At 39.8% G+C, this 117,075-nt stretch overlaps 1 protein-coding gene across 1 annotated transcript; it reads left to right on the forward strand.

The window, feature by feature from the left end:
• The first annotated feature begins 40,865 nt into the window (after window positions 1-40,865).
• On the forward strand, window positions 40,866-101,166 carry KBTBD12 (kelch repeat and BTB domain containing 12). Its single transcript, XM_027863731.1, has 5 exons — window positions 40,866-41,947; window positions 45,026-45,296; window positions 52,452-52,602; window positions 90,886-91,083; window positions 100,991-101,166. Exons 1-5 carry the CDS (start codon window positions 40,866-40,868, stop codon window positions 101,164-101,166), a joined length of 1,878 nt encoding a protein of 625 aa, XP_027719532.1.
• Window positions 101,167-117,075: the final 15,909 nt, after the last annotated feature.

Below are 117,075 nucleotides of genomic sequence, written 5' to 3' on the forward strand. Positions count from 1 at the left end.
TCTCTCTCTCTCTCTTTCTCTCTCCTTCTCTCTCTCTCTCTCTCTCTTTCTCTCTCTCAATTTCATTGGTGTGTTGGCCCACACTTGTAGTGTGGAATGCTGAGGAAGACCCTCTACCAACTGCAGATCAACAGCTGCTCCATAGCTCACGGTCTTAGAGAATTGCCTGGGACATTGAGAGATTACACGCCTTATTCAAGGATGCACAGCTGGCATTTGTCAGACCTGGCCTTGAACCCAGGGCTTCCTGATGCCAGTATGCCGTGCTATCTCTCCTAAGCCAGCAATATTGCTGACCTGATTTCCAATGATTCATTCACTCCTTCATGCCTTCCAGCTCTATGTCGAGCCCTGTGCTGAGGCACTGAATGATGTCAATGGTGATGGCTGTTGCCTATAAATGAACATGTGGGTGTGTGTACAGATTAGTGTGTGACCAATAGTTCTTTCTATAAAAACAGTCCATGCATTAATTGAACCATGACTATCATTTATTTTTAATTAAATTTTGTTTTCAATTAATGAGAATCCTCCTTCTCTTCTTCCCACCTTCCACCTCTCTGAGAAAAAGGAAGGAAGGAAAGAAGGAAGAAAAAGAAAGGAAGAAAGAAAGAAGGAAAAGAAGACAGAAACAAAGAGAAACAAAGAAAGAAGAAAGAAAGGAGACATGTTCGGATATTGTAGCCATTCTTCCATACCCCTTGGGAGGTCTCTATCTCACAAGCCTAAAATCTGCTTAAAGTCTCTACTCCAGAAGACCACACGCCCTATTCTTGGCACCTCACATTGAATACTCAGACTGGGTCATTGACATCCTTTATCAGATACAGACATGATCTGGCATGACATTCATGGGCTCCAAGCATGTTTTAGCCGTGCCTTACTTTGCCTTTAATGCTTTCTTCATTCATGAATTCAAAAGCAAGGATTTTGAGATTTAGCTGTTGTATATCTAATACTGTTCTGTGTTACAGGAATTCAATAGCCATAATGACAGGACACAAGATTCCAGCTTGATTTCAGCTTAATATAAAGAAAAGCTTCCTGACAAAGAGTTCAGGTCCTTAAAATTGCAATAAGTTGCCGCAAGACAACATACTCCCCATCATTGAAGGTATCTAGGCAGAGACTTGAACAAGGAACAGTGGATGGGAGACGGTAAAAACCTGCCCGTTGGATGTGCCGGCATACCTTGTGTACCATCCTAGGCACCCAGGGCTCATAAGGTAATAAGTTCATCTTCTTTGGAACTATTCAAGTTAAGGCAAGTCAATAAGCATTTATTAAGTCCCCACAATGTGCCAGGCACAGAGAGAGAGAGAGAGAGAGAAGGAGAGAGAAAGAAAGAGAGAGAGACAGAAAGGGGATACAAAGAAAGGCAAAACAAAAAAACAAACCAAAAACAAACAAACAAATAAAATCCCTGTTCTCCAGGAACTCACAAGTCTAATACAGGAGACAACATGCAAACAACTACATACAAACAAGATATGTACAGGATAATTGGAAGATAATCACAGAAGGAAGACACTAGCAGTAAGGGGGATTGTGAAGGGTTTCATGCAGAAGGTGAGATTTTAAACTTGGCCATGAAGGGAGACAGGAAGTGGAGATGAGGAGGGAGAGCATTCCAGGCATGGCAGACAGCAAGGGAAAATGATGGAAGTCGAGAGATGGATTTTGGTGTGGGAGGAACATCAAGGAAGCCAGTGTCACTGGATCACAGAGTATTACTTGTTGGAGATCAAAGATCTCGGGCTGGAAGGCAAAAAGAATCCATCCGACCCTACCTCCCCTCATTTTACATGAGAAAACTGAAGCTGGGGAAAGTTAAGGGGCTTGGCCAAGGTCACAGTCAGGGATTCTTGGTCAGGTAGAGGTTGGGCTAAGTGAGCTCCCTTCCCACTGAGGTTATGCAAGGCTGTGACCACGTGGAGAAGGTCTGCAGCATAGTGGAAAAAACACTGGATTTAAAACCCAAAGACCTGAGTTTAAATCCCGGGTCTGTTCCCTGTGTGCCCTTGAGCAAGTCATTTGCCTCTTGATGGACTTCAGTTTTCTTAGCTGTAAAATAAGAGGATTGGAGTAGATTTTCCCTAGGGCCCCTTTCAGTTCTGGTCCTCTATAATCTCACTGCCCCTGATGTACCCTGGATAACCCTTTGGTTGGGACCTTTAACACATTGGACTCGGGGTCAGAAAGACCTCAAATCATTTAGAGCCTCAGTTTTACAAATATCCTTCCCTCTCTAGCTTCTTTAGTCTCTATATCTAAGGAATTCCTTCTCTTCCATTTCCAAATATGTTTAAATGTCTTTTTCTAATCCTCTACTTAACACTGTTCTCTCCCCATCTTTTCACTGGATCTTTTTTTCCATCTCTTCCTCTAACCTTTTTCTCGTCCTTTTAACTTATCAAATCTGCAATCTCACCTGAATGAGTCCATTGCCTACCCATCCATTCCCTTCTACAATATCTTGCAAAAAGATGGTTAGGTCAGTAAGGCTTTCTCCCCCCCCTCCCCCCCACTGAATTAACCTGATACAATCTTGTTTCTGATCTTACTATGCTATAAAAAAAGCTCTCCTATTAAATTATGAGCAGCCTCTTTCTTGCTATATCTAACCATGTCCCTCAAAAATTTTCTCCTCATCTCCTCTGGAGTACTGTGTTCATATCTGAGTTCCATATTTTCAGAGGGATGTTGAAAAATTGGGATATAGCCCGTGATTAGAATAGTGGAGGGACTAAAAAAAATAAGCTACAGAGAAGTTGGTTTAAGTTATTGGCTACTGTTTAGCCAAGAGACTCAGAAGGATAACATTCTACTTGGGGATGGGAGAATTAGAAGTAAAGGACAGATGTTATCAGGAAACAGGTTTTCCCTCCTTTTGAGGCACTCCAACATAATTATTATCCAAGAATGCTCTGGTCTGCTCACAAAGTGGTGGGTTCCCCTCATTAGATGGGTTTAAGTAAAGGCTAGATGGTCACCTTTCCAAGATACTATGGAAGGGCTTTATCCATCCAGCAGGAGTTGGCCTGCATAACTCTACAATAATTTGACTCCAGGATTTTGTGGCATCTCTTCCTCTGAGCATGAAGGAAAAGATGAAAGGATAGAACAAATAACAAAGTTATGCTGATGTAGCAAAGGAAAGCACATGGGGAAAACTCTTCTTAATCACTGGCCTCAATCTTTCTAATCAAATAAGATACTGAATCCTTTGCTGTAAATGAAGGGTTGGGAGGATGGGAAGGGAGGATACCAGTACAGAGAATACAAGAAAGAGAATTTTGGGGGGAATGAGCCAAGGAGTCCATAAGGGATTAATGATGAGATTGTCTTGCAACAAGAGGGCTAAATCAACACACGAAAGCATACATGTATATTTCTTCAATAAACAAACCATTAGTTTGCAGATACAAGGTCAATGTAGCCAAAAGTTATGAATGTGCTACTTTTCAGCTGGCTTTAAGCTAGCTGCCAAATTTTAAACTTAACAATGCTTCTATATATGGTATATGCATGTGTATACGATCTATATGTGCACATATATGAATTGCTATTGTATCTGATTGCAAGATGCAGAAAAAAAAAACCCCACCTGTGCTTTCACTACTTTGACAGCAGCACTGAGCACAGAGAGTATAAAGAATGGTGTTTCTGAGGCTGTTTTTCTGAATGTTCTAGAGATAAATGGAAAAAGTCCTCCTCCGGAAACTGTCAAACCTATCACAAGCCAAAAGCTCCCCTAGATTTAAGTCAGTGACTGTTGCGAAAGCTTTCTGCTGCTATCTCTGCTTCAGGTCTCTCCCTACTTCAATCCATCCTCCCCCACTCAGCCCAAGTGATTTTCTTAACTCACAGATCTAACCATAAAACCTCCCTGTTCATTAAATTCCAGTGGCTCCCTATTATCTCCAGGATCAAATAGGAAGCCCTCTGTTTGGATTTTAAAACCCTCCACAGACTGGCTCTGCTTTTCCAGTCGTATACTTTATTCTCCTTCATGCATTCTGTAATTCAGCTCCACTGGACTTCTTGCTGTCCCTCACACATAATACTCTAAATTTCCCAACTCCATTTCTTCCCCTGGCGGCCTGTCATCCATGCTCTCAACACTCTCCCTCCTCACCTCTGACTCCTGGCTTCCTTCAGGATTTAGCTCAGATCCCATTTTCTGTAGGAAGTCTTTCCTAGTCTCCACCTCCCCACCCCCACAGTGCCTTTCTTCAGCGATTACCTCCCTTCTACCCTGTATAGATCCTGCATGGGCATATTGCCTCCTCCCCCTAGACTGGAGCTTCTTGAGGGCAGGGACCATGCTTTTGTCTTTCTTTGTATTCTCAGAACTCAGCACAGAGCCTTGAACATAGTAAATACTTAAAAAATCTTGTTGACTGATTCAAGTCTATGTGAACTCTAGAATCACACATTTCATGTCATATTTATATTTCATATATTATCATTCCATATAATTTCATGATATATTAACAAGGCTTATCTTCACAAAAGTGAAAAAGGATGTGTGAATTGGTGGATAGACAACTAAAATTTCAGAGATAGTGAGTCTGAATCCCAATTTTAAACCTACTACTGTATTTTCCATCAAAGGATCTAAGTCTGACCTGAACTTTCAAAAGATATCTAATTAATTCTCATGCGTCAACTAAGTCGAGGGCATCACCGGCAGCAACAGATGCCTCCCTATCCTATTACAGAAATCTTTAGGAATGTCTGTGTGGGTTAAGGGGGAGCAGAGTGGAGAGAAGTCCCTTTGGTAATTATAATAAATGCCTGGCCTATGCTAAATATAGTAAGGAGATTAACCTTAGTTTCCTACTTGATACACTCATTTTCATGAGTATAATAATGGAGAGACTGCATGGCAAAGTAGATGGAGGGCCCAGCTTTGGAGTCAGAAAAAACTGGGTCCAAGTACTGCCTTTGAAAGATACAGGCTATGTGATCCTGGTCAAGCAACTCTCTAAGACAGTGGATCTCAGCATCACTTTTTTTTGGGGGGGGGGGGGAATTGGGGTTAAATGACTTGTTCAGGGTCACACAGCTAGTAACTTACTAGTAACTTAGCTGCCCCTCTCAGGGCCACTCTTAAAAAGTGAAGACCCTGAAGAGCTTTTGTTTATGTGGGTTGTATTTATTAATATTTACTGTGAAAGAAATTGGGGCAGCTAAGTGGCCCAACAGTGGATAGAGTGGCAGATCTGGAGTCTGAAACAACTAAGTTCAAATTCAGCTTCAGGAACTTATTAGATGTATGACCCTGGGCAAGTCACTTAACCCTGTTTGCCTCAGTTTCCTCATCTGTAAAGTGAGCTGAAGAAGGAAATGGCAAACCACTCCAGTATCTTTGCCAAGAAAAACCCAAATGGGGTCATGAAGAGTTGGACATGACTGAAATGACTAAACAATGAATTAAAACAGAAATATTTTATGTTAATTCATTCATTCATTCATTTAAAATAACAATTTTAAGCCCATTGTATGTTAACTTAAATAACATAATTTTATGAAAAAAACTTCTTTTCAAAACAAAAAATAGTGAGAAGAGTGGTGTTGTTTTACATATTTTTGCAAATCTCTTTAATGTCTGGCTTGTCATCCAGTGAGTTGGATTCAGGAAAACAGGCTTAATAGAAGACAGCTGAATTTTCAAGTCTGCTTCGGCATTTCAGCCTGTTATGATGCTATTTGAGTTTGAAGTACAGGAAGAAAATCTAGTCTCACACAGACATGTAGCTATAAAAGGGAGGCATATTTTAATAAGTAAATAATATCTCGGTATTATTATGAAAATACTTTTAACCTTGAGGATCCCATGAAAGGGACCCTCGGGTTTCACATTTTGAGAACTGCTGCTCTCAGACTAGACTATGAAGAGCAGGGGCAGGTCTGCAGTTTCCTCCCTGAGAGTCCCCTATGCTGATGAAATCCCAGGTATAGTCCAAAAATAATAATAACAATAACACTTCTTTGTTATAGTGTTTTGAAGTTTTAAAAGGACTTTCATACCAACTATCTCATGGAATCCCTAGCTTCCTCCAAAACTTTTCAAGCACTGCAAATACAAATAGAACGAACAAAATGATTGTGAAGTCACTGCTAAACATCTACTACATATAAGACACAGCTTCCCTGCTTCTAACCAGTATCCCTCTTTCATTACTAAAATTCCTCAAACCTATGGTCTCTACTCTTCCATCTCTTATCCACCCAGTGCTTTCTTAGCCTCCTGCAATCTGACTTATACTCACATCATGCTACCCTAAAGAGATCAAAGAAAGAGGGAAGGAATCCACATGAATCAAAGTATCCATAGCTGCTTTTTTGTGATGGCAAGGAACTGGAAACAAAAGGGTGTTCATCAGCTGGGGAATGGCTCAGTAATTTATGGTATATGAATATAATGAAATACTAATGTGATGTAAGAAATGACAGAATAGATGATTTCAGAAATACTCAAGAAGACTTATATAAACTGATAAAGAATGAAGTAGCAGAATCAGGAGAACAATTTATACAATAAAAGCATTGTAAAGACAAAAAAATTATTTTTATCTTTCTCTGATGCTGAATTTTCTCAAATAGTATTTTATTTTTCCCAATTACATGTAAAGACAATTTTTAACATTCATTTAAAAAAAATTCGAGTTCCAAATTTTTCTACCTCCCTTCCTGCCTCCTTAAAACAGTAAGCAATTTGATATAGGTTATATATGTGCAATCATGTAAAATATATTGCCATATTAGTCATGTTGTGAAAGAAGAAACTGACGAAAATGAAAAAAAAAACCCATGAAATAAAGAAAGTGAGAATAGTATGCTTAGATCCACATTCAGACTCCACTAGTTCTTTCTCTGGAGGTGGATAGCATTTTCTATCATGAGTTTTTTGGAATTGTCTTGGATCATTGTATTGCTTAAAAGAGTTAAGTCTGGAGTGGGGAACCTGTGACCTTTAGGCCACATGTGGCCTTCTAGGTCCTTAAGTGTGGCCTTTTGACTGAATCCAAATTTCACAGAACAAATCCTTTTATTTTTATTAATACATTTTTGTCTTTTATATTTTTATTTTATTTTTCAAATGGATGTATTTAAAATACCAAAGAATAAAATAAGTTTCAATGAAATAATTCTCCCAGATTGACCAGCACAATTAGAACACTAGTAAATCATAAGGGCTAAACTGACAGCTGCTCTGCTCATTATTCAGTTCTAACTTCCCCCGCCTGATTGGCACCACTACTGCATAAGTGTGGTTGGTGAGAGTTTATGAGGGGTTGAGTACACCAGTCTATTATCAGCTTTTGGCAACAATGCACTGTGTTTCTGTTTGAAGTGGAATTTGTGAGTAGTTATACATCTTGACAGTATTTTTTAATTCTGTCTGCTTAACAGCCCATCACGTCAAAGAAGACCAAGAGAACACTGAAAGAAGAAAACAGATTTTTTTTTTAATGAGGATTGGGAATTGTAATATTATCTTGTTTCTGCTAAAGATAAGATGATTTGCTTGCTTTGTCATACTGCAATATCAACATTCAAGAAATTACATGCTCATCAGCATTATAACACCCATAAGGACCACAAATATTTTAAATTAGAGGGAGAGACCGAAAGGTTGTATTGCAGAAATTAAAAGATAAAAAGCAAAAGCAAAGACAATCCTTTCAAGCAGCAATCAGACCTGTAAATAATGCCGCTGAAGCAACTTATAAAGTAGGTTGTATACTCAGGAAAAAAGGGAAACCATTCAGTAACATGGAAATTGTGAAAGTATGCATTGTTGAAGTTATAGGATGTTTACACCCCAATAACATTTCGAAGTACAAAAACTACCTCTTCCAAGGAGAACCATAACTGATTGGCAGCATGACTTAGCCTTCAACTTAACAGAACAACTTCATGTAATATTTCAAACGGAAAATATATATTATTCAAATGCTTTGAATGAGTCAACTGATACTACTGACTTAGTGCAGATTTTATACTTCATTTGGGTCATAACAGAAGATTTTCTTTGCTATGAAGAGTTACTCACTTTGGGCACTCTTGCAAACAGAACACAGGGAATAGATATCTTCAACAACTTTCAAGATAAATGTCATGAAGTTGGACTGAATTTGGTAAGTGTAGTGAGTGTATATACAGAGGGTGTATCTTCCATGACAGGAAAACATGAAGGATTTATTGCACAGAAAAAAAGTATTAACAGATTCAGATGCTCTCATTTTTTTATTGTATCTTGCATCAGCAAAATCTCTGTGATAAAGCTACTATTTTAAGTGACACTTTACAACAAGTTATAAGTATTATTAACTATATTTGTGCAAATACAACACAGTACTGTCAATTTTGTAACATGCTAAAGTTGAAGGATAAGGCATTCAGTATGGATTTGCCATATCATTCTAAAGTGCATTGGCCATCACAGGGACAGGTGTAAGCCAATCTGTGAGAACAAAAAATTAAATTTTATGAAGAACAGAATCAGCAATGTGAATTATTGAAAGAAGATTTTTACAGGAATGTGGCATTTCTGTGTGATATGTCAAATCAAAATGGCTTGAATATTTTGCAAGGTAAAACTAAGTCTATATATGATACGTGGCAAAAAATCCAAGCATTTTGAAAAAAAAAAAACTCTTTTTTTAAAACATTTCTTCTTCAAATGGAAATTTCAGATGAACATTATCCCCAGTTAGCAAAGGTCATTGATGAGCAAGATGATATATGGGAACCATTTGAAGAATATGCACCTGTTATAAACCTATTAATCAGAGAATACAATGAAAGGTTCACTGACTTTGAGAATCATAACATCACACTCAAATTGGCATTTCAGCCTCACCTGGCTGATATCACCAAGGCACCTAAAGAACTACAGATGGAATTGATTGAGCTCTCAGTAGATGCCATTTTAAAGTCATTGTTTGATGCTAAGAAAGATCCAACCGAAATATGGAAACATGCAGTAGAATACCCATGCCTTCAGCAACATGCCCAAAAAATGCTTTCTTGCTTTTCAACCACTTATTGCTGCAAATCCACATTCTCCTACCTAACCCAAATCAAGACACCCTTCAGGTCACAAATGACTGATACCCATCTAGAGGATCAACTGAAACTGCAGACCTCCATGTTGCAACCAAATATTCCAATGCTTTCCAACAAAAAGCAGACACAACAAAGTCATTTAAAGTCATTAACAAATAGTTTTCATCTTTTGAAATTATTAAGTACATAATAGCTAGATTTTTACAAAATAATGTATATTTTAAGTATATCTAATTGAAGTTTCTTGAATGCAGCCTTATTTGAATGCAGCTAAATATTATTGCAGCCTTCCAACATGAAAAGGACCCCCCCCGCCCCCCGCCCCGAGCTAAGTCATTCATAGCACGTCATCCCACGGTGTTGTTGTTTCTATGTACAATGTTCTCTTGGTCCTGCTCATTTCACTTTGCATCAGTTCATGTAAAAGACAAAAATTTTAAAAGACTGCATTAAATGCAGTGACCAACTACTTCCAGAGGACTGATGATGAACATATTTCCCACCTCATGAAAAAAAAAAAGAGATGATGGCCTCAAGATGCAAAATGAGACATACATTTTAGGTATGGCCAATACAGGAATTTGTTTTGCTTGACTATACATACTTATTATAAGGGTTTTCTTTTTTTTTCCAATGGAGGAGAAAAATAATTTTTTATTAATTAAAAATAAAATTTAACATAAAATTAGCCACATCATGCTACTGAAGCTACTGTCACTCTGTATAGCTATCAGTAACTCCTTGGCCAAATCTAACAACCGTTTCCAATAAAACTCACAACATGGATCTGTCACAAGCATGCCACATTACTGCTTCATAGCAAAGACTCTCAAGTATTCTGGATATACTGTAATTGTGAAGCTCACCTATGCCCCAGAACCACAAGCAAACCCACAGGGCATCTTCCTCCCCTCCCCCACCCCAACCAGAAGCAGCCTGGCAATGGAAGTTATAAAATGCTTCTTTGTCTTTCTGGGGTGTTACTTGAAGAGTCTTGTCTCAGAGTTAGATAGCTCAAGTGAATTTGTATCAGATGAATTCTACTGAACAACCCTAACACTCTAATGAACAGGGATGAGCCCCATCATTTCACTCTGCTGTGAGAATTTGACTCCTTCTGTTTCTGGGTGGGACAAGAGCACATATCTTGTCCTTTGTGTTCCTGAGAGAATGAGGACCCCTGATGGCAGCCAGCTAGTTGGGATGTGCCTGTGCTGGGTAGGGGTAAAAGGGACCTAGGAGTGAGTTCAGTGCTAGTCAATATAGCAGGAACTGTGACCACTTGCAAAAACTGGCCTTAGACCAGTTGGAGACTTGTGCCTGAGAATGGTGTTCTGAGATTACATTAGCATCTTGCAGTAGAGGAACCTCCCAGAGAAGAGACAATAATTTTACATTCCTTTGAAAATGTGAGTCACAAAGAGAAGGAAAAATTTACGATGAGACCTAGAAGAGCATTAATATTGAAAAGAACAATGTATGTTAGAAGGCAGAAGGGAAGGATGAAGTGGAATGGGAAGGATTAAAGATAGGAGGGGGGGAGGGAGGGAGGGAGAAATAAGAGAACACAATTCCTCAGATGATGTAATAGAATCCAAAGTATAAGTGAAAAAGTTAGATTTGCAGAGGAATGAGATATCTCTCCTTCAACTATGAGGAAAAAAGTATAGACACAGAAAAAAGGTTATATTAAGGTAACAAGGGACAAGCTGGGGAAACTCACAATGAATTGTCTCAATTGCAGACATGCTGAGTTGGAAGGGATCCCAGATGTCATGCAGTCCAAACAAATGCCTAAGCAAGAAATCTCTAAATGGTTACCTGGCCTCTTCTTAAATACCTCTAGTGACAAGAAACTCACTCCCTTATGATACATTTCATTTTTAGACAGTTCTAATTATTAGAAAGTTCTGTCAAACTTTCACATCTTGGTCCTAAATCTCTCCCTTGGAGCCATGCACAAGCTAATACTTCTTCCATACAAATACTTGAAGACTTAAATAATAATATACCTCCTGGATTTTTTTCCTTTTCTAGACTAAACATTCCTAGTTCCCTCTACTAATCCTCACATGACACGTCTTCAAGTTCCTTCACTTTTTAGATGAAATGTAGTTAAAAAACAAAAAAGATCTTTGGTGTGATTGAAGGCTTTAGGGTAGAGACAGAGGTCCTAGGAGCTTAGAGAAAAAGATGAATGTTTGAGAATGAGCCACAAAGTCTAAAAGAGATGAGTAGTAAAGCTGATTTACAGTATACCGGGCCAAACCATAGTTAGAGAACACAAAATTACATGTGTTCAATAAACAGACCATTAATTTCCCAAAAGCAAGGTTAATAGCAGTACAAGCTATGAACGTGCTACTCTGAAACTCAACATGAGCTGGCTACAAAATTTTGGCCGTAACACATTTCTGTACGATGTGCATATATAGGCTACGAGCATTAATTAATTGTTACTGTTCTCCAGGGTCAAAAGAAGCAGGAATAAACATTCCTAAAGCCCATGGTCTTATCCACCTCTCTGTCATCCAGATCAGCCTTGGTGCGTGGGGCAAAAGTTTATGTCTGGGACTGTGAGCTATCGGCCTCGGTTCTTTTCCGCAAAGCCACCTGGGAAAAGTTTAATTCTTCTTCCATACCACGGCTTTTCAAAGGCATTGAAAGACAGGCTGGCATTGCTGAAGCTACTTTTCTAAAAGTTCTAGAGAACATTTAGAAATTTTATCTTCAAAAACTGTCAAATTCAGGGCTTTTTATGAATCAAAAACTCAGTAGTAGGGTATATGTGGCCTCTGGCATCATGATGATGATAATTATATAACACTGTAAGGTTTACCAAGGAATATATATTATATGTAATATATTATACATGCATGTATATGTCATATCTCATATGAATAATATGTATTTTACATAATATATGTAACTCTTATTTGATCCTATAAGATAAGTACTATAAGTATTATTAACCCATTTTACAGATGAGGAAACTGAGGATCAGAGAGGCTAAATTACTCATGCACATGATCACTAGTAAGTGTCAGAGATGGAACTAGATACCAGGGCCTTCCTGTCTCCAACACCAACATACTTTCCATTATACCACTCTGCCTCTCAGTGACACAATTATGATTTAGATGAAAAATGACCAATATTTCAGAGATAGTGACCTTTGATCCTGATTCCATCACCTGATCCCATCACAACATTTTAATGTGGAAGTGAACTCCAAAAGGGGTAATTCCTCTGCCTCGAGAGAATAAAGGACAGTAGCAGATGGCTTTCTATCTTATCTCAGAGATCAATGAGGATGGGAGTGTCTCTTCTAAATCCATTCAGCTGCCTGATGAATGCCTTCCTAAGGCATTTATATATAATAGGAAGAATAACTTTAAGGTTATCTATATGATACGCTCTGGTTCGTTAGTGCAATAGCAACAACAGTAAAATGACCCCTTATCAGAACCATAGCTCAAAAATCCAATACTTGGGACAAATTCAGTTGAGCAGTGGGCCAGAGTGTTAAGATATGACTATTCCTGTCTGTGGCTGAGAAAGGCTGGAGACTGACATCATGAGGAGGTTGAGAAACTAGGAGGCCATTCACTGAGGTGGGTAGGAGGTGAGGTGGAATAAAAGACTGAACCAGATAATAAGCTTAGCGGAGAGGAGGGCCGTCCACAATCCCACATCGAGGTGGGAAAAAACTCTAAAGACAGGTGGGTTTCTAAGTGAAGGACTGAAAGTGCTGACTCCTGGCCCTATGTGTCATCACGAGTGAGGGAAGGAGTAAGATATCAGCTTTGGCATCTTCAAGAGAAAGTTACATCTCTGGGAGCACCAGAAGATGAAAGGAATGTGTGAGGGAAAGAAGCGTTCCTGGGTCTCAGTGGAAAGGAGGGGACAAGGGAGGCAAACATTTATTAAGCACTTACTATGTACAAAACAGTGTGCTAAACCCTGAGGATTCACAGTCCCTGACCTCAAAGCACACATTCTGGATGGGGAGTCGACTTGCAAATAATTATGTACATGCAACTCGAGTTTCAACCTTAGCATCTGACTGAGATTCTCCTTATTGCTGGAGAGAGTGGTGATTCAACACATGTGCCTGTGTAAGAAGTAGTGGGCAGCGAGGTGGTGCCATAATGCACAGAGCAGAAGGCAGGGAGTCCGGAGGACTCATCTTCCTGAGTTCCAATCTGGCCTCAGACACTTAAACTAGCTATGTGACCCTGGGCAAGTCATTTAACCCTGTTTGCCTCAGTTTCCTCATCTGTAAAATGAGCTGGAGAAGGAAGTGACAAACCACTCTAGTATCTTTGACAAGAAAGCCCCTGATGCAGTCAGACATGACTGAAAGACAACTGAACAACTGTAAGAAATAGTATTGGCCTGAGGACTTGAGAGAGAGAAAGAGAAAGAGAGAGAAGGAAAGAGAGAGTGAGAGAGAGAGTGAGAGAGGGAAAGAGAGACAGAGACAGAGGGAGGGAGAGGGAAAGAGAGAGAGACAGAGAGAGAGAGAAAAAACTTCTTCAGGGAGGTATTCATTAAGAGAGAGAACAGATTTTGGAAGGCAGACACATAGGGGAAAGCCAGCCCCTCAATATGTCCCTGATTTTCAGCCTGCCTCCCTAGAGATTTTGGGGGATTTCCCCTTGAATGAGATCAAAGCCTATTTCTCTCCCAATGGAAGAAATTATTTATTCCATATATTTTCACATATTCTAATCTGTATAACTTTTCTGATTTTTGTTTGCTATCTACTTGGATAAATGTGTTTATTCGCTATTCACTATTTTAACGGGTTTTTGAGGTACACCTTCTCTTTTGTAGCATGGCCAGGAAAGTAACTTGAATTGAAAGAAAGAAAGAAAGAAAGAAAGAAAGAAGGAAAGAAAGAAAGAAAAAGAAAAAACCCTTTCCTTCAATGAGCAATAATTAGTTGGGGAGACAGCTATAATTCTAGACCAGCACCCCTTTCTCTCTCAGAGGAGGCCAAATTGGTCAGACTCATGGCCTCTTCCCCTGCTCCAGTTCAGTCAGGAAACAAGGTCCCCTTCAAGAGGAATGGGCAAGGTTCCAAAGATTCATGCTTCCCTAAGAGCTGCATTTCGACCACCTTTGGAGACATACAAGGGCAGTACATACACCCTACATGCATATAAGACAAATAAAGTGTAAATGGAAGAGAATCTCAGAAGAAAGACATCAGCAGCTGGAGGGGGTGGAGACTGAGAAACACCTCCTGCAGAAGATTGGATTGGAATTCACCCTTGGAAAGGATCCAAGAAAGCCAGAAGGCAGAGCTCAGGAAGAAGAGCATTCCAGGCTTGGAGGAGAACCAGTGAAAAGACATGGAGGACGAAGATGGAGCAACAGTGCAGGCCAGCGTAACTGAACTATAGAGTACATGAGGGAGATGACTAGAAAGGTAGGAAGGGGCCAGGTTGTGAGGGCTTTTAAATGTCAAACAGAATTCTATCTTTGATCCTGGAGATAAGCAGAGATTCACTGAAGTTTATACTGAGTCGGGGGTGACATGGTCAGAACTGTGGTTTTGGAATAATTTCGCTTTGGCAACTGCTGGATGGATGGGTTGGAGTGGGGAGAAATTTGGGGTAGGGAGACTAATTAGGAGGTAGAAATATCCAGGTATGAGCTGATGAATACCTATACAAGGGTGGTGGCTATGTGAGTGAAGGGAAGGGGTGATATATTGGAGGCTGTAGAGATAGAAAGAACAAAACTTGAAAACAGAATGCATATGTGGGGTGAATGTAAATGAGGAATCAAGGTTACAAAACTCAGGTTGAGAGCCTGGGTTGCCAGAAAGACTGGGGAGGTGAGGGAAGATAATGAGCTCTGTTTTGGACAGGCTGAATTTGAGATACCTTTGGGACAGTCAATTTGAAAGAGACAGCGCCAAGATTACGATGGGGTGGGGTGAAAGGGAAAGTGGCCAACCTATACTACCTTCACTACGTGTCTAGCTGCTGATCCCAGGTATCCCCCATAAAGGTCCCTAAGCCAAGTAGATCGTCAGAGGCAGTCAACCCTAGTGAAAGCTGGTCCTGGGAAGGAGAAAACCACAGGAACCTGGAGGTTTTCAGTGATTTACCAGGAAGGGGAAGCTTCACCCTCAGGGATTGCCACGGGGACAAAGTTCCAGGCACCCCATGCTATTCTGGCTCTACCTTCTGTTACATTTTATAGTTTACCAAATACCTGCACACCATTACCTCATTTGATCTTAACAACAACTTTGTGAGGTCAAGTATCATTATCTCCATTTTACAGATGAGGAAATTCAGGCAGCAAATAATATCTCAAGTCATATCAGTAGGTGGCAGAACCAGAACAAAATATGAAAGGTCAAGGATTATTTCATAGGATCAAAGATTTGGAGCTATAAAGGACCTTAGAGATACAACTTCCACATTTTACAGATGAGGAAACTGAGGCCCAGAGCACTAATGTGCCTTACCCAACGTCGCATAGTTACTAATATAGCTGGAACCTAGGTCAACTTATCCTATCTACACTAGGGCTGCCATGGCCAAAAAATTCTGCAGCTAACTTAGCGATGGATATGTCTCTCAGAACTTGGCTGGGCTCAGACAAAAGACAAACAGTCCATTACCATATGAGACCCCAAAGCTTTTCCAACTTGGTAGCGCACATCAGAGCTCGTGTTCCACTGGCACAGCCTTCAGGGGCCATGGGGCAGCTCAGCACTAGGATGAAATTTTTAGGAAGTTTTTAATGCAGTTACTTTACAGGTGTGTTTAGAAGCTATAACTAAATTTGAGATATATCTTTTATTTTGTATCCCTGGCCCCCAACAGGCAGTGTGGCATGGTGGATAGAACATTGGACTTGTCAGGAAGACCATGATTTAAATGCTCTTGCTAAAGGTTACTAGCTCTATGACTATGGGCAAATTACTTAACTTCTTTGAACCTTGATCTATCTACTAAATTGCAGATAGGTGGTAATCTTTATTGGTGAAAGGCATTCCTTCACTGATGAAATCACAGGTGCTCCAGCACCCAATATAGTACCTTTCATATTTAAGAGCTACTTAACAGGCAAACACTGTCTCACTGAATATAAATGGCAATTGTTCCTATTTTGGCCAGAAACCCTGAAGGTCTTCCCCTCCCAGATTGATTTTTTTCTGGGAAAGACCTTAGGTTAAAAAGGCCAAGGTCTCCCACTGCATCCTGGGCCATCTCCAGTTGTTCTGATCTATATCTGGCCACTAGACCCAGATGGCTCCAGAGGAGAGAGTAAGGCTGGTGATTTCGCACAGCCCTTCCTCACTTAAATCCAATTCACTTGCAAGTCATGAAATCACTTCCCTGATGTCATGGTCCTCTTAAAGAAAGGACAAACAACAACAACTTTACAGGAAGTTAGGTGGCACCATAGTGCACAGAGTACTGGACTGGGCATCAGAAAGATCTGAGCTCAAATCCAGCTTCAGACACTTACTAGCTGTGTGACCCTGGGCAAGTCACTTACCCTGTACCTGTCTCAATTTCCTCATGTAAAAAATAATCCCACCTACAACCTAGGATTCTGAGGATCACAATTTGTGTTTTGTAAACCTGAAAGTGATCCATAAATACTAATTATTAATAATAATAAATATTTGTTGTTGGATTCTGTCTCCTAGTTCAGTGGTCTTTCCACTATACTACCTTTCAACCTATACTACCTTGCAAATCAAAATTAAAGCAACAAATATGCATTAGGTGCCCACTGTTTGCAAGATACTTTGCTAAGGATTGAGGGGGATATAAAGAAGGGGCCTGGCTGCTGCCCCCAAGGAATTTACAATGTAGTTAGGGAGATTAGACATGTAAAGAGATAACTAAAATTACAAAGCAGTATATGTCATCAAGTGAGTGAAGAGTGCCTTTTGTCCAGACTACACAATGCAGCTAGCAGCCCCATAATCTGGTCCATCAGTACATTGTCTTGGATAGACACTGCAGGTAGACTGAACTGGGCCTAGAATTATATAGGGGGATGACTGCATTTGGGGACATATACAGTACTTTGAACAATCCCAAACTGCTCTCTGTAACAAGGATTGATTTTTTCAATACCAATATTCGTATGCACATGAATGATAATAATAATAATAACTAGCAATTATATAGTCTTAAAAGTTTGCAGAGCACTTTACATATGTAATATCATTTGGTCCTCACAACAATTTGGTGAAACAGGCACTGTTATTGTTCCCATTCTACAGATGAGGAAACTGAGGCTCACAGACATTAAGTGGCTTGCCTGGGGTTACACAGCTAGGAAGCATCTCAGGCAAGATTTGAACCCAGGTCTTCATAATGCCAAGTATAGCACTCCATCCACTGTACCACCTAGCTGCACATGGGACACCATACCTTCTGAAGGATCAAAATTACGAGCGACCCAAAGGACAATGGAGAGACTTCTGTTGGGCAAATTAGGTTGCAGCATATTTCCAAGGATAATTTACACATAAGAAGTGATATAAATAATATCATCTGAGAGATTTAGAACTAGAAAAGGAGGCAGGCTGGTCATGGAGTAAGAGCAAAGGAAAACAGACAGACAGCCAAAGTGCTTTATTGGCATTTCATCATGTAAAAGACCCAGAGCAGTGCCTCTAGTATAATGAGTGGAGAACTTACAGTCATGATTCAGGCAAAAAAGAGAAGATGTGGATAGATTTTGATCTGCAGTGGAAGAAGCACCTCCACATATGATATCATCAGTCCATTAAAGTGCACAATGCCATGTAAATGATTTAGACAAAAAGTGCTATAAGAATTTGAAATAAAGAAATCATCTGCTTGAGGTCATAGGAATTAGAGACAGAAGGGATCTTAGAACTCTTCTAATCCACTGTCTTTTTCACAAGTGGAGAAACTAAGTCCCAATGAAATGAAGTGACTTACCCAGGGTTCCTAGGTAGCAGAACAAGGATTTAAGGAAACCTGTCTTATGACTCCAGAACCGTCTTATTTTCACTGAGAATGCCATTAAGAGCCTGCTAATCCCAACCTTCCTAGCTCCTAGTCTCCTATAATGGTCCCTATACCATTCCTTCCTCAATTCAGTGTGGCAAGACTACCATGGAAATGGAAGGTAACCTTGGAGCCCAGAGTTAGACTGAGAACAAAAAAAAAAAAATGGGGATAATTAGCAATTAGAGAATGAAATGGAATTCAGGAATGGGGTCAGGGTTAGATCAGCCATGAGGGTAGACAGAAGGGGGCCTTGAAGTATAAAACAGTGGCAAGATTACTTTTGAAGTGGATTATAAGCAGATTATTTTGCTGAAGATGGGAAAGTAGGAATGGAGGTAAGAAGTCAAGCTGCTTCAGGTGAAAGGAAAGGCTAGAGAGAATGAGGCCTGATTAAAGGAATACTTCAAGTTTCTTTCTGCTGCTTGAGGCAGGCTGCGAGCAATTAAGGATAGGCAGGGAGATATCATCAAAAGACATTGATTAGCCATTCAATTGCATACTACTCTGTACTATACTCTGTATGAACAGAATTATCCAGAACTACTTTAATCCCCAAAGGATCTCATAATCTAAAATAATTTAAATCAGGGATGCTTAACCTTTTTGTAAGAAGAGCAAATTTTGCACTTCCCTGAAGCTTTGAGATCACAGGAAAAGTGACCAGAGTTAGAAGAAAGATGAAATAGTGACAGACAAATCCCTAAATGGAATGTAAGAAAGGTTATATTTGGTGGCTACAATTCTTTCCCTGATGTGTGTCCTGGAACGCCTACAAGAGCACCATGAGATGGAAAGGGGTGATTGACAATAGTACCTGGCTGCTACTGACCTGCAGAGATCCTGATCTAAAGGTTGGGGAAGGTATTTTCCAAAGTACCTTCACTGAAATTCAGAGCATCATGGAGGTACATCAGAAAGCTTTGTATAGTGGGTGTACTTAAGTATTATCCTGGGTCCTCATTGTCCCACTGGCACTTCTCTTTGTTCTGGCATTAATGGTATCCCCTTAGCAAGGTGTGAAACTCCCCTGACAATGCTGAGTCCTTAAATTTTTCTTGTCCAGGGTACTAGTTGCCCTACTGACAGTACATTAATGATGACCAATGGATGATTCACAGCCGGTTTGAATTTTTGAGCTATGCCCTTGAGTTTAAAAAGGGATAGAGAACCGCTAGGCATACACTCCAAGATCAAAAACAGAAAGAAATGTCCGGGTATAAATCAAAATATTCAGAATCATACTTTTGTGATAGCAAAAAAGTAGAAACAAAATGGATACCTATCGACTGGAGAATGGCTAAATAAACTGTGGTATATTAATATAATGGAATATTATTGTGCCATAGGAAGTGCTGACTTTCAGGAATTCAGAGAAACACAGGGAAACACATTTGATCAAATGCAGAGTGAAATAAAACCAGGAAAATATTTATTACAACTTAAACAAAAAATATAATAAACTGAATAGTTATATAATTAAAATGACCAATCTTAGTCACAGCAAAGTTAAAAGGGGATGTCCTTGGAGAGGTAAGGTGTCAAGCATTGTGTCAAATTAAAAAATAAGTGTCAAATGTTGCCTATGCCAATGTGTTGATTGGTTTCTTTGCTGTAATGTAAGGTTCACAGGGTAAGTATTGGAAGAAAGGAAGGAAGAAAAGGGTATATTCAGAAATTATTCATATAAAAATAAAAGACCTAAAAATTTTTTAAAAAATAAAACAATAATAATAATATTACAGGTGAATAAGAGAGAAAAAGAAAAGATGATGAAGAGAATTATGCACATATTGATGAGCAACATATACAAAGCATAGATTCAGTCCCCTGGAAGGAGTCTTGTACATTAATGTGACTTCACCAGGGGACTAGGAGGAATTCCAATAGATGTTTATTTCAATGTCAGAGCACTGAGTAAGCTACTGGACAAAACCCCCTGGGTTCAGAAGAGGAATTACTGGAACAAGAGCAGTTTGAGTACATTGACTTCCTAGACCAAGTGGAAAAGTTCTTATGTCATATAGGAGTCAGAGGTAAGGAAGAGCAAGGGGTAGATCTAAAATATGGCTGCTTTTTACTGGTACTGTGAGTTATAAGGACTGTGAAGGTCCAGGAATAGTAAGTGGTTCTCTAGTTCTTTACTCTTGCGGGAGGCCCACCCCCCAGTATAATACTGTAAGACAGTATAGAGGTTCCTTTTGGGAGAGGGGGATTACTAGAGAGAGAAAGAGAAGAGTCTGGACTGCATGAAAGCTTGGGTGCAAGTCTCTTATGTTTTCTTGTCAGGTTAGATAAAGCCTGTCCAATAGTGGATGATTTGTTAGCCTTAGTGCTGATGTGGGAACTGAAGATCCTTTTCCTTTTGTGGAATTCCAGACAACAAAGCCAAATTCTGATAAATCCCAGGGAAACACTGGGTAGGGTCATGGACCAAAGAGGGAAGTTCTCAAGACCATGCCCAATCCATGTCAACCCAGGCCTTCAGTTCAGGATATAGGTTATATTTGTAAAAGTACTAGAAAAATGGGCTTTTGGAAACTTTTTCTCCATCTTTATGTAAAGAGTGAAGCAACAGAAATCAAAGAAAGAACAAAGAGGAGGAAAGTAGAGAATGGTTTAAAATGCTTTCATTTCTTTTTCTGTTATTTTCAACAGGAAATTCCTTTGGTGTAGGAAATGAGGTGTTTGGGTTTTCTTTATATGTGCAAAACAAAGCACTTTGCACATGAAGAAACCCAATAAATGTTTTTCATGCTTCTGGTATAACTCCAGCAGTACTAAACTCTGGAGAAAAGGGCTTTACAACCTATGTTAAAGAAAAAAAATTAATACTAATACCGTACTTTGCAATTTAGGCTCAAGTCTGCCAGAAGCAATTTTATTAATTTAATATTAATCTATATCCAAGCAATTTCTAGCTTGGACAGAGAGATATCTAAAATGGCATAGTCTCCCAATTCCCTTTAACATGGTTCCCTTGCCCCAAGGTAACATTTAGAGGAATCTTTAACAAGAAAAAGATCATAAAATGTTAAAATATAGTAACATTCCTAAATAGTCACCACTCAGTTTCTTCCTGGACTACTTCCCTTAAGGAGTTCCTTCTTGTAATCAAAATTTTAACTTTGAATATGAAAGAGAAGGTCCTTATAGGATTCTTGGTGGCCCTTACTTCAGAGTGTAGAGAAGCAACAGTTTTATCAAGACAGGAGTTAAATTTGATTATCACCCTTATACCATTTCTAAGGAAGGCCTTAGATTTTGTTCTTCCTGCTTTCCTAAAAGGAAAAGTCTGGAAAGGAGTTTAGACTGGAGAAATATGATTTTTAATATTTAATAATTTTAATTAATAACTTAATAACTTTAATTATTTCTTAATATTTCTAGAGGAACTAAAATGCAGGTTTTTAATATGCTTCCACATCTAATAGAAAGAGCACTTGAAATGAGAATCAGTAAATCTGGCTTCTGTTACCAGGCCTGCTAATTTCCTGTGTGATCATGAATTATTTCACTTCTCTTTACCTCAGTTTCCTCATCTGTAAAATAGGGGTAAATATTACCTTTACAACATGTTGCACAAGGTCATTGTGAGGATCAAATAAGATAATGTGTGTAAAATTTTATATAAACCTTAAAGCATGTAAGCAATGAGTAAAGAGGAAAATTATTTAACCTCTATTTGCCTCAGTTTCCTCATCTGTAAAACCAGAAAATGTCTTACCTACTATACTGAGTTGTTTTGAGACTCAAACAAGTTTCACCTGTGCTAATGAGTGATGCACGCTCGGAAGCAGAAAGATGAGAAAGAAGAAATCAGAGGATCCAAACCACCTTGTAACTTCTATAACATTCCTGACAGCCTCCGGTTATCCACAATGATGGGAAACCCACTGCCTCCTAAGAGAGGTGGCTCATTCCTCTCTGGGATGACTCTGATTACTAGGATGTCATTTCTGATGGTATTACTAAACAGAAAGTTGCCTTTGCAGTTTTCTCCTAATTCTGTATTCAGGGGCCGAGCAAGGCAAGTCTAACCCTTCCTAAACATTATAATCCTTCCTATCCTTTAAGACAACTACCATGCCTCTCCAGGTCTTCACCATCCTCAATGCTCTCCGGTTCCCTCAGCTGATCCCCTTATGACATCATCTCCTGTCCCCTCAGCATCCTAGTCACCATTCTCTAAATGCTCTACATTGTCTTTTCTAAAAGAAAAGCTTCAATGACAATCACAGTGAGAAAGGCCTACTTAGCTAAGCAGAGCTCAGATCTCTCCATCTCCCCACCTCCCAACCCAACTTTAACCAGGGGGAGATGATTTCAGCTGTCAGCTGCAAATGGGAATTTTGTAGGAGAGAAGCAATAGAAACAAGATCCAGGGCAATACAGCAAAAAGGAGGGGGGAGGGGAAGGAAGGAAGGAAGGAAGGAAGGAAGGAAGGAAGGGGGAAAGAGAAAGAGAGAGGGAGGGAGGGAGGGAGGGAGGGAGAAAAGAACTATTGTCATGCTCAATTTATATTCTTTGTAAATCAGTCTGGGTTTTGAGAGGTAAATAAATGTATAAAAGAATTGTAGCAAAGAGAGGCTTTGACCACCTGCCAGGTGCTTTTCATCTAGGGACAGAGGAGGATTTTAAGCAGTATAGGGGCAAGACATATCATACCATATGGCTCAAAAAAATGACTGAACGTAATGTGAAATCAGGAGCATGGTTTTAGACTGAGAACATTGTTGCAGACTGACAACATGATAGAGCTTTTGGTAAAAGAATGATGGGAAGCTCTTTGTGACCTCCTTGGCAAGGAAGGACTCATTTATGGCAACCAGTAAAAATTGTTGCCATACAGGGGAGTCAGCTACAGATGGGCCAGGTTTGAGGAAATGAAAGGGAAAATTAAACAATTGAGCTGATGACCTTTACCCAAAAGAATTCAGGGAACCTATTATGGGTGGTAACAGATGGGGACAGAAGTAAAGGGGATGCTTTGAACAGAGAACCTAAAAAAGATGGATTTCAAGAGGTGTTAGATAATACAGTATGTCTATCTGAAACAGTACAGATGAACAACGAGTTGAGCCCAGAGTTGAATGTGAGCAGAGCAGACTGGATTGCTTTCACAAAATTTCAAAGCTCTTTGACTGAACTCAAGCTTCCCATGAAAATAAGGGTTCATCTTTTCAATATTAACATTTCACTGATGTTGCTGTATGGCAGTGAGACATGAAATACCATTGCCTAAGAAAAATTCAGTTGTGTATCAGAGAAGACAATGGGGAGGCAGATGATGGGTGTGAGCAGGTGTGTATGTGTATATATATATATATATACACACACACACACACACACACACACACACACACACACACACATATGCGTATATGTATATGTATATATCCAATAAGGAACTCTGAAGAAGAACAGGAGACTAGAATATCATCAAAGAATTTTACAATAGGAAGAAAAGGTCATGTGACAAGAGCAAGGAATGACAGATGGACAGCCCCAAGGCTCCACTGGTAACCTCACAATGTCAGGAGAAACTAAGCATGTTGGGTGGACCCTCCACCTCCTGTGGAAAATTTTGGGAGGGAATAGATGAGTGTTACATAGAATGGACAGGCATGGGTAGAGTTGGGATTTGCATTGCTGGAAGAAACTGCCAAATCAATGAGATCACACATCTATTTGAGATTGGTAAAATAGTAAAGGAAAATAGAAAATTAGCTAGAGATGAACAACAGGTACAGCAAGAAGACCAAAAAAAAGAATCAGAGAATGTTACAGATAGAAGGGACCTCAAAGATCATCTTGTCTAGCCATTTCATTTCATGGATGAATACGTAGACGTCACAAGAGTTTGACTTGTCCAAGTTCTGACAGAAAGTGGAAGAAGTGGGATTAGCACCTATGTCTCCATCTCTCATTCCAGGACTCTTTCCATCCCACAGTTCTTGCCAAGTGTAATGCAAGACCAACCGATGGGAAACCCAACTAGTCCCATTACAAATCTATGATGTTACAGCAGGATCAAACTGTTGAGGGCATCCCTATCCTCTCAGTCACCCAGGCTTGCCCATCTACTAAAAAAAAATTATGGGTGCCAGTGAAGGATTCAGACTTTCCATCTGTTATCCCTCACTATATGAGACAGATATATCTTTTTAAATCATATATCTTGAAATAAGTTGTGGTATAGAAATGCGATGAAATACTATTATGCTGTAAGAAATGAGAAAATAAATTATTTCAAAGACATAGACATGTGAAGTGATGCAGAGTAAGTAAGCAGAATTAGGAGAACAATTTACACTATAACATTAATATTATAAAAAAGAACAATTTTGGAGACTTATAAACTGATGAAGAATGAAATGAGCAGAACCAAGAGAACAATTTAGGTAATGACAACACTTAAAAGACAAATAACTTTGAAAGCTGTGAGAAATATGATCAAGACAATGACCATCCATGATTTCAGAGGATCAGTGCTGAAATATACAAACCACAGTTTAGTATAGAGAGGCGCAGAATACACACACACACACACACAAAACCATCTCCAGATACAGACATATAGATGTCTCATTCTGCACCCTAAGTCTATCATTATGTCTCTATATATAATCTATAATTATATATCTATATATGTTTCATTCTGTACTCCAATATATTCTCATTCTGTACTATATATGTGTTATATATATATATTCTACACTATATATATGCATGTATGCATGTACGTATGTATGTTTATATGCAGCCAAAGAAGGAATTTGTTTTGTTTAACTATATATATTTGTAACAGGAATTTGATCTTTCTTTTCTTTTTTTCAATGGGATGGGAGGTGGTAGGGAGAAAAAAGATGTTTCTCAATTAAGAAAACAAATTTAAAAATAGAGTGGCGCTATAGGTGTGGAACATTGCATGTGTTTTCAGATAAAGTCACTATATTTTTAGTTTTTACTGAATTGTTCTGCTTTGTTATAAGAGAGGGGTGAATGTAATGTAAAAACAAAACACACCAATAAAACCTTTTTAAAGAATATTGCCTGGATATCTTTTTTTCTATTTCTTGTATATATCATTGTTAGTAATATATTGTAGCCCACTTATGCCAACCATATATGTCTCTATTGTCATTTGGGTTTTCTGCAATCTTTATTCTTTGGAGATTGTGAAGTTCCATAATTCTCAACTCTGTAACATCAGAAGAATATAGGTTTTTTTTAATTTAAAAAAAAAGATTATCTTTTGTTTCAGGAGTAGTTGAAACTGCTGAGCAATTTCCAAAACACAGTCCTGGCTGGAACAGAGTAGGAAATGGAGGGCTGAATGATGGGTATAAATAGGCAGCAGCATATCACCAACAATGATATACTTACAGCCCAACTCATTGTCTACAATGTCTGTCCAAGGTACTGATAAACTAACTCTGTAGAAACACCATAATAGTAATAGCACCAGATGTGCAGTTTATTGAATTCTAAAGACAAGGGAAGTGATGAAAAAGAAGGGAAGAGAAAACAAATGAATGAAGATCTGAGTGCTGGACCCAGAATCAGAAGACATGGGCTTGACTCCAACCCCCACTTTAGCTACTTATTATTAACTATGTAACCTTGGGAAAGTCTCTTCAGCTTTCTGGGACTCAGTTTCCTATTCTTTAAGGGGGTTAAGTTAAATGGTCTCTGACATTTACTCCAACCAGGGAATATGTAGGGAATAGGAGAAATTGTTAGAGTTGGGGAAAAGTTGTAAATAAAAATATTATGTATATATCTCTTAAAAAATGTTAAAAATGAATAGATGAAAGCTCATTTTTAAAGTTAAAAAAGCACTTTACCAATGTAAGATTTGGACGGTTTTTTTGTTTTGTTTTTGATAACACATAGGAGAATGCTGTGCATACAGTGGGCATTTAATATGACTCAATGAGGACCTTTAATACAGAGGCTCTCTGTAAACCGAAGAGAGGGTCTACAGTTGGCAAAAAGCCCCTTCTGTTCCCCATTCTCTAGCCATGCCAAAATTTGAGGTCATTCTAACCTGCCCTTCCTATTCTTTCAGCTGTACAATGCAAGCTTCACTTTTAACGAACACCAACTTAATTTGGCACTCAGTAACAATTTTTACACTTTTAAGAGAAGCATGGGGGCAGCTCGGTGGCACGGGTGGATAGAGCAGGGGCCCTGGAGTCAGGAGGACCTGCATTCAAATCCAGTCTCAGACACTAGCTATCTGACCCTGGCCAAGTCACTTAACCCTGATTGCCTCTGAGAGAGAGCACCAGGAGGCAAAACTGTAAGAATCACCTTTGAAGAGCTAGGAGATCTGGCTGTTTGAACCAGTCCCTGAACAAGGAGGGGGAACATTTGTCATTGAATTTGCAGACAAAAAGATCCGTGTCTCTGGTTTTGAATTTTTGCATAGCAATATAATTAAAATGTAAAAAGTCTTTAAATATTGACAGCTTCTTCAAGAGAGATTAAATAAGGACATGATAACTTGGTTTTCCCTCTGCCGTTTTTTCTTTTTTTTCTTTCTTTTTTTTTTTCTCTTTGGTTGAGACTTATAATTTCATATGTGTGGATGACTTCCCCTAGGGAAATTCCCTCCATCGATGCACACTGGCAGCTTTTCTATAACTTAACAGTATTAGAGAGAAGACTCAAGAGAGAATCAGTTACAGTTGTAATATGGTTAGGGATAGACAATCTAGTGTTAGGTAGAGTGTTAGTCAACCATTACAGGGATGGATAAAATTGATTAGATAAAGGCAATCCCACTGTTAAAACAACTAATTTTTTCCTATTCTGAAAAATTACTTCTGTAGGATTTGTACCTCATCACATGTTGGCCCCACCCCCTCCCCACCCTCCAGGACCCTCTAGCTCTTTCAGGGCAGGGGTTGTTTCATGAAGATGGGATAAATCTAAGTATGAGTGCTTAATAAATGGGTGAATAAGAAGAAACTGTATCCCTAGCCCAACTAGGTGCTTAAATAAATGCATGAATGAATGAGGGGAGACTGTATCTCTAGTCTTACTGGGTGCTTAATAAATGGGTGAATGAGAAGAAACTGTATCTCTAGCCCTACCAGGTGTTTAATACATGAATCAGGTAAGACTGTCCCCAGTCCTACTGTTTAATAAGTGGGTGAACGAAGAGAAACTGTCTCCCCAGACCTACTAAGTGTTTAATAAAAGGGTGAATAAGAAGAAACTGCATCCCCAGCCCTACTAAGCGCTTCACAAATGCACGAACGAGGGAGGTGCAGAAATATACTTGCCCCTGGTCACACACAGCCAGGATGAAGCGGAGGGAGGATTCGAACCCGGGACATGGTAGCTCTGGAGGCCGCTACCCTCCTCTCAAGCCAAGCAGCCTCTCCCGCAGCCGGTCACTCAGGAGCCACCCTTTCCACGAGTCACAGCCCCGGGAGCCGCTGCAGCCACCACCTCTTCTTCCTCCGCTCCCCCTCCCCCCTCTCCGGCCTCCCCCCGCCCCCCTCAGCCTCCCCCCCCACCAGCCAGCTCCTCATTCCCTCCCCGCCCCTCTTTCTATTTATATCGCCGGAGGCCGCGGGGAGGCCCATATTGGGCAGTGTGAGTGTCTGGGCGTGAGTGTGTCAGGCGGGGCTCCTGCAGCTGCCCCTGCGCCCCCGACCCGGTGAGCGCCCACCCCGGGCCGCGCCCCGCCCCCGGGAAGGTAGAGAGGTGAGGGAGGGAGGGAGGGGGAGGGGCAAGGTCCTGGAGGGGGGTGGGGGTGGAGAGTGGGGTGCATCGGGGAAGAGGCGGGGGACCCGGGGCCACTGGTCCTTAGAGCTGAAGGGGCCTTACTCAACATCTGGTCCAACCTGCTCACTTTGCCCAGAAGCAAATTGAGGTCCAGAGAGGGGAAGGGGCTGGCCCAATATCATACAGCCAGGTCCTTGGCTGATGCGGGGCGGAACCTACTTCTAGCTCCAGGGCCCCTTTCTTTTGCCTCACCAAGTTGCCAACGGGTTGTTGGGCACCAGTGACTGAAATAAGTCACAGTCTCATTCAGGAAAGGTATTTAATCATGTCATAAAATAATAGTAATAATAATAAGAACTCACATTTCTATAGGACCCTAGCTTTGCGAAGCCCTCCAGTGAATGAAAAAGCATTTGTTAGCCACTTAGAATGTGCTAAGGAGCTCACACTCTAATTGGGAGGAGCGTCCCAAATATCTTAGTGCTAGTGTGGTTTTAAAAGCTTAAAATTGCCTAATAAGACTTTGGAATACATTGGAATATTAAAGAAAACTTGGCTGTAAGCAGATGGAAGGGCCTGGAAGTCCTAAGGGAGCAGGTAGGGGCTGGTGGGTGACAGTACTGGGACGTACTTAAAATACAGGGCGTGTGTGTTGTGTGTGTGTGTGTGTGTGTGTGTGTGTGTGTGTTTTCCCAGGGGTAATGATGAGAAGGAAAAACACTTTAGGTATGATGGGTGGTGGTTCCAGTGCAAAGGCAGGAAATGGATGTCTGATACTGGAAATAAGAAGGCTAGTTTGTCTGGAGCGTATAACGTAGGAGTGAATAATATGTAATCACAATGAGAAGAGAAGCTAAACCAAAGTTGTGAAGATTACAAAATGCCAAACCAAGCAATTTCCATTTTATCCTAAAGGCCATGGAAAAATCACTGAAGCTACTTCAGCAGGGAGAGAACATGGTCAGACTTGTGCTTTAAGAACATGAATTTGGCACTGTTGGGTCAATGTATTGAAGAAGAAAATAACTGGATTCAGGAAGGTCGGTTAAGAGGATATTGCAAAACCCAGGCAAGAGGTGATGAGGACCAGAACTAGGCTGTTTATGTTGTGAGTAGACAGAGTGAGACAAAGGTAAGACGAGGTAAAATCTACTGGAGTTGGCAGCTCATCAAAGTTGGAGAATGAGTGAGAGGTGAGGCCAAGGTCTCTAACAGGAGGGACTGGAAGATGAGTGCTACCCTCCACAGAATTAGGGAAGTTAGCAAGAAGGAAGGGTTTAAGAGGAAAGATGAGTAGTTCTGTTTTAGAAATGTCAAGTTTGAAATACCTGGGGAACAGCTAGGTAGAGATGTCCAGCAGGCGGTCTGAGATTCAATGTTACTGCTTAGGAGGGAGATGAGGATCGTACAAGTAGATTTGTGTCATCTGCATAGAGATGACCGTTGAACCCATGGGAGCTGAGGAGATCACCAAAAAAGAGGGTGCAGAGAGAGAAAAGAAGATAGCCAGGTCAGAACCCTGAGGGATACCAACACACAGGAGACTGGACATGCATAATGATCCTCCAAAGGTTACTAAGGAGCATTGGTCCACAAAATAAGAAGAGAACCATGACGGAAGAATGTCCTTAGGAGGAGAGAATTCAGAAAAAAGAGAGGGTCAACAGTGCCACGTCCTGCAGAGATGTACTGAAAGATGAGAACTGAGAAAAAGTCACTGGACTTCGTGGTAAGTTGACCTTTGGTGACCTCAGAAAGAGCAGTTTCCATGGTATGGTAGTGACAAGCATCCTTGTAAGGAGTTAAGACAGAAGTCAAAGGTGGGAAAGTGAAGGCAAGGAATGTTGACAACTTCTTCTAGGAGCCTAACGGAAGGAAAGGAACTCCTGAGCTCTGGTCCCAAGTCCCTAGCCACCTGTTAGATATTTCTAACTGGATGCCCCATATACATTTCAAACCCAGTACGTCCAAAACAAAGCTCACTATCTTTCCCCTCACACCCACTCTTCTTCTGGACTGCCCTTTAACAGGGAGGGCACAACAATTAAGAAATCATGGGTAACTGGAAATGGAAGTTTCAATTGACTGATGTGGTGAGGAACCAGACTGCAGAGGGTTTGATGATAATAATAATAATAGCTAATATTCGCATAGCACTTAAACTATGTGCCAGGCACTGTGCTGAATGCTTTACAACTATTACCTCATATGATCCTTACAACAACCCTGGGAGGTAGATGCTCTTATTATCCCTTATTTTACAGATAAGAAAACTGAGGCAAGCGGAGGTGAAGATCATATAGATAGTAAGTGTCGGAGGCTGGATTTGAACCTTTTGACTCCAGCCCTGGTACTATCTATCCACTATGCCGAAGAGGAATTGGAGGTACCAAGTGAAGAAGGCCTTCTGGAGGAGTCTGGCCATAGAATGAAGGAGCACATAGTATAGCGTGTGCAAATGTGTGGAGACAGGTGATAGAATATTACATGGGAAGGGCAGCAAATGGGTCAGTTGAGCTCATCAGAACTCTTAGAGTTTGAAGATGCCATCATTCTTCTAGGCACCCAGGTGCACTCTCAATTCCTCCTGTTGGTTCCTCTGGCTTTCTTCAAGATTCAGCTCATATCCCACCTCCTGCCAGAGGCCTTTTCCAGGCCCCCTCATCCCCTCCCAATCAATCTCTGTCCATTCTGCATATTTCTTCTATCTACTAAGTTATTTACATGCTGTTTCTTCCATTAGAATGCATTCTCACCTGCAAGGACTGTTTTTGCCTTACTTTATATCTCTAGTGCTTAGCACAGAGCCTGACACATAGTAAGCATTTAATAAATGTCTGTTGGCCAACTGCCTCCCGCACCTGTAAGTCATTTCCTCCTCATCCTCTTCCCTCTTGGAATCCTTAGACTCCCTTGAAGCTCAGTTTAACCACTGACCACTCCAAGGGGCCTTACCTAATCCCCATAGCTGCTAGAAGGGGCAGTTAGGTGGTACCACAGTACACAGAGCGCCAGGCCTGGAGTCAGAAAGAGTCATCTTCCTAAATTCAAATCTGGCCTCAGACACTTACTTACTGTGTGACCCTGGGCAAGTCACTTAACCCTCTTTGCCTCAGTTTCCTCATCTGTAAAATGAGCCGGAGAAGGAAATGGCAAACCACTCCAGTATCTTTGCCAAGAAAACTCCAAATGGGGTCACAAAGAGTCAGACACAACTGAACAACAACAGTTACAGAACCTCCCCGGCCTCCCCCAAATTATCTTATATTATTTTCCTTGTATGTGCAAGGTGTTCTAGTGGAGTTTTAAGCTGTAATAGCTTAAAACTGGTGCTTAGGACATCCTGTATTATGCATCCACTTATGTTTGTACATGTTGTCTTTCCCATATAAGATCCTTGAGGACAGAGACTGAATCATTTTTATCTTTGTATCCTCAGCATCAACAGAATAAAGTGTCAACACAGACTATGTACATAATTGGGGGAGGGAAAGGAAAGGAAAGGAGACAGGTATTTATTAAGCACTTATTATGTTCCAGGCACTATGCTCAGCACTTTACAAATATCTCATTTGAGAATCACAACAACCCTAAGAGATATAATTATTCCCAACTTACAGATGAGGAAACTGAGGCCAACAGAGGTTAAGTGACTTGCCCAGGGTCACACAACTATTAAGCATCTGAGGTTGGATTTGAATTCAGACCTCCCTTACTCCAGTGCTCTGTACACTGCACCACCTACAGCACTGAGACAGGAAAGCAGCTACATGAAGCATTGACCATGACTTTCATATATGGTAAAGATCACCAGTGATAGAAATCTAATCCTACATAATGCAAACTTAAAAAATAAACAAAAGTTGTCCAACAGCTATATACTCCTTGCCTTGTATTTGAGAAGGCAATAGGATAATAACATTGATTTAAAAAAAAGTAACTAGGCTGTTGAAAACTTTGAATTCCAAGGTAAATTCAACATGAATGCACTGTGCTCTAAACCATTACAGATGTTCGGCTATGGCCACCTTGTCCTATAGGACCTATGCTGAATTAGTGATTATGTGCTCTAAACACTGCTCTAACCAATGATGCTCTAACTTCCTCCACTAAAGCCCCACTCAGAAACTCAGTTACTCTGACTCCTCCAAGGCTGTGCCAGTAGAATGCAACCTTGGTAGGGCATACCTGTTGGCTATAAGCCCAGTGAGGACTTTTGGTCTCTGAATCCAACTAAGTCTGAAGATGTTCACCACCATTGGCTTCAGGGTAATAAATGTTTCAGCCTCATCTACTCTTTAAGACCATCTGCAATCATAGAAGGGTTGTGATCCTGCATCGGTGAAGGAAATGGCCATGCTAATGATATTTCATGCTAATATCGTGCAAATGTCATGCTAATGACATTTCAAAGTATTGAAATAACTGAACTATGGTATGAAAAAATGGAACCTAATGGCTACTTTCAAAGGAAAAATTAAATTCACTGTCAATGGAAAAATAGATGTACTTTCCTGCAAAACAGCAATGGAGACTGTTGGAGGCTCAACAAGGGTGAGGGCTGAGGCAAAGCTGAAGTTAATTGAAGCAAGGTGAAGATAGAAGCTCTGAGGGCAATTTACCCACACCCACCTTGACCTCTTCTCTCCCCATTAATGCGATGTATTGGCATTTCTAAATCCAGATGGGTGGGAATAATGAATCCCCTGGAGTGGTCAATTGTATTTGAATTCATACTATTTTAAGTTATAATTATGTAAAACATGGTAATTAGTTCCAGCCCAATGATTATGCAGCGCAAATTCAAATAACTTCAGGAAAGCCTAGCTATAGTCAGTCAACTAGCATTTATGAAAAGTAACTACTCTGTACAAGGCACTGAGTGTTGGAGGTACAAAAAAAGGCAAAAGAAAAAAAAACAAAAGGTCCTGCTTTCCAAGAGTACACAGTCTAATAGGGAAAACAGTAGATAAACAACTATGTATAAACAACATATACAAGACAAATTGGAGAGGGGGTGTGATTCAGAGGAGAGGAAGACTGGAAAAGGTTCCTTGCAGAAGGAAGGATTTTAGCTGAGACCTGAAGGAAGCCAGGAAAGCTAGGAGGTCGAGATGGGGAGGGAAAGGGTTCCAAGCATGGGGAAGCAGCCAGTGAAGGGACTTAAGAATCAGGAGATGGATTGTCCTGTGGAACAGCTAGGAGGCCAATGTCACTGGATCACAGAGTATGTGTTGGGGAAAAAGGTGGAAGAAGACTGAGAATATAGGAAGGGGCCAGGTCATGAAGGGCTTTGAAAACCAGAGGGTTTTATATTTGATCTTGGAGGTAAGTGGGAGATTCTGAACTTTATTGATTGGGGGGATATTGGGTGATATAGACAGAACTTTAGGAAGATCAATTTAACAGGTGAGTGGAGGTGAGTGGGGAGACACGTGGGCCGAGGAGAACAGCCAGCAGGCCGTTGCAGTGGTTCAGACATGCGGTGATGAGGGCCTGCACCAGGATGGTAGCAGTGTCAGGGGAGAAATGTGGAGGGTAGAAATGAAAGCATCTGACAACTGTTTTGGATATATATCCGTCAGGTGAGGCAGAGTAAGGAGTTGAGAATGACACCTCCATTTTGAGCCTGGTTGACTAGGAGGGTGGTTGTACAATGGGTAGTAATAGGGAAATTAGGAAGAGGGAGGGCTTGAGTGGAAAGATGGTGAGTTCAGTTTTCGACATGAGTCTAAGATGCCTCTGGGACATCCAGTTTGAAATGTCTAATAGGCAGATGGAGTTGCCTATTAGATAGGTTACATAGGAGATTAGATAGGAGATAGAGTTCAGAAGAGAGGGAAGGGCTACACAAGTAGATCTGAGAGTCATCAGCATAAATTTGAAAATTTTGCTATGAAGCTGTGCCTGGCCATAGACTAACAATTGGGAGGACATGACTTTAGACCAAGCTTCTCATTTTACAGATGAGAAAAGGCCTCTAGGAATGAAATGATATGTACAAAATCACATAATTAAAGCAGAGTCAGGACTAGAACCCATGTATCTTAAATCACTAGATAAAATTATTCATAAATTGGAGAGCTATTTGTCCATTAAGCTTGAAAATTCCTTTTTTAAATGTATAGTATAATGTGGAAATATGTGTTATATGATTGCACATGTATAACCTATATCAGAGTGCTTACTATCTCAAGGAAGGAAGAGGGGAAGGAAGGAGGCAGAGAATTTGAAGCTCAAAATTTGAAAAAAAAATTGTTTTTACATATAATTTGGGGAGAAATAAAATATTATTTTAAAAATGTATAGTATGTAGGTCAGACGTGAGAGGCATTATACCATTGTGGGTAGGAAGATAAACTGGGAGTTAAGAAGACCTGGGTTTGAGTTCTGCCTTTGACATATATTGGCCATATGAAGCTAGGCAGGTCACTTAAACCCTCAGTGATCCAGGTAACTCAGGGACCCAAAGTTGCAAAACAGTTGCTGATCTCATTGATGGAATTTCTTCAATAAAAGGTCCCTGTAACAATGTAACACAGGTCCACACCAAAAATTAATAGAATGCAAAAAAAAAGGCTTTAAATTCTATCTTGAGTATTAATCTGGCTCTTAATTTAGGAAGTGTGGGCATGTTATACATGGAATCATTATTATGCAGAAGGCTTTATACCATTAAAATTAAGTTTTGAGATTGAGTAAAAATTATAAAAATTAGCTATTTAAAAAGCAAAACATCAGCACTGGAAATAAATCAACAATTTTACTCCCAATTGTAGTGCTATTCATTGGAAATTTGTAATTGAATCCATTTATCAAAACTAAAAATGAAAATAGGGAATGTAGATGTAACAACATTTTGGATTTCTGGTGACACTGCAAGCAATTAGATTTCATTCTTCTGATTTATGTTTAACTTTGCAATTTACATTTTTACTTATTTTATGTTATTAACTGTATTATTAATGTGAATGCCCAAGTTTAGTCTTCTATAAATTAGAACAGAAAATGACTGTCATTGAAGTTATCTAGCTGTATGTTGCCGATGAAAAGAGTAAACTCCCTCACTGTCCTCATCAAAAGAAAAATTCCCCCCGCTATCATTCTCCTGGGCTTTGTCTATACGTTAAAATAGTGTGTAATTATGCACGTTTTCTAGACTCAGCAGGTACACACAGAGTATAGCCAGGGACACAGAGAGGGCACCTGTGTACTAGTATGTATACCCAGTGATTTATAAAGCTGGAAGTATCATTACTGATCATCTAGGTCTGTCTGTCCTAACCCAAACTGTATTTTTGACCAGTTAAATATCTAAGTTCTCTGTAGCGGAGAGCTGAGCAGCACTTCGTGGTCCAGGCACTAAGAATCTCAGAGAAGGAAGAAGCTGGAGGACAGAGATGCTGGGAGAAGCTAGATTTAAAGTTTACAGTTTTAAGAAGTAAGGACTTTTTGACAGTGTAAAATTTGTAGTGAGTCAAGATCTGCTGTGGAGCAATTCCTAACCATCAGCTGACATGGAAAATTCAATTCTAAATCAATCTCCCCATTTTACAGATGAGAAAAATGAGGTCTCTAGGAATGAAGTGACTTGTGCAAGGTCACATGGCCAGTGGCAGAGCCTGGGCTAGAACCTGGGTCTCAATCAGTGTCCTTCCACTACACCTTGATTGGCACTCAGCTTTTGTCAGTCAGACATTTTAAATTCTCTGATTGAACAGTATTTATTCAGTGCCTACTATGAGCAAGGCACTGCCAGGTACATTTTAAAACCTGTGGGTGCCTTGACTACAGACCTAGCTGATAAGAATTTCCAACAGGAAATCACTGAGTTCTGTAAATTTGCAGTAAAGTGGGAAAGCTTTTAGGAATGGAAGCCTTTGGGAATATGTATATAAATGTTTGACCATTAAAAAAAATGCAACCACATTCCACACAGTGGAAGAAGCAATTACTTCTGTTTTGAAAGTTAGTTCTATCAGAACAAATGTTTTGACTTTTGGGGTGCATCCAAGTACACAATTTACTTTAAGATGTTTTGTATAGAACATAGTTGCCAAAGACGAGTAGTGTGTGTGTGTGTGTGTGTGTGTGTGTGTGTGAGATATCTATATATATATATCTATATATATATATATGTATATGACTGAGTAAGTGAGTGAGTGAGTCAATGAGTGAATGAGTGGATTGGACTTAATTTCCTCATCTATCTAGGGTTCCTGAGGACCAGCAGATCTACCTCAGAACGAACTGGGCTCTCTCTTGTCTAGACCCTGTACATGAAAGGGAACTATTTCTGGATATCAGTACACCAATGGAAACACATTCCAGGCCATGATGTGTTTCATATGTGTATTAAAAATTATGTATGTAAAAATAATGTGTTTGTGTGCATTATGCATACATATATGTACATGCACACATACACGTATATCTTGCTCGTGCAGTACATGTGTGTATACATGCATGTATGCATACACATGCGTGTATGTATTATGTATAGGGCAACTAGGTGACAGTGGATAGAGTGCTGGGCCCAGAGTCAGGAAGATTCATCTTCCTGAGTTCAAATCCAGCCTCAGACACTTACCAGCTGTGTGACCCTGGGCAAGTTACTTAACCCTGTTTGCCTCAGTTTCCTCATCTATAAAATGGGCTGGAGAAGGAAATGGCAAACTATTTCAATATCTTTGCCAAGAAAACCCCAAATGGGGTCACAAAGAGTCGGACACAGCTGAAACGATTTGTTGTTGTTCAGTCATTTCAGTTTGGTCTGACTCTGTGTGTATACACACAATATACGTACGTACATATGTATATATGTACACATGTATTATGTATATGTATGTACATGCATATATATAATGCCTATTGTCTGCAAGGCACTGCTAGGTTCAGGGGATGCAAAATAGACCGACAACACCCTGCCTTCAGGAACTTTCATGGGGTGGGGGGTGTATTTCAAGTATGAGGGGATGGCCTTTGCAAAGGGATGAAGATGGAAGATGGGGCTGAATTCAGGGAACAGAAAAAGGCTAACTTGGCCTGAATGCTGCGTACATGAAAGTGAACAATGTGGACTTGGAAAGGTAGCATCATGGTCGTGTATTCAAAGCTGAAATGAAGCTCAGAAGCTATCCAGCCCAACCCCATTTTAGAGAAAATGGAGCTCTGGGGAAGTTAAGTCAGAGAAAGGATCTGAACCAAGACCTTCTAACTTGAGTCGGTGATCTTTTCAGCGTGCCAGGCTAGAGGCTGAAGCCAGAACATGATGGCTTTCAGTGCCAAGCTGAAGAGGTTACATTCTGTGCCAGAGGTAATAGGGAGCCGCTGAGTAATTATGAGCTAGGGGAACGACATTGTGAGATCGGCGCTTTAGGGAAGGTGATTTTGACATTTGTGAGGAAGATGAGTTAGAACTGGAAGAAGCAGAATGTCCAGTGAGGCTGCTGCCTCACTCTACAGGTGAGAGGTGATGGGTAGAATGAAGGGGGGTGGATTTGAGAGCTGTTGTGGCAAGTTCAGGAAAATAGGGCAGGGGAGGGAGGTAAGGCAGAATGAAAAGCTGAGGATCACTCTGCTAGAATGAACAGCCTGAAAGACTGGAAAAGTGGTGATATGCTCAACAGAAAAAGGAAAGTTAGGAAGGGGGTGGGGTTAGGGGAAACAAAAGTGAGTTCTGGTTTTTGGACATGATGAGATGGAGAAGCCTTCAAGGAGGTGGACTTGAAGATGTCTAGTAGAACTCTCAGTAATTCTCCCGGACTTAGGAGAGGAGAGGGCTGGACGTAAAGATTTGGGAGTCATCTGCATAAAGATAATAACGGAATCATAGCATGGATGATATCACCAAAAGAGGGGAGGAAGAAAAGAGAAGAGGCTACAAGAGAGATCACGCAGGAATCCCCTTCAGGAAGAGCAGCACAGGATCAGCCGGACAGGTCAGAGGAAAAGAGAGAGACAGTCAGAGTTAGAGACAGAAAGAAAAACAGAGGGGGAAAGAACAGAAGAGAAGGAGAGGAGGAAGAGGGAGAAGAGAGAGACAAAAAGACAGAGAGAGATATGGAAGAGGGAGAGAGAAAAGGGGGGGTGGTGGAGGGGGAGAGAGGAGAAGGAAAGAGGGAGAGTAAGATGTGGAGGGGCAGACAGAGACAGAGAGAGACAGAGACAGAGGGCAGTGTCATGAAAATCCAAGGAAGAGGGAGCTTTCTGGAGGATGGCATTTGATCAACGGTTCCAAATGCTGCCAAGGGTTAAGGAGGATGACCACTGAGAACAGACCTTTAGATTTAGCAATTAGAACACTGGCAACCATGGAAAGAGCAGTTTCAGTTGAGTGGTTATAGTGGGACACATTGAAGGGGTTGAGAAGGCATTCATAATGATTGATGATAGCCAGCACTTATAAAACACTTTCAGGTTTACAAAGCACTTTAAAATGTTTTCATTTTATCTTCAAAACAACCTTGAAAGATAGGGTGTAATTATTATCTCCCCCATTTTACAGATGAGCAAAGTGAGACTTGAGAGAGTTTCAAGGGTTTGCCTAGGGTCATCCAGCTAGTGTCTGTGACAAGATTGGCAGTCACACTCTTTCTATCACCTTATCCTTTTTTCACTATAGCTCTCCAACTAGGATGTGAAATACACGTATCTAATGCTATTCCTCTGCGACTTTAAAGTTAGAGACCTACTACAGATCTGGGGGAACTAGGTGGTGCAGTAGATAAAGCACCCAACCTGGAGTTAGGAAGACCTCCATTCAAATCTGGCCTGAGACACTTACTACCTGTGTGATCCTGGGAAAGTCACTTAACCCCGTTTGTCTTAGGAAGACTTGTCAGAGGAAAAGAGATAGACAGAGTTAGAGATAGACAGAAAGAAAAACAGAGGGGGAAAAAAACAGAAGAGAAAGAGAGAGGGAGGAGGGGGAAGAGAGAGATAAGGTCTTCCTGACCTGCAAGTCCAGTACTCTATCCATCAGGCTACCTCGATGGCTAGTTAAGTTGAGTAGGAAGAGAGAAAATGTAATCAATGAGGGTAGATGGTGTTTTAGAAGAGTAACTAAGGGGCAGCTAGGTGGCACAATGGATAGAGCTACTGGCCCTGAAGTCAGGAGGACCTGAGTTCTAATCTGGCCTCAGACCAAACATTTGACACTTACTAGCTGTGTGACTCTGGGCAAGTCACTTAACCCCAATTGCCTAAAAAAATACATATATAAAAAAAGAAGAGCAACTAGTAGAGGAGATATCTAGATGATAGATTAGCTAGGTAGATATAGATACATAGCTTTATGCCTGCCTTACATTTGAAATGCAATAACCTAGCCCAATTCAAGGCGTGGATTATTTTTTCAGTGGTGAATTAGCCTAAAATCAGAAGCAATACTTATGATCCAGATTTCTGAGCTGCCTAAGAAAGAATTCTAAGTTTGTAATACTCTACCTGCTTCTCTCCTTCTCCCTTAGTCCAGATCTGGAAACACAAGGTTGCCTTGGCTGCCTTTTCCAGGTTTCAGGAATATGGGTTTCAAGAAAGTACCACTTTATATGGAGCAGCTAGGTAGCATAGTGGACAGAGTTGGAATTAGAAGACTCATCTTCCTGAATTCAAATCTGACCTCAGACACTTACTAGCTGTGTGACTCTGGGCAAGTCACTTCACCCTATTTGCCTCAGTTCCTCATCTGTAAAATGAACTGGAGAAGGAAATGGCAACCCATTCCAGTATCTTTGCCAAGAAAACCCCAAAGGGGGTCATGAAAAGTCAGATATCACTGAAATGATACAACATCATACATAAGAAGTAGTGAATTTTTTTTTAGTCATTAGGGCAGAAATATGCAAATGAAGTGATATTTATTTTAGCCAAGTCAATGATTGTATAAGTATTATGTTATCACTTCTTCATAATTCCAGTTGTAAACATTTGCAAACTGTAAATATTCATTTTGAGATCTAGCAGAAAACATGTATAAATATCATCTGAAGCTGATCTGGAATTGTGTGCAAAATATGATCGTAGCCTAAGAGAGTTACCAAATTATCCAAGCATCTAGCCCAACAGAATTGTTCAATGAAAAGGGGACGTTCAGAATGTGTGCAGATTCGGGGCCGAAAATTGCATCTCCGAGGACTGGGAAGTATAGTGAGTCTCAGAGGAATAGGATTAGTAATTATTTTTTTTTTATCAGAGAGAAAAACGGGGTTTTAGAAGATACATGTATTTCACATCCTACTTTAAGAGCTATAGTGAAAAAGGATAGGGTGATGGAAAAAGCGTGACTGCAAATCAGGAGACCTGAGTTCTAGTTCTTACCTTGCCATTAGTCAATTTGATGCCACAAGCATTTATTGTTGGGGTTCAGTTGTTTCAGTTGTATCTGACCCTTCGTCACCCCATTTGGGGTTTTCTTGGTAAAGATGCTGTAGTGGTTTGGCATGTCCTTCTCCAGCTCGTTTTACAGATGAGGAAACTAAGACAAACAGAGTTAAGTGACTTGCCCAGGGTCACACAGCTAGCAAGTGTCTCAGGCCAGATTTGAACTAAGGTCTTCCTGACTCCAGGTTGGGTGCTTTATCTACTACACTACCTCGTTCCCCGAGATCTGTAGTAGGTCTCTAAAATCTCTAAAGACTCTGGCATTCTGTGCGTCTATATCAAAGAAATAGAAAATTACAATTCATTTGCTGAAGCATTAGAACCCAGAATGAAACAAAACATGACAAACCAAATCAGTTCATTTAAGAATAAAACTATTCCTCAGATAAATAAATAAAAATATTCCTCAGAACAAATGCCCTTTCGGTGTAGCCTGCCTTTGGAATCCTTCACAATAACTAAATTTGGCATTAACATTCAATTATATAAGATTTTTTCCTCCTAAGAAAATTATGCTTTTTCCTCTCCCCAGGAATGCTTTGTGGCATCTCTGCTGCCTCGTGAGCAATTAAACATGCAAATAGCCCCTCAGAAATCAAACTAAATTTGAAGAAGACTCTCTCTGGAAGAATGGCATGTATCATGGAGAGCAAGATTGTGGGAAAAGAAAAACAGCAACATAGCTTGACTTTACTTAGCAAAATTAAGAACATGAAAGAATTAGCGGAAATGATAGATGTAGTGCTCGTCGCAGAAGGGGAGAAATTTCCCTGCCACCGGCTGATTTTGGCTGCCTTTAGCCCTTATTTCAAAGCCATGTTCACCTGTGGTTTGCTTGAGTGTGCTCAGAGGGAAGTCATACTCTATGATATCACAGCAGAGAGTGTCTCTATAATATTAAACTATATGTACAATGTGGATTTGGACATCAATAATGCCAATGTACAGACTGTAGCTGTTGCTGCCTACTTTATGCAAATGGATGAAGTCTTCAGCGTGTGCCAGAAATATATGATGGACCACATGGATGCCTCCAATTGCGTGGGAATCTATTATTTTGCCAAACATATTGGGGCAGAAGATTTGTCTGATCAAGCCAAGAAATATTTATATCGGCACTTTGCTGAGGCAAGCTTACATGAAGAAATTCTAGAAATTGATGTGAACCAACTGATGGCGCTTATTAAATCAGATGATCTTAATATTTCCCGAGAGGAGAGTATTCTGGACTTGGTTTTGAGATGGGTAAACCATAACCGAGAATCGCGCCTGGAGTCCCTTCCTGAACTTTTGAAACAAGTGAGACTGGGACTTGTGAATCCTTCTTTTTTAAGAGAAGCGTTGAAAAGGAACACAGTGCTTCTATGTAACTCAGATTGCCTCGATCTCATCCAGGGTGCCTTAGATGCCATCAAGAAATCCAAACAGCATTCTCTAAATCTCCGTTATGGAATGGAGACCACTAGTCTTCTGCTTTGTATTGGCAACAGTTCCACAGGGATCAGATCGAGACATGGCAACTATGGAGAAGCCAGTTTTTGTTATGCTCCCATGACACGGAAGACTTACTTCCTCTCCTCTCCGAAGTATGGAGAAGGCTTAGGAACTGTGTGTACCGGGGTCGTCATGGAAAACAATGATATCATTGTGGCAGGGGAAGCCAGTGCCTCTAAATTATCTAGACAAAAGAACAAGAATGTAGAGATCTATCGGTGTGTACCTGAAGGTGAAATCATTACAATTTGCAAATTTGTTTAAATCATCATTTCTTGGAATAGATAACACTGGACATACCCAAAATGTGCTTTATATATTTCTTAGCTTCCAGTCGTGTGCTTAGATCATAGCATTAGTCTTTTATGAACTTGATTTTCCTTTTTATCTAAAACTGATTGTTTCTAAGGGCAGCTGGGTGGCGCAGTGGATAGAGCACCAGGCTTAGAGTCAGAAAGACCCAAGTTCAAATATAGCCTCTGATACTTCCTGGCTGTAAGATCCTGGGCAAGTTACTTAGTAGCTGCATGTCTCAGTTCCCCCATCTGTAAAATGGAGGTAATTACAGCACTTGCCTCCCAGAGTTGTTTATGGATCAAAGGAGATAATAATTGTAAAGTGCTTAGAAGAATGCCAGCACTATATAAATGTTGGCTATTATTATTATGAAAGTGCTTAGCATAGTGCCTGAACATAGTAAGTGCGATATAAATGTTAGCTATTATTATTTTTTAGGATAGTCTTTTATACTAGTGAAAAGAAATACTACTTCCAACAATGCAGAGAGCAATACTTCCATTTAGAAGCAGCTGTAGCTAATGATTTCATCATATATGATAATGATCCTCTCTGAACTAAGCTAGACTGGCCTTTAGCTCATAGTTCATCCACGTGATAGTCACTGAAGCCTCTTCAGAACCTTCCAAATTTTATGCTGTGACTCTGGCAGAGGGTTTGAGAACCCAGAGTCCCTTCTACACACAAGCAAGCTTTGGAGTAGTTCTTTGTGGAGATACCAGCATGGTCCAATGTAAACTTCATAGGCCAGAAAACACTGCTTCTCTTTTATCCTACCTTACCATTTTAGCCAATTTTCATTCTGCATTTTTGGTTGGCAGATCTTTGTTTCTCTGATATTATCTTTTTTTTACTTGATCTTAAAAAAGCAGTGAGACCAGAATAAAGTTTTCCAGTCAAGAGGTTGACATCAGTCAGAAGAGGAATGACACGCATTACATGTGCATTAATTATTCAGCAAATATTTATTGAGATCTGCCTGGCACAGAATTTAAAATCATTTAGGGTGATAAGACACAAACACCAAACAGGTTATTTACAATCTTGGCATAATAAAGGTTTCCCACGAGTGAGAAAATTTTCAAGTCTCTATTAAAAAAAAAAGAGAGAGAAGAGATGGGAGGAACTAAGAGAAGAATTAGAATATGACCTACTTTGAACTACAGAGACCTGCAACTGGCACATATCTCTCTGTCTGTCTCTCTCTCTCTGTCTCTGTCTCTCAGTCTCGCTGTGTTTCTGTCTCTGTTTCTTTCTCTGTCTCTCTCTGTCTTTCTGTCTCTGTCTTTCTCTGTCTCTGCCTCTCTCTGTTTCTCTCTCTGTCTCTGTCTCTCTGTCTCTGTATGTGTCTCTGTCTCTCTCTGTGTCCCTGTCTCTGTCTCTGTCTGTCTCTTTCTCTGTGTCTCTGTCTCTCTCTCTCTCTGTCTCTGTCTCCCTTTCCCTCCTACTCCTCTTTCTCTCCCACATTGTCCTGCCCTTCAGTGGTACTCCTAATGCAGCCAAGCCCAGCATCCCACGTTCCACCTTTCAACATTACTCACAGAAGTCCTCAACTGGAGGTCTATAAGTATCCCTTATGTCTGCATAGTGCTTTAAAGCTTTCACAAGCATTACCTCGTTTGATTGAACCTGTGAGGTAGGGCCGAGCAGATATAATTGCTGCTTCACATGTAAAGAAACAACATAGAAAATCTAACATCCTCATCATCATTAATAATGATAACAATAATAACATTTACATAGGCTTTAAGGTTTGTGGAGTGATTTACCTACATTAGCTCATTTGGGCCTCATAATATCCCTGTAAGGGGCTACAGATGTTATTACCCCCATTTTACAGATGAGAAAGCTGAGGCTCAGAGAAGTTAACTGATTTGCCTGTGGTCACACAGCTAGTGAGTGACCCAGATTGGATTTGAAACAGCTGTTCCTGTAAATCTGTCACTCTACAGAGTGATATTACTAAATCAATCAAACACACTCTTTTTTGCTGATAAACACTGGTTGACACTAAGACATGAAGTATTTAACTTTTTTTTTTTTTGCCAAGGGTAAAATATAATAGAATTAGTATTTATTTGTCTTGTAGCCAAGCATCACCTACCCTCACCTTTGCAAGTTACTTGTTGGGAGGAACTGGAGGAAAGAGGGCCAAATCACCCTCCAAGTTGACATGGAATTCAGGGAAACTCCTCCATGGCATCCCTTTAGGCATAGGGTAGCCATGCATGTCCAACCATCTGTTTTGGAAAGTCTACATTCTTCTCTTCATTCTTGCATTCCACTCTGGATCATACAAGCATAAGTACCAGATAAGTGAAAGTTATGGGGGGTGGGGTGGGCTGGTATATAGAAAAGCTCTATTTCCTTTGTCTTCTTTAAGAAACTTTTAAATTGTGGTTTTTTTATGCATATAACAGCTTGGGAATGGTGCTTATTTTCTTGCTAACTCTCTAGCTTTTTTGAAAGGCTTTGATTTTAGGAAACAGACTAAAGTTATTTCATGTTTTGGTTACCCCAGAGTGTCTTCTGTTAAGTTCTGCAAATAAATTGTTGAGGTCTCTGCCCATTTCCTAACCTTGGTAGAGTTTCTTGTCATTGTTTTCCCCCCAGAATTGGGAAATCAAGACTACTCTTTAATAATTGATGTTTCCCAACTTTCTGCTTTTCTATCTCAGCTTTCTTCTCTTAGGAGTTCTATAAGGGTTTATTAATCACTTAATATGCCCTTTGCTAGGCACAGTTATATTACTTTTATTTTAGAATTGTTCAGATAGAAGTTGTCACACTTTTTATGTACAATTTATTCTCTGCATCAATCTGTTCAAAAACCAGTTTGGCAATCTTGAAAAAAGTCCTTTTTTCCTTCAGTGTGAAGAATTATATCACATTATTTATGATTTAGAAGGAGACTCAACTAGTTTTCAAGGGCAAGATGTTTTGGCCTCTAGAAAGCAATGTCATCTCTAATCTCGAACTTTCTATCCATTCACTTACAGGTATCACAACCGGGGAAACAAATTTTGGGAAAAGTTATGCGCCACTGAGTTTCGGGAGCTGTATGCCCTAGGCAGTGTCTATAGTGACCTTTATGTTATAGGAGGACAAATGAAATTGAAAAACCAGTATCTCGTTACAAACTGTGTCGACAAGTATTCAGTGGAGCATGACAATTGGAAAAGGGTGACCCCTCTTCCATTACAACTAGCATGCCATGCTGTGGTAACAGTGAATAATAAACTTTATGTGATTGGAGGATGGACCCCACAGGTTAAGAAATTTCTTATGTACCTAATCCCCATGTTTGCATGCAAGCTGGCTTCTCAGTTTAGAATGCTGACTTATTCATTGAAAACTAAAACATTGTGCCTTTACTAGATTAAAAAAATATATAAACAAAAACTCTCCCTATTTTAGAATGTTAAATGTAAAGCTTACATAGGAATATAGAAGACTAATTAAATTTTAAAGTGAATCCAACATAGACATGAATTCACTTAACATTTAAGCATTTTTTTTTTTTTCAGAATTGCCTTCCTATTTTTGCTCCTTATCAAAGATATTTGTGTTAAGGAGCATGGAACCAGGTAGAACTGGGTGCTAGTACCAGCTCTGATACAAATTGTGTCACCTTGGACAAATCACTGAAACTTTCATGATCAGTATCCTTATATTTAAAAACAAGGAGAGATAGATTAGATAACAACAACTCATGCTTTATAGTTACAATGCACTTCTACATACATTATCTCATTTGAACTTCACAATAATCCTATTAGTTGATTAGAGAAGGTGTTCTTATCCTACTTTATGGGTGAGATAACTGAATATTAGGCCACATGATTAAGTATCAGAGGGAAGATTTGGATCCAGGTCTTTCCAACATTCTATTAAACCCTACTGACTATTTGAGGATCTCCATTGAGGAGAAACCACTCCCTCCCAAGAGAATCCATCCTATTTTTTAACAGCTCTAATCATTACAAAATTTCTCCTAGTTTAAATTTGCCTCTTAGCCTCAATATACACATTACTTATAGGTTTGCCATTTTTGGTTCAGATCAGAACAAATTTAATCCCTCTTTGATGTGAAACCCTTTGAATATTTCAATAGCAATCATGTCTCCCTTAAGTCTTCACTTCTCCAAGACAAATATCACCAGGTAAAGGTCATCATTCCTTCAACTGATGTTCATTTAGTAGGATTTCGAGGCCTTTCACAATTCCAGTTACCTCCCAGCTTACTGATATCGCTCCTAAAAGAGAGCCCTCAAACTACATACAGTACTCCAAATGTGATCTAGTCTGGCCAGAGCACAGAAGCACTAGCACCTCCCCAGTCCTGGACATTGGGACTTTCTTCTTACAAAAATCACATTGGACTCTTTTTTTTTGTTTGTTTGTTTCTGTATCACCCTGTTGATTCTTACTGAGCTTGGAGTCCACTAAAACCCCCAGATCTTTTTCACAAGAAATGTTATCTTGCCACCCCTCCCCCAATGTGTGCTTGTAATATTTATTTTTCAAACTCAAGTGTAAGATTTTACATTTAATTATATCTTGTTAGAGTCTGCCCAATACTCTGGCCTATTAAGATCTTTTGGGATCCTAACTCTATTAACCAGTTCATCTACAATTTGATAAGCACATTAACTATGCTTTTACCTGAGTCACTGATTAAAATATCAAACAGCACAAAACCAAGTACAGCTCCCTGTGCAACTCCTCTAGAGACCTTCTTCCAAGTTGATATTAAACTATTAATGACATCTAAGTTGACATCAAATTATTAAAATCTAGTTAGGGTCTGACTGGTCAGTGAGTTCTGAATGCACCATGCTAGTGTCTACCCTTCATTTCTCCATCTTTTCCACAAGAATAGTTTGAGAAATATTGTTAAATGCTTTTCTAAAATCTAAGTAAACTGTTTCTACCACATTCTCCTCATTTTATAGTCTAATCTAGAGACTCATCTTCCTGAGTTCACATCTGGCTTCAGACGCTTAGTAGCTGTGCGATTCTGGGCAAGTCACTTAATCCTGTTTGCCTCAGTTTCCTCATCTGTAAAATTATCTGGAGAAGAAAATGGCAAAACCCCTCCAGTATCTTTGCCAAAAAAACCCCAAATGGGGTCATGGAGAGTCAGACACAACTGGAATGACTAAACAACAACAACAAAATCTTGTTGAAAAAAGTATATGAGTTTAGTCTGTCATAACCTGTTCTTGATGAAAACATTCTGGTTCATTGAGTTCACCCCTTCCTTAGCTAGATGTTCCCTAATCTCTTTAATGATCTGTTGTAGCGTTTTCCCAGGAAACAAAGTCAAACTAATCTCATTCTTCCCCCTCCCCCTCTTTTTTAATCATCAAGCCATCTTGTCTTTCTCCAGTCCTCTAATACCTCTCCTGTTCATCATGATCTTTCAAAGATCACTGACAGTGTCTCAGCAATCACATCTGCCAGTTCTTTCCATAATCTAGGATATGTCTCAGTGTAGTAACTGGAATTTATCAAGGACAACTAGATCCTCTTATTTTCTGTGTACTTACTTTGGGTAACAACTCCCTATTAGCCATTTTTGTTCTATTTGCAGTCCAAATATAATTTTCCTTGGCAAAGAAAATAAAAGTTCGATTTAAGCATCTTTGTTTTCTCTTTGTAATCTGTTATCATCATCCCATCCACCCTGAGCAGTGGTCTTTTCATTCTTTTATATCCAATATAGCTGAAAAAAAAAATTGGTTTTTTTGGTCATCCTTAGTTTTCCTAACCAGCCTCAGCTCATTCTAAACTTTAGTACTCCTGGTATTTTTTTATAAAACTAATCAGGACCATGCTGTACTTTCCCATTCATCTTCTATTAATTGCCTTTGCTGCCTGCCATCATATATGTAGATATAGATTTAGATGAGAGACATACATGTATGTGTATATGTAGCCTTTGTTTTTTTAATCTAAGTTAGTCAAGGAGTTCTCTATGCATCCACATCAATCTCTTTAGATCAATCTACCTATTCCTCTCCACCGAAATTGTTTTTTCTTTTTTGTCTTTAGAATTTCATTCTTGAGAGCTTCCCATCCCACCTTGACTAACTTCTGTAGAAATTTGTTTCATAGGAATCTACCTATTATTTTTCTAAATGCTTTGAAACCTGCTCTCCCAAAATATTGGGTGAATGTCAGATTGTATCCCCCTCTTGTCTCATTCTCTATGAAAGATTCAAAGATGGAGTAATCACTTCTCCCCACTCTTCCCAACACTTCCACCCCCAGCAGTCAATTTTTCCTTTTTGAAGATACTCAGATTCAGAATAGGCCTTTCCCCTTATTGGTTCCTATACCTTTTGAAGGAAGAAATCATCACTGAGGAAAGTCAGGAAATTATTAGGTGGTCTGCTTCTTGCAGAAAGAAAGCTCCCATAGATTCCAGATCTACTTTTATATTATACCTCTGTGCTAGGCTTGTGATCTGTCTCCTAAACTCTTCATCTATTTCTGCTTTCTGTCCTGGTGGTCTATAGTATATGACAATGATAATATGGCTTATGTTTCTGCCTCTATTAATCTTCACCCAATGGTCTCTACCACCCTGAGTTTCATCACATGACTATCTCTTCTTCTTCTTCTTTTTTTTTTTTTTTTGACTAGGCAGTGGGGCTAAATAACTTGCCCAGGGTCACACAAGCTAGTAAGTGTTATGTGTCTGAGGCCAGATTTGAACTCAGGTCCTCTTGAATCCAGGGCCAGTGCTCTATCCACTGTGCCACCTAGCTGCCCCTATATCTTCTTAATATAATCTATTCCATCTCTCCCCCTAACCTGTCCCTTTTGGTTAAGATATACTAGGTGAAGTGATTTACCTACAATCAGACCACTGGCTTTAGAAGCAAGTTGGGACCAGAACTCCCATTTCTGTGCTCTTTTCACCCTTCCATGCTGCCTCTCCTTTTGGTTACCCCAGTACTCAAGGCTTTCTTCTGTGGGCAGTGTTATGTAAGTCATACCTTATGTTCCCCCCCCCCCCCCCCCCGTTCCCACTGGACCAGTGGGAAAGAGGACTACTGACTCATCCTTTCCTAGATAATATTGTTGCATATCAAAAAGGGCTTAATGGTAACCATGCCTAACCTCAAAGGTAAACCTGTGGGAAAGGTTTGTTAAAAGCCAGATTTTCTAACTTGCCAGCCCAGATTTATTGGAGACATGTATGATAAGAAATAAAGAAAATTTCTCTTTGTCTTAATATTTTGTTCCCTAATAGACTTAAATAAACTTTCCTATTGAGTTACTCAAAAAAGATTCAATTTGACCACTTAACAGAGAATAACCACTGTGGATGACAAAACCTAAAATTATGCTCTGAATTGAAAAGTGTTATAGTTTTCATAGTGATGGGGTTTTGGAAGCCAAGACCTTTGCCCCTTTTGCCAAAAAGAATTTGGCTCCTATTTGTCTACGGGCCCCAGAAAGCCCTTATATTTTTCTTACTCTGGTCTCAAACAGTTCATTATCCCTTATCTCTCTTTGAAAGCCCTAGCCCCGCCTTTTGATCTTTTTCAGATGCCTTTCAAACTTCTTCCTTCCAGTTCTCTTCATTATCTATTCCCATTGTCTATTCAATCTCTCAGACCTTCCAATCAGAATTCTCACCTAGACCCTTTTCCCAGCCCCTCCTCTGGTCACCCAAAGTTATTTATTGTATATAAGATCCACCCTGGCCCCCATTTAAATGCTGAGTCTCATGCCCAAAAGGCTGAGACTTTCTCATGCCCGCTCATCCCTATGGGCATTACTAATGTTCAGATTCCTTAAGAGTCTGTCCTGTATGGTTTATCTCTAATAAACTTTTTCTCTGGCTGCAAGAAGATTTGGGTTGAATCATTCAGGCAGGGCCCACATGTCGTGATCTTGGGGGGGGGGGGGTGTCCCAGCATCCCTAAACCTCTAGACCTCATCAATAGGGCAGCTAGGTGGTGCAGTGGAGAGAGTGCCAGGCCTGGATTCAGGAAAACTCATCTTCCTGAGTTCAAATCTGACCTCAGATACTTATTAACTATGTGACCTTGAGCAAGTCACTTAACCCTGTTTGCCTCAGTTTCCTCATCTGCAAAATGAACTGGAAAAGGAGATGGCAAACTACTCTAGTATCTTTGCCAAGAAAATTCCAAATGGGGTCACACAACTGAAAAACAACTGAACAACAACAAAATAGAATTCATGGTAGCTCATTGCCAAGGCTTCTCAAGTTGATTATAACTAAAATTATGAACTAATCATAGACCTAAAGCAGCATTTACATATCAAGATTTCCATGACAAAGACTCAGAAAAACAATTCAGGAGCTTTTCTTTTGCTAAAATAGAGATCAAATGCTTAAATAAAGAAGGAAATTTAGAATAAGAATAAATTTAACATATTGGTTTACTTAGAATCTTTGGCTTTAAAAAGCAGAAATGTAGAGCTTTATTATGCAACAATCTGTTATTAAATTAGGCACCTACTTCTTATCCCTCCCCCTCCCCCCAAGTTCCATAGCACTTCAAAAGAGATTATAAATATCTTTTACTTTAAGCAAATCCAAAGGTTTCTCAAAATCCAGATTTACAAAAATTAGGAGGTGATTATTCACTTCACAAAAGGACACTTTACCAAAGGATTCACCACAATGTTATTTTACACAATGATCTCCATTTACTGTATTTTAGATATTTATTCAATTTAAAAAATTAAATTTGCAGGAAGCTTTCCTAGAACACATCCATTGTCCATATACGAGAAAAAAAAAATTTGGTTGAGAAACCTTTAGATTCAATGTCCTGCCAAGTCTGTGAAGTATAATGGAGCCTTAATTTAGCCTCTGTAGAAAAAGCTATGCAGCTAGTGTGTCCTTGATAAAAGTATGTGTACGTGAATAACTATAAATTATTCAGACATGTAAGCCATTTATCCCTGGTTGTTGATTCATAGGTCAGAACTTGTGATTCCAAATGGTAATAGAGGGGGCAGCTAGGTGGTGCAGTGGATAGACCTCTGCCCTTGGAGTCAGGAGGACCTGAGTTCAAACCTGGCCTCAGACACTTGACAATTACTAGCTGTGTGACCCTGGGCAAGTCATTTAACTCTGATTGCCTCACCAAAAAAAAAAAAATGGCAATAGAGATAGAGATTCTATTTCTCTTTCTTGTAAAATTTATAAAAATTTGTTTTTGTTTTTGTTTTTTTTGGCTAGGCAGTGGGGTTAAGTGACTTGCCCAGGGTCACACAGCTAGTAATTGTCAAGTGTCTGAGGCCAGGTTTGAACTCAGGTCCTCCTGAATCCAGGGCCGGTGCTCTATCCACTGTTCCACCTAGCTGTCCCCATAATTTGTATGATGAACTAGACTCGAAGGAAACAGTTTCTACCATTGTTCAACACTCACTCAACAAATACTTATTCTTCCCATGTATTCTCTTGTTCACTTCTATAATGATTAAGATGCTTGTTACTGAACGTGAGTATTCTTTACTCTACATGATACTGGATGACAAATTGTAGTCCCTTTCTCCTATGCATTTGTGTGTGGCCTTTATATGTGATCATTATCTTAAACTGGGGCCTAACAACTTCACCATACCTTCCTTTGCCCTCTGAATATTTCAAACATGATTCCAGGATTGAAAAGTCTAGAGGCCCAAAGTCACTAAAATGAGCCCTTAGTTGTATGGTAATTCCTTGATGAGGCCCCATGTCAAAAAAAAAAAATCTCAACTCCATACTTATTCTGGACCGACAGTGTTCATGGCACAGTATTCCAACACAGAGAGGACAATTTCTTTCTTTGAGGAACGTACAAACCAACAGAGTCAAGGTATAAGAAGCACTACAAAGCAATTCTCTTTAATAAATTACAATTATAAGAAATTATAATCTGAAAATGTTTAGCAAATCATTAAAACAAAATATTTTTTGTGACTCCATCAGTTTTGCCTAAATAGATTCTCTCTATAAAGAAGAAATGTTTCACAAAATGGAAGTTTAGCCTTTCAGACCCCTTCTTCAAGGACCCTATTATATAGTTTTAACAAAATAGAAATGTGCTAACAAAAAAAATTGGCTAAAGTAGTTTGGCTTCATTTTTAAGACTCAGCGGCTGCTTCATAATTTTTTTTTTTGAAAAAAGCTATGTTGTGACAGTGCTATAATCACAGCTTGTTCATTTTAACCCAGCACCTCAGCCCCACTGGGCTACAATATAAATTCATCTGATCTTGACAGTGCACTTATAACCACAAGTCATGGAGAGTTGGTGAATTTTAGTGAGTCTGAGTCACTTCAGTTGATGCTATTTATCTACTTGGCTGTCCAGTTTGATTAATTGCATTCATGTACTCACATCCATCTCTAAATGGTACGTTGTTATATAGCTGTCATATTTCATACAGATGGATCTCCCTGATGACGAGCCTGATCGATTAAGCAACCGACTGTTGCAGTATGACCCTGGCCAAGATCAATGGAGGGAGCGGGCACCGATGAAGTACTCTAAATACCGATTCAGTACTGCTGTAGTCAACAGTGAGATTTATGTTCTGGGTAAGGAGAAAAAGATTTTTTAACCGATAATACAACCACTTTTTCTTTTCTCTAGCCTTTTGCCCCAGTAAAATGAAAAACTCTTTTTGTTTTTGTATCATAAACAAGGACAAATGGAATTTGTGGTGGTGGTTATTCTCTTGCTTTCTAGAACCTAGGTAGGTGAAGTTGAATCACTCATATTTCTATAGTATATGGTGCCTTAAGGTTTTACAAAGCCCTTTATGTGTCTTTTCTCATTTGATAAAAGTCCATTGAACTAACAAAGGTGATTTTTTGTTAATGGTTCTCATAAGTGCCCTAGAAAATATGGAGGTAAATGAGAGAGACAGAACAGACAGAGATCCATGCTCAGGAGTACTAAACTAGGAATGTATGTCTTTGTCTAGACTTCTTGTCAGTGAAGAGTGACCATATAAGTCCTTTCATAATAATGTATGCTAATAAAGGAGATCAATACTGTAAATAACTGAACCCAGGAACATAGAATGTCAGGGTTGGGAGGGATAGATTTTCAGAGTTTTAGAGCTTGATGGGAACTAAGCAGCCATCTAGACCAAAGATTCTTAATCTGGGGTCACCAAGAACCTCAGGGTTCCATGGATGGATTTCAGGATATCCGTGAACTTGAATGAGAAGTAGATTACATTTTTATTTTCCCTGCCATTTAACTGAATATTAGCATTTCCTTTAGTTATTTAAAAACATTCTGAAAAAAGGGTCATCATTTTTACCAGACTCTAAAAGGGTCTATGGCACAAAAAGGACAAAGAGGGTTAAGAACTTTGATCTAGACCAAGTCCATACCTGAAAGGAATTCCCATTATGACATCCCAACATGTGATCATCCAACTTCTGCTTCAAGATCTCCAATGAGAAGGACCCCAATACCTCTTGAGGCAGCCCATTCCACCTTTAGGCAACTCTAATTGTTAGAAAGTTTTTCCAAACATCAAGCTTAGATTTGTCTCTTTGTGAGTTCCACTCTTTGGTCTTTGTTCTGACCACTAGGTCCAAACATAACAAAGCTAATCCACTTCCACATGGTAGTCCTTCAGATTACTTGATAACAATTCTCACATCCCCCTTGGGTCTTCCCTTCTCCAGATTAAACATCCCAGTTCCTTCAGCTGATCCCCAAGTGATGTAGATGGAAGGTCTTTCACTATCCCTGGCTATCCTCCTCGAGGCACTCCACATGTCATCGATGTATTTCCTAAGCTGCCGCTCACCAAAACCTGAGAACTTTACCATCTAACCATACTTCCTTGGTCTTGTACTTTTGAATTCAAGTTTTTAAACCCAACTGTAAGACATTACATTTATCCCTACCAAGTTTTATTTTATCAGGTTTAGCCTAATATTCTAGGCTTTCAAGATTTCTTACGATCTTGACTCTGACACCCCGTGTTTTAGCTATCCCTCCTGGCTTTGAGTCGCTTACAAATTTAATAAGCACGCTACCTCTACCATGGTCTGAATCACTGATAAAAACGTCAAAGGCCAATCACAGCATCTAAGGCACTCCTCTGGAGGACTTCTTCCAAACTGACATCAAATTCTTGGACCTGCCAGTTCAGCCAGGTCTAACGCAATGTATTATTATTTGACCCCTATCTTTTCTGCAGGAGTAGCTGGAGAAACAGTGTCAGAAGCTTTGCTAAAATCTAGGTAAACTATATCTGCAGCATTCCACTGATCTAACAGCCTAGTAATCTTGGGGATGTTTTTTTTTTTTAATGAAATTAGTCTGGTATATCCTGCTCTTGATGAAACTGTGCTGGCTCATTATGATCACTACTTCCTTTTTTTTTTTCAATTAAATTTTATTTTATTTCCATGAAGCTACGCCTTCTCTCTTTCCCATCTCCCCCTCCCCACACTGAGAAAGCAGGAAAAACAAAATCCCTATTACAAACATGTATAGTCAAGCAAAACAAAGTCCTGCATTGACTATATCCAAATATCTATATCTATATATTTACATACATACATACATACACACACACATTCTTAGGGTTGTGTTAGTATTGTTATATATATTTGAGTATATATATATAATATATGTGTGTATACATATATACATATGTACAAACACACACACACACACACACGTGTGTGTGTGATACGCATTTAGGGTTGTATTAGTATGTGTCTGAGGCCAGATTTGAACTCAAGTCTTTCTGACTACAAATCCAGTGCTCGATCCACTGCATCTCCTAACTCCCTCCCATTAGGCATTTTTAATTCTTTTGTGTCCAGTGTAAATGTCTTTCTCCTTAGCAGAAGAACCAAGAGCTGAAGAGGAATTTCTACTCTTCTCTCTTGTCAGTTTTCATTGTCCCATCTACCCCAATCTTACTGAATCTTCTTTAATCCTTCTCTTTCCCCCAGTATTTTTTAAAAACAATCCTTCTGGTGTACTTCACTTTTCTCAGCTGTAATGACTCCAAATACTATTTTTCCAGACATATATACCATGATTTTCTATTCATCTTCCATTTCTTGACCTTGCTTCAACCTCTGTACATGTCTTAAAAACCTGAGTTGGTTGACGTTTCCCATGTGTCCATATTGATCTTTTCAGATAACTTCTGTTTTTCCTCTTCATCAAAATTGTCTTCATAATGTTATTCTTGAGAGTTTTCCATCTCTCCTGGACTGCCTGCTTCTGTAGAATTTTCATACATGGGATTCTACTATATTTCCTCTGAACTCTTTGAAGTCTGCTTTCCCAGAATCTCAGGTACATATCAGACTATGCCCAGCTTTCCACTTTTCTATCATAATCTCTAGGAAGGGAGTATTCACTTTTCCCAAAGGTTCCCATCATTTCCATCCCAGCAATCAATTCTTCCTTCATGAAGATCAGCTCCGATATAGTTTCCCTTGGTTTCTCCAACTTTTGGACTTAGATCATCTGGTCCAATCCACACACCCCCCAAAAAAATATCTACACTAAAATGTACTGAATATTCAAGCATTCAACCTTAGAACCCATCGTCCTCTGAGACAATCCATTCTTATTCCTGGATGACTTTTTATCAACAGGAAATTTTTCCTGACATTAAACCTAAATTTGCCAATTTGCACCATGTACCTCTGCTACTAGTTCTGTTCTTGAGGTGCCAGGCAGAAAAAGTCTTACTTTTTTCTACATAAGAATCCTTTAAATACTTGAAGATAGCTAGCTATCACATCCCCCCTGGTTTATTTATATTAGAACCCCATTAAGAGAAGAAGAGCTCTCAGGAATAAGAATATGGCCCCATTATACTCTACCCTGGTCATACCACGTATGCAGAGATGTGTTCAGTTTTGGCCATCACAGTTTAGGAAAGACATTGATAAATTGGAGAGTGCCTAGGGGAGGACAGTCAGTATGGTGCAGGCCTTGACTCTCTTCCCTATGAGAGTCAGTTGGAAGAACTGGGAACGTTTAGTCTGGAGAAGAGGAGTGAACTTTTCCGTTCCCTTTTCCTTTTTTCCTTTCCTTTTCACTATCATTGACAGTTTTCAGCTTAGAGTAGAGATAGATGTACTTAAATATTAAAAGATATTTTATGATTTTTGAAAGCAGAGTACAAGTATGTTCCTGCATAACTCATTGCTACCTCTGTCAGAAACTTTGCTTATAATTTACAAATTAAAATTATTTATGTGATCAATACTTTTTACTTTAAAATGGTGTGTTATTATGGCCTCCAATGATGCAACAACAGAAGTGAAGAAAGTGACTGATTTCTCAAAGAAGACTGACTCAATGAACTTTATTAAGGAGGGAGGGAATCATAGGAGTAGAATAGGAATAAATTATTACATAGTGACAGAATGAGAACTCCTCAAGGATCCCATTCAGCCCTAATGGAGAAAAATAGATAACACAAATAATTCCATGGGTAAGGAAATGTTTTGGGCACCACTTTCAGTGCCTTAATTTCTATAGCATTATAATACATCTCTCAACTTTGATTTACATAAATGAGAAATCTATATGTTGTAATCTGTGTCTGCCAATGGCAAGCCATGTCTTTAATTGGTTCATTATATTAAGTTTTTGAGGAGCTATGCACCCAAAATTCTGTTAAGTGCAGTGGGATGATAAAAACCCTTCCTCTCAAAATGCTTAAAATACTATTGGAAAGACCAGATTCCCGTATTTGAAGAAGAACAAAATGAGATAATATGTAACAGAGTAAAAAATTGAATATGATCAATTGCTAAAATGTACAGCAAGATAATAAGGGCTCTAAAAGGTTATCAGAAAAAGAAGATATTGATATTGACTGTAGTTATTAGATAAGGTGTCAGGAAGGGAGTAAGACTTGAGATGGCCCTTTAAGAATTGCTAGATTTTGGAGAGACAGGCCCAGGGGAAAACTTGAGCAAAGTTGTGGCGGCAGGGGTAAGTATGGGACGTGAAGGAAATAGTAAGAAAACTAACTTGACTGCAATGACCAGCTTACCCCAATATGGTAGAGTGACATATGAGACACAGAAAAAAGCAACTAGTTTAACCACACATTCCTTAATAAAAGAGGCAAATCCTAAAAGTACAGGCTTAGAAATGAACTCAAGATCAATTATTTAATTATCTGATTGTTTGCTTTTTTAACCTTGGATCAAGTGTGTGTGATACAGTGGGAAACCTTGGATCAAGCAGTGTGATACAGTGGGAAATAGACTAGATTTGGAATTAGAAAATCCTACTTTCATTTGACAAGGTTGATCAAAACCTTGCTACTCTCTCCTCTCTGAGTCTTTGTGATACCGTGATATTGTCCTCCTACCTGTCTGATTACCCCTTCTAAGTCTCCTTTACTGGTTCATCATCCATATTATGCCCACTAACTGAGTGTTTCCCAAGGCTCTGTCCCTCTTCTGGTCACTCAGTCCTGGTGATTTCATCAACTCTCTTGGGATTAGTTATCATTTCTGTGTATCTAGTTCCTAAATCTAGATATTAAGCCCTAGTCACCAGCTTCACTCACTTATCTCTAGATGCCAGTTGGACAGTTCAAACTGGATATCCAGTAGGCATCTCCAACTCCACATGTACAAAACCTAGCTCATTATTTTTCCTTGCTAAATCCACCTCTCTGCTGAACCACCCTATTTCTTTCAATCATCAATCACTATACTTCCTGTAACTGGTGTGCAAATCTTCATGTTCCCTCACCTGACATATCCAATCAGTTGCCAAATTGTGTTATGTTTCACTTCCACACCATCCCATGCATCCATCCCCTTCTGTGCACTCATATTGGCACTACCCTAGGTCAGGTACTCATCACCTTTCCCTTAGACAATTATCCCCTAATTGGTCTCTCCCCTCTGTAATCCTTCTCATGGCTAACTAAGTGATTTTCCTGAAAAGGAGGTCTAATTGTTTGACTTCCCTACTCAATAAACTGCAATGCTCCCTGTTAACTCTAGAACTAAATATATAAGCTCCTTTGTTTGGCTTTTAAAGGCTTTCACAAGCCTGGTGCCAAACTACTTTTTCAATGTTATCATATATGACTCCCCTTCCCATACTCTAAAGTCCAGCCAAACTAGCCTTCCCCACAATAATCCATCTCCTATGCCTGTGCCTTTGCATTGGCTATTCTCTGTTCCTAGAATGGACTCCCTACTTACCTCCATCTCCCTGGATTCTTTCAAAACTGCTCAACTACCACTTTCTACATAAAGCCCATCCTCTGTCCCCTACTCCCACTGCTTTCATTGTTCAGTCTTGTCTGACTCTTTGTGACCTTGTAGACCATTGCATGCTAATTCTGTCCATGGGGTTTTCTAAGCAAAGATACTGGAGTGGTTTAGCATTTCCTTCTGCAGTGGATTTAGGCAAACAGAAGTTGAGTGACCTGCCCAGGGTCCCACAGCTAGTGAATATATGAAGCCAGATTTGAACTCAGGCCTTCCTGACTCCAGGCCCAGAACTCTATCCACTGAGCCACCTAGCTGCCTCTTGTTATCTCCACTGCTATTCCCTCCTTTTATAAATTTATCTTAAATATATTTATATATATATATATATATACACACCTATACATATTTATTTAAATGTAGTTTTATATTTTGTCTCCCCTGAACAGATGTAAGCTCGTTGAGGGGAGGAGCTATTTCATTATTATATTGATATTCCCAGCATCTATAGTAGCCCAGTACCTGGCATATATAGTAGTAAGTGCTTAATTAGTGCTTGTTAATTGACCTAGGTGTGAATCCCACTTACTACCTAAGTGACTTTGGGCAAATCACTTTCCTTTCTGGGCATCAACTATTCTATAAAATGTGGGAGTTGGATGAGATGGCCTTTTAAGATTTCTTCTATGATCCAATGAAATTAGGAATTAATAGTATAGAAACAACTGAGAGACAAAGGAATGAAGTAGAAAAAGAAATTTTAACAAACTTTGAGTTGATATAGCATCTGCACATGGGGCCTTCTGAAGGCAGAGACAGAGCACAGCTGGACTGAATGCTTGGCTTCTACAGGTGGAAGGACTCATCCTAGAGAAAGTTGTTGTTTGTCCTTTGTTCTGGAAGAGAACCATGACATCAGGGAGGTGTTGCTGTGACTTGCAAGTGAATTGGATTTAAGTGAGAGAGGGCTATGCAAAGACACCAGTGTCATTTTCTCCTTTGGAGCCATCTGGGTCCATTGGAAAGATATAGACCAGGATGACTGGAGATGGCCCCCTCCTAGAGAAAAAGACCATAATGGAATCTGCCACCACTTTTTGCCACTCGTTTTTTGCCCTCACGGGCACCTCTGTGGCTCTGTCGGTAAAATACGGAGCAAAAGAGCAAGAGTTCAGCCAGAGTCCATTGTGCCACTCCAAAGTGGCAGGAATCCCTGTTCCACCTCCAAACATCTTAAGAAGCCCAGAGCCACCAAGGATTCCTATTTCATTTGGGGATTTTAGTTACTATTCTGAGATCCCTTCATCACCAGTGCCCTTTAAATGAGTTCTGTGACTACAAAGGCTCGTAGATTTAAAGCCAGAAGGAACCTTGGCAGACATCTAGTGCCACCCCATCATTTTATAGTGAGGAAACTGAAGCCCAGAGAGGTGAAGAAGGGATTTGCCCAAGATCATACAGATGCTACGTGAAATAGCCAGATTCCAAACTGCCCCCTCTGATCAAGTGCTCCTTCCAATATACTGTGCTGCCTCATGTCCCTGACAAGAACTCTGTCACTTGTATAATAGCAATAAGCCAAACGTTTAAGTCTTGTCATCCCTTGGCGCGTTACTATTGTTTGTCCATTCTTGAAGAGGATCGTGACATCAGGAAGATGATGCCACAACTTGCAAATGAATTGGATATAAGTGAGGCAGGGCTGTGCAAAGTCACCAGCCTCACTTTCTCCTCCAGAGTCATCTGGGTCCAGTGGCATGATATAAATTAGAATGACTGGAGATGGCCCCAGCTCTGGTCACGTAATACCAATTGAGAGACAAAGGAATTCTTGGCTAAGGTCCAAGCCATGTCTTTAATGAATTCTTAAAATTCAGGAGTTGAATACCCAATCTGTAGATTTAAGCTCCTTTGTTTTCCCCTGCCTTCTCACCTGTCATTTCACTTAGGAACAAGGGAAATTAAAGAATCTAAAATTCAGATTATCCAAGGGTTTTTTTGTTTGTTTGTTTGTTTTTCAATAGATCTGATAGAAGTGTTAGTTAACTATGAGCTAAAATGGGGATTTGGATAAAGTATTGATTTCTGGTATCTCTATTTTGTTTCCTCTTCCCTGATCAGTCTGAAAAATGAAAACTTGACTTTATAGTTCCAGTTGTTTGATTTGAATGAGGGCATGAGAGACTGTGACATTGTGGCTAGAAGTTAGCCTCAGAACCAGAAAGACCTGGATTGGTTCAAGCCCTACCTGTGTCATATACTATCTGTATGACCCTGGGCAAGTCATTTACCTTCCCCAATTTAAGATTATGTCATACAAAGAAAACATCCACCTGCATTTGCAGAAAAAAAGTGTCTCTTTTGGGAATTCCCCATACTAATGAAATCCCAGGTCTATCCCCTGTGTTGCCACATTAATTTTTAATTTCTTGGATTTCATCATTGGTCATATGATGATAATATAGTAATATGAAAATCATGAATAGTTGCAATCCATATTAAAAAAATTGGAGTTACAAAACATGTCATTGGAACAGAAGGAGAAAAATGTTCTCTATGCTGTGAGGGCTTAATTGGGAGGGGAAAAAAACACAAATGACTGAAAGAAAACAGTATTAAAATTCAAAATTAGTCCTGTGTAGGAAGTGGGAAAAAAGGAGGCAGCAAGAGCCTAGAAAGCTTGAGGAGAAAATGCATCAGGAGATGTGTGAATGAAAGCAGTCCTCAGCGAAATGGAAGAGCAAGAAGGGGCAATGGTTACTTTCTGAAAAATGAGAAGAAAGGATGTGTGAGTGGTCATACTTGCATACATATATAATGTCAAATGATTAATTCAATGGAAAAAAACAAATTTTAGTACTGGGGCTACAATTCAAGGGGGAGATTCTAGTGTGTAGATGTGGTGAGCAGATATTATCTTCAGTTATGAGGGAAGTTGAAATGGGGTATAGAAGAAGACCCAAGTGAAAATCCTGCCTCAAATACTTACTAGCTTTGGGACTCTTGGTAGACAAGGCACTTAACCACTCTTAGCCACCATTTTCTCATCTTTGAAATGAGGGTCATGATAGCATCTACCTCATAGAGTTGTTGTAAGGATCAAATAAAATAACACATAAAACTCTTTGTTAAACTTAAAGTCCTATATGTTATTGTTGTTGAGTTGTTTTTCAGTCATGTCTGACTCTTCGTGACCCCATTTGGGGTTTTCTTGACAGAGATACTAGAATGGTTTGCCATTTTCTTCTCCAACTCATTTTACAGAAGAGGAAACTGAGGCAAACAAGGTTAAGTAACTTGCCCAGGGTCACACAGCTAGTAAGTGTCAAGTGCTTGGTCTGAGGCCAGATTTGAACTCAGGTCCTCCTGACTTCAGGGCCAGTACTCTATCCACTGCCCCAAGATGAGTCTTCCTAACTCCCAACACTCTATACATTGTGCCATTTAGCTACCCAAAGTGCTATATAAATTTTAGCTATGATGATACACGAACTCCTATGTACTCTGTACTTCATTCAACACTTCTTTAATTTTTAATTTTCGTTTTGTTTTTATTTCACTTTCATTTCAAAGGGCATCCCTTTCCCTTCTCCAACTCAGAGAGCTATGCTTTGTAACAAAGAACTTGTAAAAAGAGGAAGAAAGCAGTTTAGTAAAACTAACCAACCTAGCCATCAAGTAAGCCTAACTGTGTATTCAAGTGTTCCACATCTGTAGTCCCCCACTTCTGGAAGAAGGGAAGGAGGTGTATTTTGTCATCTCTTCTGGGCCAAGCTTGGTTGTTATTCTTCCAACATTTCTTAATCACATACTTCTTGTCTATTAGTGTACTTCATGCTGTAAGGTCCAAAATAAGTATAATAGCCTCTGCTCATAAAAGTTTACTTTCTTCATGTTATGTATAATATAATAGTACAGAATACAATAATACATAAACAATTGAATTATCCAGCATTGTTAGAGAATGAGAAGTTTCATCTAAGTAAACTACATATCTCAAGGTAATCTCAAGGTTGCTTTCCCCCTTTAAATGCTAAAAGTTTTTTAAAAGACAGCTCTAAGATACACGGGGGTCCTCTTAATCTCATCAATAACCAAGTCCCTGCAATTATGAGGTTGTGTTTTGTTTTGGTCTAGACTTGAGATTTCACTGGTATAGGGAATTCCAGGGAGAAAATCCTCTCATCCAGTGCAGAACAATTAATCAATCAATCTATGTTTATTAAGTGCTTTCTATGTGCCAGACATTGTACTAGGTCCTGGGAATGTAAGTATAGAGAGAACAATCCCTACTTGCAAGTAGTTTACATTCTAACTAGAGAGATAAGTCCATATAAAATAGATACGCTCACAGTTAAGGGGCATAGTACGGATGATGAACCAGCAAAGGAAATTTAGAAGGAAGAGGAGAGCAAGACAGAGTAATATCACAACAACCCAGGGGAGGAAAAAGTATCTAGGAGAGTGTGGTCAACAGCGTCAAATACAGCAGATAGGTCAAGAAACGCAGGGACTGAGGAAACACTGTCAGCTTTGACAGATAAGAGACCACTAGTAACTTTGGAGAGCACATTTACGTTGAGTGAAGACATTAGAAGCCAGATGGCAAAGTATTAACGAGTGAGAGGAGTGAAAGTGGAGACGGCAACTGTAGACGGATTTTTTCAAAAGGTTGGACCAAGAAGGGTTGGAGAGATATGAAGCAATAGCATATGGGAATGGTAAAGCCTAGTGATGGTTTTTTAAGGATGGGGCGGCTTGGACATGTTTGAACGCAGTAGAGGAGGAACCATTTGACAGGGAGAGGTTGGAGAGAGTTGAGGATGCAATCCTCCGAGAAAACTGAAGGAAAGGGGATTAAGTGCACCTGTAGAGGGGTTAGCCTTGAGGAGGGAAAGGGCCACCTCTTTGTCAGCGACTGGAGGGATGGAAGGAAAGCATGGGAAAAGATGGAAGAGATTTTGAGATGAAAAGAATGGGGAAGAGGGAGTTCATTTTGAATGTCCTCAATTTTTTCAGGAAAGAAAGAGGCAAGTTTCTCAGTTAAGAGAGTGGAGGGAGAAGGGAAGAGAAGTTTTGGAGTAGCTTCTGAGAGGAGTGAGATAGAAAATCAATTGGGGAGGAATAAAAGAATTACCTTGCTGCTATGAGGATCCACTTGAGGCTGGATAACATGAATTTATAATGTGCTCTGACAGTCAGCAAAGTTATGACTTCCCTTAACTTCATTCAGCAGATAATGAATTAGAGCAAAGAAGACACAGATGGTGGAAGTAAATGAGGGCTAAAGTTTGGTAAGAAAAGAGTGATGGTTAAGACAGGGATTAAAAAACAGAAATGTGTCGAGTTGAAGCAGCAATTGGGTTGAAATTTGGGAGAAAAGAAAATGAAGTCAGATGTAATGACCTGAGAAAGTACTGAAGGGTGAAAGGAATGGTGGGTTTGATGAGAATGAAGAACAGCTGTAGGAAAGGTGAAGCCTAGGGAGAGATGGAATGGCAGGAGATTATAATCAGATAGGAGAATGTCAGAGTTTTTCATTGGAAAAGTGGAAAGCTTGTGTGTACTAGCAAGCTGTAGTGTGTGACTAGCTGGGGTGAATTGAAGAAATAGGTCATTGGGTTTAAAGATTTGGAGGTTAGGGAGTTTGATATTAAAATATTAAGCTCCCTTAGAATAAGAGCAGGAGTTAGGAGAAGAAGGTGGTAAGCCTGGTGCTCCGCTCCTTGAGAAATGAGGTAGAATGACCTGGGTCATTCAGTATGCTGAAGCTACCATAATTTTGACCAAGTGGAAAATTTTAATAGAGTGGGCTTCAAAAAAGGAAAGAATATTGAGTGAAGGAGGTAAAGGGAGAGCCTGGAAGTGACACCTCCAGGACCAGTGTTGGGGCTGGGAGGATTAGGTAGTGCTAGAGAGGAGGCCATGATGCACAGCTCTCAAAGAGGAATCAGGTCTGAGTGAGGGCTAATAGATAGAAAGAAGTCTAAGATGAAGGGGAAATTTTTGCCATGGAACAGGAACTCCGGAGGGTACGGTGGAAGGAGTGAGAGCAGATTTGGATTGGAACGGGGGGGGGGGTGACTTTAGGAGAGGGCAATAGGGATGAGTGAACATATGGAGGAGACAGAGAACAGTTTTCTCCAAAATGACCAGTGGTTCATTAATTACATGGTTAGGGAGAGAAATAGGAAAAGCCACAAGGGTAATATCTATCAATAGGGAGAAAAACTCACAGTCTCCAAGGAGTGTTGCAGAGAGAACTTTTCCTTCACCTGATTGGAGAAGAAGGAAGTTGGTCCCCTACCAGAGGCGGTTGTGGGCCAGCCTTGGGTCAGGGCTCTGCTTAGGGCAATGCAGATGTCCCAGATCTCCTCCTCCAAGGTGACCAGCAGAGAGGAGAGGAGATAGACAGCAATGCCCCACTGCAAAGGGAGCTGGTTGACTTCCCAGCCCAGGTCTGATCATCAACTCTCCAATAAATACAGCCTTAGAGGACTGTCCCAAGCTCTGAGAGGTGGCATGACTTGTCTAGGGTCACACAGCCAGTATCTATCTGGAGCAGTTTTTTAATCCAGAGATTCCTGACTCCAAGGCAAACTTTTTGGTCACCGTGGGACACTGCCTCTCTATAGGAAGCATAAATTATCATAACATTAAAATACTCACTAAGAACTGAACGGTATTAAAATTAGTCCCCATTCAAACATCTTCCTCACTTAATACTAGCCAATCAAATGGTTTAGTTAAGTGCAAATGATGACCTGGATAACTGGAGTGATCTTTGAGAAGAGGAATGTTAGAATTGGTGGAGAAAACTTAATCATGCCCTGTGGGCCATCTATAAAATGGAAGACCAGTTCAGAACCCAAATTATTTAAGCTAAGCTAAGATTTGGATTCCACTGAGCAGGGAATCCCCTGAGGAGTCTCTTTGGGGAGAGGGGAGTACTTCAGGGGGGCCTGGATCTTCCCATCCTTCCCCAATCTTGGCCGGAGGACCCTCACACTGTAACATATGCTCTGAAGCAACTATCCCAACTCCCACTTTACACTGAGAAGTCCCCAAGAGATGGTTATTACATTCCTCAGGGCTCTAGGAGTAGATCTAAGGGACTGGGAATTATCTTTCAAGTACTGTCCACTCAGGCCTCCATTTTGGTATGTTTCCCATCATGATTGTCAGCTGAGTCAGTCAGCCTTAAGCGGCTACTAGAAAGGTGTATTTTACTAAGATGGGACAATAAGAAAAGTTGGTGCTTCAAAGTTTGCAAGATCCTCCAGCCATGATTGGGGAAAAGGCCAAGTGCTCCCCTTCTCTGCAAGAGATTTCTTCTCAGGGGGCTTGGCTGAAATGCTCTCTCCTCATTCCCTTCATCACTGAAATGCAAATCTCCTCAAGATGCTCAAATAACTTGGGTTCTGAACTGTTCTGTTTTATAGATGACCCATAGGGCATGACTCAATTTCCTCAGCCACTCTGAACATTCTTCTCAACAGTGGTCATCCCAGGACTATTTTTCACTTCATCTAAATTGTTTGGTTGATTGTGACTAGTTCTCATCTGGTTAAGATTTAAGGATATCTTATCACTTACTCTAAGTGAGATGACTAAATTGATTTATTCAATTAGCTGCACCTGTACATAAGATAAAACAAACTTTCCAGATCTTTTATTCCATTTTTCCAAGATAAAAATCTCAAGTTTTTCTTCTCCTTTTACTATGAAATGTTGGTTTCCATTTTAAGCAGATTCACTTTGTGTCATAAAGTGATCCTTGGCACAAGAAATATCCTCTATTATAATTATACACCCATGTCTTATTAAAGAGCACCCTGAACATAATTTAACTTTTTCCTGTTGATTCAGGTCTATTCTTATGAGTATTGGTTACTGTACTGTACTGAAATATAAGGGTCCCTTAAACTATTGAAACCTATGTAAGGTTATTCATTCAAATTCACCTCAATGGCCCCAAATTGTCAGGCTTTAATAATCTTCCCTCTCTTCTTTCTATGATCAGCTGTCACTTTTCCATTTCTCTCCACAGTCAGTGTGACCTTTATACACAATTCTAACTCAGTAGACTGTGGTTAAAGGCCTGAAGATGGCAATAACTTTCCTTCTAGAGTAAGTGGGCTTTGTGATAGCTATGTTGCTCAGGGATCTTTTTCCCATTTATTCTGGGATTTAGGACAGTGTTCAGGATAGAGGAGATTGCTGGAAGCCTGGCCTCCATGTGCTGGAAGGCAGTTGTTACTGTGAATTTTATTGTAGGTACCCAAGAGCATTTAATGTATCTAACCTATCCCCAGGAAGTGATCTAGGCACCATCTATATCATTTAATTGACGTCAATTGTTTAGTCTACATGGTTTATAATTATAAAATTATAATCCTCCTTTCAATAGTGTAGAATGCAGCCTGAAGAGCCTTTGATATACCTGGGAGAATCACAAAAGGAAAGGGCCTCATTCTGCAAGAAAACATATTTGTTTTATGATTAACAAAGGATTCCTTTCAGAAAGGTTTTGTTTTTTGGTTGGCTTGTTTTGTTTTGTTTTTGTGGGAGGTGGGGGTTGAGCACTCAAAATTTGAACTCAGACCGAGCATTCAGGCCAACTTGGCACTCTGAAAAATTACAGTCATCCTACTGACCATAGTTCCTGATATGTAACTGTCCAGGAACTCTCTTGATGTATCCAATTAGCCTATGTTTGTTTGCAGGGTTGGGGAAGAACTTATCTAACATAGTAAACATTCATTTGATCACTCAATTATTCTACAAACGTTCATTAAGCATCCACTGTGAGTTAATGTGCACTCACTTTGCCAACATATGGTTACACAAGTCTGATTTCCCCACTAAAATGAGATATCCAGTACCACTAGAAGCATCTTTTTTTTTTTTTAAGTGGTACACAAGAGAGTCCCGTAAGTTCTGGGCACCTCTCAATTTCATCATGGTGCCTAGTATGTCTCATAATCTTTACCTGACAACTAGAGAAGTGAGTTTTGGTACTTCACTCTATTCTTCCTGACTGAGTACATTTCCATTTTACAATAACAATAATAGGGCTAGAAGACAGCACCATTCAGTGTGGACATTAGTGGACAGTGACCTGTAAGCTCCTTAGCTTTTCAGACACACCCATTCTGACTTGAGAGAGGAAGGGAAAGGTATGAACCTTATTTGTAGGTACCACTGGTGACTAGGCCCTACTCAGGGATGCTTAGCTCTATCTTGGAGAACCAGCAAAAAGATCCTTTGGTACCGTTCTGCAGATTCTGGTGATTCTCATTTGGATCTCAATTTGGGGTGGGTATTGCTCTCCTATAACATCATATTGCCTATTTCTTTTATTTTTCTTTCTTCAGAGAGAATGTTTACTCCATCTCCTCACAGACTGAAAATTAATTTATAGCATTGAAGAAAATGCTAAAAATGATATTTAACATGGACCTTAATTTTTTTGAACTTGTATATATTCTTTTTTTGGTTTTTTGTTTTTTGGCTAGGCAATGGGGTTAAGTGACTTGCCCAGGGTCACGCAGCTAGTAAGTGTTATGTGTCTGAGGCCAGATTTGAACTCAGTTCCTCCTGAATCCAGGGCCGGTGTTCTATCCACTGAGCCACCTAGCTGCCCCCATGTATATTTTTTAAAAAGTAAAATTTCCATCTGAACCTGACCTCCACAATTAGCCAAAAATATTGGCCTTAGACAAAATTCTGAGCTATGTTTTTAGTTGTGGAAAGTAGGTTTTTGAGAATGTGTTGGCAAAGACACTTCCTATGAAGAATCTGAATTTAGGTGAAAACAGCTTTTGGAATCATGGCAAGCTAGCTGAGGGCATATCTTTATTGGGCAGATGTTAAATAATCTAGCCTGAAAATCTTAAATGAAAATAAGATGCAAGATGGGGCTAGAGATAGGGAACCTGTGGTTTTCTAAGTCCTTGGGTGTGGCCTTTTGACTGAGTCCAAGTTTTACGGAACAAATCCTTTTATTAAGGGGATTTGTTCTGTGAAGTTTGGATTCAGTCAAAGGACCGCACTTGAGAACCTAGAGGGCCAGATGTGGCCTGGAGGCTGCAGGTTCCCCACCCCTGGGCTAGATTGTGTGGTTAAGTAATTCCATTGTTCATGTAACTGGTTACACATCTATTTTATTAGCTTTATTTAGCACATGGAAAGCAACTGCCATCATAGATAATTTCCTAGAGACTTTAAGAATACTTAAATATAGCATAGGTAGTCGTTCTAGGTAAACAAATACTCAAATAACCTCACCTAAGGCTCATATCACTTTCTTCTATTTACAGTTGACTGATCTTAGCTCCTTTTCAGAATATTTTCCCAGGAACATAACTATATTTGTTAAGAAGTGCAAGAAAGAGTGGTTTTGTCTCCTTAATGACAGAACCAATTGAGATACTTTTGGAAAGGAACCAGATGGAAGGGTTTCATTTAAGGTCATGCATTTTAATATGTTTAAAAAAGAAGTCCTTTTCATTGAAGACTGTGAAAACTCATTATAAGTAACAGTTAAACTACCATAACAAAAAAATAACTCCACTCCTTCTAATCTTCTAAAGCATTTCCAAAAGAGCTACAGCCTACAAAATGTAGGTCAAACATATGAGGTATTATATCACTGTGAAAATATTAACTGTGTTTTTGTAAATAAAGTATAAGAATAAATCCAATGGGAAAATCTATTAATAAAGCAATATAAATTGCTTTGCTAATGATAGAATCTCAGTTTCTGCTTCTTGCTGTCCTATCCCAACTCATTAAAACTTATTTCTCCCCTGAGGTCTTATTGGGAGCTTCTTAAGTTTTAAGTAGTTAAATGAAATTCAATTAAATTTGGAATGTCTCTATAAAATACTGGTCTGCATATGGTACTCAGGGGTCTTGAGATGGGGGAAGTTTGTATAAGAGAAACTAGGAGAAATCTTAGCTTTCAGACTCTGTATTTGAATAAATGAGCTGAAGAAGGAAATAGCAATCTTTGCCATAAATTTAAATTGTTAGCTTCTGAATTGAGTACTTATGTTCAATTTTTTAAAAGTATTTTTCAAGTGTTTACTCTGTGCAAAAAACTGTTAAGCACTAAGGATGCAAAGGGAATATAAGCTACACTGACCGGACAAACTGAAGTAATTTGTTGAAGCAGAGAATACTAGTTACCGGGAGAAGCAGGTGAGGCTTCATAGTGGAGACGGTATTTCAGCAGATCCTTTAAGAAAGATAAGGATTATTCTGACAGTTGGAGATGTGGGTGTGCATTCAGTCGCTTACAAATGCACAGAGGTAAGAAATAGACTGTCAAGTTCAGGAAACAGCTAATAGTATTGGAGATTTTTATCAGGTAATTAAATTTATCAAATTCTGTACAGAAATCTCTTCAGGTAGCATGATTTAGTGGATAGAGCACCCAAGTCTCAGGAAAACAGTCATTTCTAGGTCCTGGTTTGTCACTGTGTTTTACCCTCCGCACTCTGCCACTATGCCTCAGCTGCCTTCTTTCTCCACCTTGAAGCCCCCTTCTCCCACTGATGAGTTCCTATCACCTCTATATAAAGGAGAGTCCCAAACCAGGCAAGTTTCATTGTCCTGACTTTACACTATGCCTTCTGCAGGTACCTCTCCTTCCCCCCAGTTTTTCAGGTCTAGTTATGTGTTATTTTTCTCCCATTAGAACATATTTCTTGGGGTCAAGGACTGTCTTTTTTGTTTTGTTTTGTTTTGTTGATAATTGTATTCCCAGTACTTAGCATGGTGCCTGGCATAGAGTAAGCACTTGATAGATATTTGGTGTTGTGACCTAGGTGAAGTGACTTCTCTTCCTTGGCCTTCACTAGTTTCCTCACTAGTAAAATGGAGAAACCTAGACAAGAATCATTCATTGATTCAAGACATATTTTATTAATGAATCACTGGGCTAGGCACTAAACATATAGCTTTTGTCCTCAAGGGAGTTACATTCTAGTTGGGAGATGGCTCAGGGGAGGGTGGGGAGAGGAGGAGAGAGAAAACATGAGCACAAGTAAGTATATGCAAAATATATTTACCAAGTGATTTCAAAGAGAAGAGGATGCTAAGAAAAAAACCATGGGATAGGACCAGGAATTAAGATGATACATAAGCTATGTTTTGAAGGATGCTAAAGATGCTACAAGACAAAAGTAAAGAGGAAGTACATTCCGGTAATGGAAATCACTTACACAAAGTTGGGGAGGCCCAGGAAGCAGCTAGCAAGCCAATCTGAAGTAAGACATGTCCGAAGGCAGCTTAAAATATTGAATGATTGAAAAGGTAGATTTCTTATTGTTGTTCAGTTGAGTCTGACTCTTCTGGACCCTATTTGGGGTTTTCTTGGCAAAGATACTGGAGAGGTTTGCCATTTACTTCTCCAGCTCATTTTACAGGTAAGGAAACTGAGGCAAATAGGGTTAAGTGACTTGCCTATATCTGAGGACATATGAACTCAGGTCTTCCTTACTCCAGGACTGAACTTTATCCACTGACCACTTTCCTGCTCATTTCAAACTTTGCCTAAAGCATATGATTGGTTGATTGACCTTGTTCACATTTAGTTCACTTATCTGATTGAGGTCTCTTGACAAAGGTATCAAAGTGTAGCATCCAGTTATTTATGTAAGAGGTGGGAGTAATTGATCAATTGATTAACTCAATCTACCCATCCTCACAGAAGTACTACTGAGGTCAAGGGTGACTATGTCTAGGAGGAGGAGATGGTTCACAGTGGCAAAAACTGTAGAAGTCAAATAGAATGAGGACAAGAAAAGGCCATTGGATATAGCGGTTAAAAGATTATTGGTAATTTGAGTAGGGGGATTGGAAACCAGTTGGCAAGGGATTAAGAAGTAAACAGGAGGTGAGAAAATGGATGCCACAAATTAAACAACCCTTTGGGGGCATTTGGTTGTGAAAACTAGAAGAGGTACAAGGCAGTAGCCTGACGGACTGGCAGAGCCAAGTGAGGGTTTTTAATTAAAATTTTTTTTTCAATAAACAAAAATCTGTTTTCTCTCCCTTTTATCTCCTCCTCCTATCCCTACTGAAAAAAAGAAAAAGAAGACCCTTGTAACAAACACGAATAGTAAAGCAAAACAAATTCTAGCACTGGCTGTATCCAAACAATGTATGTCTCATTCTGTACCCTAAGTTCATCTGGAGGTGGTTAGCATGCTTCAACAGCTGTCCTCTGGAAGCATGATCGGCCATCGTATTGATCAGAACCCTGAAGTCTTTTAAAGCTGTCATTTCAACGTCAATGCTGTCTTAGAAATTGTTCAACTGATTCTGCTCCAAGCGAGAGTTTTTTTAGGGATGGGAAAGATTTGAACATGTTTGTAGGAGGTGAGAAAGTACCCAAAGCTTAAGAAGAAATTTAAGATGGGAAAAAAGGAAGGAAAAATAGAAGAGGAAAGAAACAAGAAGGGGTCAGATCAAGAGCTTTTTGTGGTCTTTTGGAGGACTTGACCTTGGCAAGATGAAAACCTTCCTCATCAGAGATAGCAGAGAATGATGATGAACAGGGCTTTGAAGGTGTGGAGGTCATCTCTACGTGATCAATTCTATGATGGCTATAGAGTGTTTTAGAGAGACACAGAGAGAGAGGATGTATAGAGAGTTTTAAGGTTTACATAGCATCTTACTTAGGTTAATTCATCTGATCCTCACAACAACCCTGTGATATTCTATGAGTCAGTATGACAGTTCACATCAGAAAGGTGAACTAGAAAACCTAAATTCTTAGAGATCTGGTCCATTTGACTGATCTGAAGGTCTAGACCTGTTCAGAAGCCTAGACCCTTTGGAAGGCAACTTTTTTGTATCATGTCAAAACTACATTTGGGGGCAGCTAGGAGGTGCAGCGGATAGAGCACTGGCCCTGGAGTCAGGAGGACCTGAGTTCAAATCCAACCTCAGACACCTGATACTTACTAGCTGTGTGACCCTGGGCAAGTCACTTAACCGCATTGCCTAGTCAAAAAAAAAAAGCTACATTTCTCTTTGGAAATTTACAAAAACAAACAACAATAACAAAAAGGTAGGGCCTTTTCATTTCCCCTAAACTAAGAAGATTGCTGATATTCAGCCTTACCATTTGTTTTCTCCAGGAATCCATTCTGCTGTACTAGTTTACTGAAAGAGTATCAGCGTTATAAATGGTCTGACTCTCAGCTTGAATACTATTAAAGAGCAATGAAGAGAAAAGTTGCAGAAAAGATTGGCGTCATTATAGCTATTATGCGTTTCAAAAATCACTTAAATGGTGAATTATTTTTATAAGAAAAGAAAGCTTAGATTTCAGTTTCTTTTTTCTAAATTCTTTTTTTGTTTCTTACAAGTAAACACATTTTCAAAATAAGAATTCAAGCAACTTCAGGTCTTTATAATCGTTGTGGCATGAGTTATATAATGGAATTTCCTCCAAATTGATAATATCCTCTTCCCCTGAAATATTCAGTTCGGCTGTATGTTGCCTGCCTAACTAAGTACTCCATTGTTCTTAGTTAAGGATGGACATTTTGTCAAAGTAATTCCCATTTTAACCTGGCATCCACAATTAACTAGAACATATTGTCAATAAAGACCCTTGTCTTGATTAATAAAAGCCAGTTCTGTGGACATTTGAGCTTGCGTGAAATATCTTTTGAGCTCGAAGTTCAGTGGAAAGAAGTCCAGCTTTGGGGGGAATTGATAGAATATCCAGAGAAGCTGGACAAAGGCTTCCAAGGCCTTCCTAGGCCTTTTGGTCAAGCCTAACTAATGAGACTGGCTATTTGAGATGACTTTGAGTCTAGTTTAACATAGTTCACTATGAAAAGTTCATAGTTCACCACAAAGACTCCTGTGAATCAGCTTTTCAATTATGTATATAATTTATTTTTTAACCTTGATTATTTTAAACCTTAAATATGTCAAGTATATTTTGTTGTTGTTTGGTTTTTCAGTCGTATCTGACTCTTCATGATCCCATTTGGGGTTTTCTTGGCAGAGATACTGGAGTGGTTTGCCATTTCCTTCTCCAGCTCATTTTACAGTTGAGGAAACTAAGGCAAACAAGGTTAAGTGATTTGCCCAGGGTCACACAGCTAGTAATTGTCTGAGTCCAGATTTGAACTGTTCTTCCTGACTCCAGTACCAGCACTCTGTACACTATGGTGCCACCTAGCTGCCTCTGCAACACAATTTTTGAGTACAATACAGATTATTCAATAGTTTATGTAGGTGTTTTATCTCATCAACTAGATCCAAGTTCCCTATGATTGGAGAGGAGGTAACACCTCCTACTGAACATAAAATGAGGAGATGATGCTTAAAAAACAACTTAGTGAGGGGTTGTAACTGACTAAGAGAGTCAAGTCATGATAACCAATGTTGAAATAGATAATTGTTGGAAAACTGGTCAAAAGTCAAAGGACACTGATGTACAGTGATGATATGATTGAGAGCTGGAAAATAGCTTGGAAGAAGATGCCTTTAGGCATTGATTTGCTAATAAATTTGGCAACAAGGCCATCTAAGAAGTCATGTTCTACATTCCACTTAAGTGAAAAAGGAGCAAGCAATGAAACTGTTATTCAGAAAGGAAGTTCCACAGTATGTTCTAGTATCAAAAATTTAGAGCTGGAAGGAACCTTAGTTCAGATAAAGAAACTGAGACTGAGGTGGAGTCAGTGGTTTGCTTAGGACCACACAACTTGTATCTGAAGCAGCTCTACCTCATTCCCATTCTAGCATTCGCTTGATTTGATCAAACATCCCAAATCCTCTATATACACAGAAGAGTAATGATAAAAAATAATCATGGCTGAAAGCTAGCCATAACCCATCCTGATCAGAAGACTAAGAAGAACTGGGAAATAAACTTCAGTCTGGCTTCTTTGACACTTACTGAAATTCCTCCCAAAGGAAACTTCCTTCATGACAAATTGATCATAATGATGACCTCGCTGTCAAAATTAATTAATTATTAATGTTTGGTATACTTTGATAAAAAAGTGAAATTTCCATATTTTGAAAAACTTTAAATTAAAAAGTTCTTTAAAAGGGTTTTAGTTCTTAAAGAACTAGTCTTCAGTTACTGAGAAATTTCTGCCATGTCTAAGGTATAACCGTCCTTATTTCCTCATTGGTACCCTAATTCAGGCTTGTGTTCATTTTTTTATCTGATTTCTCTTCCAGTAGTTCTTAGTTGGATAAATATGGAAATGAACATAAATTGTCAAACTTTGAAAAAAAGCCTCACATAATTTAGATATGAAACATAGATGTTGAACACCTGTCATCATGTTTGTTCTCTTAAGTTCATTTCCTATTGATGAGGTATAGAGGTTTAGGGGTGCTGGAATCCCAAGATCATAACAAATGGGTCCTGCCCAAAAGAATTCAACCCAAGCCTTCTTTCAGCAAAAGATAAGGTTTGTTAAAGATCCACCATATTAGCCAGACTCTTAAGGAATCTGAGTACCTGTGGGCTAGTGGCCAGATTGTAAAAATCTCAGCAGTGGCTAGATTATAAGAATCAGAGCACCTTAATGGAGATAAGATGGACCTTATATACAGAAAGACTGTGAGAAGGATCTAGGAGTGGCCAAGTAATTTGGGATGAACAGAACTCCTGGGACCTGGACAATGGAGCCTAGCTAGGACTAAGTGTGGGAAATGGCTGGGGGGCCATAGGGAGGGCTAGGCTAGGTTAAGGGTAGATTGGGTATAGCCACAAAGAAAGACCAGTTGATGGGATTATAGCCTCAGGTAAATACCAGAGGTTTGGCCATGTGGGAAAGTCCAGGGTTTTTCCTTTTGGGGATTTAGCTCCCATCCTCATCACTATTATTCTTACTTAATGTTTTTCTTCTTAGTCATTATTAAATATGCTTGCAAAGGTTTGCTTCCAGTAATTTCCTACATATTAAAACTATGGAATAAAGTTGATTAGTATTTATTTGGTAAAAACTAATCCATAGTGATACTTTGAGGACAGATGCTACAGACTTGGCCAAACTAGTGGTTCTTGAAATGATCAAAAATAAGAAAAAATGTGAATTTAGCAGATTCTCACCTGTTAAACTCTCCCACACAAAGACTATAGAGAATATATATATATATATATATATATACACATACACATATGTATACATATGTGTATATATACATATATAGATATATGCACCTATATAGTTGTATATACGGTTATATAAATGTATATGTAGGCCTATGTACAAATAAATATAGAGTTAGAGATAATGACCTTTTCAGTATGATTCTCCAGTTCCAAAGGACTTAAGGAAAGAATGAATCTGTCATGGAGAACACAACAGGTACTAGAGGACTAAAGAAGAGCAAAAGTTATCCGGATTTTCCAAAAAAAGGGAAGAGAATAATTTGTATGCCCCAAATCAGGGAGCTTTTCTTTAATCTTTTACAAAATTCTAAAAGTCGTTGTTGTTACTGTTCTTGTAGCTCAGTCATTTTTCAGTCGTGTCCAACTCTTTGTGACCCCATTTGGGGTTTTCTTGGCAAAGATACTGGAGCGGTTTGCCATTTCCTTTCCAGTCCATTTTACAGATGAGGAAACTGAGGCCAACAGGGTTGAGTGTCTTGCCCAAGGCCACATAGATAGTAAGTGTCTGAGACTGAATTTGAACTCATGAAGATGAGTCTTCCTGACTCTGAGTAAAAGGGTTATTAATGAACCTTCTAAAAAGGAAGCAGTGATCATGAAGAGCCAGTGTGGCTTTATTAAGAATAGGTCATGCCAAACTAACCTTATTTCCTTCTTTGACAGGGTCACTAGCATACAGTGCCTTAAAGCCTTGGAGCTTTGTTGATATTACCCATGTGAAAGGCCGGAATTTGGAACAATGGTCTTGAGTAAAGTTCTAGGCTATGGCCTCACGCCCACCTTGCCCCTTTGCTCTTGTATTCCCACATAGATTCATTTGCCTGGCCAGACCCAAAAGATTGTCTTTTAAACTCTCATTGACCCCAGCAACCCTTCCTCTATTAAATACATATCTGTACCTTCCATGAGACTGAAAGTTTCAAGTTTTAGAGAAAGCCGCTAATATTCATTGATTTGCTCAGAGAATGAATGAACAAATGAATGAATGGATGAATGGAAAGTATTTATTAAGTGCTTATTATGTGCTGGATCCTCTGCTAAGTGCTGGGGATATAAATACAAATGTGAGATCATCCTATACTCTGGCGTCTTATACACTAATAGAGAAAACAACACATAGTGGTAGCCAGGCATAGGTATTTGGGAACGCCAAGTCACAAGGACAGTGAGTAGGACTTCTGATTGACATCACCTTTCCAGACGAAACAGGATGAGGAGGAGGAGAGAGGAATGGAAAAGGAACAGGACAGAACACAAGAAAATGTCCAGGGTGGAGAACTGGGATGGGATATGAATTATTATTATTATTGTTGTTGTTGCTGTTGTTGTTGTTGTTATTTCTAGCATTTAGATAGCATCCACTTTAAAATGTTATTGCATTTCAAGTATGAGCTTATCTGATGCCAGCTAGATATGATGGATTATATGAGTTTGTATTCACTCACAAATTCATGAAGCATTCATTCTCATATTGTTCAGATAGATGACTCAGTGGATAGAGCACTGGGCCTGCAGTCAGGAAAACCTGAATTCAAATTCCACCTCAGACACTAGCTGTGTGACCTCAGGTATATCACTTAACCTCTGTCTGCTTCAGTTAATTAAAATGGAGATAACAATAGTACCCTCTTCTGTCCCTCCCACTGTTGTAAAGTCAAATGAGATAATATTTATAAAGCACTTAGCAGTGCCCAGCACATAGTAGGCACTTAATAAACACTTATTCCTTTCGTTTTATGAAAATAATTACAGATTATACACAAACATCTGTAGAGAAATTGTACAAAGAATTCAGTAAGCCTTTCTGAAGTAAATCAACATATGCTTTAATACCTAAGAGGCCATGTGGTGCAGTGGATAAAGAGGTAATCCCAATTAGAAAAATGATGTTCAAGGCCTTGCTCTGACAGTTTTATGTGACCCTGGACAAATGATTTTAACCTGTCAGTGCCACTGGCTATGAACTTCCCAAACCTCAGCTCTTGCTCTGCAAATGTAGATTTATAAGTAGATCTGTCTGTAAGACTACCGGTTTCATGTCTCAGACACGGTGCTGGTCAGCCTTTAGGGAAGAAATTCCTTCCCAGGAGCTCATAGGTCCAATCAAACAAATGAACAAACAAAAAATACTTTAATAGTCAATGACTGCAGGACAAATGTGAGAATAAAGAACGGCAACAAAAAAAAAAGTAAGGAATAAGAAATGAGAGAGGCTACTGGATTATCCAGAAGCCTTATGCCTGTGTACCATGGCTATTTTCCCCAAGGAGAGAGTAGGGAGACACAAAACATGAGAAACAGCAAATAATATCACCAAGATGGAAAAACAGACAGGAAATGACTGGTTAATGATATGGGAGTCATTCACTAATGAGCTATCTGTGCTTAGTTAGCCCACCGACTTCTTAGAGTCAAGATTAAACTCAATGCCAAAAGAAAGAAATAAAATTAGGAGTGATGGTACATAACTGAGGCAATTACATCCTGACTTAATTAAGTTGTTGGTGGGGGGAAAAAGGTAAATTAGTTAATTAGTTAAAGAACAGGAACTGCCATGGATGATTACCATTACCTAAGGAAGTTTGACTAATATAAATCAGTCACCAAAAGGAAACAATCAGAAGAATGTAGGAACTGCCTCAGCCTAGAAGGACTTACCTGTTTGCCAAGCAAAGATAAGCAGCACTCAATGATTCTGGTTTAGAATATAAAGTAGTTTGTAAAATCTAATGGAAGAGGATGATGAAAGATGATGGGATGGTGGGCAATAGTGCCTCATGAAACAGTGAAAAATGGTTAGGGAGTAGCAAGCTTTCAGAAAAGTCGGCAAGAGTTTCTGGCATCGAATCAAGAGGGCACTTTAAGATGAAATGGAAAGGAAGACCGTGGATGAAAAATGGAAGTGTGTATAATTATAAATTCTCTTCACCACCAATAACCATGAAGTCATCCCTTCTGGCCTCTAACATCACAGTCCTAGATATGCTGAATAAGGAAGAAAACATGTCTTTGAAGAAGACAAAAGATAAAAAGAACATTGGACCAAGTCTACATGAAGGTCTGTGCAGCAGACAAAAGTTTTGAGGGCATCAAGTGATTAATTCTCAAGGTACCTAAAGCAGAGGAGAAGACCAAAAGCTTGAAAAAAATGTTTTAGACATTGTTACCCCTATAACAAAAGGGAAACCAAGAAGCTATGGATCATTATTGATCTTTCTGCCTACTATCCTATCCCTACTGTGTCTTTATGAAAATATCTGCACACCAATTAAGGATATCCTTGATGAAGGTATGAAAAAAGAATAGGTAGGTTTCACAAATGACATTTCACAGTAGACCACGTCTTTCTAGTAACACAGTGGACTGAAAGGAATAGAGAATACAAGATACTGCTATGCTTATTGTTTGATGACTACAGAATAGCATTTGATTCAACAAGGCCTTAAAAGCTCCCCTCCAACAAGGCATTTCCCATGCATATATCAAAGAAGAGTCCTTGAAAGGTGAAAAAGAGGTAATGCTGTTTGATAGCTCTCTGTTTACTAATATTAAGTGAGATACACAAGAGGGATACAGAGGAGTCTGCCAGTGGTAACAGAGGACATTGTGAATGGGCAGGAAATGAGAAGGAGAAATGTGAGCTGGATTACCTTCAGGAAATTACACCATGCTTTTAATGATATTAAGCTTCTCCCTAAAACGAAGGTCCAGGTTTTTAATATCAGAATTCTAATAATTCTATATGACAATGAGTAATAGAATATTATAGAATATTATATACCAGAGAATTAAAGTTGAAAGCAGGGGCAGCTAGGTGGCGCAGTGGATAGAGCACCGGCCCTGAAGTCAGGAGGACCTGAGTTCAAATCCGACCTCAGACCAAACACTTGATACTTACTAGATGTGGGACCCTGGGCAAGTCACTCAACCCCAATTGCCCAATTTAAAAAAAAAAAAGTTGAAAGCAATACCTAAGATACTGTAGGATCTCACTCGTGGTGGGCATGAGTATTATCAATATGTTGTCATTATTATTACTAAATCACATATCAATAAATAATTGCCCAAGAAAGGTGGTACAAAATGACATCATCAGAGATATATATGACCAGAAAAAGAAGTGACATCATCAGAGATAGATATGGCCAGAAAAAAAAGCCTTTCTTGTTGAGAGATGGTGATAAATGATGACGCACATGCTCCATTGGTATCCATGCAATAACAAGAGAAAGGCACCACCATATTGGGTAAAGCTGTTGTAGAGTTTCTACCTTGTGGAATATGAACAAAACTTAGATGGAATAAAAAGGTTTTTATAGAGTGTCATCTTCATTCACCATTAGAGAGTACATGCTGAACTGAGGTCACTGACACATTAATGTAGACTGATATATTAGGGGAAGGGCAGCTAGGTGGTGCAGTGGATAGAGCACTGGGCTTGGAATCAGAAAGACTCATATTCATGAGTTCAAATCCAGCTTGAGATACTTATTAGCCTATGATCCTGGGTGAGTGACTTAACCTCGTTTGCCTCAATTTCCTCATCTGTAAAATGAGCTGGAGAAGGAAATAGTAAACCAGACCAATATCTTTGCCAAGAAAACCCCAAAAAGGGTCATGAAGAGTTGGATATGAATGAATGCTGTGGTTCTAGGTTACCTAGATTTTAGAAAAGTATTTGACTATAACATTCTTATAGAAAATATGGAGAACCATGGGCTAGGCAATAGTACATTTAGGTAGATTCTGAGCTGGTTGACTGTCCCAACCCAAAGAATACCAGTTAATGGATCAATGTCAACTTGAGAGGAGGTCTCTAGTAGAGCACCTCAGGGATCTGTGCTTGGCCTGGTGCTCTTTGCAATTTTTATCCATGGTCTGGAAGGCATACTTAACCAATTTACGTATGACACAAAGCTAAAAGGGATAGATAACACAGAGCATAGTCAGTCTCAGAAAAGATTGTGGCAGGCTAGAATGTTGGGTCGGATGTAATAAAAAGAAATTTGGTAAGATTAACATAATAAAGTCTTAGGTTCTAAAAACTCACTTTACAAGTATAAGATATTAGAGACAGGGCTAGACAGTAGTTCATTTAAAAAAGAAAAGGCAGAATAATATAGTGGAAAGACCATTGACTTTTGATTCAGAGGACTTAAGTTCAAATCCAGGCTATGGCAAGTTGCTTAAAGCCTCTGGGCCTCCTTATCTACAGAAGGGTGGTGTTGAACTACATTACCTCTAAGATTTCTTCCAGCTCTAAGTATATGATCTGGGGGGGCAATAAATTCAATGGGAGTCTTCAGCATGCTGTAAGAACAGAAAAGGTTAATCTGACTTCAGCCAGTCTAGGGAAGTGTTGGCCTCACTGTGCCTCAATCAGTATTGTGTTAGATTGTAGATGCCACATTTTAAGAACCATTGATGAAGTGGAGAACATGCAGAGGAAGGCAACTAGGATCTTAAAGAGCCTCTGGATCATGCTCTGCGAGGACAGGTTGAAGGAACTAAGGATGTGTACCTGGAGCAGAGAAGGCTTAGGAGAGACGTGATGGCTGTTTCCAAGTATTTGAAGACCTGAAGAAGGTTTTGGGCCCAGCAAGCGTAACTAAGGAGCAACGGATCTAAGTGGCAAGGAAGTAGATTTCAGTTTGATATAAAGAAAATATTCCTAGAATTTAGCAGTATATCAAAGTGGAATGGGCTGCCTTGCTCCCCCTCACTGAAGGTCTTCAGGATAAAGCTAGAGGGCTGTTATATAGGTTGGAAAGGCCATTCTCGATCGGATTGGGTCTGAACTAAACAGCCTCTAAGGTCATTTCCAGTTCTGAAATTCTTGGATGAACTTTCTCTGAGCCAAGCTGTTTATACTATTAGGCTGGTGACAGAAGGTCACATCATGTGTGTCCAAGGGTACACGGGTAGAAAGGAGTGGGAGATGTCCTTGGAAAACATTAGAGAGGCACATTCTCCCCCTCTCTCTGATGTGGTCTAGGGGTGCAGGGGCTCCAAAATAAGGTACAGGGGGAGTCATCTGGAATGAATTCATGGACTCAAGGAGTCTTTAAGTCAAGTGGCGAAAGCTTATTGTAACACTATAGGATCTAGCAAAGGTCTTAGGGAATCTGCAATCTAACAGGGGTGTTGCTAAAGCTTATATAGGAAAAAGTACAGTGAATTGTGTGCCATGTATGCTAATTAGATAGTCAGAGCAGGGGATTAGGGAGTGGTTAGGGAGTGGTCAGAAGACACTATGAGAAGCCATAGTGGGTGGGGGAGGCACTGATAGGTGTGGTTTTTAGGCCTGCAACTATGGTCAGGACAGTCCTGTCTGTTACCAATCAATGTCCTGTTTGACAAGATAGATTTAGGGAATGGACATATATCTTGACATCTGGAATGTATACGGTGATGGAGGGAGTCAGTACGTGATAGTCCAGCTGGTACCAGATATCTTGGGAACCAGTACAAGATAAACCCATACCAAGGAAATTCTTACAGGATTAGCTTGTTACTGTACCAGGGAGGGACAGATAGCCTGCTTCCCTGGGGCCCACTCGTGAGTAATGGCCAAAGATAGTGTCTTTGGACTGGTGTTATAAAGAAGACCCCAGACTCGGTTCCGAAGACTGGTGTCTCAAAGACTTTTTATTAAAGAAGTTGAAGTGAGTCCTTTTGATTCTCAAGAGAATCCGGCACACCTCCTTTGTTGTTTTTTTTAGGCAATTGGGGTTAAGTGACTTGCCCAGGGTCACACAGCTAGTAAGTGTCAAGTGTTTGGTCTGAGGCCGGATTTGAACTCAGGTCCTCCTGACTTCAGGGCCGGTGCTCTATCCACTGCGCCACCTAGCTGTCCCGGCACACCTCCTTTGAAGGGGAGAGTGTGCCAGGTAAGGAAGCAAGAGCAAGCTTTATAGTTAGTAATTGCCTAACTCCTCCCTTCTGGATCAGAATTGGTCCTAATCCTTCTGGGTTACAATCTTCCTTACATGCCCTGTTCATATTTTATATACATGTGATCCCCACCCCTTAACATACATTTCATGCCTAGAATTGTGATGTCACTCCCCCCCCACCCCCAATGAGGTTAGCCTCTCTGTGCTGATTTCTTATCTACTTATGTGGAAACTGAACTCTTTTATTTCTCACACTGGGTTGAGATAGGGTCTTAGGGCTGGGGTCTGAGCAGAAGTACCGCATCATCTGTACCCTCAGTCATATCCCACATGAGCTAGAAATTCTTCCTAACAGTTTTGCTATTCATAAAAGTGTCACCATAGTGTGTGAGAAAAGAAGACATTCTCTCCTGCACCCTGCTGCACACTGTAGCCCCCCCACTTAAATATGGGTCCCAGTTTGCTGTAAGGTAAAGAGGGAGGGCAGGAGGAGGGGTGGTTCACCTTTACTTTCATGGACATTTTTTAAGAGTAAGGGCATCAGCCGTTCAAGATACTTTGGGATACATATTTTGGCCTAAGCATGACTCAAAAAAAGAATTCTATTCATTCCATTTTTTAATTAAGAGTCTTGCTAAAAGCAAAGAAAGCCATAATACATTTGAGTAAGGCCTGAAACACAAAGAACAGAAGACATTGTCAAGGCTACTATTAAGAGGGCATTAGCAGTCAATTTTCAGTCACATCCAACTCTTCATGAACCCATTTGGGATTTTCTGGGCGAAGGGATTTGACATTTCCTTCTCCAGCTCATTTTACAGATGAGAAACTGAGACAAAAAGGGTGAAGTGACTTGCCCAGGGTCGCAGAGCTAGTAAGTGTCTAAAGCCAGATTTGAACTCACGAATATAAGTCTTCCTAATTCCAAGCCCAGTGCTCTGTCTACTGTACCATGTTGTGCCCACAACAAGTATTACATTAAAATTCCAGTTATGTGCTGATCAGAGCCTGAGATTTCTCTCATTAAAAGATGTGTCTTGTGAACATAGCTTATTAATAAAGAAATTTTTTAAATTTAGCTGCTTACCTAATAGGAATAAATGTTAAATTTACACTCATCAGACCAGCTGCTATCATAAAGTGTGCTTGCAGGCTACTCTGCCCAAGTAGGATAATGTTCTTGGTTATTAATGTGTTTTAGAGTCCAGGACAGAAGTGACCTGCTGGCCTATTTTCCTGCTGGAGTAGATGCTCCAAAGTGCCTGCCAACAAGGAGAAAGGGCATATACTTAAAAGGTTAGGATTGTAACTTTAAGTTCTGTACACAGTAATTAAATCCACCTTCTTAACAGAACAATGAAGATGACAAGCACATTATTATTCTGAATAGCAAAAGAATAATACCTATTCTTTGCTGGCATTGTATTGGGAGAAGTTTCTCTAATGGATTTTTAAAGGAAATATTCTGAGTCAGAATTCAGGATTTCAGTGCCTTACTCTGCCTCTGCTTGACTTACAAAGGTGACCCTTACTTCACCTCTGTTTGGTTTGGTGTCTTGGTTTTTAAAATGGTTCAAATAACATTTACCCATGTCTGAAAGACTCATATGTTTAGAGAATTAAGGGTCATCGAATCTCACCCCTCTAATTTTATAGATGAGAATACCAAGGGCAGAAAGGATACTAAATTGTAAAGCTAATTATGGGGTATGGGAGCTGGACCCCTAAAAGGAAAAGACTATGACTTTGGGATCTGGACCCCAAACAGGAAAAGTCCCTGAACTTTCCCATATGGACTAGTCCCTGGTGTTCACCTGAGGCATTGGCTCATCCCAGAATAATCCTTTCAACTGTCCTTTCCTCAGGGTTCTAACCCAGCCCCAACCTTCAATTTTCTGTTACCTAGGACGCAGCCCAGCCCTTTATTGTCTGTTACTTTAGGACCACCCCAGGCTATTTCCCACTCTTAATCCCATCTAGACCCTCTCAGGTTACCTCCAGTCACCCCAGGCTCTTAGCCACTCCCTGATCCTATCCAAACCTTCCCACCTTGTTTTTCCCCCATAAAAAAGGTCAGTCTCATCTACCAAATGCACAGCTTCCTAAAATCCCACCCACTTCTGCTGGTGATACAATAAACCTTGTCTCTGACTGAAAGAAGACTTGAATGCTAATTCTAGGCAGAACCCATGCCTTTTGCCTTTGCATCTCAGGTTCCCAGCACCTCTAGACCACAACACTGGCATTTGAACCCAGGTTCTCTGACTCTGGATCTAACGAAGAGTCCACTTTATCAATCTAAAAGATTGCTCAAAAGCAATAATAATAATCAATAAACACTTGTTCAGTGCCTACTATGTGCCAGACATTTCTGTACTTCCTTGCTAGAGGATTGCTGGCTTTAATTACTAGAAATAGTCTTCCTCATAGCTTTCTAAACTATTGTGAAAGTTTACTTACTCAATGGCTAAGAATTCAACTCTTTGCTGTTAGAGAATCCATGTTTTATCAAAGGTGAGTAAAGAGCAGAACAGCTGTATGAGTGCAGAAAAGGGAACCCATAGTGAAGGCTCAGTTGCCTGCTATAAGAATGGGAAGATATTTGAGAATTTGAAGGAGGAAAATTTTAAAATTTTCACCCTTAGGGAATGAGGTAGGGAGCCAGGAGCCGATGAGACATTGTCCCAATGAGACAATAAGAAGAAATGAAGTCTTCTGCTTTCATTATCTCACTCTTTTCAACAAACCACATTGCTTCTCAGTAAATAAATGAAACATGAATTGGATAATAATTTAGTTTTAGAAAAGGGAATCGAAACATACCATGACTACACAGTGATGTCATCTGTGAACTCCTATTTCAAGCAAGCATGTACAAAAGAGAAGTGAGGGTAAGTGAAGCTACAGGTAGCTTTTATATAAGGATCTCAAAGCACTCATTTGAGCCTCACAACAACCTTGTGAGGTAGGTGCTATCATTTTACAAATGAGGAAACTGTGGCAGAGAATAGTATATATATGTATATATAATGCACATGTATTATGTATACATATATACATACATAAAAATGATTATAACGCAGAGAAAAGGTCTTGTGAGAATAGTATTGGCAATTGTAGAGTCCCATAGATATTAAAGATAATGAAAATTACTTTTGGAGCTACGTTGGAGATAAAAGTCAACTCTTTTTTGACCCTAAATTCTTTCTCCCCCTGGGAAGAAAGAATAGAGAGAATAGTGCCCTAGGATTAAGTCTGGAGGAACTATATATCTAGGTACCTTAGGAAAGGGATGGTTGCTTGACTCCTTACTAACTGTGAGTTCTTTCCCTACTGTGGGGTGCTTTAATTCCAGGGTGGCACTCAGAGTCAGAAACTGCATAGCTGCCAGGAGAAGGCAGAGCCTATACAAGAGTAAAACTTTCTTAGTTGTCTAGGGGCTTAAGCGGGAATTCTTTTTATATTGTGTTTTCTGTGTACTACATTTATTTTATGTTTCTTGCCTTAGTATGGTACTTGCAAGGGCACTGAGGACATCTAGAGGAGACCTAGAAACAAATGTTCAGGTGATACCAGGAAATACCCCATGTTGGAGCACAAACAATTATGATTTTATTCAAAATCTCCCAAGACTGAACTCCCTCCAAGTAAACCCAGAACTTCAATATGGACTATGGGTAACATACGAGATATGGTCATTAGTCTTTAGAGGCTTCTAATATAGACATAAATACGTGAATAAGTTAAACAGTTAAATAATACAAATTAAATGATACAAAAGGTGCTATAAGGAGATATTTGATTGTCACATGAGTGTTAGAGACTAGTACTTTTGAGTTCATATTTTTCCTTCAGTTTTAACCTTGATTGTTTTGAATATATCAAACTAGGAGTAAAAATAAGAATGTGTAGCATGAAACTGAGACAACTCCAGCCCAGCCTATTTAAACAAGGTGTTGATGCCAAAACATGGGAAGTAGATAAAAGAACAGACAGTAACACAGATTATCCCATTTTTGTAAGTCTAACTGATATAAATCATCCACCAGAAGAGGGAGACTAAAGGGCCCTGAAGAAGTTGTTCTAGTCAGCAAACATTTAGCTCTCTCAGTAGAGGAACATGGCAGCCAAAGGTAAAACCAGTTAACCTTATAAACTCATTTGTAAAAGCTTGTAGAGGATGATGGTAGAAGATTATGAACAGTAGCACCACATAAAATATGAAGAAGCAACAGAAAGAAAAATTAAATTTATGTGAGAAAACTTGGTAAAAGACTCAACTAACCAAAGTCATTTTAAATAAAAGTATGTAAGAAATAAACTGGAAGTAGGACAACAACCAGATGAAAATGTAAAAGATGGTGCCACCAAACGTGGATTCTAACACCATAGTGCTCAATAAGAAAGTCAAAATGGTGGTAAAGAAAACAAAAATGGAGCAAGCAGATGGATTAAATCAAGCATACACAAAGGAGGTCTGTGCTACAGGTGATTGGTGTTGAGGTTTTTGAGTGATTGTCAAGGTATCTGAGGAACGGAAGAATACCAAAGGCTTAAGGGCAAAAAAAAAAATCTTGGATCTTATAATTACCCTCAAAAATATCAATAGCTACCAACCCACAAAGCTACTTTCCCATCTCTATAAAATTTCTATGAAAATAATCCACACAAACATCAAGGCTGTCCTCAGTAAACATAAATGTCCCAAAGCAATGAGGAGGAAGACAGTCAAAGAGCACAGCTGAATCTGATTGTGTCAAGTCCAAGGTCAACCTCTCTGGAAGACCATCCATGGAAGAGATCCATGATCTCTTTGTGCAACAGTCCAATGCACCCAAGGTTCTGGCAACTGACTTTTCTGGTGACTGAGCCCCCATTGTATCTTCTTCTCTGACTCTGCCCTCTTTATCCTCCTGCTTCTGGGCATTTTGTTTTATGACTAGAGCCTCCTCTTCCATCAGTTAAAATGTTTCATAATAAAAGATATTGCTTTATGAATTACTGATCGGTCTGATTCCTTTCTGAAACTCTAAATCACAAAATTGCTACTAGGGAATAGGACATGTAGAATATAAGATATCCTACTATGCTGACTATTTGTTGATTATTAAAAAACAAAACAAAAAAAATTTTGATTTGGTAAAGCAAAATGCTACCTTATAACGATTCTTTTCCAATGAGTATCTTTGATACTTATATCAAAATTATACAAGATTCCTTAAAAGATGCAATAACAGAGGAAACTTGATTCAACAACCTTCTGATTACTAATATTAAGCAAGACATAAAACAAGGAAATGTGTATTTGCCAAAGGTGTTTTCCACAATCATGAAGGATGTCCAGCAAAAAGTCCAAGTAGAAGAGAGTTTCACCATACATAGTGAGGTGCTCTAGAAGAGGACTCTACTAAAATCTACTGCTTGCAGATACCATTGTGCTGATCACATCAGACCTGAGAACATTTCAGAGCCTCTTAAATGAGAAATAGAAGAGTTTGGGTTAACTATGCACATAGGAAAATTCAACTGAATAAAAAATGCCTATCATCCAAACTAAGCTATACAATTGGATTGACCACTAATAGAACAAATCTATCAGTATATATGGGAAAGATACTAGAAGAATTTTAATTAGTTATTTCTAAACAGGAAGTTTTAAAAGGAAGAAGTTCAAGCTATATTAATAGCCATATAGAAAAAAAAAATGCTCCAAATCATTATCCATGACCTAGACTCAGAGTTGAACAAGAAGGGAGAAAAAGGCTGGACATCTTTGAGAAATTGCTCAGTACTTTGAATAATAAATGAATAAATAAATGGAAAGGCATTTGTTAAGCTTTTATCATGTTATATAAATACACATGTGAGACAGTCTCTGCCTTTAAAGACCTTATATTTATGGTGATAAAAATTATCCAACCTACAATAAAAGAAACTGAGGCAGAGCTCTGAGCCAATAGCACTTTATTAAAAGGTCCATGGTCCCCTCTAATGAAGTGGATCTCAGATCTTCCTCATGATCTGAGATGCCCCCTCCTTCCAGGGCCCTATTTTTATAGGTTTAGATATCTAAACATTCAAGAACAGCTATACCAGATACAAAATAATTCCATTGGTTGACTTATATAAGCAAAAATAATTGTCAGCAGGGTCATAAATTGGATGAAACAAGGAATATTGCCACTGACTAGGTGGTCACAAGGTGGTCATAAGATGGACACTTACTCATGTTGGACAAGAAAGAATGATCTGGAAGTACAAAAATAATTTTGGGGGAGTTTCCATGTAGTTGAGTCACCTCTGCTACACTGGGCTTGGTCACCATGACAAAGAGAAACAAGGGTGGAGGGCCTCTAGCTAGCTTCCTATGTTTACACAAGTGATCTTACCATCTGTAGCTCACAACTCTGGGGCCAAATATATAGAACTTATAATCACTACCCCCATTATATCAAACTGATTAATACCGATTAGAGTTTGATTCGGGGTCCTCAAGAAATCGACTTTCTCACATTCTAATAAGGGAAGAATACACATGGTGACCAGGGAGTTTTGTTCAGGGAAGTCACAGCCCTTTCTTAAAGTAACAGTCATTTGCCCTTCATTTTCAAAGAGGACTAATGACATCATGGGTGATGTCTTGACTTATGCATGAATTGGATTTAAGTGAGGCAAAGTTGCACAAAGCCATCAGCCTCACTCTCTCTTCCTGAGTCATCCAAGTCCAGTAGCAAGACAAAAGTCAGGATAACTGGCGATGGCCTGGGATGTAGTGGATGAGCTTGGAGTCTTTGATGTCTGACCAAGCTCTTAGCACTCCATGTAGGGCCATCTCCAGTCATGCTGATTTATATCTTCCCCTTGGACCCAAATGGCTCCAGAGGAGAAAGTGAGGCTGGTAACTTTGCACAACCCTTCCCTCACTTAAATCCAATTCCCTTGCAAGTCATGACATCACCTTCCTGATTCCATGGTCCTCTTTGAGAATGAAGGACAGACAACAAGCACTCCATGGCACCTACTTCAGCTGCCTTCGTGGCTGTTAGAACAAATTGTTCTCATCTGCCCATTCTGCCAGGGAAAGTCTTCATGTGTTTGGAGTAGACATCCCCCTAACTCACTGACAGGTGTGAGGCCTGTCAGTTACCCTCAACCTAGTTTAGTCTGTCTGCTGAGAAGGTTTACCAGGGTGTGACTGCTAAACAAGCTACAGCTTCTTAGAGCCACAGGTGACAGTTGAGTGACATGTAGACCCCAAAGGTGGATAAGCAGCCCTAAAAAGGGCTCAGCAAGCCCTCACCCCAGAGGTGCTAGTCCTCCTGAAGACCCCATACACTTAAAGTAACAGTAGTATTGATTTCATTGTTTCAGCCAAGCAAGAGGTGAGGCTAGGAAGAAAGTGAGGACAGGAGGAACAGAGAAAGTGCATGGTAGAAAGGTGGAAGGCAAGATGGCCAGGGGTAGAACATGGGATAACTCCAAGCTTCTCTCAGAATGAGGCGCATTTTTTTAATGATAATAATCTGGTGATACCGTGTGGCTTCAAGTCACAGAATGCAATAATCTCTGAAAAATTCTAGAATTTAAGATCACCTAAAAAGTAATGGGGAGGTCAACCCTATGATAGATATGAGTATGCTGTAACACATTATTTATCAATGAAACAGAGGAAGATTCATAAAAGATATCATCAGAGAAATGTACATCTAGAAAAGATGGTGAGCTTTTTAGTTTTTTTTTTAGATTAATAACATCTTTTCTTTTGAAAAACAATTCAAACTCATGTTCATATGAACACTGATGTTACAAAGTATGAGGAAGGAAGTGAAACCTCCGCTGTCGCACCAAATAAGACCGGGATGCCCTCTCTCCCTTGGACAGAGAACTTAGGATAAACCACAAATAAGACTTCCTTTGGATTGAGATATATTGCTCCCTTCTGAAAGGGCAAGTAAAAGGGAGGGGAACTGGTTCCATATAACGGCTAGGATTTTTGGCAGGTCTCCTCAATCGCTATCGATATCGCTGTACTGTTAATAAAAATATATGTTTCTTTTTATTAAAACATAAAAAAGAATTCCATAGGTGATATTGTGGAGGCCTCTTCTATGTCTCCAATTGCAATGCCATCTTCTCCCTGCCCCTCCTATGTGTTACTTCTTGGTTGTTTTGAGGAGTCACATAATGAAAGCAAAGGGTGATCACCAGACAGCTTGAATGTCCCATTGGTACCCACATAATATCAAGGGATCTATAGAAAGGCCCCTGGATCTCCTAAGAAGAATTTATGAAAGGCTATGAACAAAAATTGCCCAGTATAGCCAAGTTATTTCTTCTTTAACCACCTCTGTTTAGATTTGGCCAGGAAGTACTATATAAGCTAGACAAGTAGATATAATTTTTCCCTAGAAATCATCTTGCCAGTAAGCACTTGGCAGGAAAGAAAAAAGCAAACAAACCAGGAATCGCTTAAGAGTGTGATACAAATCTCCCTGAGAGTGTTCTGCCTAATGTGAGGTTTTTGCCTTTGGTACTTGGCCATTTCACTGATCAATATGTCATCTTCTGCAGGTGGAATCGGTTGCCTGGGTCGAGACAAAGGCCAAGTTCGTAAATGCCTTGATGCTGTGGAGATCTACAATCCAGATGGGGATTTTTGGAGGGAGGGGCCCACGATGCCAACCCCCCTGCTGTCCCTTCGAACCAATTCTACCAATGCAGGAACAGTAGATGGGAAGCTGTATGTCTGCGGGGGCTTTCACGGAGCAGGTATTGATTAAAATGGAAAATGTTTCATGCTTTAATGATCTGGCTTTTGCATTCCAAATTCATGTGCCAGTGGTGGTTTAAGTACCTTTTGGGTATGTGCAAATGTTCTCACGGAGCTACAATGGCCCAACCTTCAGAGTTGGCCAGTCATAGGAGCGGAATCCCAATGAAGTCATTGACTGCAGGGCTCCTACACAAGAAATAGCTTGTTGATTGTCTTCTTTCACATTAAAACCTCCGGAGACTTTGGGTAGCCTTCAAGGCCCTGTTGGATCTTCCAGTCCAGGGAAACAAGGCTGGCACCGTGATCTAATTTATCAGAAACAAAGGAAGCAAATTAAAAAGCATGGAGGCCAGACACTGGTAATGTTTGGTGGGCACTTCTGGATTACAGAGGAGTTGGAGACCAAGCTTTTTCAAGCCCATAGCCTGCCTTGGGCTGAGTTTCAGAACTCTAGGGTAAAAAGGGAAACTCGGTCAGTCAGTCCTTTATTAGGTGATTAATAAATTAATGGATTAATTTTATTATTAATTATTAAATTGAATAAATTAATAAAGCCAGCCCCTTATTAAGTGATTATTATGTGTGAAAGGTGCTGGGGAAAAAAAGAAAGGCAAAAACAGGCCTGCCCTCAAGGAGCTCACATTCTAATGGGGGAGACAATCTGTAAACCATAATGTACATACAAGGTATACACCCATAAATGAAAGGCGGTCTCAAAGGGACGTTTCTTTCATTGAAGGGGACTGGGAAAGTCTTCCTGCAGAAAGATTTAAGCTGAGTCCTGAAAGAAGTCCGGGAAGCCACGAGGTGAAGATGAAGAAGGAGAGCTTTGTAGGCATAGGGAACAGCCAAAGGGGTGTTGAGTTAGAGGATGAAGGCCATAGTTACTGGATCATAGAGTGTACTTGGAAGAGAGTAAGATGCAAAGGGCCTAGGAAAGGAGGCCTCACCTCACTCCACAGGTCCCTCTCTAACTCAGATGTTGGGAAATGTGAATACTCTGATGGGTTTCTGATGGCACTGTTGTGCTACCGAAATGGAGCCTTTGTTCTCTTAAATTGTACAATAGAAATAGAATTCAAAGGACCAGGCGCACACTTGTTTTTATCATCCCTCTAGAATTATTATTTTAATCCTCATTCCCCCTACCACTTACAGTAAATTACTTAAAACTTGTTCTTAAATGCTGTCTAATGCACTTATTTATTCGTCAATTTAAATTCTTTAATGTCTCATTTTTAGCATTGCTGTGTATGATACAAAAGCACAGATTTGGATGAACCATCATTGTATTTGCAGAATGGGTCCAATTTCTCAATGTAACCCTCAGGTTTTAAAATGGGCGTAAATCTAGTAAGCAAAAAGCTCAAAAGATTGATTGGTTGTATCAGTAAATGAGGTCGCTATATTCAGGATGACTAACTGTTTAATTCTAACCTCGCTAAGAGGAGCACTGTGCTAACATATCTATGAAAAACATGCCTCAGAAACACTTATGTTCTGGCACAGAGCCAGATAAGATCCCTGTGACTAGGGACAAGGCAGGGCCTTTTTATATGCTCATGTTCATGTTAATGAATTCATAACCAAATATAATTGTAACTGGAAAGTTTTCTACTTGTTCTTCGGAGAACTTTCTTAAGAGTTGGACAACTTTCTTACAAGGCCTGATAGAAACATTGCATGGCAAGTATGTATATTGGTAGTCGGTTTGTCCAAATAAGTAAAAGCAAGGTTCCTAGGCCCATGGCAGAGCAACATAAACAGGTCCTGAAAGTCCAGTGGGCATTGAGGAAGGAAGGAAGGAAGGAAGGAAGGAAGGAAGGAAGGAAGGAAGGAAAGAAGGAAGGAAGGAAGGAAAGAAGCAAGCTGGGCTTTACATCAGTAACTGAGAGTGTTGCTCTACCTCGGGAAGGAAATCAGGTTTTTCTCCTTCCCGCTGCATGAAGGTTCTCTCTCTAAAGTCTCTAGATATGAGCTGAAAATCAAGGACGTGTAGAGGAGCCTACATGTCTGTAGCTTCTAAAGTCTTTTCTTCTCCGCTTCCTGGAGGGTCCTCTGTCCTTGTACCCTTCCCCTAAAGACTCTCTGGAAGTACACAGTGTCTCTCTTCCGAGAAGCTCAGCAACCAATCACATCCCTTACAAAGACATGCAGCATTCTCCTCAGCTTTTTCTCCATCAGTCTGGAGTCCATCTCCTTCTAAAGGCTGTTTGAATACAAAATGTCCCAGGCTTGCTTGAAAGACTGGTTACATATAAAAAAGAATAAACACAAAGTAATCGGGGATAAGGAAAGGCCTAGGGTAAGAACTGGTACTTGGGCTAAGCTTTGAGGGGAGAGTAATCAAGCACGGGAGATGAATCGTGCAAGAGGTAGATATGGGCTGCCGTGTATGGAGAATAGGAATTAGGACAGTTTGTCTGAAATGTATCATGGATAAGGAGAAATTATGTAAAATAAGTCTGGGGAAATTAGCTGGACCCAGATTGTGAAGGTATTTAAATACCAATAAAGGAGTTTCTGTTTTATCCTAGAGGCATCAGAGAGCCATTGAAGCTACCTGAGCAAGGCAGTGATAAGATCAGACCTATGCTTTACAAATATCAATTTCACAGCCATATGGAGGCCTTTGCTCAGTTATTTATTTGCTATTTGTCCTATATTTGCTTTGCATATATTTGTTTGCATGCTGTCTCCCCCATGAGACTGTAAGGTCCTTGAAGGCAAGGACGGTCTTTTGACGTTTTTGGTATCCCTAGTGCTTAGTAAATGTTCCTGGTGCATAGTAGATGCTTAATAAATGTTTAGTGATTGATTGACTGATCAGGAGGATGGATTGAAAAAGGAAGAGAATGGAGGCAAGGAGGCCATTGTGTGTAATCATCCAGGTAAGAAGTGTTAAGAGCCTGAACTTGGAACTATATGCGTTCAGGAAATGTTGTGGAGCTGGAATCATTGACTTCATCCTAATCTATCTCCTTGGTGATATATAGTCTTGTCTCTATACAGGTAGGTCAGTTCTTTCATGATTCTTCAGTAACTTTTAGCTAATATTGTAATGTTTAAAAAGGTTCGAGAGACAGTTTCTGGGTAATTTAAACAGTTTATTAATAAGGCCAGCAAGTTATTAATAAAAGGATGGTCATTTGGTGACCATCTAAGATGGTCAATCTTAGAACAAAAATAATCATGGCAGTGGCTCACAATTTATATACCCTTGGATGTTCAATGTGGAGCTAAGTATGATATCTTGTCAAAAATATCTCTATACTCAGACCACCTCAGCCTTAGGCTATCAGGACAAAAGGATCTATCTCCACCCAAGCTTGAGTAGAACCCAATGAGCTTCCTTACCTTAGATTAAATTCTTTGTAAGGTTGGGTGGGATCTGACCAAGATGAGGAGATTTAATGCAATCCCATTATCAGTAATGTCCTTCAAGAAACTGAACTTTTAAAAATGTTTAAAAATTAAAAAATTAACTTTTTAAAATTCAAAAATTTTTAAATTTTAAATTAAAATTAATTGAGGAATTTAGAAGAGCTCTGAATATCGCCAAGATATTGGTTATTAATCATCATTTCTCTCATTATTGTTCATGTCTAATTATAGAAAACTCTCTTCCCTGAAGTCTTTCAATAAGAGTGGTTGACTCTTCTGGAATCTGACCTCTTCTATGGGGTTTGAAAAATCCATGTTGTCCAAATTATTATAAATATTATGAGCTGTTCCTCTGTGTGCTTTAGGCTGTGGAAATTGCTTAGTCCCCTATAAATCTATCTCATTTACACTTGCTTTAGGATAAAGGGGGGAGGGGGCAATAAACCTTCATTTATTCAGCAAATACTGATCAAATATCTACTCTATATATCATCCCATGGTTTTCTATTTTTAAATATATCTTTATGCTTAATGCCTCGTAAAATCATAGATTTGGAGCTGGAAGGAGGCCTGAAACATTCATCCAACCTCTTCATTTTACTTTGGGAAACTGAGGTTAAGTGACTTGCCCAAGTCAGAAAGGCAGTAATTTGCAGAGCTGCTTTCAAAACCAGGTCCTCTATCCTTAAGTCTACCCCTCTTTCTGCCATGTTACATTGTCCCTACTTAAATATGTTGCTGAACTGACTGAATGCTCTAGAAGTTCCAGGTATTCCTTTCTTTTGTACAGTTTCAAGGAAAAGGCTCAATGAGATACATTAACAGGTGCCATAACCAAGCTTGCCATTAAGCTGACCAAAGTGGATCTTTTTAAAATAGTGAGACAAATAGATAAGTAAGGTAATGTCTAGTTGGAAGAAAAATGAAGGGATTTCAAAGTCGAGTCACTGGAGCAGTGACAGAGCTGTAACTAGAACAGTCAGAAAATAAGTAACTTTAATAGACTTTGTTTGCAGTACATTGAGCAGGGACTTTCTGTGCTGCCTCGAGGTAGTAAAGTTTCCCATGGTCCTTTAGGAGAGCAATGTCTAGCCTATCCTTCACCCTTTGCAGTAATGTCAAACTCTAGAAGCATAAGACAGATCTAGACTCCTGATTCCACAAATACTTAGTCAATATAAGCCTGACTGACTAGTAAAGCAAACATGACAGGAATGTACAATTCATAACATGAAATAACATATCTCCTTCTGAAAAATGTTTTTTACACATTAGCAGTTGACTTCTGGTGGAAGTATGACAGCCTTGACTTGCTAATTGAGTTTACAATTTGGTAAGTACAGAGACTAGGTAGCTCAGTGGATAGAGCACTGGGCTTGGAAACAGGAAGATATCTTCCTGAGTTCAAAAATCTGGCCTCAGACACTTACTAGCTGTGTGACTCTGGGCAAGTCACTTAACCCTGTTTGCCTCAGTTTTCTCATCTGTAAAATGACCTGGAGAAAGACATGGCAAACCACTCCAGTATCTCTGCCAAGAGAACCTCAAATGAGCAAACCACTCCAGTATCTCTGCCAAGAGAACCTCAAATGGGTCGCAAAGAGTCGGACACAATTGAAACAATGGGTCAAAGTACAGAGACATTCACCTTGTGAATGCTTCTAACTATACTGGTCAGACAAAGGAAAATAAGGGGGCAGACAGAAATAGACATTTATTAAGCATCTACTATGTGCCACGCACTATGTTAAGCACTTCACAAATATTATTTCATTTGATCAATGCAGACAATACTGTCGTTTTCAGTTAAGAGTTTAATTCCATTCAATTCAACACACATTTATTAAATGCCTACCATGTACAAGACACTGGAGATATAAAGACAAAAAAATGAAACCAAGCTCTCTGATTCTTGTTCCTTTCTGGAGGGCTAGTAATATTATATTCCTATTTTTTATTTGCCATTTTTATTTATCATCTTGTTATAAAAATGCCAATTGTACTGTTTATTACATTAGCAGTCACTTTATCTGTGTTTTGCTCAGTAGTTATGGAATTCATTGTTGTGTATCATCATCAACATCAGTTGGTCATCTCCCCTGGGGAGTGTAATTAGGATTCCTCAATTTTTCCCTGTGGCACAAAGAGATAGACACATGGTAGAGACCCCACTTACTCCTTGTGGCATCATATTAGTTGAAGATTGCTTTCAGCGTGCACTGAGGACCACTGGGAATCTAGGGGATCCTAGAAAGCCAAGTCAAGAAGCTTTGGGTGGCAGATCCTCAGAACTGGGATACTTGGAGCCTCCAAAGATCCAGGACCTTCCAGAAACTGCTTCCAGAAGTCATAAGCTATTCTAGTAAGGGGATCATTGGTGACTTCATTTGTCCAAGATCCTGAACTGAATCCATAATCACTTTCATATGTGGTACTAGTTAGTAGAAGACTCACTCATGGTGATATGTAAACCGCCATATCTCTGGATCTAAATCTATATGCAAGAAAGTCCAAGGGACCCCTAGCGCCCTCCAGAATTGGGTTGAAGTCAGGTTGTGTAACTAGACCTGGGATCCTTTTTAACAGAGGCATCCCATCAAGAATCAGGACTAGAATCAGGCAAGGTAGAGACCTGCCTAGCTCACACCAGATAAAGGAATGAAATATAGGGTATTTCTTAATATTTCTTTTTATCAATGCACATTTTTAGTGCCAGAAAATCTCATTCTTCATGGCATATGAGTATTTTGTGATAAGTTACATGTGTGCCAATGAAAGCCCCAAACCACTGCCCCAAAGTAGGGCGTGTTTTAATTACCATCTACCAGATAGTTGATAATAAACTTTGTCTAAGATACAGGAAAGCTTTCTTTGAGGCCCCTCACCAGATGTGGCAAATCCCAAAACACAGAAGTGTCAGGCTCCATTTGGATATTTTGAATTGTAAAATGCTAATGCTTTAAGGGATCTTAGATCATTCAATCCAACCTTCATATGGGACAGACTATTTAAAAGAGATCTGAGAATACATACCTCCTCTAGGCTGAAAATGTGGATCCTTCTGCAAAGGTAAATAAGTAAATGTGCATATACAGGTATGTCTGCCAACAGCTAACGGGGTGTATATATGTATATATATATATATATGTGTGTGTGTGTGTGTGTGTGTGTGTGTGTGTATATGTGTGTGTGTGTGTGTGTATATATACATATATATGTATATTTATCTTCTGCCATCATCTATATAAATTGTCCCGTCAGAAGCCAATAAAAAAAGTGGGACATCTCTTAACTTGCAAATGTATAAGAAAATGTTGTTATTGCCATCTTCCTGCTGACCTAATAAGTTTGCAGCTCAGAAGCATCCTTTTCTGACACTGGCAGAGTTAGAAGTTATTTATTTTGACTAATCTCCCATAAAAGTTTGCTCTCCTCTAGTCTTATCCACGATGTGATTTACATATGAAAGTATATAGAGTAGAGTAGTTATCGTACATTACTGAAAACAAATTAAATTTAGACATGCTGTATGATGGAGCTTGGCCCAGCGAACGCTGCAATTGAAACATTGGAGGATGTAGAATGAAAAGATAAATCATTTCTCTGGTATCCAAGACACCCACTGAAATGGCTCTACCTAATTTGGGTTAAAAGCAGTGAGTGTCCAAAGTTCTCCCAACATCTGGGCACTATTCTTTGAATTAGTCATCCATTGATAAATCTGAGAAAGGATCCATGGGTTTGAGGACTGGACTCTGCCCTTGGACATGGCCATGTGACACACTGATTCACAAATCAAAGCCAAGCTCTCCGTGTGGAAATGATACTGAATGATGATCTTTCGTCTTATTTTTTCATTGCCCATAAAAAAGTAAAAGTTGAAGTTCTGAAAGATAAGGATAAGAACTTCCCTGGATGGGGTAGGGAGGGAAAGTAGAGGGAGTTGTACATGGTGTAGGTTTTATCACCTGGTAATGATCAGTAGCTAATAACAGAGTGTTATGTTAGTTAATAAACATGCTAACAGTGCTCATCTGTCGTCTAGCATGGACCCCTAAAATTAAGGTTTTAATAAATTACCAGAAGTAAATGTTAGGCAGCTGAATAAGTCAATAGATATTTAAGGGACAAGTGAGTAGGATCAATATGATGCTTGAGACATATTTTATGCATTTCAAAGGAGGGGAAGAAAGGTATCAGAGGAGGAAGGGTATCAGGTTTGTATCAACCCAGATTAGTTAATAACAGGTATCATTTACATTACTCTCTAAGGTTTGGAAAGTGCTTTATGAATATTATATCAATTTGATCCTCACTACAACTCTGAGAGGAAGATTCTATTATTAACGCCATTTTACAGATGAGGAAATAGAGGCAGACAAGTGACTTGCCCGGAGTCACAGCTAATAAGTTTCTGAGGTCAGATTTGAACTCAGGTCTTCCTGACTCCAGGCCTAGTGCTCTATCCACTACACCACCGAGCTGCTTCTAGTTAGCTGGGCAGACAAGACACCGCATCTCCCAACTCCTGGACTTTTCACTGAATGTATCTTATGCATGGAATGTTCTCTTTCCTCATCTCCACCTCCAGGCTTCCTTGGCCACAATCAAGTCCCAGATAAAATCTGACCTTCTACAGGTGTTTTCCCAATCCCTCATAATTCTAATGCCTTCCCACAGTTGATTATCTCCTATTTATCTTGTATATAGCTTGTTTGTACAGAGTCATTTGCATGTTGTCTTAATCTGTGAGCTCCTCAAGGGAAAGGACTGTCTTTAACCTTTCCTTGTATACCCGGTGCTTAGCACATAATAGGTGCTTAATAAATGTTTATTGACTGACTGACTGAATATAGATATAATATTGGATATAGAAGGTCGGAGAAGGAGGCCATACTAGAAGGGCCCAGGCTCAGTGCAGCACTAGGCAGAATCCCTGGGCTGCCAGGGAACAGAATAAAGAGACTGCTTCAGAACTGCTTCAGCTGGGGTTGAGCTCTGGCACAGTGCCAAGTATATAAGGGAGTCATTTGCCTTCATTACAGAAAGCTGGGGGGGGGCAGGGAGGGAGAATGAGAGAGGGAGAGAGAGAGAGAGAAAGAGAGCTCTCCATGTCATCTTCCCCTGGCCCAGGGAAAAAGCTGGGTGGGCTGCAGGAAAGCCTTTCCTGACTTTATGTGGTTGGGCTTGTTGGCTTTGTGGTAGGCAGGGCATGTAGCCCCGTGCCAGTACAAGCAATTTCTGGTGCGCCCACCACCTGGCCCTATCCAGGCTGCTTCCAAAGCACAATGACATTCCTTGGTGGGTTCACACACAGGCTGGTGGCATCTGAGGAGGCTGGACAAAGGAGAAAATGGGATGAAACCTGCATTACTCCAACTTCCCTGGAATGACTGAGAGAACTGAACCTAGCCACATGAAGGGTGTAAGAAAACATTACCCAAGGAGATAAAATGAGTTTTATAGATAAACTAGGTTTATCCAAAAGAGTGTTTCTTGGAAGAAAAATGCCAGGGGCTTTCATTTCAAAAACAAAGCAAAACAGCCACTTGACCAAAAAAAAAAAAAAAAAAAGGTCAGCTGCAGTAATAAATAGAAACTAAGGTGAAAAGGGGAAAGATGGGAAAGTGGTGAAAAATGACTAAAGTGAATCCATTCCAGTCTACAGACTCAAACCTAGCTTCCTGTTTCTATCTCACACACTTCTCCCTCACATATTCTAAATTCCAGCCGCACTGAGTTTCCTATTTGTCCCCCAAAGAGATCACACACTTCCCTCATTTTGTGCCCTTGGGATATTGGTTCCCAACACATAAAATTCTTGAATTCTTTTCATAATACATAAATACCAATGCATCACACAAACTTCCCATCAGTTATTCCTTGCTCTTATTATATAACTTGCTCATTGTTTTTTCTACTTGTGTATTTCTCAGATTCCATACTTCACCCATGCCTCTTGAGTAAGATTGTATTTGTCATGTGTTGTAGCCTGCTTTTCCCCACCATATGCCTCTTCATTATCCTTTGGGTTATCCTCAACTGTATTTCCTTGGAAACTCAGATTCCATGACTGACAGCCATATAACATTTCAGGAATCCATTGATCAATTAACCAACAAGCACTTTTAAAATTTCTTAAAATCCAGTAAGTGGGCCAATCTCAGTGGCCAATTATCTTTGATATAACCCCTGTTTTGGGGATAGAAGGGGGTGGCCCTTTCCTGTGGGGACCTATGTGCAGCAGCCTCTAATTGTACATGTGTTTTAGCAGGTGGCCCACCAGAAGGGACCAGATTTCATGCTCAGTTCCCAGGAAGTGGCCCAGGCCTTATAACAGATCAAGGGGAGTTCCCATTGTAACCCCTAGACCATGTGCATAGTGTCACCATAAATTTTAAAATATGACCCCCACTAGACTGTAATTTTCATGAAGAGGACTACATTTGTTTTAAAATTTGATCTAATGAATTTGGCTAAAACCAGTAACACTTTATCTTACCTTTCACTATTTTTCAGATCGGCATGAAATTATCTCCAAGGAAATCTTGGAGCTGGACCCGTGGGAAAATCAGTGGAATGTCGTAGCCATCGATGTCCTCATGCATGACAACTACGATGTCTGCCTTGTGGCCAAGATGAATCCCAGAGATCTCATTCCCCCACCTTCAGATTTAGTAGAAGAAAGAAGTTAAAGTTGAAATGTCATTACTGTAGAGATGCCAGATTGAATTGCAAATGAAGAGTTTAGAACAGAGAAAGCCACATAAGTTCACCTTTGTTCATTCAGTAGGTATTGAGTGCCTACCGCGTGTGAGGCACTGTGCTAGTATAGTACTGTACATGGTTCAAGGATATGCCAGGTACTAACCTTGCCCTCACTGTGTTTGTAATCTAGTAGGGAAGCTAAGACATGTATACAAATGAACAACTGAAGTACAAGGTAGAATGATAAGTACCCACCTTGAGAGGAACAAATTGAGTGCTCTGGCATTCATAGGGATGGGGAGAGGCATTATAAATGGGTTGGTCAAGAAAAGACAAAATGGAGGTAATGTCAGAAACTAGACCATTCAAATTGAACCTCAAAGAATCAGTAAGACTTTGATATATGGAAAGGGTTTAGAATGGTACTCCAGACAGAGGAAATGGCACAAACACAAGTAGCAAAGGCAGAAAAGCCCATTTAGGAAATGCTGAATAGGCCAAATTGACTGAGGCACAGGGGATTACTTTTATATAAGACTGGAAATATAGATTGGAGATGGTTGTAGAGGGTCATGAGTGAGATACTAAGTTTTTTGTAGTTGGTGAGAAGCCAATGAGGGTAGGAATACTACCATAGGACCTTTTAGGACGATTCTATTGTTTCTTTTCCTGTTTTCGGTGATGATCTTTTTTATTGGTCTTTATTGTGCAAATCCTATCTGTATCCTATTTAGACTATGTCTTCCCCTTGGCAACACTGACAAACAGCTTAGAGAATACTGAAATGGGAAGTCACGATGCCTTAGAGCCAAAGAGCCCTCCAACCCTCTCCTGAGAGCAATATCAGGGTCATGGGACAGGGCAAGCAGGTCTGGAACCCCTTACCCATTCTAGGGCGCACCTAATCAAGGTTAAATTGGTACTTCCCAGAGACATCGCAAACCAAATATGTCCAAAATGGAATTCATTACCTTTTGTCCCCCTCCACCCTAAATCCTTCCTTCTTTCAATCTTCCATTTCTGCCACCTAGGTTCCCAACCTTGGTATTATCCTTGAGTCTTCACTCTCCTTCACTCCCCATATCCAATCAGTTGCCAGATCTTGCCATTTATATCTCTACAGTGTCTCTGAAATCCAATCTCTTTTCTCTACTCATACAGCTACCACCTTAGCTTAGGTCCTCAGATTTTCAAAATGGCCTCCTAATGGGCCTTCCCAAGTCTCTCCTCACTCCAGGCCACCCTACACATTGCTGCTAAAGTGATTTTCCTTAAGCATAAATCTGATTATGTGCCCTGCTCAGTACACTCCAGTGGCTCCCTATTGTCTCTAGGATAAAATAGGAATTCCTCTATTTAGCTTTTGAAGTCCTTCACAATCTAGCCCTAACTTATCTTCCTAAAGCTTTACCACGTATTTACTCCCTCTCGCAGGCTCTTTGATCCAGCCAAATTGGCCTTCTCTCTCCCCCTCACACATGACACTCCTCCTCTCCTATCCCCACGCCTTTGCCCTGGCCATCCCCAATGCCTGGCTTCTGTGTCTCTTCGAGGAAATTGCCAGGGTTTGGATGTGGATATTCTGCTTGAGGGAAATCTCCGAGAATCAGTGAATTGAGACAGCCCTTCTGCAGCGAAAGTATATCTGGCTGCAGTGGTTTTATTGTTCAAATATTACAGCACTGAGTCCCCATGTCCCAATGGGATTATATCTTCTGGGATTGGCTACAGATGCTGCTTGGAGATTTGTGCTGACCCAGTCTGCAGAGGCTGATGCAACAGGGACCTCGACCAGTTGAAAATATGTTCAGGAGAATCTGCTTATGGCAACATTGATGGAAATGAGGAGAACAGATGGTAGGGCTGGTGACAGGGAATTTTGTTATCCATAATGCCGAGCAGTTTGAGTTCCCAGACATGTCCTGCTGTGGCATTTCCCAGACATGCCCTGATGCTGTGCTTCTGAACGAAGAAGTCGTGTCTCCTGGGAAATGGCTCACACGTCCAGATGATCTGAAGAAATTTCTCACCATGGCAGTTTGAGATAGGCTTCGACTTTCTCTTGTGACATAAACGGTATAGCCCCTGGCTTGTGGGGTGGACTTTCTGTGGAAGTCAGAGAAATGAGGTCGTCTTTATTTTCTTATCTTCCTTTGGTACCTATGGAAGAAATCACTGTCCCCACCTAAAATATCCTTTGACCTACCAAGGGCAGTTATCACATCCCCCTTAGATTGAAAAGGCTTTGTTTTTCTAATTGCTCTCCATAGTCGTTTAGCGTTCAGATGACTTTCGCAGATTTCCTCTATATCCCATCCAGGATACCCATGTCCTTTCCAAAGCATGCACTTTATGTAGTATCACCAGTTATAGAGATAGTTGCTGTGTCCTGCTGATACAACTTCAGATTCTATCAGTCAGTCAACAAAAATTTATTAAGCACCTCTGTGTGCCAGAAGCAGTACTAGGTGTTGTAGAAACAAAGACAAAAGAGAAACAGTTCCTGTGCCCTCAAGGGGTTTACATTCAATCTGGGAAGACAACAGTTATATATATAGGTACATACAAGGGAATGAGGGGGGGGGCGTCATTCGCAGCTTTGGGGCTCAGGAAGAGCTGACTGGTGAGGACACTAGCCTGTCTTACATTCTAATAGGAGAGACAGCGTGTAAATAAGTAGGTATATACAGCATATATACAGAGTAGATGTAGGTCATCTGAGAGGACAGACAAAAGATCAGAAGTCCTCCTGCAGAAGGTGGGATCTGAGCGAGTCTGAAGGAAGCCACAGAGGTGTAAGGAGAAAGAGTATTTCAGGCATGGGGGATCTCCAGCGTGAAGGCGGAGAGAAGGGAGAACAGAACGTTGACCAGTGTAGCTGTATCAGAATTTGTGGAAGGGAGAGGGTGAAGGGGAGTCAAGTTTAAGATTACTAGAAAGATAGAAAGGGGCCATGTGTGCCAAACAGAACATTCAGTATTTGGTCCTAGAAATAATAGGGGGCCACTGGAACTTACTGGGGGAGCAGGGATGACATGATCAGACCCGCTTTAAGGAAAATCACTTCAGCAGCTCAGATTGATGTGAGGAGAGACTTGAGTCAGCGAGACCCAATTAAAAAGCTATTTCAGGAGGCCAGAGGTTATGAAAGCCTGTATAAGAGAGTCTAAAGAGAAATACATAACAGATGTTGTGAAGTTGGAAATGATAAGATATGACAACAGATTTAAGATAACTGGCTGAGGAGGGAGAAGAAGATATTTTTGTCCCCCTCTCTTACATGATACACTCAACTGCCCATCCCCTGGGATTTCGGGTTAAAAGTCAATTGATCTCATTACAATAGGAGCAATGGGAGGGAGTGGGTTTTGTGTGCCATGTAAGTGCTAATTGCAGGTGGTCTTTTATCATCTATAAATGCATAGAATTATAAAATACAGGCTCAGCTTTCCTGATAATCCAACTCTTACTGCCATACATTGCTACTGGAAGAATCATAGCTTTGACTATACAGATCTTTGATGACAAGGTGATGTCTCTGCACCGAGACTTTTGGGACAGCTTGTATAATAAGAACAATTTAGATTTATCTAGCCCTTTCACAAAATATTACGAAACTGGCCCTGTGAAAGATTAGTAGTATAAGTATTACTATCTTCATTTTACAAATATAAAAACGGACTTTTCAGAATGACTTCTGACCATGGCCATATGACCTTTCACTCTTTTATCCAGTGCTATAGCACTCCTAAATCTTGGTCCTTCTGGGTTCTGCTATCTTCCTCTATGACTGTAGAAAATGATTGTTCTTATTAATCAATGTTATAAAGATGACCCCAGAATCAGTTCCGAAGACTGGTGTCTCAAAGACTTTTTATTAAAGAGGTTGAAGTGCGTCCTTTCAATTCTCGAGAGAAGCGGGCCTGCCTCCTTGGAAGGGGAGAAATGTGCTCGTAAAAGAAGTCAGAGCAAGTTTTATAGTTATTAATTGCCTAACTCCTCCCTTCTGGATCAGGATTGGTCCTAATCCTTCTGGGTTACAATCTTCCTTATATGCCCCACCCTTAACATACTTTATGTGCCTAGAATTGTGTTATCGCTGCCCCCCCCCCATGAAGAAGTTAGCCTGTCGTGCCAATTTCTTATCTACTTATGTGGAAACTTAACTCTTTCATTTCTCACATCAACCATTGGGTTTAATAGTTACCATACAGAGAAAGAATGCCTTTTTTTTTTTAAAGCATGATGGGGCAGTCAGACCTCCTTTCTTGCTGTAATACACACAGTAATATTTATTGGGTTTATTGAAATTCATTCATTCAACAAGTATTTCTTGAAGGCCTACTGAGGGCAAAACACTATAAAAAAATGTTTGAAGCAAATGCTCAGGGAAGCGTTCTAAGGCAGTTAGCAAACAGAGAAGGTGCCCTGTCAAGTGCTCCTGGAGATCTGAGACTTGAAACCTAACAAGCTGATATTTAATTAAAATAATTAGTTGCCTGCCCTATCATTTTTATTCTATTAGGTCTAGAGTAGGGGCTCTTAAACTTTATTGCCTCATGGACACCTTTGGCAGTCTGGTGAAGCAAATAGACTCCCTTCTCAGGAAAATATTTTTAAATAAATAAAATACATAGGATTACCAAGGAAATTAATTGAAATTTAGTTATCAAAAAAAATTTTTAAATAAGCTCACAAGGTTAAGTACCTCTAATCTAAAGACAGTGTGGTACAATGGCCAGAGGGTTGGCCTTGCAGCCAAGAAGGTATGGATTCAAGTCCCACCTTTGACCCATACTGGCTGTGTGACCCTAGGGAAATCACTTAACCTCTCAGTTGCTCTGGACTCTAAGTTGCAGAGAAGTTAATAGAGGGAGTTCCTCATCTGGAGCTTCTCATACCAGAGAAATCTCAAGTCTAGTCTTCATCCCAATCTAGGGCTAGGTAACAGTAAATATGATCTGAGCCATCAACAAGGAATTTTCTTTATTGGAAAGATGCCCCAAATAAATGATAGTTTGACAAATGTCACATGCTAAGAATATTTGTTACCTCATAAATATTCCCAGATACCCTCCCAAAGGATGTCTTCATTAAAGGTCAGACTGACCACCTAACAGACTAGAGTCTTTATTTCATGCACTGTTCTCTCTCATCTCCCCTTTTCTTTTCCCTGTGCATCTTGACACCCAATTTAAGACAACCAGGCTACTTAAATGTAATCTGTGGTGTCCTTAGGTCCTCAATTTACCTTACAGTTTCTTATACCTACTAGTACAGTGCCTTACATGTAAGAGGCATTTAACAAACATGTGTTGAATTGAGTTGAATTGTGAAGAATCAGAGGCACCCCTGTCCATGCTAGACAGAGCTTGGGTTGTAAGTGTGGGCAATTAAACCCTGTCATTCATTGTAGGAACAAAAAAAAATGTAATTTGGTCATATTGACATTCAGGGAAATGTCTAAGTTAGAAAATGCTTTTGTGCAAAGGCATGTTCAGACTTCCTGGTTAGATAACCAACAGGAACCAGTGGGCAGGAGGCCACTGATCTAAAGACACAGAAAAGTGGGTGTGACCATAGCGCTCAGTGGGAAGCCACTTACAGTTTTCTATTTCTATACATTTGTTCAGTACCTTTTAATGCACTCAGAATCACTAAGTAGTTGGTGGTGCTTAAAAAAAAGAAAAAAACACCTTGAAATAGCTTAATGAAATGAAAGGACACTAGTCATCTGGAATCTTGGGAGGATATACATGGGTCAGAAATAGCAGCCAGGGCTTGAAATTCAGTGGTAGATATAAAGCTATTTTTACTTTTTTTTCAGGTAACCATTTTTCTCTAGAGGGAAGATAAAGGGTTCTGCAGCCTCACTAAATACTTGCTTATTCCACCTTCAAAAAGTTTGCTTTTGGTCTGAGAGAAAGAAAGAAAGAAACAGAGAGAGACAGAGAAGGAGGGAGGGAAAAAAGGAAGGAAGGGAAAGAATGAGAAGGAAAGAAAGAAAGAGAGGGATGGAGGAAGGAAGAAAGGAAGGAAAGGAAGAAAGAAAGAGAAAGAGAGAGGGAAAAATGGAAGAAATCTAAAATCTGGAAGATGGAAATTATCTACATTAAGAAGGTATAACATTTAAGGGGAGACAACCCTAACACAAAGGCCAGGGGAGGGTGAGCCTAAGCATAGGTAGGGGCCAGGGTATGGTTGGAGGAGATCCTTACAGAAATATGACTTCTTTTTTGAAGGAAACAATTGGTTCAACAAAACAACCTCACAATGAAGAAACCCATTCTCTTCCTTTTCCTCCTTCCATTCATATTACCAGATTTACAGCTGGAAGAGACCTCAGAGGTGATCTTGTCCCACCTCTTCATTTTATAGACAAAGAAACTGAGAATGAGAGAGAATCAGTAACTGGCTAACGTTTGCACCGGCAGTAAGTGGCAGGGATAGGTTTGAACCTAGACCTCCTAATTCCAAATTCACTCCTTCCTCCACTTCCCTGGCACTAGGTACTCTACGCTAAAGTGGGGGTGCAGGGACAATACAAAAGAAGGATAAGATTACAAACACTCAGAAAATAATTACAGAGAAGTTACTAATAGATGAATAAATGATGTCATGTAAATCATGCCTTCCCCTGTCTATTTTGTGGGTCAATCTGCCTGAGATCATAGAAATAACCGGCGGGAAGGGAAAGGAGAGAGATAGGAAGTGTTCTCGAAACTCCTAAGCACTTTCTTCCTAATCCTTCCATTTTCCAGGATGCTGGGAATGTCAGTATAGAAGACATTGTCTGTATAGTGAGGATTTTTCAAGTACTTGGAAACTTCAAGTACTTGGTACTTGGAAAAACCCATGATTTCACCAGAGTGGGTACCCCCTCCATTGACATGCCAAAGCTCCTGCAATGTTTCATGAGGTGATGTCGCCAAAAAATCCATTCCCTAGCAGCCAGCCTTCTACCAGTAACTTTCTTTGAAGTGAGGTGGATTGTTCTCCAGCCAACGTGTAAATATTCTGCTCAGCTGCATTATACTGGAAGCTTTTCAATCTTGATAAATCAAAACCTAGCAGACCTTGTGCTCCACTGACCTCGCCTTTGAGAGCTCATGGTCACTGCCATACCATAACAGGACTTTAGTATAAGGGAGTTTCAAGTACCAGATGGAATTTCAGAAGAAACATAGATGTGTCAAATACAACGTATAGACCTTGATCCCAGACACTCAGCAGAGTATGTACCAGTTACAAGATGAAGCATCCCATAGTCCCACGAGAGATACAATTTAAATGATCCCTAATTTCAAATGATTTGAGATTTTCATTCTAATAACAGGCTAGAATCGAAGTCAGGCTGTGGTTCTTATCACTGAGGTGCATTTCCTATATTTCTCTGGGTTATAAATTCTTCCCTAACTCAAGAGGACCATACTATAGCTCCTGTATCCCTTTGGCAAAGGAAGGTCACATCTTCATTAAAGGAGTTGCTCTAACTAAGGTGTCCCCAGGAAAGTAGAGGAGTAGCTAACAATGGATGAGGTCACCCATTAGCTAGACTCCCTTGTGAATCAGTCTAGTTTTCCTATTTTGTATGGGTACAGCTTGGATTTGAACTCCATCATGAAGGTGATAGAGTCATTTTGTCTTGTTTCTTTATTATCCTAGAAATAAGCTCCATATTTGGCAAGACCTTGCCCATCAAAGCTACAGTCTATAGAATTCTGAGCTAAGAGAAGTGTCCCTCCTGGTCTACATAACCAAGATCTTAGGCCAGAGTCATCTAGATGTGGGTGGCCCATGTTATGCTAGCTTTCTAAACCCAGCTAAAACCTTGGGCTTATTTCAGTAGGTGTATCTCCTAAATCAAAAGCAGTGATAGTTAATTTCCACAGACCTCCCCTACTTAGAGAGCTTCATTTTTGCCTAGAAATATATCATATCTATAGGTGTGTGATCAAATCAACCTATGCAAAAAAAAAAAAAAAAAACAGGTCATTTTGATTTTCTGTAGCTCATTAAGGTAGCCCTCAAGAGGCAGGCCCAATATTTCCAAATAGATAAAAATGAAAATGCAGGGTGCTGGTGGGGAGAAGAGGGAAGAGAACCTAATAGGAAAGTTGCTGTCCAGATCATTCCCCCTTTCTTGGTCAAAACAGGATCTGAATTGAACAATTATTTTTGCCCTACTAGTTCGAGTCTGGACTCTTAAGACAAAGGAATGGTTTCATTGGTTTTCCTCCCTCCCCTCACTCTTAGAAGTCTAATGACTGTATGATCCAGCCCCAGCTGATGGAGGGGCAGTCTGTCCTAACTGTTCTTTTGGAAGTCGATCTTTACCCTGCAGCTGCAAAAGTAGGTTTTCCCATGAAAAAGTTTGTTTTTGAATCAACTCTGAAACACTTATCTGCTCTTTGATTTGTTTATCTTTTTTAACTGTTGGGAAAAGTGACCTTGGGGGCCCAGAGTTGACTTGACCTCACTTTTATGTCAATGACAAAATAGGGTGATAAGTCACTCCAGACTTCACTCTCCAATGTGTCTCTCCAGATGTTTCTTTCCAAGAACAAAGCATTTTTCTCAGAAGTTTGGCTTTTGGTGGGAATGGATATAAGGCAAGAGAAGACAGGTTTCACCAGAAAGGGAGTGTTTGGGACTTTAATCCTGGAGTTATGGCATCCATGATATAGCCCAAATGAACAGTATGCTTCATTCTTCAAGGAGCTGATTCACTGCTCTGAGCATGAATGGAGGGCCACAGAGTCATTCACTTATTTTGGGCAATTTCTAAATAAATGAATGAATGGATGAATGGATGCAAGCATTCATGAACAAATGAATGGATGAATGAATGAATGAATGAAAGCATTTATGTAAGGGCTTGCTATATGCCAGGCACTGCTCAACTGGCAATAGAAATCCAAAAGCAGGATAGTACCTCCCTTCAAGAAACTTGCATTCTAAATCAAAGGAAAAGACAACACATAGAAAGCAGTGGTGGCCAGAGAAAGGTGTTGTGGTCTGGGAAGTCACAAGAATGGTAGTGGAGTAATAGGGGACTTGATTCACACATTCTTTTCTATGTGTGAAATTGAATGAAACCAGAACAGAATCCCTTTAAAATTCTGTTGTGTAAATACACCTCTTATTTCAACTGACCCGTCACCAGCTGACTGGAGCTTCATGACTGAGTCAGTGAAAGAATTCATCAACCCTAAAAAGTGTTATGAATTTAGATAATATACTTCTACCCAAATGATCTGAAGGTATTGGTGTTAAAATGCAAATTGGAAATCTTAACTATTTTAGAAGAAGACTCTGGTGGGTAAGTGGCAATGGATGGAGAGTTGGACCTGTAGTCAGGACAGTCCTGAGTTCAAATGCAACCTTAGAAACTTCCTAGTTGTGTGACCCTGGGCAATTCACTTAACCTCTTGTCTGCTTCAGTTTCCTCATACATAAAATGAGGGTAAGAATAACACCTACCTACCGGAGTTGTTACAAGGATCAAATGAGATAATATTTGTGAAGCACTTTGCATCTTGGGAACTGAGCTCAGCTAGTCTATCACCTGGCTCCTATTCATGGTCTTTCCAACTTAGAAGGTCCTAACAAAAGCTTCCATGATCCCAGAATTGCCTTCCATTAATCCAGGTTCATCTCTGGCCCTTGACGAGGCATCAAAGGGGAATCTGAGTTGATGTATTGGGGATATTATGGAGAAAATATCAGGGTCTGATTTCCCAGACCAAAAGGACGATGCTCAAGTGTGGAGTGAGGAAAAGAGAATTTTTTGAGAATGCTAAGGACAAATATGGGAGGAGGGAAAAGGGGGATGAATGAATGATGTGAATTAGGGGACTATGGATACAGCTCATGAATAAAGAGAAAATGACAAGACAGAATGAAGAAAAGACTATTAAGGTGCTTTATTCCAAAGACAAGGAAAGAGAGAGCCTCTAGAGCATCCTATATCCCAGAACAGAAGGAGAAAAGAGAGGGGAAAAAACAAGAAAGACTCATTCTCCTCTAGAGAATAGAATCAAAGAAGCAGGTGGATACCGAAGGGCAGAAGTTGGGTGGACCAGGCAAAAATAAAATTACAACCTGAAGGCTCAGAGCCTAAAGTAGGGTCCCAAAGACTAGAAGGAACTTGAGGGTGGGTTTCCTCTAGAAGGGAGTGCATGGACTTTGGTCCAGTGGTAAAATCCGATGCTTTAAACTTATTCAGAACTAATGGAGTAATGGGAATTCTGAGAGATTCCTCAAATGTATACAGTCCAATCCATATTCCTTCATGCTAGTGGTCACTGATGCTTAGTTGTAGACCTAAATTATGGCATTGGTCAGACTGGGAGGGTGCCATGATGGAAACCAGAAAGAATAAAAAATGGAGAAAAGGTCCAAACTCCAACCTTTCAGTTATAGATTGGAGAAATTCCTTCCCTACCTTTTGGCCCCATGTATTGAAAGCCAAGAGAGAATATTAATTCATCCAGTGGCCTAGACCTGTTGCTCTGCCTCATTTTCTCTCAGCTGACCATCTTGATAATTTTTCAATGTCCCTAAGAAATTGAAACATCTTTTCAGAACTCAAGCCCTTGATGAGACTCAGGTTGGTACAGCAGGAAGAGTACTAGATTTGGAGTTGAAATTCTATCTCTTTTTCTTATTCACTGGGTGACCTACAGCAAGTCACTAAATAATTAATAGCTAATATTTATATGGAGCATCTAGGTGTTGTCATGGATAGAGTGATGGGTCTGGAAGATTCATCTTCTTAAGTTCAAATCTAGCCTCAGACACTTACAAGCTGTATGACCCTGGACAAGTCACTTAACCCTATTTGCCGCCATTTCCTCATCTGTAAAATGAACTGGAGAAGGAAACAGCAAACCACTCTAACATCTCTGCCCAGAAAACCCCAAACAGGATCATGAAGGGTTCGACACAACTGCACAACATTATTTATATAGATTAAAGTTTACAAAGTGCTTTTACACATGTAAGACGGGGTGTCCCATACCCCTCATCCCCAGTTAATGTAACTAATGAGATGCTCTATGTCCTGATGCTGTTATTGACCAAAGACAATTCTTTAATTGAGGTACAGAGTCAGTCAGCCAATCAAAGCTACAAACTAGGTGTGAGCACAATCTATGATCAATGTCTCCACTTCCTTTTCCTCTCACTCTCTTCTTAACACTCAGCAGTCTGCCTTCAAACCTTATCATTCAACTGAAACTACTCTCTCCAAAATTACTAATAATCCCCTAAATTGACAAATTTAATGGCCTTTTTCTCAATCCTTATCTTTCTTGACCTCTTTGCAGCATTTGACACTCAAGGTCACCCTCTTCTCCTTGATACTCTCTTCTCTCTCTGTTTTTGGGACACTACCCTAACCTGGTGTTCTCCTCCCTGTCTGACTGCTCCTTCTCAGTCTCCTTTGCTGTAACTTCTTCCAGTTTACATCTGATCTAGACTGCTCCCACTAATGGTGAGGCAGCTCTCACCAAGACTGTGCCTGATAGCTGTGGTGTCCCCTTGGGCTCTGTCCTGAGTCCCCTTCTTGCGTCTCTCTATATTTATTTCATTTGGTGGACTCATCACCTCCCATAGATTCAATGATCATGATGCTGACGATTTTGAAATCACTTACCCAACCCCCCAATTTCTCTGTTGACTTTGTAGTAGTCTCAAACCTCCAACTGCCTATTAGACATCTCAAACCAGACATCCTGTAGACATCTTAAGCTCAACATGACCAACACTGAACTCATTTTCTTTTCTCCCAGGTCCTCCACTCTTCCTAACTCCCCTATTTCTGGTTCAAATCATTATTAGATTAGTTAGAAGTATACAGAGAGAGAGGGCACAGGTGTGAGTTGAATATGAAGGGATGATATCTAAAAAAATAAAAGTAAGGGAGTAGAGAGGAATATACTTGGAGAAAGGGAAAGGGATAGGAAGGATGGAGTAAATTATCTCCCATTAGAAAGGCAAGAAAAAGCTTTGACAGTGGAGGGGAAGCCGGGGGAGGTAAGGGAGAGTGAATGAACCTTACTCTCATCAGAATTGGCTTAGAGAGGGAATAACATACACACTCAATTGGGTGTAGAAATGTATCCTATCCTACAGGAAAGTAGGAGGGGAAGGGGATAAGAAGGGGGTGGGGATGATAGAAGAGAGGGCAGATTAGGAGAGAGGGTAGTCAGGAGCAAAACACTTTTGAGGAGGGACAGGGTGAAAGGAGAAAGAGAATAGAATAAATGGGGGGATAGGATGGATAGAAATACGGTTAGCAATAGTAACTCTGAAAAAAATTTTGAAGGAAGTTTCTCTGATAAAAGCCTCATTTTTCAAACATATAGAGAACTGAGTCAAATTTAGAAAAATAAGTGCCATTCTCCAATTGATAAATGATCAAAAGATAATGAACAGTTTTCAGATGAAGTAATCAAAGCTGTCTATAGCCACATTAAAAAAATGCTCTAACTTACTATTGATTGAAGAAATGAAAATTAAAACAATTCTGAGGTACTACTAATCATATTACGATATATTATATATGATATGTAATATATTATATATGTCATATATAATCATATTATGAGGTACTAATAATCATATTAGATTGGCTAATAGGATAGATACAGAAAATGACAAATGATGGAGGGGATGTGGGAAAAATAAGACATGAATGCCCTGGAGTGGAGTTATGGTGGAGTTATGAACTGATTCAACCATTCTATAGAGGAGTTTGGAACTATGCCCAAAGGGTTATAAAACCGTTCATACCTTTGACTTTGCAGTACCACTACTAGATCTGTAATCCCAAAAGAGATAAAAAACAAAAAAGAAAAGGACTTATATGTACAAAAATATTTATAGCAGCTCTTTTCTAGTGGCAAAGAATCAGAAATTAAGGGAATGCCCATCAATTGGAGAATGGCTGAACAAATTGTGTTCTGTGATTATGATGGAATATATGCTACATATATAAATGCTATAAGAAATGATGAGCAGGATGCTCTCAGAAAAACCTGGAAAGACTTGCATGAGCTGACGCAAAGTGAAATGTACTATGTACAGAGTAACAACAGTATTGTAAGAACATCAGCTGTGAATGACTTAGCTATTCTCAGCAGGACAATGATCCAAGGCAACTCTAAAGGACTTATGATGAAAAATGCTCTCCACCCCCGGAGAAAGAACTGTTGGTGCCTGAATACAGATTGAAGCATACTTTTTTTAAAATTTCTTTATTTTTCTTGAGATTTTTTTTGATCTATGTTTTCTTTCACAACATGACTATTATTGAAATGTTTTGCATGACCACACATGTGTAACCTATATTGAATTGCTTGCCTTCTCAGTGTGGGGGGGGGGGGAGCAGGAAGGGAGAGAATTTGGAATTCAAAGTTTTAAAAACGATTGTTAAAAATTATTTTTACATGTAACTGGGGGAAAATAAAATACTAAATATAAGCTAAAAAATAAGATAAACGAATGATCTTCCAGATCCACAGGTCTGACCTTTCTACTCAATCGACTGCAGTGACTCCCTATCACCTATCACCTTCAGGATCAAATATATGAATGAAGGACACATACACACACAACAACAACCCTATGAAGTGGGTAACATTATTATCTCCATTTTACAGATGAGGAAATTGAGGCTGAGAGAGATTAAGTCACTTGTCCAGGGTCACACAGCTAGCCAGTAAGTGTCTGGGGCAGGATTCAAACTCAGGTCTTTATGCCTCAGGTTCTTCATCTATCGAATGAAGGGACTGGACCAGCTGGTCTCTAAGGACCCATCTACCTTTAATTTGATTAGCTTTACTTAAGCTTATTTTTGTTTCAATGGATATGGGTTCATTTTCTTTGGTTTGTTTGCTCCAATCGGGAGCACTATGGTCTATTTAAGGGCAAAGTCCAGGCATCTGAAATTGCAATCCTGCTAAACATTTTAGCCAGTGAAAACTAGTTAGGAAGAAACAAACTGATCAATAAATGTGTTGAAAACTAATGTTGTTTTCTCCCCAGTTTGATTTTTGCCGCCCGCTGTCTCTGTGCATCATCTTTAAAGCTGATTTTCCTCTTGAGGATGGACCTAGAAACAAAAACACAAGGCCCAGGTCTCCTGCGGCTTGGCCTTCCGTGGGGCTCCATGGAGATGAGCGCTCTCCTTACTTCAAAGGCAGCTGCACTCTCAGAATAGCGCCGCAGGGCCCAGGGCCAGATGAGAAAGGGCTCCACGTGAGCCAGGGCAGAGAAGGCTGCTCCGAGGAGGGTGACTTAGCCGAGCAAAGACCAGATTAGGGGCCAGCCTTCAAATCCTCCTGGAAAAATGGACTCCTCTTCAGGCTGGGTCACTCACTGCTCCTGGATTCTGACAACCTATTTCTACTGATCATGTCCCCAGATCAATTCAAAATATTGCCATGTTGAAGTATATTCTGCCCTGTCCTTGTTGATATTTTTTCTGCAATGCCTTCTGCCAACTGCCAGAGCTGTAACTAATAACGTTTGCATCTGGGGCAAGGGGCAGAAACAGGGAGGGTGGGGGAAGGGTGGTTCAGGAGGCTATGGGTGCAGAAGAAGCCTGCAAGGATCTATACTGCTGAACAGGGAGGAGAGAGAATGCTGTAGAACAGGCCCTACACCAAGGGCCGCACTTGAGGACCTAGAAGGCTATATGTGGCCTCGAGGCCGCAGGTTCCCCACCCTTGCTCTAGAACAAGGCCACTGCAACTGCCTCAGAAGAGGATAAAGTGCACCTCTTAGTTGGCACCCTTAAGCTCCCCACTCTGAGGCAAAATCCCAGTGGCCTGGCCTTGTTATAGCTCTGATGGCCACCATAATGTATGGGAGGGGGAAGGGGCAGAGGGAGATAGTACACAGGATCATATGACCCTGTAAGGAGGCACATTGAACAATTCTAGGGAATCCTAATTGGTCCAATTATTCCATATCCTCTTTACTCTTTTATAACCTCCAAACCTACTCTGTCCATTTTCCTTTCAGTGTATTTGACCTCCCTTCTATCTTGGCTGAGAAAACAGATCTGTTTGACCTACATTTCCTTAACTTCTTCTCTACGTCAAAACTCCTCCATCCTCTCTCATCCCCTTCTCCCCTGTCTCAGAGAAAGAGTTGTCTTTCTTCCTTTCTAAGGTCAACCCTCTATACCAGTCTCTTCTAGGATTTGCTCCATCTATCAATCAACTAAGCAACTAATAAGCATTTATCACACACTTGCTGTGTTTGAGGCACTATGCTAAGCATTGGGAAAGTTAGTGTTGAGGTGTTTCTGTTGTGTCAGACCGCGCATGATCCCATTTTGGAGTTTTCTTGGCAAAGATACTGGAATGGTTTGCCCTTTCCTACTCCAGAGGATTAAGGTAAACAGAGGCTAAATGGCTTGCCTAGGATCACACAGCTACTGAGTGTCTGAGGTCAGTTTTGAGCTCAGATCCTCCTGACTTAAGGGCCAGCACTCTATCCACTTCACCACCTAGCTGCCCCACAGAATACATACAAAATCAATTTGATTCACAGCTGATTTGCCACCTACTTACAATTCAATTCAAGTCAGTCAACATTTATTAAGAATCTACTATGTGCCAGGCACTGTGCTGAATGCTGAGTATACAAATAAGAAAAAGAAAGATAGTCCTTGCCCTCAGGGAGCTTACAGTCTAATGATACACATTAAAGATGTGCATGATGATAAAAAAAGAGGATACACAGATGAAAGATTATACACAAAAGGAAGCTGAAAAGGGAGGGAGTAGAACATGGGAAGGTATGATGTTTCACTGAATGAAAACCAAGCAGAGCTGAAGGAAGAAAGAAAGAAAGAAAGAAAGAAAGAAAGAAAGAAAGAA

This window comes from Vombatus ursinus, unplaced genomic scaffold, assembly GCF_900497805.2.
Source record: "Vombatus ursinus unplaced genomic scaffold, bare-nosed wombat genome assembly UNPS02014773.1, whole genome shotgun sequence".
Taxonomy (NCBI): domain Eukaryota; kingdom Metazoa; phylum Chordata; class Mammalia; order Diprotodontia; family Vombatidae; genus Vombatus; species Vombatus ursinus.

Bases quoted from the DNA above. Each gene is read 5' to 3' on its own strand.
- KBTBD12 (XM_027863731.1), top strand. From the start codon at position 40,866: ATGGCATGTATCATGGAGAGCAAGATTGTGGGAAAAGAAAAACAGCAA. The intron at 41,948-45,025 runs GTGTGTACCTGA...ATTCACTTACAG, and splicing joins AAGAATGTAGAGATCTATCG to GTATCACAACCGGGGAAACA. The intron at 52,603-90,885 runs GTAAGGAGAAAA...CATCTTCTGCAG, and splicing joins CAGTGAGATTTATGTTCTGG to GTGGAATCGGTTGCCTGGGT.